General features: G+C 53.4%; 7 protein-coding genes and 1 pseudogene across 26 annotated transcripts in view; 6 read left to right on the forward strand and 2 right to left on the reverse strand.

Moving 5' to 3' along the window:
• Positions 1–19,778: 19,778 nt before the first annotated feature.
• YJU2B (YJU2 splicing factor homolog B) lies at positions 19,779–33,651 on the forward strand. 3 transcript variants are annotated; one of them, XM_057709310.1, is made up of 10 exons: positions 19,779–19,864; positions 22,832–22,876; positions 24,238–24,291; positions 25,373–25,455; positions 27,258–27,313; positions 28,950–29,010; positions 29,907–30,049; positions 30,139–30,311; positions 32,711–32,849; positions 32,961–33,651. In XM_057709310.1, the coding sequence occupies exons 2-10, from the start codon at positions 22,874–22,876 to the stop codon at positions 33,443–33,445; spliced, it is 1,197 nt and encodes a 398-aa protein (XP_057565293.1). In that variant the 5' UTR covers positions 19,779–19,864; positions 22,832–22,873; the 3' UTR covers positions 33,446–33,651. The 3 variants fall into 3 exon arrangements, with proteins under 3 accessions (XP_057565293.1, XP_057565294.1, XP_057565295.1); XM_057709311.1 differs by lacking the exon at positions 19,779–19,864 and adding an exon at positions 21,877–21,943 and having other exon boundaries at positions 22,619–22,876; XM_057709312.1 differs by lacking the exons at positions 19,779–19,864; positions 22,832–22,876; positions 24,238–24,291; positions 25,373–25,455 and having other exon boundaries at positions 27,256–27,313; positions 30,113–30,311.
• A 714-nt stretch (positions 33,652–34,365) lies between these two features.
• Positions 34,366–40,548, forward strand: MRI1 (methylthioribose-1-phosphate isomerase 1). The gene is made up of 6 exons (XM_057710255.1): positions 34,366–34,877; positions 34,963–35,201; positions 36,034–36,209; positions 37,586–37,762; positions 37,843–38,067; positions 40,343–40,548. Exons 1-6 carry the CDS (start codon positions 34,746–34,748, stop codon positions 40,495–40,497), a joined length of 1,104 nt encoding a protein of 367 aa, XP_057566238.1. The 5' UTR covers positions 34,366–34,745; the 3' UTR covers positions 40,498–40,548.
• A 567-nt stretch (positions 40,549–41,115) lies between these two features.
• Positions 41,116–44,468, forward strand: C15H19orf53 (chromosome 15 C19orf53 homolog). The gene is made up of 3 exons (XM_057710256.1): positions 41,116–41,590; positions 41,668–41,723; positions 44,030–44,468. Exons 1-3 carry the CDS (start codon positions 41,494–41,496, stop codon positions 44,168–44,170), a joined length of 294 nt encoding a protein of 97 aa, XP_057566239.1. The 5' UTR covers positions 41,116–41,493; the 3' UTR covers positions 44,171–44,468.
• A 6,328-nt stretch (positions 44,469–50,796) lies between these two features.
• ZSWIM4 (zinc finger SWIM-type containing 4) lies at positions 50,797–70,946 on the forward strand. Of its 7 annotated transcripts, none has more exons than XM_057708574.1 (15): positions 51,056–51,192; positions 52,928–53,031; positions 53,224–53,425; positions 54,808–55,164; positions 56,630–56,778; positions 56,865–57,015; positions 57,846–58,013; positions 58,673–59,035; positions 60,341–60,478; positions 60,816–61,070; positions 61,655–61,790; positions 64,097–64,251; positions 66,418–66,581; positions 68,393–68,474; positions 68,898–70,946. In XM_057708574.1, exons 3-15 carry the CDS (start codon positions 53,311–53,313, stop codon positions 69,755–69,757), a joined length of 3,093 nt encoding a protein of 1,030 aa, XP_057564557.1. In that variant the 5' UTR covers positions 51,056–51,192; positions 52,928–53,031; positions 53,224–53,310; the 3' UTR covers positions 69,758–70,946. The 7 variants fall into 7 exon arrangements, with proteins under 7 accessions (XP_057564558.1, XP_057564556.1, XP_057564559.1 ...); XM_057708577.1 differs by having other exon boundaries at positions 54,884–55,164; XM_057708573.1 differs by lacking the exon at positions 52,928–53,031 and having other exon boundaries at positions 50,798–51,192.
• A 3,149-nt stretch (positions 70,947–74,095) lies between these two features.
• LOC130836486 (uncharacterized) lies at positions 74,096–77,431 on the reverse strand (annotated as a pseudogene).
• Positions 77,432–93,350: 15,919 nt separating this feature from the next.
• Positions 93,351–103,953, forward strand: NANOS3 (nanos C2HC-type zinc finger 3). Of its 3 annotated transcripts, none has more exons than XM_057708021.1 (3): positions 93,351–93,543; positions 98,930–101,643; positions 103,644–103,953. In XM_057708021.1, exons 2-3 carry the CDS (start codon positions 101,193–101,195, stop codon positions 103,709–103,711), a joined length of 519 nt encoding a protein of 172 aa, XP_057564004.1. In that variant the 5' UTR covers positions 93,351–93,543; positions 98,930–101,192; the 3' UTR covers positions 103,712–103,953. The 3 variants fall into 3 exon arrangements, with proteins under 3 accessions (XP_057564004.1, XP_057564005.1, XP_057564003.1); XM_057708022.1 differs by having other exon boundaries at positions 99,130–101,643; XM_057708020.1 differs by lacking the exon at positions 93,351–93,543 and having other exon boundaries at positions 98,296–101,643.
• A 1,944-nt stretch (positions 103,954–105,897) lies between these two features.
• BRME1 (break repair meiotic recombinase recruitment factor 1) lies at positions 105,898–123,486 on the reverse strand. 3 transcript variants are annotated; one of them, XM_057709182.1, is made up of 10 exons: positions 123,430–123,486; positions 123,103–123,166; positions 122,505–122,556; positions 118,873–119,050; positions 116,689–116,770; positions 116,344–116,448; positions 112,886–114,172; positions 109,158–109,246; positions 107,013–107,105; positions 105,898–106,623 (listed from the first exon to the last, which is right to left on the reverse strand). In XM_057709182.1, exons 3-10 carry the CDS (start codon positions 122,533–122,535, stop codon positions 106,470–106,472), a joined length of 2,019 nt encoding a protein of 672 aa, XP_057565165.1. In that variant the 5' UTR covers positions 122,536–122,556; positions 123,103–123,166; positions 123,430–123,486; the 3' UTR covers positions 105,898–106,469. The 3 variants fall into 3 exon arrangements, with proteins under 3 accessions (XP_057565165.1, XP_057565164.1, XP_057565166.1); XM_057709181.1 differs by having other exon boundaries at positions 123,328–123,433; XM_057709183.1 differs by lacking the exon at positions 112,886–114,172 and having other exon boundaries at positions 123,328–123,433.
• A 112-nt stretch (positions 123,487–123,598) lies between these two features.
• Positions 123,599–136,853, forward strand: part of CC2D1A (coiled-coil and C2 domain containing 1A) — a 17,995-nt gene continuing 4,740 nt past the window's right edge. For 2 of the 8 annotated variants that reach the window (XM_057709171.1, XM_057709175.1), the window contains exons 1-17: positions 123,599–123,901; positions 125,276–125,411; positions 126,997–127,112; positions 127,205–127,270; positions 127,531–127,665; positions 127,761–128,013; positions 133,083–133,207; positions 133,530–133,602; positions 133,785–133,856; positions 133,954–134,084; positions 134,164–134,236; positions 134,930–135,063; positions 135,432–135,546; positions 135,630–135,802; positions 136,501–136,623; positions 136,703–136,761; position 136,853. The exon at position 136,853 is cut by the window's right edge and continues 116 nt beyond it. In XM_057709171.1, coding sequence (XP_057565154.1) covers positions 123,842–123,901; positions 125,276–125,411; positions 126,997–127,112; positions 127,205–127,270; positions 127,531–127,665; positions 127,761–128,013; positions 133,083–133,207; positions 133,530–133,602; positions 133,785–133,856; positions 133,954–134,084; positions 134,164–134,236; positions 134,930–135,063; positions 135,432–135,546; positions 135,630–135,802; positions 136,501–136,623; positions 136,703–136,761; position 136,853 — 1,845 coding nt within the window. In that variant the 5' untranslated portion in view covers positions 123,599–123,841. Of the gene's footprint in view, positions 123,902–124,170; positions 124,283–125,275; positions 125,412–126,996; positions 127,113–127,204; positions 127,271–127,530; positions 127,666–127,760; positions 128,014–133,082; positions 133,208–133,529; positions 133,603–133,784; positions 133,857–133,953; positions 134,085–134,163; positions 134,237–134,929; positions 135,064–135,431; positions 135,547–135,629; positions 135,803–136,500; positions 136,624–136,702; positions 136,762–136,852 lie in introns of those variants that run through there. The other 6 variants (XM_057709172.1, XM_057709176.1, XM_057709178.1 and 3 more) reach the window with 5 other exon arrangements.

The following is a 136,853-nucleotide window of genomic DNA, read 5'->3' on the forward strand; positions in this document are numbered from 1 at the left end:
GAACAAAGAAGTAAATATTTTCAGCTTTTCAGGTCAAATGATCTCTTTTCAAACGACTCAACTCTGCCCTTGTAGCATGAAAGTAACTATAGACAATAGGTAAACAAATGGGCATGTCTGTGTTCCAATAAAACTTTATTTACAAACACAGGTGGAGGGCCAGATTTAGCCCTGGGGCCATAGTTTGCCAGCCTCTGATATTTACCATGTTTGAATTGCTTCATCTCCTCTATCAAGTGTAACTACCTTGAGGCAAGGACAAGTTTTTCCATCCCTGTAGCTTCGCCATCTGGTCCAGCCCCTGGCACAAAATAAATGATTGTCTGCAAACAAATCAATGAGTGGTTTAGTTAATTGTTTCCTCAGCTCACACATAAATGAGAAGGGGGAGAAAAGCAAAGTTGAGTAATTTAAGGGCATGACAAAAGATGCAGCCCCCACGGGAAGCATAATAAAACCTTCTAAGTAGCCCCCATACTATGAGGGTTCTGGCTATTGCATTCAATTCATGTTCACTGAGTACAGAACTTCCTTTGGGCTGATGGTTGTGTTACCCAAAAACTGAGTCTGCCTCTTGGTGGCTGTTGAGCCAAAAGGCACAACCAAGCCAAAGACTGGAAGCAGGAAGGATTTATTCTTCCACAAGCAAGTAAGGAGAACACTGGGGATATTTCCCAAAGCAGTGTTTCTCCAAAGAGCAATATTGGGGAAGTTTTAAGCTAAGAGTACGTGCATATTCATGAAGGGGCTTGAGCAGAGGAGAACTCAGCATAGAACTGGAGCAAAAGCAGACAGTGTCCAAGCTTTAGTTGACTGAAATCACGAGGGTCAGTATCGTCATGCCATCCTCCACTTGGGTGGGGGCCTTAGATCCTGCAGAACTCAAAGACACGTACCAGATTGTTAAGTCTATCCCTTCAGGAGGAGCTAGGACTCTGCTTTGTCGCTGACCTATTGTTTTTTGACTGCTTTCCCTGTGTTCCTGCATTCCCTCATTAATTACTGAGACCTGTTCAAGGGCAAGCATTGTGGCCAAGTTTAGATCGCAAATTGGCTTAGGCTAGAAATGATTTCACTTCTGTCAAGAAAGCCATTCCTGGTCCTCTTTCTCCAGGGACCCCCTACCCTATTGACTTAGAGTTGCACAACCCTATGAATGTACTAAATGCCACTGAATTGTTCATATTTAAATAAACTTTATGTCTTGTGAACTTCGCTTCAATTTTTAAGAGCAAAAAAATAAGTGGTATACAAACGTGAAAACTTTGCTATAAAAGAAAAACAAAGGCTCCCTCTGGCTGCTGTGTGGAGAATAGACTTACTACAAGGCAGGAACAGAAGCTGAAGTTACCTAAGCCCTCCAGCTTCAGTCATTTTACTTTCATTGGTTCTATCATTTCTGAAATATTTCTCGAGGGATACAAAATGCTTGGTCTCAGTGCTACTGGGACTGCTTAGCTTCTTAGCCTTAGGAAATGTCAAGAAATAAGGGTGCTGCCACTGCTGGGGTCCACAATTTGACCATCTCGGACAGATACTGCCCCAGTGTTGGCATCTTGTAGCAGTAGCTAACACGCTTGGAGAGCTTGCTATGTACCAAGCATTATATTAATCTATCTACCCTTGAGCATACTCTTGCAAGCTAACGGGCTACTTTATCAGCCTTTCTGCAGTAGACCCTCTAGTGCTGCATGTTCCTTTCCTTTAGCCCCTGCTGAAACCGTGCACCTCAGATTGGGACTCACGTGGCTGGGACTCAAACCCTGCCAAAACCCAAGGTCTTCCAACTAAGATCGCACACCTGGTTTCAGGACTTAATGAAGCTCAGGTTCTTGATGTCTCATCACAGAAAGAATTCAGTGAGAGACAAAGTGATAGGTAACAAGTGGATTTATTTAGAAACGCACTCCACAGACAGAGTGTGGGCCATTTCAGAAGGTGAGAAAGGTACCAGGGTATGGGGGTTGTCAGTTTTGTAAGGGTGGGTAATTTCATAGGCTAATAAGTGGGCAGAGTATTTCAGCTATTTCTGGAAGGGGCAGGAATTTCCAGGAATTGGGCCACTGCCCACTTTTGGATCCTCATGGCCAGTCTTGGAACATTCATGGCGCCTCGAAGTCAACTTGTCCACCATCCTGGACCCATTTGGTTCTAAACAGTTTATGTCATGTCCTAGGGCTATGTCATTCTTTCAAAGGTTGTGCCCTGTCCCCTTCCCTTCTGTTTCACTTCTTTTTTTCTTTTTTTTAATTTTTTTAAGAACTTTTATTGAAATACAGTTAGCAGACGATAAACTGCACATATTTACAATGTACAATTTGGTTTTTTTTTTCTTGTTAGTAATGTACATATGGCAATCCCAATTTCACAATTCATCCCCCCCCAACCCTCCCCACTTTCCCCACTTGGTGTCCATATGTTTGTTCTCTACATCTGTGTCTCTATTTCTGCCTTGCAAACCGGTTGATTTGTACCATTTTTCTATATTCCACATATATATGTTAATATACAATATTTGTTTTTCTCTTTCTGACTCACTTCACTCTGTATGACAGACTCTAGGTCCATCCATGTCTCTACAAATGTCCCAGTTTCATTCCTTTTTACAGCTGGGTAATATTCCATTGTATATATGTACCACATCTTTTTTATCCATTCATCTGTGGATGGACATTTATGTTGCTTCCCTTCTGTTTCACTTCTGCTTTCAGCCTCAGGGGACAGTTCCTGCAAGCTTCAAGTCACCTCTTGCTGACTGTGCCCCATCTCAAGACTATGCCACATATCTTTCCACTTTCTCCAGTCTTTTCCAATCCTGCAGCTTGGAGAAAAGTGTGGGGTTGAAGACCCCTGGGGTGAAGTTGGTCACGGTTAACATCAACATATCATATCACATGTTCCCTAACAGGATTTACTCAAAAGGACTGCCATAAACTGAAAGTCTGTGTTCTTCCAAATTTCATATGGTAAAAATCTAAGCCCCAATGTAATGGTATTAAGAGGTAGGGACTTCCCTGGTAGCACAGTGGTTGAGAATCCTCCTGCCAATGCAGAGGACACGGGTTCCATCCTACATGCCACGGAGCAACTAAGCCTGTGTGCCACAGCTACTGAGCCCATATGCTGCAACTACTGAAGCCCGCGCACCTACAGCCCATGCTTCACAACAAGAGAAGCCACCTCACTGAGAAGCCCATGCACTGCAAGGAAGAGTAGCCCCCACTCACCACAACTAGAGAAAGCCCATGTGCAACAATGAAGACCCAATGCAGCCAATAAATACAAATAAATAAATAAATAAATAGTTTTTTTAAAAGAGGTGAGGCCTTTGGGAGGTGATTAGGTCATGAGAGTGAAGCCCTCATGAATGGAATTAGTGCCCTTATAAAACAGACTCCAGAGCATTCCCTTGACCCTTTGCTATGTGAAGACATGGCAAGAAGATACCATGTGGATCAGTCCCTCCCATCAGGAAGCACACAGGAGGCTCCTAGACAGCTTCCTCTACAAGAGGGCAGACAGCAGTATCAAGCAGTATCAGCAGTATTTCGTCTTGTGGAACTGAAAACCACAGCCACAGAAAGATAGAGAAAATGAAAAAGCAGAGGACTTTGTACTAGATGAAGGGACAAGATAAAGCCCCAGAAAAACAACTAAATGAAGAGGAGATAGGCACCCTTCCAGAAAAAGAATTCAGAATAATGATAGTGAAGATGATCCAGGACTTTAAAAAAAGACTGGATGCAAAGATCAAAAAGTTTACCAAAGACCTAGAAGAATTAAAGAGCAAACAAACAGATATGCAACACAATAACAGAAATGAAAAATACACTAGACGGAACCAATAGCAGATTAACTGAGGCAGAAGGGCGAATAAGTGACCTGGAAGACAGAATGGTGAAAATCACTGATGCAGAAAAGAATAAAGAAAAAAGAATGAAAAGAACTGAAGACAGCCTAAGATACCTCTGGGACAATGTTAAACGTGCCAACATTCGCATTATAGGGGTCCCAGAAGGAGAAGAGAGAGAGAAAGGACCCGAGAAAATATTGGAAGAGATTATAGTTGAAAACTTCCCTCACATGGGAAAGGAAATAGCTACCCAAGTCCAGGAAGCACAGAGAGTCCCAGGCAGGATAAACCCAAGGAGAAACACACCAAGACATATAGTAGTCAAACTGACAAAAATTAAAGACAGAGAAATATTATTAAAAGCAACAAGAGAAAAGCGACAAATAACATACAAGGGAACTCCCATCAGGTTAACAGCTGATTTCTCAGCAGAAACTCTGCAGGCCAGAAGGGAGTAGCATGATATATTTTAAGTGATGAAAGGGAAGAATCTACAACCAAGAATACTCTACCCAGAAAGGATCTCATTCAGATTCGACAGAGAAATCAAAATCTTTACAGACAAGCAACAGCTAAGAGAATTCAGCACCACCAAACCAGCCCTACAACAAATGCTAAAGGAACTTCTCTAAGCAGGAAACAGAAGAGAAGAAAAGGACCTACAAAAACAAAAACAAAACAATTAAGAAAATGGTACTAGGAACATACATATCGATAATTACCTTGAATGTAAATGGACTAAATGCACCAACCAGAAGACACAGACTGGCTGAATGGATACAAAAACAAGACAGATATATATGCTGTCTACAAGAGACCCACTTCAGACCTAGGGACACATACAGACGGAAAGTGAGGGGATGGAAAAAGACATTCCATGCAAATGAAAACCAAAAGAAAGCTGAAGTAGCAATACTTATATCAGATAAAATAGACTTTAAAATAAAAAATGTTACAAGAGACAAGAAAGGACATTACATAAAGATCAAGGGATCCATCCAAGAAGAGGAGGTAACAATTATAAATATATATGCACCCAATATAGGAGCACCTCAATACATAAGGCAAATGCTAACAACTATGAAAGAGGAAATGCAAGACAGAAATAGAGACACAGGTGTAGAGAACAAACACATGGACACCAGGTGGGGAGAGCGGGGAGGGTTGAGGGGGAATGAATTGGGAGATTGGGATACCAAATTGTACACTCTAAATATATGCTGTTTATTGTCTGTTAACTCTATCTCAATAAAAGTTCTTAAAAAAAAAAAAGAAGAAGAAGAAGAAGATACCATGTGAACCAGGAAGCCCTCACCAGATGGCAAATCTGCCCGAGCCTTGATCTTGGACTTCGCAGCCTCCGGAACTGTGAGAATAACTGTTGTTTAAGCCATCTCATCTATGATATTTTGTTATTACAGCCCAGACAGACTTAAGACAAGGATAAAACATCACTTCTATGAATCCTACCAGCAATAGATACTCTCATACCTAGATTAGTCAAATCCATAGAGACAAAAGAGTAGATGATGGTTGCCAGAGGCTGCAAAGAGGGAAATGGGCAGTTAGCATTTAACGAGGACAGGGTTACAGTTTAATGATGAAAAGACTTCTGGAGTTGGATGGTGCTGCTGGTTGCACAACAAGGTGAATGTATTTAATGCCACTGAACTGGACACTTAAAATGGACAAAATGGCAAATTTTATGCTATATCTATTTTACCATAATGTTTTTTATTGAAGTCTAGTTGATTTACAAAGTTGTGTCAGTGTCAGATGTACAGCAAAGTGATTCAGATTAGATAGAGAGATAGATAGAGAGAGAGATAAAAGAGATAGAGAGATAGATAGAGATACAGATACAGATATAGATATAGATATATTCCTTTCCAGACTATTTCCCATTATACGTTATTATAAGATATTGGATATAGTTCCCTGTGCTATACAGTAGGTCCTTGAGGTTTATTTTATTTTTTAATATTTATTTATTTATTTGGCTGTGCCAGGTCTTAATTGCAGCACACGGGATCTAGTTCCCCGATCAGGGATCAAACTCAGGCCCCCTGCATTGGGAGCTCGGAGTCTTAATGACTGGACTACCAGCGAAGTCCCTGTTTATCAATTTTATATCATAGTGTGTATCTGTTAATCCTAAACTCTTAATTCATCCCTCCCTCTCCCCCCACCATTTCCCCTTTGGTAACCCCTAAATTTACTTTCTTTGTTAGTAACTGTATTTTGTAAATAAGTTCATTTGTACCAATTTTTTTAGATTCCACATATAAATGATATCATTTGATATTTGTCTTTCTCTGTCTTACTTCACTTAGTAAGATGATCTCTAGTTCCATCCATGTTGCTGCAAATGGCATTATTTCCTTCTTTTCTATGGCTGAGTAATATTTCATTGTGTATATGTACCACATCTTCTTTATCCATTCATCTGTCAATGGACATTTAGGTTGTTTTCATGCCTTGGCTATTGTAAATAGTGCTGCTATGAACACAGGGGTGCACGTATCTTTTCAAATTAGAGTTTTCATCTTTTCTGGATATATGCCCAGGAGTGGGATTGTTGGGTCATATGGCAACTCTATTTTTTTAAGGAACCTCCATACTCTTCTTCATAGTGGCTGCACCAGTTTACCTACTCACCAACCATGAAGGCGGGTTCCCTTTTCTCCACACCGACTCCAGCATTTATTTGTAGATTTTTTTAGTGATGGTCATTCTTTATCACAATGTTTTTAACTGATTTTCTGGGTGTAAAACTATAGTCCTAGGGACTAACTAGGTGGCACAGTGGTTAAGAATCCACCTGCCAATGCAGGGGACACAGGTTCAATCCCTGCTCCAGGAAGATTCCACATGCCGCAGAGCAACTAAGCCTGTGAGCCAAAACTACTGAGCCCAAGTGCCTAAAGCCCATGCTCCACAACAAGAGAAGGCCCCACAAAGAGGAGCCCATGCCCACAGTGAAGAGTAGCCCCCACTTGCTGCAACTAGAGAAAGCCTGTGTGCAGCAACAAAGACCCAATGCAAACAATAAATAAATAAATTTATTTTTTAAAAAGCCTATAATCCGGGACTTCCCTGGTGGTCCAGTGGTTAAGACTCCATGCTTCCACTGCAGAGGGCAAGGGTTCGATCCCTGGTTGGGGAACTAAGATCCCACATGCCATAAATAAATAAAAAAAAAAAAATTAAAAAAAAAAAAGCCTATAATCCTATTTCTACAAGCACTTGTAAAGAAAAAAATGCATGATCTCATTCTAACTTAGAAAACATCAGGAGGGACATTCTACAAAATACCTGGCCAGGATGCTTCAAAAATGTTAAGATCATGAAAGATAAGGAAAGACTGAGGAACTGTCACAGACTGGAAGAGACAAAGGAGATGTGATGCTAAATGAAATGTGCCATCCTGGATGGGTCCAGATAAAGTTTTCACTAGTGGAAAACCTGATGAATTCCTAAGAAAGTCTGTAGCTGAGTTAAAAGTATTCTACCAGTGTACCCAATAACGTATAAAAAGAATTACATAACACAACCAAGTGGAGTTTATTGCAGATGTGCAAGACTGGTTGAACTTTTTTTTTTTAAAGTATTCTACCAATGCTGATTTCTTAGTTTTGTGAAATCTCTGGTTATGTAAGATGTTAACATTCAAGCAAGTTGGGTTATGTATATAAGAACTCTCTGCTCTATCTGGGAAGATTTCCTGTAACTCTAAAATCATTTCAAAATAAAAAGTTTAAAAAGAAGGCTTCCAACTCGAGGATGGAAGATGCCTTAGAGGACTGGGGCGGGGAGGGTGGGGGGGACGCAAGGGGGGGGAGTCAAGGAAGGGAGGGAATACGGGGATATCTGTATAAAAACAGATGATTGAACTTGGTGTACCCCCCAAAAAAATAAAAAAATAAAAGAGGGCTTCTTAGGTGGCGCAGTGGTTGAGAATCCACCTGCCAATGCAGGGGACACGGGTTCGATCCCTGCTCCAGGAAGTTCCCACATGCTGCGGAGCAACTAAGCCCGTGCGCCACAACTATTGAGCATGCGCTTTAGAGCCTGTGAGCCACAACTATGGAGCCCATGTGCTGCAACTACTGAAGCCCATGAACCTAGAGCCCATGCTCCACAACAAGAGAAGCACGGCAATGAGGAGCCCGAGCACCACAACGAAGAGTAGCCCCCACTCACTGCAACTAAAGAAAGCCCACGCACAGCAAAAAAGACCCAACACAGTCAATAAAATTAATTAATTAATTAATTAATTTTTTAAAAAGTTTAAAAAGAAAGACTTCAGGGACTTCCCTGGTGGCACAGTGGTTAAGAATCCACCTGCCAATGCAGGGCACATGGATTCAAGCCCTGGTCTGGGAAGCAGCTAAGGCCACGAGCCACAACTACAGAGCCCACATGCTGCAACTACTGAAGCCCACGTGCCTAGAGCCCATGCTCCACAACAAGAGAAGCCCCTGCTCGTTGCAACTAGAGAAAAGCCCACACACAGCAACGAAGACCCAACACAGACAAAAATAAATAAATGAAAATTTTGAAAATAAAATAAAAAGAAAGACTTCAGGTTTTGACCTTCAAACAATGGAGAACATGATTCAGTAGATAGATGTTCCTATCTCCAGCTTTCAAACAGATATTTTTGAGAGAAATCTTTACCCTGTGGCCCACAACAGTGACCACAATAACACACCTTTTCTTGACTCTTCCCCCTCCTCAGTTGTATTCTCCCAGCTCTCTCACTCCTGCTCCCTGGGGTCACCTCTGACAAGGACGCTTCTCTTTGACCAAACTAGTCAGGCTCCTCTGAGCTCTTTCTGACCAGCCCTTGTCCTTGTCCTGCTGAGCCCAGTTGAGCAAGAATCTCCCCACCCTTGACACATAACTAAGTTCCTCTTAGTAACTGTCCATCTACTGATTCTCCCACCCTGTGCATTGGCTATAACCCCCAAGCTGCCCTGCTGCATTAGGAGTTGAGGTCAACCTCTCTCGCCTATTGCCACAGTCTTGAAAGAAATCCTCCTTGACTGTTTAACATTGTCCAGTGCAATTTTTCTTTGATGCCTTCCAAATAAACCACCTGAAACCAAATCCTTGTCTCAAGGGGACCCAAACTAAGATGATCCCCATTTAACAGATGAGGAAAATGAGGCACAGAGAAATTAAGGTGTTCTCCCAAGGTCCAACAGCCAGGAAATGGTAGAGATAAGGTGTCAACCAGACAGCCCAGCACCAAAGTCTGCCCTCTCTATGACTACACTATAGTGCCTCTAAGAATTAAAGGATTTTCCACTTTAAATTTCACTAATTTAAACCCAGGTTTGTGTCCCCATGATTCCCTAATACAAACTCAAACACCATTCTTCTGCCAACGTATTCAAAGAACGTGTGTAGGGCAGAGAAAAGTGACAGCTTGAAACTACTCTAATTTTACTTACAAATAATTTGGTTGATTCATGCTGTTTTCTCCAAAACCTTCCCAAAAAAACTGGTAATCTGGTTGGTGTTAGAGAATGCCAAATTTGTCACATACATCTCTTAAAATCTTCTATGATTCTCCCTCGAAAGCAACACTCAAAAGCAGTCAGTCATAAAACTAGAGTAGTAAACAAGGGATATTCCAAGACAGGAAAAGTTAGCTTTCTAAAACAGATGGAATGAGAAAAAAAGGAAGAAGTAGGAAAGTGAAAGAGCAGTTTCTGCAAGAGAGAAACTTCAGTGTTCCATGTTGTAAAAATCATTAACAGGGTAAAAAAAAAAAAAAGAAAATACTAAGTTGCATCACAGACACCCAAAAATGTACCAGTTTAAAGAGGAAAGTATGAACCTTACTCAGGTAAGTGGTCCAGTTGTGCATGGCAGCTGCTTCCTGTTTGATCACTTGGGACCCAGGTACTTTCCATATACTTGCTCTGTTGTTGTTTATTAGTTTCCTAGAGCTCCTGTAACAAAGTGCCAGAAAATCAGTGACTTAAGACACCATTTATTCTCTCATAGTTCTGGTAGCCAAGAGTCCAAAATCAAAGTGTTGGCAGGGCCATGCTTCCTTAGCCTGTGAGAGCATCACTTCAATCTCTGCCACTGTCTTCATATGGCCTTCTTAAGTCTGTTTCTCTCTGTGGTGTCCTCTTCTTATAAGGACACCAGTTGTATTGGAATAGAGCCCCCTTAACAACCTCTTCTTAATGTGATCATATCTACAAAGATCATATTTCCAAACAAGATCACTGCTGAGATATTTTTACTCACACATTTGACACCAAATGTCATATTTTTTCCACACCAATAACTTATTTTCTAATTCTCTGGACACCAACTGGCTGTCCAACAATTCAATTCAGTTCTGACACTAACTATCCAGAGTTCATGCCAGACCCAAAGGTTAAGGGCTCAGTTCCACAAGACTGTCCCCCACTCCATATGCCAATCACAAATCCTGGGCCTCCTATGCTTATCACCAACCATCTATAAATCAGGGGCTCCCATGATGCCCTCCCTGGGTTCAATAATTTGCTAGATCAGCTCACATAACTCAAGGAAAACTGTTTGGTTACTATTACTGGTTTGTTAAAAGGATAATTTATATACTTAGAATAACTGCAGCTAGGTAATGATATAATTTGGTCAAGGTCATACAGTCAGTAAGTAGCACAGGGAGGATTGGAATCCCTGCTTCTCCACTATGCAATGCTGCTTATCAAATATAACAGGACCCTTCTTCATCAACCAAAAACAAAACACTTACTATATGTCTGCTTGTTTATTCAAAAAATTTGATGAGCCAGTCCTTACCCTCAAGAGGTTTGCTGCTTCTCAAAAAAAAAAAAAAAATCCCCAGAATCCACTCTGTATTTCTTTAAGTAATACAACCCTTGAATTGTAGGGGCACACGTGGCCCCCAGCTAGAAACTACATTTCCCAGGAACCCTTGCTGCCAGGTGTGGCCATGTGACTACATTGAATCCCATTGGGATTCAAGCAAGCATCAGAGCAATTTGGAGGTCATCTTCTTGAACACAACACTACTCCCCCTAGACTTCCTCCTCCCCCTTCTGCTGGGAACTTGGATATAGAGGCAAGCCAGCTCCTACTGTGTATCTGAGGACAGACCCTAGGAGATGGAGAAGCAACAAGATGGAAGGAATCAGGGCTCCTGGATGACCTGATGGAGCACAGAAAAGAATTAATACCCAATCCTACATGACTTTATTTACCCTTGTTTAATTTTAATCAAAGACTTGAGTCCACACAAAGTCTGTGGCATCAATGAAATGGAATGACATACTATAAAAGCTTGTTATAAACATTCCATAAAGCTCAAAGCCATGCAAGTATTCATGGTAAAATTATTATGTGCACGATGGTAGCTGGCACGTATGAAAACTTCAAGCAAATTGAAAGAGGCATCCACTCTAACAGAATCAGAAAAAGATGCACTGTCCTCCAACTTGGGGAACACAGTCTAGGCTGGATTTCAGCCCCCTTTCCAGCCTCTCAGCCAGACACAGCATGAACAACCGTACACAGCAGTTTATATCTATACGCAGAAAACGGGGATAGGATCTTGTATTCAAATGAATTTTATATAAAGTGAATCGTTTTGAGTGCACTGATGAAGTTTTCTATTTAAAGAAATCCTGCTGCGAATTCCTTTGCAGAGAATGCTTTCCTAATGGAGTTAGTCACCACTGAGTCATCCTTTAAAAATTCAGATTCGTAATATGGTCTTAGCAGGATCTGACCGGAGAAATCAGATAAATTATAGATATCGGTAATAAATTATAAAGTACTCAAAAGCAAAAGAGGGGGGGAAATGGCACGTAGATGTGAACCGGATGGACACCGGGAGATCTTTAAAGTGGTCCCCAACAGCACCTGATCTTGGCCGGGATCCGCCCGCCCGTGGTTGTCATTTAATTAACACATGGTTCTGGGGATAGAAAATCAGCTTCTGTCCAATCGGAAACTGAATGAACGAATAGACAACAAAGAACAACTCGGAGAAGCACCACCAAGTTGAGCGAAAAGGCTGTGAACGAACAAAGGAAGCCGACACCAAGTTCTGGTCGCGCCCCGCCCCGGTTGCCCTGACAACCGAGGGGCCATCAGGGCAGAGCCTCCCGCACGTGGCCAGCCTCCCACAGGGTCCGGCGCGCTGCCGCTCGCGCATGCGCCTCAGGACGGGTGTCGCACAGCAGGTGCCGGACTTTATTTGGGTTCCTCAGCCCCTCACGTGGCCGCTGCTCCTCGGTGAGAGGCTCGCCTGGCGGAGAAGCGGGGTCGCAGGGACTCAACAGGGATAAGAAGCTCTCTGGGCGCCCCTTTAGTGCTGAGGGCCCTCCGGGGGGCTCTGGAGAAGACCCCCGTCTTCTAGGCTGGCACCTTCCTTCAAAGCTGTGAGACCGCACTCCAGGTCCGTGGCTAGCCTCAGTTTCCCCATATGTAGTGTGGGGGTTCACAGCTCCTACCCCAGAGGCCAAAGAAGATTCCTAAAACTGGAGACAGGGCGGGCTCCGTGGTGACCAATCGGGGGCCTTCGTGGTGGGAGTGATAGCGTAAAGGGGTGCCCTTCAGCAGCCCGAGGAGTTGGGCATTTTATTCTCATTTTATAGGGAAGGAAACTGAACACAGAAAAGTGAAGTGAGACCCACTCAAGGGGTTCAGCTAGTGCCTGGCAGAAAGAAGAGGGGTAGGTGCCCACCCTGGGGTAACCCCCACTGGAGGATCTGGGAGTGTGGTGAGCCTTGTGCCTTGGCAAGAGTGAGCGGGTTGTGTTTAAATGTTGGGGGTGGGGAGAAGGAGTGAGGGCAAGAAATAGCAACCCAAAATGCCCCGCACACCATCCGGAGTGTAAACTGGATGGGAAAAGTGTTGGATTTAGGAGACCAAAGATTCTTACCTTCTGAAACAATACCTTTGCTGGCAAATTCTTCAGCCCACTTGGCATGTCCACCATGGTCCAGATTCTAATATGAGCTCCCATTTTGGTTCCTGTGCCTCTAGCGCAGGGTTTCTCAGCATCAGCACTGCTGACATTTGGGGCCAGATCATTCTTTGTGGTGGAGGGGCTGTCCTGTGTACTGTAAGATGTTTCTGTCTAGCAGCATAGCCAGCCCGCTAGATGCCATGAACATGACCACCCCCAAGATGTCACAACCAAATGTCCCCTGGGGACAGCTCTCCTCAGTTGAGAACCACTGACCAGAGCCAAAAATTAAAAGACAGATAAATTTAGTCGTTTTCACTAAACAAATTTTGAATTCTTGAACCATGTCCTATGCCCCCAAAGTATATATTATATTAATTCTCTCTCCCTGGAGACCCTTAAAATAGCCAGATTTTCTGGAAACTGGTTATCCCAATTGGATTATATGAAACACAAGGGGTTATTGTAATAGACAGGTCAACTATGGAATAAGCTTTGGCCAAGAATCAGGAGACATGAGTTCTGTACCAAGTTCTGCCATTACAAACTCTGTGGCCTTTTCACTTAAGCTCTCTGGACTGATTTTCCCGTCCGTCAAATGAAGATAGTGAGATGATGTCTAAGGACCTTGAAATGCTCAGATTCTAACAAGAACCCCCCCCCCACTTGAAGTTATTTAAGCCACCCAGCCTCCCTCCCAGTGCCCCCTTCAGCCCCAAATGTCTTTTGTTACTTCTCTCAGCCTCCTGGCCTGGTCCCTTAAATACATCTTACAGAGTCAATTCTTCCAGGCTGTTGTTACCACTCAAACTCATTATTATTCCTGATTCTAACAAGAAAATTATGGTGGTGGTGAACAGAGCAGTGGCAGGGGCTTGTTTGTGGGAAATTATGGTATTTAAGCACAAGACACCCTGATGTTTGCGTGAAGAAAAATAAAATAAAATTTAAAATGGCCTTTTAAAAATGCCCCATGATATGGTGCTTAAATTATAGGAATGTCCCAAGCATCCACATAAATTATTCTGACCTGCTTGGTCTTCATACAAAAAGCCATCGACCATCCCTTTAATTAATTCTCTGCAGCACCCACCTGCCTTTCCACGTATTCTGCAGTGCCAGATTGGGGTAATGGGTCAGAAAATTCAATGACCTGTCTTCAAAGAGCAGGAACTCAAAGGAATCAGGATCCTGCTCATAGAGAATGGTCCGCCCAGGATGATCCAACCTGAACCCACCAGAATGTAAGCTCAAGAGGGCAAAGATTGCCCGTTTTGTTTATTGCTACATCTTCAGTGCTTTGAACAATGCTAGACACCTAGTAGCACCCAACAAATGTGTTAAGTCATAAATAACGTCAATCTAAATATTTTGCTTGAGTTTTAAGGTTATGTTGCAGCCTTCTAGGAAGTATTGGTGTACTAGACAACATTTCCCTCTTTTCCCTCCCTTTTTTCTGTTACCTTCACCAGTTCTCTCATCTGACAAAGCATCTCCTCCCTTATCTGGGTCAGCTCTGTGTAATCAGCACCCTTTTGTAGGGCAGCATTTACATGTGTTCCTGGTCACAGGAGGAGAAGGGATTTACTACCTGGGGTTCATGCTGGGGAGAAGCGGGGGGGGCAGTTCTGTGGTCCCTAAGCCTGATACCTGTGCCCCGCCCCTGCCGTGTTGCATCCTGGTCTTATCCCAAAAGCTTGTTGCGTATGTTGTGGTTCACTGCTTGAAAACATCACCTTAACGCAGATGAGTCAGACCGGTGGACACCATGAAAAAATGTCATTTGGAAATGGGACTTCGCAAGCGAACTTCGTGCTGAGCTTTTCTGAGTTCTGACTGTCTTTTAGCATCTCTATGTTTTTATTAGAATCCATCTCAGAAGCAACAAAAGGAGAGAATTCCTCTTAAAAATTGTCAATAGTACTCATTTCTTTTGGACAACACACTCCTTAAGGAGGAGAACCATCAATAGTAAATGTCTCGGGGCTTCCCTGGTGGCGCAGTGGTTAAGAATCTGCCTGCCAATGCAGGGGACACGGGTTCAATCACTGCTCCAGGAAGATCCCACTACTGTGGAGCAGCTAAGCCCATGCACCACAACTACTGAGCCTGCACTCTAGAGCCTGCGAGCCACAACTACTGAGCCCACATGCCGCAACTACTGAAGCCCGCACACCTAGAGCCAGTGCTCTGCAACAAGAGAAGCCACCCCAATGAGAAGCCTGCGCAGCGCAACAAGGAGTAGCCCCCACTCGTGGCAACTAGAGAAAGCCAGTGCACAGCAATGAAGACCCAACATAGCCTAAAATAAATAAAATAATATTTTAAAAAAGGACATCATGAAGTGAACTTGTGCATTTGTGGGCATTTAACAGTAAATAAGGCACCACTGCAACAAGGCCACCGAGAGAACAGGAAATGCCTTCCTCACGCATTCTGTATTGATACTGTCAGTCATTCCTGGCCACCTCCTCCCAGCCATGAGCCAAAGTGCTTTGAGTTATTCCCTCAAAGGCTTTTAGAAAACCAGAATTGCTATGGGTGTCTCTGCGTCTCCAGTTCCTTGCTCTCTCCATAAATTTCAAGAAGGGTAGGCTCCAAGAGATTGTTAAACCCTTCCTAGGGCACACCAGGTCAACTAAAATAACAAGCAGCAGAGCCAAGAATAGAACCCACTGCTCCCGAGAATCCAGTTTTCTTAAACCCATAAAGGTGCAGGCCTGCTTTAAAAGTCCTTTCAACCCGGTACAATAAAAGCAGCACCCGAGTTAAGCGTGTTATTCTTCTTGTTTGGAGGTAATTCACAGATGGCATTGAACTCTTCAAGGTCCAGACCTCCTCCGTGTTCTCTCTTGCTGATTACAGAGTCACAAAGCGTGATGGGGCCTCGTGGCTTCAAGGTGCCCTTCCACCACTGGGAAAGCAGGCTCCTTCTCTCATTTAATCCAGTCCTGCCTTTTTCCTCTTTAGAGACACAGTCCAATTAAGTAGCTCTCACTACCCTATGTGGCCTCAAAGCCCTTTGCATCACCACACTCCTCTTGCCACACGCAATACGTATTTCTAAGCATATTTCTTTTCTTTTTATTGAAGTGTAGTTGATTTACAATGTTGTGTTGATTTCTGCTATAAAACAAAGTGACTCAGCTTTACACATATATGCATTCTTTTTTCTATTCTTTTCCATCATGGTTTATCCCACGGTATTGAATATAATTCCCTGTGCTATACAGTAGGACCTTGTTGTTTATCCATCAAATGTTCCTTTTCAAGATTTTTTGTTTCCCCCAAAGAGTTTAGCAGCAGAATAAGCCAGGTGCAGCAGCTTATGAGTGGAGGTGTGGCACTGAACTTGCTTGCTTTGCAGGTCCTCTCCTGCCCCCTCCTCTGGAGTTGCAAGATCATGGCAAGGACATGAAGTCTTGCTGGGTGCCCTGTGTGCTCAGAGCCTGGCCACTGGAGGAGTGGCCCACCCAGGAGCTGGCCCTGTCCCCTCTGCCTTCCAGCTTGCACTGGGAAGAGGATTTTCTAGAATCTGATGCATATCTGAGGAACCCAAGTGTTGTCCTCATCACATCAGGATCTTACAGAGGCAAGTATATAGGCCTGTCATTCAGTTTTTTGTTTTGTCTGCAGTTGATTTGAAAATGTGTCAGGCTTCCTTTTCTGGAGTTCTTGATTCTACTTTTCATTTTCTTTCTGGACTCGGACTCCCTCAACCACAAGATCGTGAATTCTGATGCCCCTGGAAAATGTAAGTAACCGGCAAGTGCAATTTCGTATTAAGAGATGCCGGATCCATTCATTGTCCTGGTTTTGTAGCCCTCTGAGTTTCAAATCCTGTTACCTTGTTTTCCATAATCAAAGAGCTCATGTCATTAACCAGCCTCAGTGCTCATTTGCAAAAGATGATTAACTTGGTTTTTCTGGTTTGCACTTTATTTTTATTGTTCTATAGTTATTTCATACTTTGAAGTTCTACAATACCTGTAAAGTGAATTGTTTGAGGCCTGCCAGGCTTGGTGTCAGTATTCACAAAAACGAGGTGCATGACCTGCAGTTTGTAAATTCCACATACCAACTCTGTGTCTCAGGCACTCACATAAAGTTCTTTTGCTTGCAAGCAAGAGAAACTTGTTCAAATTAGCTTAGTCAAAGAGGAGAGTTTATTTTAGGGATACAGGGATATATCAAGGCACTTAAGAACTGAAAGGGATAAGGAAAGTTTTTCTGTCTATTTCTTTCTCTGCCTCCCTCTTTCTTTCTCTTTCCCTCTTTATCTCTCTATCTCTGGCTCTTTCTCACCACACGGTTGCTTATCTCTGCTTTTCTCTGCACATGGCTAAAGATGGTTTCACACTAAGTCCCAAAGTTCTATGTCCTCAGATCAACCCACAAGCAGATTCCTGTGCATTTCTGGATCCCAGTGCTAAATTCCCAGGGGCAAACCCCATTGGCCCAGCTTGTATTAAATCTATACCCCTGATCCAATCAGCTGTGGCCAAGGATGGGCCATAAATAGAAATGCTGCAGCGCCCTCTGGAGGTTGAATGTTCTCACACAAAGGGAGGGGTTGGGGCGGGGCAGGCACCCCAAATGGTTTCCGTCACAGTCACTGGGTCTGTTTTCTGAGCTGGCTGGGAATTGGGGGGAATGAAGACAGAGGTAGGCTCAAACCACAGACTCTTCAAGGTGGGAGGGAGCTGGAGGGCTGGCATGTGGAAGAGACATCTGTCCTCTGTGGCCCCCGAAAGCAGGCATAGAGCCACATAGTGGGTGCAAATAGCAGGGAAGTGGGTTTCAGTTTTACGTAAAGAACTTCCCAGTGCTTAGAGGTCACCTCCTCCTCGGTCATTCTGCTCTTGTCCCCCAAAGCCACACCATGATTTTGGAACACCCTTCCCGGCCCACTGGTTTCTCTCTTCCTCTTCAAAACTGTTTTACAAATACACTTGTAGGCATTTACTGCACTTGTTCCCATGGCAGGGCTGAGATATCCCACTTTACAGATAGGCAAACAGAGGTGAGGTGACTTGATTATAGAGTCTCCAGAGCTAGAATCCAGGTCCCTTCCTGTCACCCCGCCCAGCCTGGCTAATTGTCTTCCTCTCTCTGAGCTGGTTCCCTTGGCCCCACAGGACCTGGCCTGCACTTGGCATCTTTATAGACAGTCTCTTGGTATCCCAGGCTGATGTGTGTTTCCACCACATGTGCTGTGTATAAGTAACAAGAGTGAGGTTCTACATGTCCTTGAAAGCCAAGGGTTCTCACACTTCTCCCAAAAATATTACTCACAAGGTGGTATTCTGTGGCTTTTCAGTCACTAGCTCTCCTTTCAGGTGCAGGACAAAGACTCAAGCAAAATTCAGAGGTAGCAAGCAAGATTACTAGGGTTTGGGGACTTCTGTGGCGCTCCAGTGGGTAAGACTGTGTGCTCCCAATGCAGGGGGCCCAGGTTCGATCCCTGGTCAGGGAACTAGATCCTGCATGCATGCCCCAACTAAGAGTCCGCATGCCCAACTAAGTCCACACTCTGCAACTAAAAGATCCCAACACACAGCAACGAAGATCCCACATGCCACAACAAAGATCTGGCGCAGCCAAATTAAGCAATTAATTTTTAAAAATTACTGGGGTTTGAGTGTAGCTCCATCTTGTTCCTTGGGATCTGTAAGCATTCCTCTGCCCAGGACCCTCACCCCCCGCCTTCCTCTGCCTGGCTCCTCTTTATCCAGCTTAGGCATCAGTCACCCCTCACTGGGATCTCATTGACCCTCACTCCTGCCCACTCCCGAACACCCCCCCACTTGTAAAAGATTCCTCCTGGTTCCCACAGCCCTCATGTCTAATGCATACACCCCAAAGCAGTATAGCTCAGAGGTTAAAGGAACAAGGTTTAGTATCGGCTGATGGAAGTCAAATCCTCCACCTTTCACTAGCTGTGTGACCTTGGGCCAGTTGCTTAATCTCTCTGGGCCTGTCTTCTCATACGTAAAATGAAAATGATAGCGTATCGGTCTCCTAGAATCAGTATTCCCTGCGGTAATACATGTGAATAGTGAGCCTGGCGACACTATGATTACACGAGATCTGACTTAGGAAAGCTTTAGAACAGGGCCTGGCACCAAGTATTATAGTAATAGTAAAAATCGTAGTAGTAGTAGTAGTAGTGTCATCATTTTTCACACTGTCCTTGATAAATTGCCAGTTGACATGCCTGCCTCATCAGCGAGAAAAGGGTGTGTCCTTTGCTCTCCAATCCCCACAGCCCGACAGCACCTAGTAAACAGCTGTTGAGCGAACAAATGAACAAACAGATTCCGCTAAGCTCTACAAGGCACAAAAGTACATTCAAAAGCCACAGCCCTATGCAGATGGCAAAATCAAGCTGGTCCGAAGGCTCTAAGACAAGGGCTGACCCACTTCTGTAAAGGGCCAGATAGTACATTTTTAGGCTCCATGGGCCATAGGCGCTCTGTGACAACCCTTCAGTTCTGCCATTGTCGTGGGAAAGCAGCTACAGACAGGTAAAGGAATGGGCGCAGCTGTATTCCAATGAAATTTCACACACGGACACTAAAATCTGAACTTCGTTTGATTTTCACAAGGCATAAAACGTCATTCTTTTGATTCCCTCCCCACCCCAACCATTTAAAAATGGGAAAACAATTTTTACTCGCTAGCCATTCACAAGCAAGGGGCTGGTTTGATTTGGCCCGAGAGCTAGAGTTTGTCCCCCACTCCACCGCTTCAGCGGGCGACATCCCACTCTCCCTGCAGAGCGCAAGGAGAAACACCGCGCTCTGCTAGGAGCCGGGAAAGTGGGCGGGGCCGAAGGTAGGGCTTCGTGTAGTGCGTGCAGTTGGGGAAGGGAAGGCCCGGATTGGTCCACTCCGGCGGCTGAGAGCGAGCGGCCTTTTCGACATTCAGCCAATCAGCGCGGCGCTGCCGCCTCGCCCCGCCTCGCGCAGGCGTCCCTGTCACGCGGGGAGTGCGCCACGCCCCCTTGCGCGCCCAGAAGGGACTTCCGGGACGGGCGCGGCGTGACGTCAGGAGGAGGGCAGGTAAGTGCAGGCGGGCAGAGGGGAGGGCAGGCCCGGTAAGGCTGGGGGTCTGTCCACTCCTTCTCTCGGCCTCGGCGCCTCCTGATGGGGACGAACGCGCCGGGGACCACGGGGCTCTGGGAACGTGGGCCCGATGCTCGGAGCCGCCCGCTCCCCAACCGTGACCCCCGACCCAAAACCCCGGGCGCTGGCCGCGACCTCAGACCTGACGCCGGCCGATTTTATACCTTTTCAGGGTTTCCTCATCTGAAAAATGGGACAGTAAGCCCCTGGGTCGTGGTGAAGCTTTTGTAAAATGATGCTTGTAAAACGGTTAGGCATGAGAAATAATCAGAACTACCAACGTTTAACCTGGCGTCAGGCATTATTCCAGATACTTTAACTAATTGAGTCTTGACAGCAACCTTATCAGGTTGATACTTTTATAAACCATTTTACAAATGAGGAAACTGAGGCTCAGAGAGAGAAGCAGGTTGCCCAAAGTCAAGCCGCTAGCAAGCAGCAGGGTCGGGATCCAAGCCCAAGCATTCTGCCCTGAGCCAGTGGGGTTTATCGTTATTCTTGACACCAATGACCAGAGATTTCCATACATCCACCCTGTAGCTCCACCTGTGCCACTCATAAAACCACCGTAAGACCCCCAGCTCCTGTGAATGGAGTACTTAATCTGTGCAAGCATGACCCAGCATGTTATTTCAGTTACAGCAACCCTAGAAAGTCAGTCCTCTTGCCGTCATCCACTTTACACGTGAGGAAATACAAGCTCAGGGAGGCTCAGACATTGGCCCAGCTAGTGAGGAATGGAGCTGGGATTCCAGCCCAGGGAACTGTGCCCCCAAAGCTTGGGTGGGCACTTAGCTATTTTATTTGCAGAAGCGTTTGCAGTTTGAAAGTGACTTTAGGAGAATCTGGGCCAGGGGCATACTTTACAGGTGGAGGATCCAAGGTGGAGAGAGGTTTGGGGGGATGGTGGAACACTTTATGTCTAGGGCTTTGCACCCTGGCTCTGCCTTCCCATCCGCTTCTGACCCTGGCACGTTACTTAAGCTCCCACATCCTCATTCGTCAACTGGAGATAATACTAATATAGTATAGAGTAAATGAGGCAATGATGTTGGACTCAGTGCAGCGTGTGGCACACAGTAACTATTAGAGAGCGCACAGCTAAGTTGGCAGAGACAATTAGAGACTTCCGGACTCTAGCCAAGGGAGCTGGCAAACTGCACTCACAGGCCAAAACCAAACCGCTGCCCGATTTTGTACAGCCTGCCAGCAAAAAATGGTTTTAAGTTATTAAAAGATCGGGAAAAAACCAAAAAGAGAATAATATTTTGTGATGGTGGCAATCATGTGAAATTCAGATTTCAGTGTCCATAAATAAAGTTTTGTTGGAATGCAGCCACAGCTGTTCATTTACGTATCTATGGCTGCTTTGTAGCTGTGACAGCAGAGTTGAGCCCAGTTGAGTGTTGGGACAGAAATTCTGACCCTCGATGGAGAAAATTTGCCAATCCCCATTCTGGACTACACTTTAGTCCCTCATAGTGTCTCTCTCTCTTTTTCTTTTATTGAAATATAGTTGATTTACAATGTTGTGTTAATTTCTACTGTAGAACAAAGTGATTCAGTTATACATATATATACGTTCTTTTTTTTAATATATTCTTTTCCATTATGGTTTATCATAAAACTGTGCTATACAGTAGGACCTTGTTGTTTATCCATTCTATATATAATAGTTTGTATCTGCTAACTCCAAATTTCCAGTGTCTCTCTTTAGTGTGAAATTGAACTTCCTTTTGTTTGACTTGAGTCTCTGCTCCAAACATGCAAGGGGAGGGAGTCTCCCCACCCCCAGTTAAAGGAGCCCTGCATTTGATACTTGTGTTACCCACATTGGTTCTTTTTTTTTTTTAATGATATGGGTATTTATTTTCATAAGTAGTTAGAAACATTACAGAGCTTCCCCTCTACCCCACCCTCTCAACTCTCATGTCAGAAGTGTGGCTGGACCCTCTGCCGCTGGTTTGGGAAGAGGCTTCAGGCACTTGAGGATGACTGTGAACTTGCTATGCAGATGTAGGTGTCTGAGTCTCCAGCTTCACCCCCACTGGTTCTTATGGAACCTCAATCAGTGATCAGTGGTTCATGCAGTCAGCATTTACCAGGAACTGTCCTGGGTGCCAGAGACATAGCACAGTGTGACCTGGTGGAGGAGACAGACTGTAAACAAGTAAACAGAGGGAGATGTGATAGAAACTTCAGGGAAGAAGTGAGTTTAGATCAGGTGGTCAGATGAGGCCTCTGACAGAGGTGACGTTTGAGCTGAGACCTGTGGCAAAGGACAGACAGCTGGTGGAAGAGCATTGCAGGCAGTTGGCCTGCACCTGCTGAGCCTTCGAAGGCAGCCAGGAAGCCAGCGTGACTGGAACAAAGTGCGAGAGAGGGAGAAGGGTAAGAGGTAGGCTCGGAGAGGCAGGCAGGGGCCCCATGGGCCATGGAGAGGGGTTTGACTTCATTCTCAAAGTGATGGGAATCACTGGAGGGGTTTAAGCAGGAGAGCGATAGTTCAGACTTATATTTTAAGAGATCCTCCTGGCCCTTTATGAGGAGAACAGACCATGAGAGTCAAGGGCAGAGCCTGGAGCCTAGGGAGGAGGTGACTGTACTCGTCTAGGTGAACGATGATGGGGGCCGTGGACGGGTGAGAAGTGTCAGCTGGGAAATTGAACTTCCTTTTATTTGACTTGAAAGTCTCTGCTCCGGATGGAGAGTGGACAGGACACTCCCTTGCCAGACAGACAAACGCCGCTCCTTGGATGCCTCCTACACCTGGGGGGGAGGATCGTCTGAGTCGCCACCGACACCACCACGCACAGCCCACCCCATCCTCACAGGGAAGCCGTGGACCCAGGAGGGTGGCACTGGGCAGTGAGTCATCAAAGCAGTGTCTCGTTGTCTTTTCAGATTGGCTGTGTAGGGGGTGAGGACCAGTAGGCGGCTTCCAAGATGGTGAGTAGGCAGGCTGTGCTCATTGGGTTTCTCTTCTGGTCTTTAGATGAAGGGGAGGGGTCCCCTAAATAGCCCCTTCCCTCCCCTAAGTCTCCTTCCCCACCCCCAACCCTGAGCTCTAGGGTATTTTCAAACTCTGCATCATGGTCTTTCAGGGCAGTGGTTCTCAAACTTTGCTGTGTACTAAAATCAGCCAGGGAGCTTTTTTCTTTTTTTTTCCTTTTTTTAAATGAGGTGAAATTCACATAACATAAAACTAACATTTTAAAACATATGATTCAGTGGCATTTAGTATATCCACAATATTTTGCGACAGCCACCTCTGTCTACTTCCAAAACATTTCCATCACCCCAAAAAGAAACCCTATACCCAATAGCAGTCACTCCATTCCCCCCTCCCCCAGCCCCTGGCAACCACCAGTCTGCTTTCTGTCTCTTGTAGATTTGTCTGTTCTGGACATTTCATATCAATGGAATCATGTACCACGTGTCCTTTTGTATCCAGCTTCTTTCACTTAGCATGATGTTTTCAAGGTTCATCTACTTTGTGGCCTATATCAGAGATTCCTTCCTTTTTATGGCTGAATAATATCCCATTATATGGATGGACCACATGTTGTTTATCCTTTCACCCATTGTTGGACACTTGGGTTCTTTCCACCATTTGGCTCTTGTGAATGAACGTGTTATGTACCAGGATGTGTATAAACACATGTTTTCCAGGGTTGCTTTTGAAAAGCCCCGTGTCCAGGCACCAGAGTAGGTCCTCTGTCAGGAGAACCTCTGGGGGTGGGTATCAGTATTTTGGAAACTCCCCCTGGTGGTTGTAACGTGCAGCCAAGTTTGAGACCCACTGCTTTGGTGGATCCTTAACGTCAGTTCAGCAGGCGGCTGCCAGCATTTAAAAGAGAGACTCTCACAGCTGCGTGAGCATTCTTTCCTAAAACTTGTGAATGTGGGGTTAAATATGTCTTACCTTAAGTCATGGTCCCAAAATAACTGTGAAAGTCATTGCTCTAGGAGAGTCTGACCCTTGTAGAATTTTCCACAGCGGCGACAGTGGGTTTTGTTTGTTTGTTTGTTTGTTTTCTTTGGGTGAGCCGCATGGGTTGCGGGATCTTAGTTCCCCGACCAGGGATTGAACCCGGCCACACCAATGAAAGCGCCGCATCCTAACCACTGGACCACTGAGGAATTCCCGACAGTGGGGCTTTTCTCCCCAAGTCACCAGTTCTCAGCAGAGCCCAGGGCCGTCCTCCAGGATGTCCCTGTCTCCCTCGTCCAGGTCTTACCACGCAAGGCTGCACAAGTAGGTCTCCTGCAGGACCCTCTCTGAGTCCCATCTCTCTTCTGCTTTCCAGGGTGAAAGGAAAGGTGTAAACAAGTACTACCCTCCGGATTTCAACCCTGAAAAGGTAAGGGGGAGGCTTCCTTCTCCGGGTCCACGATAGCAAAGTGGCCCCACAGGGCAGGGGCCCCAGGCACGTTGTCCCCTCCTGGAGTCAGAAGCGGCGCTGCAGAACCCCAGGTGGCCCCCGAGGTCTCCCTACCTTGCACTTGTCACCTGAAGTCCCAGGGCAGCCTCCCCTTCCGGGTGATCAATGTGACTCTAGTCAATAACCCAGCGTGCCCAGTGTCAGATGTGGTATGTTTCCAGCGGAGCCCAGGATGAGGTCCCACACACGGGCTCTGGGTCAGATCCCCTCACCCTGCCAGCTCCAGCTCCTCTGGCCTCTTCATTGCTCCCTCTACCTGGAACCTCTCCCTCCTTTTGACCACAAGGCTCCTTTTCTTCCTTTAGGTCTCTCCTCACAGAGGGCCTCCCTGACCACCGTCTCGTTCTCTATCTCATGACCTAGTGCTTTATTTCTCTCCGTAGCCCTCACAACTCCCTGATGCACATTGTCCATTTATTTTCATATTGTCCATCTACCCCTCTAGAAGGTCCACTCCTTGAGGGTCTTGTTCATGGCTGTGTCCCTGCACTGTGGGCGCTCAGTAAGGGCCTAGTGAGTGAATCAGCGCATCCCGGCTGCACGGTCCCCTGTGCGTGACTCGGCCTCTCTACACCACAGTCTACCCATAGGTCCAAAGGGAAAATGAAACCTCCCAGAAATGGTGAGGGATTAAAATGAGATGACGCACATAAAGTACCCGTAAACGTTTGCCAATCTTGTCATCTCATCTGATCCCATAACACCTAGAGGCAATTATGGTCCTTGTCCCCAGTTGACACATAGGGCCCAGGAAGGCAAAAGGTGAGGTCACTACCCAGAATCACGCAGCTCTTTTAGCTCCTGAATGGGAGAGGAAAGATTCAGACTCCTCTATTCCTGACTCCAAGCTTATTTGCTTCACCAGAGCCTCAGGGCCTTCCGTTTTGCTGCTAACACTCCCAGCAGGACGTAAGAATGAGGCCGCTCTGGGCCTGTGAGAGAGGGCCCAAGCTCCCTCAGCTCAGTAGTGCTAATCTGCTCCCTGGTCCTTTCTACACAGCATGGCTCACTCAACCGATACCACAACAGCCACCCACTTCGGGAGCGGGCTCGGAAGCTGTCCCAGGGCATCCTCATCATCAGGTAAGGTGCTGGCGTCACCTGAGTACCCCCGCCCTTTGTGTCACCTGGTGTCAACCTCCAGGAGCTTTCAGCACTCCCTGATTTTGCCCAGTGCTGGAGGGTCTTAATTCCATAAAGCAGAAAGTTGCTGTATGAGTCAGCCATTGCCACGTAACAAAACGATAAGCATGTATTGTGTGTTGTCATGAGTCTGCAGCTCAGCCGGATGCCTCTGCTGGCCTTGGCTGGGCTTGGCTGACCTGGGCTGGGCTCTCTCACATGTTTGGGGGTTGCCTGGTTGGTATGACTGGGCTCCATTCCAAGTGTCTCTCACCCTCCAGCTGGCTAGTCTGGGCTTGTTCACACAGCAGCATCTGGGTTCCAAAAGAGAGCCAGCAGAGGCATGCGAGGCTCCTGTCACTTCTGTCTCATCAATTCCCCAAAGCAAGTCATGATGCAGAGGGTGGGGCAGCACGCTCTAACTCTTGAAAGGAATTGCTGCGGAGTCACCTCGCAAAGGTCACAGACGTGGGGAGGATACAGAATCACGGCCATGGCTGCAGTCGAACCAGGACGATGGCCCTTTCTGCGGGGTTCTCCTCTTATTTCTGGCCAGCACCCTGAGGGCCAGCCACGGTGGGAAGCAGAAGCCAGCTTGTGTCACCCTAGAAGGACAGCCCCCTCCCCGCCTCCTTCTCTGCTTCATAGACTCTGCCCTCAGTCTCTGGGGTCTGCCCTGGGCCTGAGCAGAACATCCAGTGACAAAACCATCAGAGGCAGGAACGCCTGTGGAAAAGGAATCAAGATGCAGATCCCAGCAGTGGCCCCAGGAGGCACAGAGTTGAAGGTCACCTCCAAACTCCTGTCATGCCTCTAAGCTCCACCCGCCCTCATCCACTCTGTTTGCCAAGCCCTCATCTCATCTGTAGTGTCTTAAATTTGCCGCATTATTCGTTACTTAATGGTTTTATTTTTTTTTATTTTTAATACATCTTTATTGAGTATAACTGCTTTACAATGTTGTGTTAGTTTCAGCTGTACAACGAAGTGAATCAGCTGTATGTATACATATATCCCCATATCCCCTCCCTCTTGAGCCTCCCTCCCACCCTCCCCATCCCACCCCTCTAGGTCATCACAAAGCACCAAGCTGATCTCCCTGTGCTGTGCAGCAGCTTCCCACTAGCTAGCTGTTTTACGTTTGGTAGTGTACATATGTCAATGCTACTCTCTCACTACATACCAGCTTCCCCCTACCCACCTCCATGTCCTCAAGTCCATTCTCTACGTCTGCGTCTCTACTCCTGCCCTGCCACTAGGTTCATCAGTACCATTTTTCTAGATTCCATATATATGGGTTAGCATATAGTATTTGTTTTTCTCTTTCTGACTTACTTCACTCTATATGACAGACTCTAGGTCCATCCAATTGGTTTTGTTTTAAAAGAGGAGCTCCATCACTACTGTTAATGGAAATTTACCACAATTGCACGTTGCAAGTAGAACTGGAAAAAAGAAATCCCGTGACACTACAACAGCTTAGCTAAACTGGAATCGGACACCAGTGTTCGCTGCAGCCTGCTTCCTCCTCTGCTCGGAAGCTTGTTTAGCTGATGTGGTGGGACGTGGAAGACAGGGCAGCACCCAGAAGAGACGCTCGCCCAGACTGGGTCAGCTGGCCAGAGAGCCACATGATGGGCCTGGCCTGGCTGCAGGAATGGCCACCGTTCTTTACCCTCCCACGTGCACGCCCTTTGCGGCATGATTGCAGCCGGAGTCACGGGCATGGACAGGGACAAATGAGCTGTTTTCTGTTTGTGTAGATTTGAGATGCCCTATAACATCTGGTGCGACGGCTGCAAGAACCACATCGGCATGGGTGAGCTTCCCCCCGCCCCCTCCCCCCAAGCCTGACCCCCACCATTCATCCCCATGGCCGGCGAACCCCTTAACTGCTGGGTGCCGTGAGAGACTGTCTCCGCTGGGGCCCAGATCAGGAGTCGAGGAGGAGACAGGACCTCCAAGTGACTAGTGGGCTGTGGACACCTCGTGGCAGAGCGGTTAGGTGGTTCATATCCTGTCTCTGCCACTTCCTAGCTGCGTGACCCTCGGCAGGCGACTGAGCCTCCGTGTGCCTCGGTTTACCCATCTGTGAAATTGAGATGGTATGAGTGCCCGCCTGTGTGGCACATAAAGTGCTTAGTGCAGGGAATTCCCTGGTGATCCAGTGGTTAGGACTCCACGCTTCCACTGCAGGGAGCATGGGTTCAATCCCTGGCTGGGGAACTAAGATTCTGCAAGCTGCGCAGTGCGGCCAAAAAATAAAAATAAAAAATAAAAGTGTGTAGTGCACATCACGTGGCATGTGCGAGGACTCGTAGACTCTACCTGCCACTGCCACTGCCCTTACTGTTACCTTTAGCGTTCGGACCCCGGACTGTGCCCACAGATGCACAGATGGACGGACAGACATGGGTCCACGGCCCCACTCAGCAGCCCCGAGGCCTCGACCCTGCTGGCTTCCGTTTCCTCCTCTGTCATACAGGGACCCTCAGCCCTTCCCACAGCGCCAGGCCCAGGGGAGCAGCTCGCTCTGTAAACAGGAGCTGGCAGCGCTCAGTGTGAGGGTCCAGTGCAAGAAGGAGGGACCAGGACACCCCACTACTGAGGCTGAGTGACTCCCCTCAACACATCCCCCTGGTCAGACCCAGCCAGAGGCATCTGCCCCAAAGGGGACAAAGAGCAGGGCTCAGCCTGACACCGCACATGGGTCACCCTCAGGGCAGTGAACCGAAGCCCCCTAGGAAAAGAAAACCCAACCAGGCCACACCACCAACCCCCCCAAGCTCCATCTCTGTTTTTCTAATTTAAGCTTTTTTCACTCAGTAAGCAAGATCAGAATCAAGAGTATATCATCTAATTAGTGAAAAGGAAACAAAAAGCCTAGATAGTCTCTAGAAAAATAATAAAAACCAACCCTTTTTTTTTTTTTTTTTTTTTCGGCCGAGCTGCATAGCTTGTGGGATCTTAGTTTCCCGACCAGGGATTGAACCCAGGCCCTGGCAGTGAAAATGCCAAGTCCTAACCACTGGGCAACCAGGGAATTCCCAAAAGCCAATACTTCTTGAATGTTCGCCAAGCACCTGGCCCTGCGCTGAGTGATTTGTGTGTACTATTAGCTCCTGCAGTTCTCACATCAGCCCTATGCAGTGGCATCACAGCCATCCCAGTCCAGTAGATGGGGAACCTGAGGCCAGAGGATCAGGACAGCTGGCCTCAGGTCACGGGGTGGAGCCAGGATTTGAACCCGGGCCCTCTGGCTCCAGCCCACCCTCCTCTGTCGCTTGAGCACTTGTCACACAGCCTAAATGTGGCTCTTTTCCACTTGAATTTCAGTGTCCTGAAGGTGTCTCCCATGTAGAGGAGTGAAATACCCCCCCCGTCTGCTCCCCACCCCAGGAAAAGACGCTGAGGGTGGCCTGAGCCCTAGCCTCGTTCTCTCCTTCTTCTCCCAGGTGTTCGTTACAACGCAGAAAAGAAGAAGGTTGGCAATTACTACACGACCCCGATCTACAGGTAGAGGCAGCCTGGTGGGCTGCAGGGTGAGGGGGCTACAAAGGAGTCTGAGTCGGAGGAAAACTTGTACCCTCTGCCTGATGGTCATTCCCTGCGGGTCTCTCCTTTAAACCCTCATGGTCTGTCAGTCGGGGCACATCCTGCCTAGAACCCTCCATGGCTCCCACCTTCCTCAGAGTAAAAGCCTCAGTCCTCCCTGTGGCCCCCAAGGTCCCTAGGGCTCTGCTCCATCCCCTCCTGCCCTCACCTCCTCCCACCATCCCCCTCACTCACTCTTCTCCAGCCACACGGCCTCCTCGCTATCCCTCACACACCCCAGGAAGGCTCCCACCTCGGTGCCCTCCACATAGAACACTCTTCCCCAGACATCTACAAGGCTTCCTCTCCCTGCCTGGGTTTCTGCTTCAACAGCACCTGTCAGAGATGACTTTTTTATCAGAGATGACTTTTCTAAAGCCGCGCTTACCGTCTGACACTGTGGTTACTTGTGCACTTGCTGCCCACAGGGCCCCCACTGGAAAGTCAGCCCTTTCTGAGGGCAGGTTGGCTTCCTTCACTGCTGTGTCGCCAACAGCTGGCGCCAAGCCTGCCATAAGGCAGCCTGGCTCGGGAGGGTTTGTTGAATGAATGAATGAACGAATGAACGAGCGAGTGAATGAATGCATGCATGGATGAACAAATGAACAAACTCCAGACAGAAGGTCCGTGCTGGGGTGACAGGACCATATCTGTCTTACCCACGGCTGTCCCCCACACACGGAGCCGCCTGCGTAGCAGGTGCTCCATGAATGCTAGCTGATGACGCACACAGGTGGAAGGAAGCCGGCAGGGGACACGGGGTATCCCGGGGTGGCCACAGTGTCCTGACTCCTGCTCGCCACCCTCCACCCTCCCAGGTTCCGGATGAAATGCCACCTCTGCGTCAACTACATCGAGATGCAGACGGACCCCGCCAACTGCGACTACGTGATCGTGAGCGGCGCCCAGCGCAAGGAGGAGCGCTGGGACATGGCAGACAACGAGCAGGTGCTGACGACAGGTGAGGGCCCCGGCTGGGCTCTGACCCCGACCCCGACCCCAACCCCAAGCCGGGGCCCCGAAGGCCCAGTCCGGCTCTCACCCTTGCAGAGCACGAGAAGAAGCAGAAGCTGGAGACGGATGCCATGTTCCGCCTGGAGCACGGCGAGGCCGACCGGAGCACACTCAAGAAGGCCCTGCCCACCCTGAGCCACATCCAGGAGGCCCAGAGCGCCTGGAAGGACGATTTCGCCCTCAACAGCATGCTGCGGAAAAGGTTCCGGGTGAGCGGGGCTCCGGCCCAGGGTGGGGGTTACAGGTGGGTGGGGGTGCGTGGCATCCCCAACAGTGGAGCGGGGACAACACCAAGCGGGCAAAGACCCAGGCCCAGCCCGTACCCCATCACATCCTACCTAGCTGTACGTGGGTCATTTCACCCTCAGCTCCCCCATCTGCCACGTGGGGACCACCTCCCTACATCACAGCGCCTGTGAGAGGCATCTAGCCCAGCAGCTGTTATTAAGCACGTGGCCCCTTCCCCTGGGGAGTCTGGCCTTCACTTTCAGCAAACTCTCAAAGGGAAAGAAAGCCTCAGACTGGGGCACAAGTGAGGCCCAACCCTGCCATAGGGGGCAGGCGCAGGCCCAGTGGGGCAGTGATCAGCTCCTAACACGTTTTGTGGGCCCACTCAGCTGTCAGGAAACGAAATCCATAGACTGACAACCCAGCCGCACATAATTTCCAAAATCATGCCTAGAGTCAAATGCCTAGAGAAAAAGAAGGAAATCACCTATAATAAAAAGTATAATGGATATCTCAACATGTAAATGCTTGGGCAAGACACCTGTGCCTGCTTATAGAGCCACTGAGAGCGCAAGTGTAAACACAGACTCCCGACCCCAGGGGACAGGGTTGTGGCTGTAGGACAGCCCAGGGTGTTGTTGTCAGTGACCCAATGGCCACTACAGTTGTGCCAAAAATACTTGGTGGGGCTAAGACATAGGGAGTAGGGGCCCGGGGTCAGAGGAATATAATAGAAATGGGGTTTTTCACCTTCGTGGGCATCCAGCAGGGCAGTGGGAAGTCCTTGGGGAACATGAGAACCTTTGTCTCTCCCCTCGCTTTGTGGGGCAGCTCATGCCCCTGGACCCTGCAAACGGAGCCTGGGCACATCCTAGGCGACCCCACCAGGCACAAGCTCCAGAGTCATCATCCTGCCGTTCCCGTTTTTTCACATCGCCTTATCGTCCTGTGGTGGTTATTACTAGGAGTAAAATAATGGGTTTTCTTACTAATTATTTTTTACTGAAAGTGTATCCCTCTGGCCAGCCCTGTGCCCTGAGCTGTGTGTTCCCTGCCTTGTGGGCATCCCAGATGGGATCTAAGGACCCTTAAATGTAACATCCCAAGGAACCCCATCAGTTCCTAACCCGCCCTGCCTGCATCCTCCCCTTCCTCAGTAACAGAAGTGTCTCTGTCCTTCCAGATGCTCAGCCCCTAAAGCCTAGAGTCAGCCTTGGGTCCTCTTGTTATAACCACCACTCCCCCTTCCCCATCTGTCAGCAAATTCTGGCAGGCTCTGACCATTTCCACAGTCTCCATCAGCCCCCGCCTGGTCCAGGACAGTCCCTCCACCCTGGTCCCCAGGGGCTCATGCCCCTGTGTCCCACAGCCTGCTCCCCTCATAGCCACCAGGGGGCACCTGTGAGCACCTGATTCAGATCCCATCCCTCCTGTGCTCAGAAGCCTCCATGGTGCCCACTTTAAGTAGAAGCCAGAGTCCTCCCGGTGGCCCACCAAGCCCAAATGATCTGCCCCCTCCCTCCCTACCCCCATCTCCACCTTCGCCTTGCTCATTCTGCTCCAGTCACATTGGCCGCCTCACTGGCAAGCACGCTTCTGCCTCAGGGCCTTTGCATAGGCTGTTCCCGCCACCTTGGAACACTTTTCCACCAGATACCCACAAGGCTCCCTCACTCAGACATCTTTTCTCAAACATGATCTTCTCAGGAGACTGTCCCTAACCCTCTCCTCTACCATGCGCGCCACATTTAAAGTTGAACCCCTGCCCACTCCCTACCTTCTTCCCAGCATTCTTTTTCTCCTCACCACTTTGTCTTACTCACCCACTAGAATGTCAGCTCCACCAGGGCAAAAGAATTTGTCTGCTTACTGCTGTGGCCCTAGCGTCTGGAACAAGCCCTGGCACTAGAAGAATGTTCTGTAAATATTTGTGAGAAGAATGAATGAGTGGGGATCTTCCTGGTGGTCTAGTGGTTAAGACTTTGCCTTCCAATGCAGGGGTTGCGGATTCGATCCCTGGTCGGGGAACTAAGATTGCACATGCCTCAAGGCCAAAAAACCAACACATAGAATAGAAGCAGTGTTGTAACAAATTCAATAAAGACTTGAAAAATGGTCCACATCAAAAAATTTTTTTAAAAATTAAAAAAAAAAAATGACTGAAGAACCCAGTGGTACACATATTAATGACAATTGTCTCTTCCACTTGTTGATCGGCTTCTGTCCCGAGCACTGTGTGAGGCCCTTTCCTTGCATAAGCTTAAAGAGGGGGAAACAGACCCTGAGAGCTGGAGGGATGCCCCCGCTTCAGCTCAGAAGGCAAGGAAGAGGCACGGCTTTGACACCTACCATCCCTCCCCACCCCCTCTCCCCCACACAGGAAAAGAAAAAAGCCATGCAGGAGGAGGAAGAGAGGGACCAGGCACTGCAGGCCAAGGCAAGCCTGGACATCCCGCTGGTGCCAGAGACGGAGGATGACCGCAGGCTGGCCGCCCTGCTCAAGTTCCACACCCTAGACTGTGCGTGGGGGCCAGTGGGCGCAGGGGTCAGGGTGGGGAGAGAATGGGGGAGTGCTTGGGCAGAGGGCAGCTCTGGACCTCCTTCTCCCCCCTCCCTCTTCTTATCCCCAGCATATGAGGACAAGCAGAAACTCAAGCGGACAGAGATCAGCAGCCGCTCCTGGTTCCCCTCCACCCCGGGACCTGGTGGCAGCAGCAGCAGCAAAGCAGGCAGCGTCTTGAAGAAGCTGGCCCAGAACCGCAGATCTGCTCCCGCCAGCTCCCCCATCACTGTGGGGCACCTGGGCATTGTGCGACGGCGGTCCCGGGAGGTCCCAGAGAGCCCCCAGCACATTTCCGAGACCCCCAAGTCTGGGGAGACACGGGTGCCAGAGGGGACCACCCAGGACAGGCCCACATCCCCCCAAGACTGTTCTCAGGAGACAGCCAAGATCCTCAACAACAGTGTGCCACTGGGGCAGGAGGAGAGCGGTCAGGACAGGTCCCAGCCCCCGCAAGACTCTTCCCAGGAGGCAGCCAACCCCCAGGACACACCACAGCCCTGCAGCCTCAGTGCCTCCCTTGTGGCTGACTACTCCAGTTCAGAGAGTGAGTGATTCTGGGGGCCAGATTCACTTTGGAGGCCAAGACACACCCAGGAGGCCCCACAGGCTGCAGCCCACCAGCCCTTAGAGAGCTCAGTCGCCACCCTCCCCAGAACTCACCTTCTCACAGTGATGGAGTTGTTATTTATTTGGTCCTAGAGAGGGTGTCTGTGCCTTGTGGGACCCCCGACCTCCCAACATTAAAGCCCTGCTTTTTTGCCCCTGCGTCAGGTTACTACATGGGTCCAGGAGCTATGCCCCCATCCCCACCCCTCCACCCAACCAAGCTTGCCCAGTATCTCATCAGCCAGTGCTGATGCAGTGACCACAGCCTTGGTCCCCACCCAGCTTGATGAGGGTTTAACAGTAGTAAACCAGGCTGGACTGTAGTCAGGGCCAACTTCCTGGAGGAGGTTGAGTGTGAAGGATGAAAACGGGACTGGACAGCAGGGGTGCTCAGGATCCAGGCCAGATGCGGGAGAGGATGGAGCACACACAGGTGCTGGGCTGGTCATTATCCCCCACCCATGGGGACACCTTGGAAGCATCATGAAAGAGTCCCCAGCATGTTGCTTCTTTTGAAGGAAACTAGTAAACTGAGCAGAAAATAACCCCAAACAGCTGAGCACGCACCAGGAGACTCATGGCCCACCACCTCCCCCTAAACCCCAGAAAAGGATCATTTCACAAATACTGGCGGAGCACTTGCAGTGCGCCGGGCGCTATCCTAGCCACTGGAGACACAGATGAACAAACCAGACACGCGGCCCTCTTCGGGGCTGAGGTTCTGGCTGAATTCCGCTGAACCTGTTTCCTGTCTGGAGGTGGTGATGCCCCTCTCCGCAGGCCTTTACTCCCCGCGGAGATGGGAAGGTCTCAAGGCAGCAGTAAGAATCTGTTCGATCTTGGAACCCCCAATTGGTGCCTTGCTCTACGTGAGGCCGCAGGCAGCTCTCACTCTGGCTGGGGGAGTTAGGCACTTGAGGGTACCCACCTGGGAGTTGGAGGTCTTGCTATAGTCAGACGCTAAACACAGGACCTGGCGTGCAACAGTTGCCCTATAAATAGTGGCACGTTTGTGGTTCCTGAGGGACGGCTAACTATCCAGGCTTGGCGGGGAAAGTGGCATAAGGACCCGGCGCCTGGAAGTTGCGTCCCGGGAACCAGAGGGGTTGATGTGCGCACGCGCCTCCTTCTGGGAGCGATCCACCCCTGGGGCCCTGGCCTCGCCCCCTACGCGCGCTCCGGCCCCGCCCCTGGTGCGCGCCGCCTGCAGAGCTCCGGGAGCGGCGGCAAGCGTGGCTGAGACAGCATGACTTTGGAGGCGATCCGCTACTCGCGGGGCTCACTGCAGATCCTGGACCAGCTGCTGCTGCCCCAGCAGAGCCGCTATGAGGCGGTGGCCTCGGTGCGCCAGGCCTGGGAGGCCATCCGCGCCATGAAGGTGGGGCCGCGCGACGGGGCTGAGTTGGGGGTGGGGGGGTGGGTTCCAGTGCCTGAGGTCCCTGACGTCCGCATTCCCCCGCCAGGTGCGCGGCGCCCCAGCCATTGCGCTCGTGGGCTGCCTCAGCCTCGCCGTGGAGCTGCAGGCGGGCGCCGGGGGACCCGGACTCGCCGCGCTCGTGGCCTTCGTACGCGACGCGCTGAGCTTCCTTGTCACCGCCCGGCCCACCGCCGTCAACATGGCCCGCGCCGCCCGAGACCTGGCCGACCTCGCAGCCCAGGAGGCGGAGCGGGAGGGCGCCACCGAGGAGGCGGTCCGAGAGAGGTAGAGGGACCTTGTGCCAGGCACAGCTCTTACCGGAGGCTGTTCATTCTTTCTTTTTTTTTTTTTTTTTGCCCAGCGACCCGTTTTACAGATGAGGAAACTGAGGCAGGGTGCTCTTAGTCCAGAGCCACACAGGCAGGGCTGAGACTCAACACCGGGCAGCCTAGCGCCGAGATCCTTGAACTCAATCTCCTGACTTTGATCTCCCTGAACGTCCCCAGCCCTATCTGCCCTTGGAGGCCCTTTTAAGTGCCACCTCCTTTACCTTGTTTTTGCTTTTGAGGAATCTTGTTTCCAGCCCTGTTCCTGTTTCCTACTCCCTCCCTCCCCATCTGCTACACAGCTACTCTCCGTATTCCTTAACCCCTACCAGGCTCACTCTTGCCTCAAGGCCTTTGCACACACCATTTCTGGAAGCCAGGAATCCACCTAGCTTATCTCCTCTCCTTCAAGTTTCAGGTTTCTGCCTTCCCCACCCACATATAATACAGTTCATTTACCGCCCTCTGTGTCCTGACTCTGCTGTCTTTTCCTTCACTTTATTTATTGTCTGTTCATCACCTGCCTCCCCCACCCCAGTGTCACCTCCATAGGAGCAGAGATTTTTATCTTGTTCGCTGCTGTGTCCCCCAGAGCCTGACACACAGGAGGTGCTTGGTAAACGTGTCTTGAGAGTGAATGGAGTTACAGTTAGGTGGCTGTGGCAGAAGGGTCTTTCTGTGAGAGGCTTTCAGCAGGAGAGCTCCAGGAGAGCAGTGTTGGGCAGGGAGAAGGGGCTGGTGTGGGCCCTAAAGCCTTGTGACTTGTGCTCAGAATCCCTTGTCGGCCCCAGAGTGATCCGCTGGGCCGAGGACATGCTGGCAAAAGACCTCCAGGACAATCGGAGCATCGGGGACTTGGGAGCCCACCACCTCCTAGAGCAGGCAGCACCTCAGGGCGGCAAGGTGATCGTGCTGACCCACTGCAACACTGGTGCGCTGGCCACCGCTGGCTATGGCACAGCCCTAGGTGAGTGGGCATCCACAGGGATGGGGGAGGGCCCTTTTTGGATGCAAGAGAAAGAAACCCAGACCGTTTTATACACCCTCCCAAAATGTGAATTTATCAGTTCTTGTACAGAAACACTGAGGGGGTTGGCTTCAGGTATGGCTAGATCTAGGGGCTCAAGTAGTAGCATCAGGATCCATCTATCCCTATCCCTAAGGTCTGCCCTCCTCCATGGTGGCATCATTCTCATGCTCCACAGGTCAGCCAGGGTTCAGGTCATGAAGAAAAGAGCCTAGGGTCTCTATTCCAACAGTGTCAGAAGTCTCCTTTTATCTCGGGGGGCTCTGATGGAGTCATCTGTCTATCCAGGATAGGCCTGGCTGGAGTCTAGAAAATGGGTGGGGGGATTTCCCTGACAGTCCAGTAGTTAGGACTCGGCGCTTTCACTGCCGTGGCCCAGGTTCAATCCCTGGCTGGGAAACTGAGATCCTGCAAGCCACACAGCACAGTCAAAAAAAAATTTAATTTAATTTAAAAATTTTTAAATTAAAGTTAAATTAAAATTTAAAAAAAGAAAATGGGTGGGATGCAGACTCCAAAAGGACTGAGAGGTAGGGTGTAGCCTTGTAAAAAAAGATTAAGGTAGCTGTGACCAGGACTGGGGGGACTGGGTCCTGGGGGTTCAAGGCAGCAGATTCCACTTGATCCTAAATTCTCCAGGATGTTTCCCTACCTGCCTAGGTCCCAGCCTTGTGCCTGGGGACTGAGGCCCTGATGGCAAGACATTCATTCATTCACTCAACAAATATCTATGCTGGGGTATTTTTTGTTGTTGTTTTTTAATTTATTTTATTTTTGGCCACGTTGAGTCTTTGTTGCTGCATGCGGACTTTCTCTGGTTGCGGCGAGCAGGGACTACTGTTTGTTATTGTATGAGGGCTTCTCATTGTGGTGGCTTCTCTTGTTGCAGAGCACAGGCTGTAGGTGCTCGGGCTCTAGGAGTTGTGGCTCATGGGCTGTAGAGCACAGGTTCAGTAGTCGTGATGCACAGGCCTGTGGGATCTTCCTGGACTAGGGCTCGAACCCGTGTCCCTTGCATTGGCAGGCGGATTCGTCAACAAATACATATGATGCATTTGAAAGTAGTAAATGCTAAAGAGAAAGAGCAGGGGTTGGCAGCGTGGGGGTTATTACTTGAGATGGAGGAATCCTGGAAGGCCTCACAGAGAAGGCATTCTCTAAGCACATGTGTACCAGGCAGAGGGAACAGCCACTGCAAGGGCCTGGGGGTGGGACTGCATGATTTGGAGAACCATGCTGCTAACCAATGGGCAACCCTGCCCATCTGTCCTTTTGCCTCTCATCCTGGCCTCCTCCCTGTGGGCCGGGCCCCACAGGTGTGATCCGCTCGCTGCACAACCTGGGCCGTCTGGAGCATGCCTTCTGCACAGAGACCCGGCCCTACAACCAGGGAGCCCGTCTGACGGCCTTCGAGCTGGTCTATGAGCAGATCCCCGCCACCCTCATCACAGACAGCATGGCAGCGGCCGCCATGGCCCACCAGGGCGTGTCAGGTCAGCAGGCAGAGGTTACCAGTGGGCAGGGCTCCAGGCATCCGGGGCCAAGTGGTGACTCCCAGCATCTCATTCCCCAGCTGTCGTCGTGGGAGCCGACCGTGTGGTTGCCAATGGCGACACAGCCAACAAGGTGGGCACCTACCAGCTAGCCATCGCCGCCAAGCACCACGGTATCCCCTTCTATGTGGCTGCCCCCAGCTCCTCGTGTGACCTCTGTCTGGAAACGGGCCGGGAGATCGTCATTGAGGAGCGTCCTGGCCAGGAGCTGACCGACGTCAATGGGGTCAGGATTGCAGCACCTGGTAAGCCATCGACTCAAGGGGGGCACCACAGTGCCTGGGCACCTCTGTTTAGGCACCCTGACCCCTTCACGGGTGGTGGGTGGCATTTGGGGCATCATCAGCCTTCTGGGGCATAAGCAGCTTTCAGCCATGTTTTAGAGCAGACACATCTTAGAGGTCAGATTCAAGGTCAGAAGATACAGCTAATGAGTTGGGAAGCCTTGAGGGAATTGTCTTGCTCTTCTCCAGCTCTTTTTTCTCACCACAATAAGAAACTAGAATACTGCTGGTCAAGTGCTTATGAGGAGACATATTTCTCAGCTTCCCCACACTTCCTGGCTGTGTAGCCAGGTTGCCTAAAACTCATCCCTAAGAGCCCCATGGGCTGTTGTTATGACCTATGTCATACACCCCAGGGCATTCAGTGAATTAACCCACATGACATGGAGAACAGTGTCTGGCCATTAGTTGGTACCCATTAAATAGTAACAAGTATGATGTGAAAACCTTTTATAAAAAGGACCAGTTAGGGATAGTTACGGAGTTTGGGGTTGACATGTACACACTGCTATATTTTAAGTGGATAACCAACAAGGAGCTACTGTATAGCACAGGGAACTCTGCTTAATATTGTGTAACAGCTTAAATAGGAAAAGAATTTGAAAAAGAATAATTAAAAAAAAAAAAGAAAAGACCAATTAAAACCCCTAAGCATTGAAAATACTATGAGGCCACCACCTTGTAGTCCAAGTATGGAGTCAGAGTAAAAATAATATTATACAACTAAGCTGAAGGGAAGTCCCAATATTCTGTTGTTTTCTGCTGTGATTCCTTACAACTTTTTAAAAAATAGATATATTAGCAAACTATTATATATAGAATGGATAAACAACAAGGTCCTACTGTATAGCACAGGGAACTGTATTTAGTATCCTATAACAGACCATAATGGAGCACTTCGTAGGTGGCACAGTGGTTAAGAATCTGCCTGCCACTGCAGGGGACATGGGTTGGATCCCCGGTCTGGGAAAGTTCCACATGCCGAGGAGCAACTAAGCCCGTGCACCACAACTACTGAGCCTGTGCTCTAGAGCCCGCGAGCCACAACTACTGAGCCCATGTGCCACAATTACTGAAGCCCACGCACCTAGAGCCTGTGTTCCACAAGACAAGCCACTGCAATGAGAAGCCTGCAGACCACAATGAAGAATAGCCCCTACTCTCCACAACTTCAGAAAGCCCACATGCAGATACATTAATTCTGAAAAAAAATTTATTCCCATTAGTTTTTTGGTACCCCTGCTTTCCTGGAGGCTTAATTATTTAGCACTGGTTGAAATCCATAAGACCATGGAAAACAGAGTTGACAACCCACCCTGCCCCTTCCCCCAAGAAAGCTGGGTAACACAGGCCAGGTGCAATCTGCGGACCCCAGTACTGTGCTCTGGCCAAGGGTTACAGGAACACAGACCCCAGGGGAATCTGTCTTTCTTCTGATTTTTCCAAGAGAAGCCTTACATTTGTTATATGTATGAAAGCGTCCACACTTTGAAAGCTAGCAGCTAATTCACTGGTCTTAAAAAACTGGGAGCCAGAGAAAACAGAGTTTGCAGCCTGTTGTGTAGGATGTTGTTATTCATTCAGCAAATATATTTGACCACCTGACCAATGCCAGGTGCCATGCTAGTGGCCGGGGATATAGGAGTGAAAAAAGACATCAGAGTCCCTGCCCTCGTGGAGCTGGCAGTCTGGTGAGGAGACAGACAACAAACAAGATAAATGACAAAATTCTAGTGTATGTTAGAAAGCGGTAAAGGCTAAGGAGAAATAAACAAGGCATGGAAGGATATGGGAAGTGTCTGTGCAGGGGTTGGGTTAGACAGGAAGATCAGAGAAGGTGAGAAGGTGATATTTGAGCAAAAACCTGAAGCCAGTGAAGAAACATCAAGTCATGTGCGTACCTGAGGGAAAGCATCCAGGCAGAAGGCACAGCCCATGCAAAGGCCCTGAGGTAGATTCTTGGAGGTTCCTAAAGAGATGGTTGGAGCAGGCACAAGTGGGGTGGATATATTTAAGACTTTGAAGCCTTCTTAGACAGTGACAATCCAGGAATGTAGGGGGTCTAAATTCATTACTGGTGTCAAAACCCATGCCTTTGGGCACTTTTGGGGTGAGGATCCCCAGATTCTCAAGGATTCCCCAATCTCAAAAACCACTGTGAGCGAGACAGGTGACAATAGCTTGAGAACTTTCACTGAGCTAATACCTGCCTCCTTGCCTCCCTTCTCCCCTGCAGGAATTGGGGTTTGGAATCCTGCCTTTGATGTCACCCCTCACGACCTCATCACTGGCGGCATCATCACAGAGCTGGGCGTCTTTGCCCCCGAGGAGCTCCGGGCAGCCTTAAGTGCCACAGCCACCCTAGATGGACCCCAGAAGAAACCAACCTAGCTCTCCATATCCTGCCCCCATTATTTTTATAATAAACTTATTGAATGGTCTGCCTAAAAGCTGACCTTTATCCCGCAAGCACCATTCTTTCCAGAACAGGGAAAGCAGACAGGGCCTTTGCATGGCTCTTAAGAGCCCAGCAACTGGAACCAAGCTGCCTGAGTTCATATCCCAGTTCCACCGCTTTCTCTGCTGTGTGATCTTGGCCAAATCACTTCACCTCTCCATGCTCTGTTTTCCCCATTTCCTCATTTACTAGTATTGGAGACAATACTAGTACTTCCCTCTCAAGTTGCTCTCAGGGCTGGAATTAGGGTGACACCTCATGCAAAATTTTAAAGGAGGCCGTGAGAAGCTCAGTAGTCAAAAAAATAATAGCTTCATGCATTATTTTTTTAAAAATCAAAATTAATGCAAAAACAAAATCCATAGTGAACAAAATATCAAGATATTAAATAGAATGAAACCCTGATCTTGCATATGCTGACCTTACTCCCTTCTCTCCTGATACCAGCCCTCATTCCAACAAAACTTTATTTACAACATCAGGCAGCCAGTCCACAGCTGTAGTTGGACGATTTGATTTTTTTTAATATTAAAAAAAATTTTAATATTAAATTTTTTTGAATGTTGAATATATTTTTATCTTGATTACTGAAGTTTGGGGCACCTCTTAAATTTTGCACCAGAGTGCCACACTTTGCCTGACCTCAAGTCCTAGACTTGAATTTCATGTATAAAGAGCATAAAACAGCATAAGTTTTACAAAGCAAATAAGCGCCCAGTAAGTGTTAGCTTATTATTATAACCTTTACTTCGAAACTTTTGAGAAACGCTGGCTGTGATCAACGACCATGGTGGGTAGTGGTCCCTTTAACACTTTGCCACGTTGTATCCCGTGAGCCATTGCGCCCTTCGGCCCCACTATCCCATCGTGCCCTGCGCATAGTTTCTGTGCTGGCTCACAGCCCCGCCTCTTCCGGTGCACGGCTGATCATGGCGCAGGGGCAGCGCAAGTTCCAGGCGCGGAAGCCGGCGAAGGACAAGACGGCGGGGGCAGCATCAGAGCGGAACCGGGGCCCGAGGAAGGGCGGTGAGGAGCGGGCCGGGGGCTGGGGGGCGAAGTGGGCCCGAGGCTCTCCGGCCTCACGAAGGCGCATCTCTCCCCAGGTCGCGTTATCGCACCCAAGAAGGCACGCATCGTGGAGCAACAAAAGCTCAAGAAGGTGAGTGCGGCGTGTGAGAGGCCGGGGATGGAGAACTCCCAGTGCTGTGAGCTTCAGATTCCTCCTTTGTGCAGTGGGTACAGAACACTACCTACCCAATCAGTGAGCCTCCTAAAGCCAGGACTGGCGCGCAAAAGGTGTTCAGCACACGGTAGCGGCTTTCGCTGAGATGGTCCTCGTTAATAGACCTCGAGAGGGAAGGCAGCCCGGGAAAGAGGTTGAAAACCCCAGTTTTGCAAGCAGGCAGTGCTGGGTGCAAAGGGCGGTTCCATCGACAGCTAGTGCATCTTCACCCTGAGCTGCTTAACGATGAAATGGTGATAGTGATAGCACTTTTCTCCTAGTTGTAAGAATTCAGTGCCATAGGAGACCTGTAAAGTCCCGAGAACAGCACAGGCATTTTTGTGATTGTTTTTAAGTGTAATTTTTTCGTATGTAGGTGAATAGGGTTGATCTTATAAAGAGGTTGCAAAGAGAATTTTTGTTAAGGTTGCAGAGAGAAGTTACAAAGAGATCTGGTGGAGTCAGACCTGAATTTGGATTGTATTTCACACACTAACTCACTCTATAATCTTGAGCAAGTCGTTTAAAGCCTTAGTTTTTTGTTTTTCATCTTGGCCGCGCCATGCAGCTTTCAGGATCTTAGTTCCCCAACTGGAGATTGAACCCACGCCTCCTGCAGTGGAAGTCGGAATCTTAATTGGATCGCCAGAGCCTCAGTTTTTTAGAGCTGGGTCCCCAGCAGCCTGCTTACCTCCATCTCGAAGCTGGAGGAGGAAGGTGTCTCAAGCTCAGTATGTCCAAAACCAGGCTCCTGATCCTCCCTCCACCATGATCCTGCCACAGTCTCTCCTTCCAGATACTCGGGATTCCCTCTTTCTCTCACATCCAGATTGGAGGTTGGATCTCATCCTTTTTGCTTTCAGGATTAATCTAGAATCCACCCACTTCCCACCTCCCTTACCCACCCCCACCCCCTCAGCTCATTATCTCCCACCTGGACCAGGGCAGTCACATCCTCCCAGCTCTCCTGCCCCCACCACTCCCTATAGCAGCCAGAGGGCACCTGTGAGCACCGGAATCAGGGTACTTCCCTCCCCTGCTCAGAACCCTTGGTGGCTCCCACCTCTCCCAGGAAGAGCCCAAGTTCTCCCCACATGACTAGGCACACTCTACTCCTGTCTCTTCCCTTCCCTCACCTCCTCTCTCTCTCCCCCTTGCTCACTCCCTCCAGCCTCACTGGCCCCTTAACTGCACCTTGTCCCACCTCAGAACTTTTGCACTAGCTGTTTCCTCTACCTGGATTCTTCTCCCAGAAATCTATACAGCTTCCTTCCTCAGAGTCAGGTCTGGCTGCAAGCGTTGCTTCCAAGCAACCATCCCCCATGGCAACCCCACCCAACGCCTCACTCATCATCCCTTATATTCTTTTATCCGTAGCCGCACTTGTCATCTGTTGCATCATTCAACAGTTTACCAGAGGGACTTCCGTGGCGGTCCAGGAGTTAAGACTCTGTGCTTCCACTGCGGGGGACACGGGTTCGATCCCTGGTCAGGGAACTAAGATCCCGCGTGCCACTAGGCATGGACAAAAAAATGAAAACAAACAAACAAACAAAAAACAACAGTTTACCAGAGTGTGTCACTGACAGCTATGTTATACACACACACACACACACTGAATGTCAGCTCCATGAGGGCAGAGGTCTTCCCGTGTCTTTGCTGTTGTGTCCACTGCGCCCAGGCATGTGCTGACGGTCGTGGTCATCATGGTCATTGGAATTCATAGGCAGGGCAAGGGAATAGCTTAGGTGATATGATTAAACTACCAGTTTTGGACCCAAATATTTGGGTTCTGATTCCTGTGCCTTTACTTCCCTGCACCCGCACTTCTCAGAGCCCCAATTCACCATTTGCAAAGCAGAGACAAGAGGGGCCTGCTCTCCTGGAGGCTGAGGCTGGAGACTCTGGGCGTGCTGCGTTCCAGTCTCCTGTCACTCACATGATTTGGGAACCGTAGGCAAGTGGCTCCTAGCTGCAGGTGCCTCAGTTTCCCCATCTGTAAAATGGGAATGGACAGGTTTAGAAGCGGAGGTCCAGAGATGAGAAGGGGTTTTTCGGTGTGCAGTGTTCCCAGAGTGTGGAGCAGAAGCAGCCCTTAACCCCCAGCCACCAGACTCTCGGGTGTTGTTTCCCGGGGCGTTGCTGATCCAGCCCCTTGTGAGCTCCCAGGAGAAAGGGCAGCAGGCCAGGCCCTGCCTCCCGCCTCGGGTCCCAGTCTGATTGTGTCATGGTTATTCCCTCAGAGCCTGGAGGTTGGAATCCGGAAGAAGATTGAACATGATGTGGTGATGAAAGCCAGCACCAGTCTGCCCAAGAAGCTGGCGCTGTTGAAGGCCTCCACCAAAAAGAAGGCGGCAGCCTCTTCCACCAAGACGCCTTCCTAAGGAGGCACCCCAGCAGAGGCCATCACTGCAACCCTCTTTGTGCTCAGACCTGTGCAAGGAGGAGGGGCCGTGCTCCCTAGAACCTGGGGTTGCACCTGGAACTTTACTGGGGGCCTGGCCCATGAGCAGGTGATCAGGAGGTCGGAAGTGCACTGGTTGGCTTCCCGGGGTGCCAAGAACTCAAGCGTAGGCCGAGGCCAGGAGGATGCCTTCACCAACTTCCTGTGTCTCCCTACCCCCTCCCCCATCTTGTCTCCACTGGTTTAACCCAGAGCAATAAACCTGACTTTGTCGTTCTTCCTGCAGTCACATGCTCCTGTGAGCAGGACATGCTTTGGCCTGGGGCCAGGTGCCCCGACAGGGTCACCCCAGCAGTTTCTACGGGAGACTAGCCACATTCCCCGGGGAAGGACGAATGGGTTTCTGCACCTCCAGCCTGGGAGCCAGGGGAGAGTCTTTTCTTTCCTCCTACCTTGGGTGACTCACCTGCATACCCTCCACGGACATGCCTGTGTCACACGGTCCGCAGGGGAGAGGCCAGGCAGCCTAGGGAGCCACTTTCCCGTCCACAGGACAGGTGCTAACACCACTTTGTAGAGGCAGATTGCCCATTGAACCAGAATGTGCTTATAAACTTCTCAGTGCCACCTCAATCTTTAAAAAAAAAAAAATCCTAAGTATAACAGCAAGCATGTAGCACTGCCTGTGGCCCAGGCACTGCTCTGGTGCTTTCTACACATCACCTCAGTCCTCATGCTGCCCAGGGCAGGTCACATTATTAACATTCCAGAGCAGGGACTTGAACCCTCCACTGGCAGAGTCCCAATACACGCTCTCAGCTGCCCATCGGCTGCCTCTCAACACACCAAGTTTCTGTCCTCTTCCATCCTGGCCTCCCCTCCGCTAAAATGTCACCTGTGGCAGTGGAGTCGCCAGGAGCTCTGGTCTGAGGTCTTCCCTCCCTCTGAAGGGGGGTGGGAGCAGGTTACAGCTCAGAGACCAGGCAGGCTATAGTCTGGGTGATGCTACATCCGTTGTCTTCGGAGGGGGGTAGGAGTGCGTGGTTGTTCCCCTGAAGTGGGTAACTGATTCCCTGGTGGCCCATCCTTTCCCAGCCAGCCTCACCCACCCGAGATGGGTTTTCTTGGTCCCACACAGTGGTGGTCAACATTTTTTGAACCCCCAACATTTTTCTAAAAAGTAGGGGACAACCACTGTGGAAAACAGTCTGGTGGCTCCTCAGTAAGTTCAGCGTGGAGTTACCACGTGACCCAGCCCTTGCCTCCCAGGCACGAACCCCAAGGGATCTAACGGACTCAACACCTCGTTCACAAGTATACACACGTTCACAGCAGCACTGGTCACCATCACCCGAAGAGGGCAACAACCCAAATGTCCAGCAGCTGACTGGATAAACAAAATGTAGTTTATCTACACGATGGAGTATTATTTAGCCATAAAACAATGATACAGCCTATACCATGGGTGAACTTTGAAAGCATTCTGAAGGAAGCCTGACACAAAAGGCCACATAATGTGTGATTCCATTTATGTGAAATGTCCGGAAGAGGTGAATCCATAGAGACAGGGGTTCTCTACCTCGGTGCCAGGGGCTGGGGGGGAGGGGAAAAGGGGAGTGACAGCAAATGGGTATGGGGTCATCTTTGGGGGTCATAAGGTTTTGCAACCAGATAGAGGTGGTGGTTGCAAATACTGTGAATGTGCTAAATGCCACTGAATTATACCCTTCTAAACAATGAGTTTTCCATGTGAGTTTTAACCACCGGAAAAAAGGCAGGAAGGGTAATTTCACACGCAAAAAAAAAAAATCCTAATTTGCATCTCAAAAAAACAGGAATTGTGGCAGCAGAGCCCTAATTTGATGGCTAGACTTCACAGTTTAGAGTCGCCTGGGGCCCAGGGCTCAGGGTTTCTTTGGGGGAAGAGGGGGCTGGGGGGCACGGGGCCCAGACCCGGGACAGGAGGGCAGGGCTGCCACTTGGCTCTGTGGACCCCCAGGGTATACCCTTCCTTGAGCCCCACCTACGGGTCATGGGCCCTCCTGCCATCTGCCCACCTCACAGCAATTTCTCCCCTAAGCAGGCCACGAGTGACTTCTGCCCTTTGAAATGGAATCGCTTTGCATGTTGGGCATTTCTTGTGCACCTGCTTCATGCCAACCTCTGGGCTAGGTAGAGCTGGGAACTGACATTCTAGCAGGGAGAACTTAAAACAAGGAAGCCCCAGGCCGCCCCCTCCAGAACCCTGCTTCCTCCAGTCCTGTCTCCTGGCCTTCTGCACCTCCTGATCTCTCCCCCTCCCAGGTGTCGCCTCAGAGAACCGATCTCTGTCCCCCGCTCCTGGAAGTGGTCACTGGCTGCCACTCTTATCCGTTTTCTGCTTTGCATCTTTTTGTGTCTCCAGCGCCTGGAGCAGTGCTCAACAGCTGCTCGGGAACAGGTGTCTGTTGAATGAAGGAAGGAAGGAATCGTTTCTTCTTTCTGCCAGGAACACTTTGCGTCTCAGTGAATCAGTTCTGACCACTTAAAGCATCATTTCTGTACAACACGCCCTTCCCTTCCGGGTTAGCTGATTCATAGCAGCCTCTTTCAACTATTTCACACCATGAATTGCTAGCAACTGATGGCAATAGGGAACCACTCTTATCTGCTCACTCCGGCCCATCCAGCGGAGGTTCCATTGACAGCCCTCCTCCCCTGTGGAAAAACCAATTTGCCTTCATTCGCACATTTATTTACTTGAATAGTCTGATCTGTTGTAGAAGTGCCCGTTTTCCGGACTCTCTTTCGAACCTCGTATAACATCTGCCTGGTTCCCATAGGAGTTCAATAAAAAAACCTTAACACATGTTCATCTTTATTTGTCGGTGAGAGCCATGATTGCACCCGCTTTTGAAAATTATCTTTTAACCTGTCTATCTGGAATCTCAAAAGGGTGAGGGTTGGGACCGGCTGGGCTCTGCGTGCCATCTGGCGCATCCCTCGGCCACCAGGAGGCGCCTCCAACCCGGGGCCAAGCCCACGGCGGCTGGCGGCGCCCCGGCGGGCCAAGGACTCCAGTAAACTGGCTCCCTTTGTCCCTCTGACGCCAGCCCCTTTGAGGGGACCCCAGGGGTGAGGAAAGGCATTCAGGCGTGACAGGTATGGGATCTGGAATGTCAACCCACCTGTTCCCTCTTCACCCCACTCCCTCCGCCTCCCCAAATAGCCTCATTTTCCCATCCCCATCCTCCACCCTCCACCCGGTCACTGCCCTGGGTGACTTTTCCCTCCCAAGCTAGGTCCTTCCACCTGCCCACAAATCCCCCTTTAGCGTCACAGCCGAGAGCCCCCAGACTTTGGGGGATCCCTACATCTCTTGTCCTCTCCAGCAAGTCCCTCTCTGAGCCTCAGTTTCCGCATCTGTTGAATGGAGACCCTAACACCCCTCCCTGAGTGTGGAAAATTTGGGAGCCTGAAGGCTGTGACAGCTGCCTTTGTGTTCTGGACGGGAGGGAAGCCCAGTTCCAGCCATTCAGCCTGTCTTTTTCCCCTGCCCCTCCGCCTGCCGCCACCCGCCCCCCCACCTCCCCGCCCCAGGGCCCCGGGTAGTCATTAAATGCAGCTTTTCAGACGATTATTCCTGCTCAAGCCTTTTCCTCTCCTGCCTCCACCTTCCCCCTCTGCCTGGAATGCCCATTTTTCCTGGTAGGGCCCTGACTCTCTGACCATGAACTTGTGTTCCAAAAGGGAAGAAAATAAATGTAAGAAGCAAATCTTGCCAGCTGGACAGGCCAGAGGGGCTGTGTTGAGACCAGGAAGTGAGACTGCCCTGGCTGGTTTCCTGCCTGAGTCAATAGGCGCTTTGGGGTGCTGTGGGGGCCTGGCAGAGGGAGGGACCCTGGGAAGGTTAGGATGGGGTGGCCACAGAGCTGGGGGGCCGTGGCCCCCCTCATCCAAGCCTTCAGAGTCCCCCTATTTCTCATGGGTCTCAAGGACATGTGGGTTTGGGGTCAGAAGCTGTGGATGCCTAGACAGTGAGCTCACAGCAGGCGGCGGGCAGGATAAATGTGGTTCCATTTTCCTGAAGCCCAAACTTGCTGGCTGCACTGAGAAGGGAGGACTTGAGGGTGGCTGGAACCCCCGCTCCCAACTTCTCCTTTCCTAAAAGTGTTGCTAGGAAGAGGGTAGCTTTGAAACAGGCTTGAAGACTTCATCCTGGAGGTACCCCCATTTTCCCAAGGGCCCTCCTGACTTCTCACATTCTCCTGAGATCGTTTTGTGGCCTTGGGCAACTTTCTGACCCTTTCTGGACCTCATTCCCCTCATCTGTAAAATCAGGGGATCAGAGCAGAATATTGGTGTTTCCCAAACTGTGCATTTGATCCCAGACAATGTGACAAGACCAGCCCACCCACCAGGGCTTGAAAGCTGGCCCTACTCTTTCCTGCTGTGGACCTTGGTTAAGTCACCTGACCTTTCTGTGCCTCAGTTTTCTCATCCATGAGATGGGGATGATGACAATATTAGTATCTGTTAGAGAATAAAATAAAACATCCTCACCCTGTGATGCCCCATTCTCTATTCCTGCTACACATCCTGTTCCACTGGCCTAGAGTGCATTCTCCGATTCAGCATCTCAGGACACCGACTGAAGCATCCTCCGTGACAAGGACCAGCCACATACAGACACTGAAGGGGACTGCTTGGAAAAGCTGGACCCTGTGTCCTGTTTGCCAGGGAGCACCTGAAAGATTTGTTTTGCTGAAGTCCTCCCTGCTTTCCCCCCCACCCATTACTCCTTCCCCATAAGTCTATCTTTGCCTCAAATCTTTGGAAGAAAGACACCCTCTAATAAGTCTAGGGCTTCCCAGTCAGGCAAACACTCTACCTCTCTTAGCCTTAGTTTCCTCACCTGAGAAATGGAGGTGACATCCCCATTTTGCAGCGCTGTCAGAAGGCTTAAACTTGATAGTGTGTCAGAGCATCTAGAGCACCACACAAGTAATCAGTACATTATTATTATTGTTGTTTCGGTTGCTGTCATTGTGGTCAGCTGTGGTTTCTCAAGACCACTGCTGTCCCATAGAAATTACAATGCAAATTGCATATGTAACTTTAAATGCCCTCATACCACATGGAATAAAATAAAATAAATACACAATGAAACAGGTGGAATTAATTTTAATAATGTATTTTACTTAACACAAACTCATCCAAAATAGTATTATTTCAACATGTAATCAATGTATAAAATTCTTAATGACATATTTTGCCTTTTTTTTTTTACTAAGTCTCCAAAATCCAGTATGTTTTACAGCACAGCCCAATTCAGCCTGGCCCTATTTCAAGGAATCAAAGGCCACTTGTGGCCAGTGGTGACCATACTGGACAGTGCGGGTCAGAGGGAGATTACTGAAGGGTGGGTTGGGGACTGGCCAGAAAGTGCAGCTGTGAAACTGGAAATTCCTGGAAGGAAAAAGCCAGAGTTTCCATGTGGGGAGGGGCAGGGGGCAGCAATCAGGCCAGTTAGGGGCCAGCTTGGGTTTTCCTGCTCTGTACATCATTTCAGTTGAATTGTAGCAAAGCATGAGTTGGTTCAGTCAACAAGTTATATATAGATTGAGTGCTGTATGTCCGGAAGTGTTCAGGTGCTGGCGGTAAAGCAGTTCATCAATTAGTCAATTAGGCTGCCCCGTGGAGCTCACCGTGGAGTGGGGATAGACAGAAATTAAACAACTGCTGAAATAAAGAGATGTAATAATAATGGAGAGGAGTGTGGCGAGGGGGACATGCAGGGTTCTCTAAGGGCATGGAGATGGCAGGGATGGTGGGGGCGGGTAGGCTGGGGTCGGAGATGTGACCTGGACAAGCTGAATCCGAAAAAATAATCAGAGGTGGTCGGATTTGACATCTATTACGTTGAACCTTATGAAATTGCCATTTAGTGTATCAAAAATTGTTGAAAATCAGTAATTTCATATGACTCGAAGTAATATATAGAGCATAGAATGGATTGGAGGTTCTTAGGTTGGGGCTCAAGGATGGGCTTGAATTGCGCTCTATTTCTAGCGAGGGTGTCCGCGGCCCCCATAAGCTCTACCAAGGGACCTATGATCCCTCCATCCCGCAAAGCATCAAAACTTGAGCCGGCGCCCAGAGGGGCTGAGTTTCTCGCGTCACACAGCCCAGAGGGAGGAGGGGCTGAGCGGCTGCCGGGGGATCCCGCCGCTCTGTCTCGCTCCCGGGCCGAGCCGTGTTGATTGTCCCCTCGCGGCGCCCGGAAGCGACCCTCAGTAAACAAAGCCGTGTGTGGGCGCAGCCCCAGCTGCCCGGGGAGCGCTGTCCAGCCCGAGGGGGGGCGGGGGAGGAATGTTGTGAATGAACCCGGGACCCGCCCCGAAACTCCGCTTAAGGCCGGCGCCGGGGGGTCTCCTCCCACTGTGATTGGTCTCCGGCGTCCCGTGATTGACAGCGCTGCTCGTTGAGCGCCCTGATTGAGTAGCCCCGAAAAGACAGGCAGTGCATACAACGAATGAACAGCGGCGACTTGGAGACGGCTCTGGAGGTGCAGCCAATGGCGGAGGAGGGCCTCGGAGGCCGAAGGGGGGCCAATGGGGACGGGCGGCGGGGGCGGGACGACAGCGGAGGATAAAGAGGCGGTCAAGGCAGCTTCATTGTTGTGAAGAGTCTTAAAGGGGCCGCATCGCTCTGCCGGCCCAGGGTGGGTGCGGCGCGAGCGCCGGGGCGGCCGAGCTCGGACGAAGGACAGGAAGGCGCGCAGGGGTCGCGGGAGCCGGCGAGGCGGAGCAGGCATCGGACCGACGCCCCCAACAGGCCCCGCCCCGGCCCCGGCCCCGGCCCGGCCGGATGGACGCCCCCGCGGCCAAGCGGAGCCGGGGCTGCCCCGCGGGACCGGAGGAGCGCGACGCCGGGGCCGGGGCCGTGCGCGGCCGGGGACGGCCCGAAGCGCTGCTGGACCTCAGCGCCAAGCGAGTAGCCGAGAGCTGGGCCTTCGAGCAGGTGACCGAGGAGGGGGTTGGGAAGGGACGTACTCCCAGCCCCTTCCCCGACATACCTTCTCCCCCGGCCAGATTCCAGCCTCCGGACCTGCTCCCATCGGAGACACCCCCAGAGATCTCCTCCAAGATTCTTAACTCTGCCCGAGACATGCCCTCATCCTCCCATTTCACTCTTTCAAGCCCTATGACCGGCCCCCATCCCTTCCCTAGCAGCTCTGCCCTTCAGCCCACAAGACCCAGGGCTTCCCCCAGTGCCTCAGATCCCAACTCGGGACACTTTTTCTCCTCCTGTCTTCTCACAACCCTGGGTACCTCTCTTTTCCCACCTCATCCTCATCCCCTAATTAGGGCACCCTGTTTAATCCTCACTCCTCTCTCCAACTCCTACAACCTGCCCCCACTTGGGAACAGACCAGATCTCAGCCGCTAGAGACTCCAGATCTCTGTCATACAGCCGCAGTAGAGGACTCCCCCATTTATATAGATCCCAGCCCCAAGACACCCCTTTCTGACTCCAGTCCCTGCCTCCAGCCTCCAGAACCCACCTGTCTCCCTTCTGCAGATCGTTCCCTCAGGCCCTAATACACACACCACCACCACCACCTCTCAGTAATTCTGGGACCAGTTCCCACCTGGGGCTACCCAGCCTCTCCTGGCTGGCTGCAGAGATTACTCCATTTTCAGAGTCCCGCCCTCCCCATTACCGCATGCTCACCCTCCCCTTGTCCACCAGCCATCCCAGCCCTTCTAGAGTTTGGCAGCAGGTGCAGGACCTGGGTCTTGGTACCTGGACAGGTGCACCTGGAGCCCTGCCCCTATAACTTCTGGGGGCCCTGCGAGGATGCCCCAGGGCTGGGGCAAAGTCCCCTTTCCCAGCCTTAGTGTGGGCCCCCAAGGAGCTGCATTTGTGGCCAGGACCCAACCAAGCCTTCAACAGCCCCCACAGGCTCTGTCCTCTGTTTGGCTTTGGGGGGCTTTCTTTGCTCCCTGGCCTCTCCAGAGTTAGGGAGTCTGCCAGGACTGATGGGTCTGGGCCAAGTGTGGATGAGGCGGGCTCTGATTCATGGCCTGGAAAATCCCTCCTTAGTCATCTGCCAACTGTCCCCGAGGCCTGGGCCAGTCACTGGTCCTACCACTTCCCTTTGAAACCCAGGACTGGGGGATCTGAAAGGTCCCTGCTCTTTCGTTGTGTGTGAGACCCCCAGAATAATCCTAAAACCTTCTCGAGGGCTCCCATGTACCTGCCCTGGGCAGGTCTGGCCCTAGGAAAGCTCTTGCCCTGCAGAAGCTCATGGAATCCTCTGTAGCCCTGTGGGAGCTGTTCTCCTTCTTACTTTGAGGAAACTGGGGCACAGAGAGGTTGAGAAACTTGCCCAAGGACACTCAGCCAGTGAGCAGCAAGTCTGGATTGGAATGCAGGCTCAACCAGCTCAGTTCACTGCCCCGAGCCCCCAGGGCTGGGCAGGACACCCCTCCCTTCCAGGGGACCCTTAGAAGCTAGAACAGAGAGCCTGTCTTGGGAGCTAGAGCTCACCAGCTGTGGGATTCTGAACAAGTGAATTCACTCCACCTCTGAGCCTCAGATTCTCCAGGCTGCAAAAGTATTGGGTTGTTGCTCTGAGAATTAAGGGAAATGACATACATAAAGCATTTAGCACAATGCAGGCTAAGAATATGTAGGCCTGATCACTAGTCTTCTTATCACTTTTGTCTTCCTTCCTTCTGCGCCCTCAAAGCCTGAGAGGTAAGACTACCACCTTACATTAGGACCTTGGGACCTGACATCCAGGACGGAAGTGGCAGAAAGTTCCAGAACACTAACAATAGGCCAGGTGTTATTGTAAGCACTGTACAAATATTAATGCATATCTAATATTCGTGACACCCAGAAGGCAGGTGTTCTTAACAGCTCCTTTACACGCGAGAAAAACCGAAGCTCAGGCAAAGTGACTTGCCCAAGGGCATACTGCTTCTAAATGGCAAAGCCAGGATTCAAGTGCTGGGGTTTCTAACACACCGGCCCTTCCCGCAGGTTGAGGAGCGGTTCTCCCGGGTGCCAGAGCCGGTCCAGAAGCGCATTGTGTTCTGGTCGTTTCCACGCAGCGAGCGGGAGATATGTATGTACTCATCGCTGGGCTACCAGCCCCCAGAGGGCGAGCACGATGCCCGTGTGCCCTTCACCCGTGGGCTGCACCTGCTGCAGAGCGGGGCCGTAGATCGTGTGCTGCAAGTGGGTGAGTGCCTGCCCCCCCAGCCCTGCCAGGGAGGCCAGGGGGTCCAGAGCAGGCGTGGTGGGCTGGGGGAGGTTCCAAATGTCAGGCTCTGATGCCCAGGGAGGGTTGTTCCAGGCATTATGAGCTCAAGATCAGGGCGCTGCCTCGACCTCAGTCAGCTTAGTTGAGGTGTGGGGGTAGTGGTGGCAGGATAGGGAGGGAGGCAGGGGCGAGGCAGTGGTTTGGAGGAGTGATTGTAAACCAGAAGTGAGGAGGTTCCAGTTCTCAGACAGAGGGACCCAGGGATGCTCTGAGGCCGAGGTTTAGAGCCAGAGCTAAGAATGACCCTGGACCTCAGGCAGCAGGGTCCTTGGTGAGCGTTGGTGGCAAAGTTTTAGAGCCAGTGGTGAGAGACAGTCTTAGACCTCAGGCAGAGAGACTCAGGTGGAGGTTGGGTTCAGAGGTTTAGGGATGGTCTCAGACCTAAGGCAATGAGGCTTCACTGGGGTCTAGGGTGGAAGTTGAGGATCATCTGTGAGGAGTGGTCTTAGACCCCAGGCGTCAGGGTCCAGGTGAGGAGAGGGGGTGGAGGCTTAGAGCTAGAGATGAAAGATGATTCGAGACCTCAGGCAGCAGGGCTCAGAAGGGAACCAGTAGAGCTCAAGCCAGAAGGCAGGTGAGCCCTGGAATGCCACACCTCCCATGGGGGCAGGTCATGTCTCCCAGCTAGAGGCAGGGGCTCAGCCGAGATGACCCTCTCTGAACCCTGTCAGCCTGGGGGCCCCCTTGCCTGGACATGACCCAGCTGGCCACAGGCTCGGCCACCTCCAGCCGGTATGAGGAAGCCGCCGTCTCCCTGCATGACGCAGACACGGCCGGCCGGCTGGGGCCTGAGCTGCCCAACCAGTCAGATTAGCCTGGCATCTGGGCTCCCCAGGGGCCAGGGAGGGGCAGGGGGTGATGGGGTGACTTGGCCCCTGGCTGGCCACATCAACCCCTCGCCCCCCAAGTATCTTTGGTATCTTCCCAGGAAGTGACAGGGCACCTGGAGCCTGGGCTGTATCCATGATTACCCAAGGGCTAAGAAAATCATCTTCAGCAGCATTGCTGTAATAGTGTTATTCAGAATTAGAGCAAGAACAAGCATTTATTTAGCACTTACTGTTTGCCAACAGTGTTCTAAGCACTTGCCAATATTAACCCATTTCATCCTCATTACAAATGCATGAGGAGGATGTTACTATTTATTCCCATTTCACAGATTCAGACATTGAGGCACAGCAAGGTTAAATGACTTGTGCTAGGTTACTCAGCTAGGATTTGCACCTGGTCTCGCTGTGCACTGTGGAAAAGACTACCCATCTCTGGGTGACACAGCAGTGACAATTTGGTTTTGGTCTTAGGGTTCCACCTGAGCGGAAATATCCGGGAGCCAGGGGGCCCTGGAGAGCCCGAGCGCCTTTACCATGTCTCCATCAGCTTTGACCGCTGCAAGATCACATCCGTGAGCTGCGGCTGCGACAACCGTGATCTCTTCTACTGCGCCCATGTTGTGGCCCTGTCGCTGTACCGCATTCGGCATGCCCGCCAGGTGGAGCTGCGGCTGCCCATCTCCGAGACACTCTCCCAGATGAACCGGGACCAGCTGCAGAAGTTCGTGCAGTACCTCATCAGTGCCCACCACACCGAGGTGCTGCCCACTGCCCAGCGCTTGGCAGACGAGATCCTCCTCCTGGGCTCCGAGATCAACCTGGTGCATGGTAAGGGTGCCCGAAGGTCTACTGGGGGTGGCGAGGCCCCAGCTTGCAGCCACCTCGCTGGCTGTGTGACAGACATTTGTCACAGCATAAAATTAACCCCGATTAGGGAAATCCCTGGTGGTCCAGTGGTTAGCACTCAGTACTTTCACTGCTGCAATCCAGGTTCAGTCCTTAGTCAGGGAACTAAGATCCCCTAAACCACATGGTGCGGCCAAAAAAAAAAACCCAAAGAACAAAACAAAGATACCCTTGATCCGTGAGCAGGAGTGGGAGGAGCACCGCTGCCTGAGGTCAAGGTCACACATACCTAGTAAGTGACAGATCCTGGATTTGATCTGACCCTGGGCAGGTGAATGGTCAAGAAATCAGCCAATGGGAAGATCCAGCCAGCCCCAAGGTGGGAGTGTCCCAAGATCATAGGAGTGGCCTGAGTATGGGTGGGTGGAGGTCATGAGGAGTATGTGTGGACATTAGTGGGTGTCAGAGGTGGGACAGAGTAGGAGGTAGACCAGGAGGTGTTATGAGTTCTGGGGTGGTTTGGAGCTACAAGTGTTGCTTAACTATAATGATGGGAGGATGGAGTTGGATGGAGGGTGAGTAGATGGATTCATGGTGGGTGGAGGCATAAATGGATATTTGAGGGTGGCAATGGGTGGATGCAGAAGGTGTTCATGATGGGAGGTTGGGATGAATCGTTGGTGTGGAAAAATGGATGGAATGAGTGGATGGGTGATTTGCTAGAATGGTAGGTGAATAGGGAGTTGGTGGTAATTGGCAGTGGGGTGGATGGGATGGGCTTTGATTGGGGAGTTTGAGGTAGTGGAGAGATGGGATTGGTGGAAGACTGGGAGGACCAAGGGGTGCATGGATTGGGGGTGAGTTGATAGGTTCATGAATGTTCTTATGTGAGGACTAACATGGTGGATGGATCGAGTAGGTGGGTGTTTTGTGTAGGATGGATGGACTGATGGGCTGGTGGGTGTTTGGGGAGAAACATATGAATGGATGGTTGGGAGAGAATAGGTAGAAAGTTTGGGTTAATTGAATGAATGGATGGCACAGTTGTGTGGGTAGCACACACAGTGAATGAATGAGTCAGTGTATGTTTTGAATGATTGGTACAGATGAGTTGGAAAGACAAATAGGGGTGGGTAGGTAGATGGATGGGTATATAGATGTGAGTAGGGAGTTGTGGGTAGGGTGGATGGTGGACTAATGGGGTAGGTAGCTGTGCTAAGGGTTATGATTTGTGGATGGAAAGATGCATGGCATGACATGAGGGTGTGGATAGACAGCTGAGTGGTTTGAATGGAAGGGTAGGTGATGTTTGGGATAAGATGGATGGATGGATGGGTTTTCAGATGGGATGGATGGAACTTTGGGATAGGTTGGGTGATTTGGAGGACTAGATGACAAATTCCCCCTCTCCCTAGCCCCAGCCTCAGCTTTCCCTCACTCCCCACAGGTGCCCCAGACCCCACGGCGGGTGCGGGCATCGAGGACGCCAACTGCTGGCACCTGGACGAGGAGCAGATCCAGGAGCAGGTGAAGCAGCTGCTGTCCAACGGCGGCTATTATGGCGCCAGCCAGCAGCTGCGCTCCATGTTCTGCAAGGTGCTGCGCTACACGGGTACAGGGGGCGGGGTTAGACGGCCCTGGCGCCGGAGCCCCGCCCCTCCTCACAGTCCGGTCCGGCGCAGGTGCGGGAGATGCTGCGAATGCGGGACTCCAACGGGGCACGCATGCTGATCCTCATGACCGAGCAGTTCCTGCAGGATCCACGCCTGGCCCTGTGGCGGCAACAGGGCGCCGGCATGACGGACAAGTGCCGCCAGCTGTGGGACGAGCTGGGTAAGTCCCAGACCCCAGGGTGCGGCAGGCATCCGGGCTTGCCCGCCCTGAGATTAGAGTCTGGCAACGCCAGTGTATGAGGCACTGTACTGAGTGCTGGGGCTACAGCAAGAAACAAGAGAGATTAAATACCTGCCCCCAAAGAGCTGACACCTAGCAGGGCAGACAGACAAGAAAATCCCACAAGCCCATTAGACCAGGGGTCAACACGTTTTCCATAGAGCCAGATAGTTCATAGTTTTGGCTTTTCAGATCATGTGGTTTGTGTCACAGCTACTCGATTTTTATCTGTTGTAGCAGAAAAGCAGCCGCAGACACACATGACAAAGTGGGTGTGGTAGCATGCCAATAAAACTGTATTTACAGACACTGTTTATTTATTTGAATTTCATATCATTTTCACAAGTCACAAAATGTTCTTTTTATTGATTCCCTGCCCCTTCCACCATTTAAAAATGTAAAAATAAATCTTAGCTCACAGGCCATTCAAAAACAGGTGGCAGGTTGATTTTCTCTATGGGGGGTAGTTTGCTGATTCCTGTGATAGATGGTGATAAGTGCTATAGAAAAAAAAAATTGCAAGAGGAGTCCAGCAGCCTGGATTTGAGTCCTGACTTCTGGCTTCCCAGCTGTGTGACTTTGAGCAAGTGATTTTACCTCTCTGGACCGTAAAGTGAAGAGACGATGAATTGCAACCTCAGAGGCCTGAGGTGAGGGTCAAGCAGACACGAGTGCCCAGCACACAGCAGGCGCTCCATAAGTGTGTGCTGTTCCTGTTGCATGAATGCGGAGCCTCCCCCATGCCCACATTTGCTGCCCTCCCTCCCCAGGGGCCCTGTGGGTGTGCATCATCCTGAGCCCCCACTGCAAACCAGAGGAGCGTACGAGCTGGCTCCAGCTGCTTAGCAAGTGGGACAAGCTGGACGTGTGCCCGCTGGAAGAGGGCAACTACTCTTTCGACGGACCCAGCCTGCAGCCCACCGTAGCCCTCAGCCCAGGTAGGAGAGGAGTCCCTGCCATTCCCCTGGACAAACTCTCCTACTGCCTGTGGCCCAGCCATCCTATCATGGCGCTCCGGGGGAAAACAGAGGCAGGGCGGGAGGTGGGGGGGTGCGGAGGGGGAACTAGTCCCTGCCTGCCTCCTAGCCAGGAGGAAGTGCCCAGGGCAGGGGCAGCAGGCAGCCTGAGGGACAGGGATGTGAAATACTTAAGATACCTGTAGTTCTGGGCTGGTCTCCTGACTCAGCCTCCTTCTGGCCATGGAGGCAGGAATCAGGTGGGGGATGGGAGAAACAGAGAGAAGAGGAAATAGGCATTGAGAAGAGAGAGACAAGTAAAGAGAGGCAGAGAGGGAGAGAGGGAGAGGGCGAGGAAAAGATAGAGGAGGAGAGAAAAAAATGGAGTGCAGCGGGAGAAAGATGGACAGACAGTCACAGTTGTTCAAGCTTAGCTGTCCATTCATATGAAGGACTATAATATCTCCCCTGACACACACACCCACCTTTAAAAGGCTGCTGGAAGCATTTGGGGAGATACCACACACTCATCGCTGCACCCAGAGTCTAGCCCCAAGCTAGCACTCAATGGGGCAGAGCTGACCAGTGCTTGACGGCTAGGGCCTCCCTCATGGGACCGCGTTTGGGCGCCTCTCCCACAGGCCCAGAGGAGGAGGAGGAGGACGAGGAGGAGGTGGTGGCTGCAGGTTCCCGCCACACTGTGTTTGGCCGCGCCCTGCAGGCTGGGTCGCTGCACTGGAGTGATGCCCACCTGCAGAGGATCCTAGCCAGCGATTCCTATGGCCCCAGCCTCACAGGCAACGGGGACAGTGACAAGCCAACCTTCGACCCCCAGGGCCGTCCACTCTGGCTGGGCGAGCCCTTCCCCACTGCCTGCGCCCGTGTGGACACCCTGAGGGCCCACGGATACCCCCGCCAGGCCCTGCGGCTGGCAGGCGCCATAGTCAACACGCTCCGGCTGCAGCGGCGACATCAGCTTGAGATCTACAAGCAGCAGAAAAAAGGTGGGCACCAATGTTATCATCATGTCCTGGGGCTGCAGACACAAATGCCAACTGCTGGGGGGTGTGGCAACCTGGAGAGTCTGTGGGTGCAACAGGAAAACAGACCACTCTAGGTGTCTTGAGCAGAAAGGAATTTAATTCAGGGGATTGAGGGCTCACAAAACCACTGGAAGGGCCACAGGATGGAAAGTCAGGGAAGCCCCTGCTTGGCTTCACACACTTGAACTTCAGAAGCACAGGAAGTTCAGCAGGCTGTAGCCCTCACGGGGGCAGTTCCCAAGAGGACAACCCAGAACCTGCTGGCAAACCTCATGTCTGTGCCCTGCAAACAGCCACACACCTGCTCACAGCTGCTGCAGGAGAGTAATGGCCTCATTCTCTCCCACCTTCCACACTGCACATAAAGAAGTCTGGGAAATGTCATTTCTATGCATCCAGCCACATGCCTTTCAGGAACATGGACCCAGTGTGGCCAGATCTTCTGATTTTTCAAGAGACCAGGAAACCAGATTATTTAATGTGGAACTTACTGATTTTTTTTTTTCCAATATGGGCAACAAATTGAAAATTTTATTAGGAGAAACAAAAACCCACACTGTAGTGGCCCCAAAATGAACATGTTTGTTGACTAGATAATGGGCGGGACAGGAGGGAGGCTACCCGTTGTGTTCTCTGGGTGATGGAGTTGAGTTGATGGGTCAGTTACCAGGAAATTGAACAGAGGGTGTAATGGGGGAGATATGGGGACATTGGGATCCAAGCAGGCCCCTGATCTAGCCTGGAAGCATAAGGAAAGCTCCCCCAGAGGAGGTGAGAACTAAGCTGAGATCTTAAGGATGTGTAGGAGTTTCCCAGGAGTAGGAGAGGGAGCAACAGTGTTCCAGGTAGAAGGAACATCATGGGCAGGAGCCCAGAGGCAAGGGAGAGCTCAGCTGGTGGGAGGGGATTGGAGGATGGGCTTCCTGATGGGGTGGGGGAACTTTCATATCCGTCCTTTGGAGCCCTGAAAGCTGGTTGGACCTGCGAGGTGGGAAGGATCAAGGGTTATAAAGAAGGGAGTGACACTGGTTGGATGTTTTAGAAAGCACCCAGTTTAGCCAGGCCTGGGTCTGGGTGTGGGACAGGAGGCCAGGGCCATGGAGGTGAGAGCTGCTGCAGAGCTCAAGGGACAGAGAAGAGGGTCCTGGGTGGGCAGGCGGTGAGCGAGCACTGAGAAGTTGGGCTGGGGGTTCAGAGAGAGGAAGCCTCCCACCAGGGGCTTGGTGGAGCGGGGCTGGGCATTGAGCCCTCTCTTCCTACCTACAGAGCTACTGCAAAAAGGCTCCACATGCATCACCAACATGGAAGGATGGGTGGGCCACCCCCTGGATCCCATTGGCTGTCTCTGCAGGGCACTCTTGGAGGCCTGTCGCCTAGAGGAGGAGACCCTTGCCATTTACCCAGGTACCCACATTGGGGACCCCTGGAGGAGGTGGGAAAATCACCACCCCTTGACCATGCCCCCTGGCCCAGTACCCCTAAAAAGTGAGATTACGCCCCTACACTTGGCCACACCCTTTGGCCAGTGCCAGATGCCACGAGGCTTAGCTTCTCCTGAAAGTGGGGCCACCATAGGCCTATCTGCTGTTGGAAGGTGGGCCCCACCCCCCAGTGTGTGCGGAAGCAGCTGGGCTCTCCCTAAACCTCCCCCCCACACACAATGTCCACGTTTAAGGTCAAGGGCCACTGGAGTCCCAGGAAGAGGTTCCCCTTTAGCAGCCCTGGTGCCCTTGCCCCACAGACTCAGGCCCTGAGAAGCGGAAGGTGGCCTACCAGCACGTCCCAGTGCCCGGGAGCCTGGGGGAGTCCTACTTGGCAATGGCGCTAGAGGTGGCACTACTAGGCCTGGGACAGCAGCGGGTGCTGCCCGAAGGGCTGTATGCCCAGGACAAGGTAGTACGCACCGAGGAGCAGCTGCTGGCCCTGCTGGAGGAGGTGGAGCTGGACGAGCGGCTGGTGCAGGTGCTGCGCAAGCAGGCAGGACAGCTGCTGGAAGGTGAGGCCCCATTGCTAGGCCTGGCTGTTCCTGAAAGGTAGGGTCCTGCCTCTGTACTGTCGTGTCCTGGCTGTTGCTGGATCGGGAGACTCCGCCCCTAGCTCCACCTCCTTGTCCTTACTGCGTACCTTGGCAGTTCCGAAAAGGTGAGGGCCAGGCCTTGGCCCCGCCCCCAGCAGCGCTGACAGCCAATAACTGCTGCGAGTGATGAGGCCCCACCCCCTGCCCACTTTGGAGGCAATGTTAGCCTAGTCGTTGATGCCCAGCTGGACTTTGATGGGTTCTGCCCATGATCCTGTCTTATGAGGCCCCGCCCCTATTACAAAGGGATGCTGGCTTGGCCCCGCCCCTGGAGCAGGTGCAGTCCCACCTCCACCCTCTGGCCCCTCCCTGCATCTGAGTCCTGCCCCCTACCCAGGGGTGCCCAGGGTCTCTTTTCTGTGGATTTTCCAGTGCTTGTCTTAGTCTCAGCCCTGCGCTCCCACCCCTGGGACCTCTCTAGCCCCAGCCACTCTGTCCTGGGCTGTGGGGAGACCTGGGGAGAAGCGCACACCCGGGGGGCTGAGCTCAGGTTGCCCCTACAGGGGGTCCTTTCAGCGGCTTTGGAGAAGTACTGTTCCGGGAGAGCGTGCCCATGCACACCTGTGCCCGCTACCTGTTTACTGCACTGCTGCCCCACGACCCCGACCTGGCCTACCGCCTCGCCCTGCGAGCCATGAGGTGAGGAGAGGAAGCTGGGGACTCCCCTGGGCCAGCAGGATTGGGGGATGGGAGGCTGCTGGGAGCCCATCCTTCTGCCTGAACTCACACCTTGATTCATTCAGCCTCCCTCACGCTGGTATTCCAGGCTGCTCCGTGCTCTTGATTACTAAATATCAATGTGTCATATTGTTTTGAATTTGAAAAATATCCACGACACAGAATTCAGAGTCCTCTTCTAAGCAGGTTTGTCCCAACCTACCCAAAGCTCTCTGGAGGCAAGCAGTGTTACCAGTTTCCTATCTATACTGCAGGAGTCCAGATGTCTGCAAACCCGTAGTCCGAAAATTAAAACTTGGTTCTCCTTTACATCCATGATATACATCCTGTACCTATTCTTTGCACCTTGTTTTCACTGAACATTTGCATCTTAAAGGCTTTGATATAGCATGTGAACCACTGTAGGGATGCACTAAGAAAAAACCAATCTGGAGCTGATAGATGTTTACACTGTTTCCAAAAAGATGCTGCATTGAATAACCGGGTTATCATTTCCCATGTGCACCAGGAGATCATAGAAGCAGAATTTTAAAAGGCCCTGTCTATAGTGAACCAGGCCCCATAAATGAAGTGAAATCTGTCCCCCATCCTCTGATCCTATTCTCCAGAGACACCTATTAACAATTTAGGGTGTGTTTTTCCAGAATACGTGGAAAGAATAATCTGTTAAGAGCCATGATTTAGAGAACACTCTTTCACGTGCTAGACTTTTTTCTAAGCCAGTGCCAGCAAATTACAGCCCACGGGCCAAATTTGGCCTGCTGCCTGTTTTTGTGCAGCCTATGAGATAAGAATGGTTTTTATATTTTTAGATAGTTGGAAAAAAATCAAAACAGTATTCTGTGACACATGAAAAATACGTGAAACTCAAATTTCAGTGTCCAGAAATAAAAGTTTTATGTGCACAGAGCACTGTTCACTCATTTACTTATTGTCTGTGGCTGCTTTTACACAACAATGACAGTCGTGACAGAGACCAAATGGCCCACAAAGCTGAAAATATTTGCTGTCCAGCCCTGTGCAGAAAAAAGATGCCAACCCCTGATCTAAATCTATGACTTATATAAAAAATATCTGAGCAAAGACCTCATATATTACCCCATATAATCTTCTAAATACCCCAGTGAAATAAGTATGATTACACCCATTTTACACATAGACAGGCTTAAGGTGTTTCCTAAGTCATGTAGCAAAGTCGTTTAGATATTTGGAACCAGAGTAGTCTTGACCTCTATTTCATGCTGTTGACTACATCTAACAGCCTTGAAGAACTTTCTTAGCACAAAACGCATGTAAACAGTGAGCTGCTGAACAAAATATCTTAGCGGGGACGTGGAGTCATTCAACAAACGTTTGTTGTTTACCTGCTGTGTGCCAGGCATTGTTCTGGTGCTGGAGATGCAGCAGTGAACCAAATAGTCAAAAATGCGTGCCCTTGTGGAGCTGACATTGTAGCGAGGGAGCGATAGTAAATAAACTTATAGGTAAACTAATGTTGTTGTTCAAGAAAGGGGTGGAAGGAGTTGGGATTGGGAAGTTGCACTCTCCCATGTGTTGGGCATGTCAGGGAAGAGCTCAGTGAAAAATATTTGATTAAAAACTTACTTGTAAATTTCACATGTAAAATCTAAATTAAAATGATTTCTATTATAAATCAAAAAAAAAAAAAATTTGAGCAAGACCTGAAAGAGGCGAGGGGGAGTCACAAGAATGTCTAGGGGGAGAGTGTTCCAGCCAGAGGGAGCAGTTCATGCAAAGGCCCTGAGGTAGGGCTGTGCCTGGTGGTATGTGAGGGATGTCAAGGGGAACAGTGGCTGGAGCAGGGGGAGCGAGGGGTAGGACCACATCAGGACACACATAATCCCCTCAACTCTTTGATCAGCCCTCGGTGCGTGAATAGAGCATCATTTATTTAATCAACCCAGCAGTGATGGACATAAACAACACTACACAGTGAATATCTTTTTTTTTTTAATTTTTATTGGAGTCTAGTTGATTTACAGTGTTGGGTTAGTTCCAGGTGTACAGCAAAGTGAATCAGTTACACACATGCATATATCCACTCTTTTTTAGATTCTTTTCCCATATAGGTCATTACAGAGTGTTGAGTAGAGTTCCCTGTGCTCAACAGTAGGTCTTTCTTCCTTGCTGCCTGGCGCTTTGCTGGCCCAGCGGGGTAGGTTCTGGCTGAGGCAGGAGGCCCCTCCTAGAGGGTATGGAGACTCCAGCCTTGTCTCACGGCAGGCTTGCTTCTCCTCTCACCCCAGGCTGCCTGTACTGGAGACAGCGTTTCCAGCTGGAGAACCTCATGGCAACCCACTGGACTCCATCATGAGCAACCGCTTCCCCCGCTGGTTCATCCTCGGCCACCTGGAGACCCGCCAGTGTGAGCTGGCCTCTGCCATGCTGACTGCCGCCAAGGGTGAGGACAGCAGCTGCCCCCCCCCGCTCCCATCCGCCTGCCCTCCTTTACCTGACTCCCCTCCCTCCTTTCCCTCATTCCTTCCCCCCTACGTTTTATTTATTTATTTATTTATTTATTTATTTATTTATTTATTTTTGGCTGCGTTGGGTCCTTGTTGCTGCGCACAGTTTTCCTCTAGTTGCCGCTAGCGGGGGCTACTCTTCGTTGTGGTGCGTGGGCTTCTCAGTGGGGTGGCTTCTCTTGTTGCGGAGCACGGGCTCTAGGCATGCGGGCTTCAGTAGTTGTGGCACACAGGCCTAGTTGCTCCACAGCATGTGGGATCTTCCCGGCCCAGGGATCATTCCCGTGTCCCCTGCATTGGCAGGTGGATTTTTAACCACTGCGCCCCCAGGGAAGTCCCCCTTCCCCCCTACTTTTTATCCTTTTACCATATCCCACAGTTTTCCTTGAGCACGTTTTTTTTGGCCACCCCCCGCGACAAGCAGAATCTTAGTTCCCCAACCAAGGATCGAACCCGCACCCCCTGCAGTGGATGTGCAGAGTCTTAACTACTGGACTGCCAGGGAAGTCCCTCCTTGAGCACTTTTTTTAAAAATAAATTTGTTTATTTATTTATTTATTTATTTATTTGTTGGCTGCGTTGGGTCTTCATTGCTGTGCACAGGCTTTCTCTAGTTGTGGTGATCGGGGCTACTCTTCGTTGCGGTGCATGGGCTTCTCATTACAGTGGCTTCTCTTGCTGCGGAGCGTGGGCTCTAGGCGTGGGCTTAAGTAGTTGCGGCACATGGGCTTAATAGTTGTGGCTCATGGGCTCTAGAGCACAGGCTCAGTAGTCATAGCTTAGTTTTTCCACGGCATGTGGGATCTTCCCAGCCCAGGGCTCGAGCCCGTGTCCCCTGCATTGGCAGGCGGATTCTTAACCACTGTGAGACCAGGGACGCCCCCCTTGAGCATTTTCTATATGTACCAGGCCCTGTCCCAGGTGCTGAGCCTTCAGCGACAAACAAAACTGTCCCAAATCCCATGCTCTATAGTGTTAATTCTAGTGGGGGCAGACAGATAATAAGTAAGGTAAAGAAAATAGTTATGCAGTGAGAGGTAGTAAGTGCTACAGAGGGGAATAAAAACAAAGCAGGTTGACATTTAAGCCAAGACATGAAGGTAAAGGTGAAGTTGCGCCAATATCTGGTGTCTTAGTTTAGCTGCCGTAACAAAATACCATAGAGTTGGTGGTTTAAACAACAGAAATTTATTTTCTCACAGTTCTAGAGGCTGGAAGTTCAAGATCAGGGTGCCAGCATGGTCGGTTCCTGGTGAGGGCTCTCTTTCTGGCTAACCGATAGCCGACTTCTCACTGTGTCCTCACATGGCAGAGAAAGAAAGAGCTCTGGTCTCCTCCTCTACTTACAGGGACACTAATCCCATCCTGAGGGCCACATGCCCTCCTCTAAACCAAATTACCTCCCAGAGGCTCCTCCTCCAAATACTATCATGCTGGAGGCTTAGGGCTTCAATATATGAATTTTGGGGAGGACACAGTTCAGTCCATAGCATCTGAGAAGAGCATTCCAGGCAGAGGGAACAGCCAGCACAAAGACCCTGAGGCTGGACTATTCCTGGTGTGTTTGAGGAACAGAGAGGAGGCTGATGTGGCTGCAGCTGAGTAAAAGAACTGTAGGATCTGGGACAATGATAAGAATAGTAATAAAAGCTCTCATTTGTGTAGCTTTTGCCATGTTAAGGCCTTTACCAATATGGGCTCACTGCCTCCCTGTGAGGCATGTACCATTGCATTAGTATTACCCATTGTACAGATGGGGCAGCCAAGGCACAGAGAGGTGAAGTGACTTGCTCAAGGTCACACAGCTTGTGAGTGGCAGGGATTTGAACCCTGGCATCTGGGTCCAGAATCGGTGCCCTTGACAATTAGGGGTCCAGTGGGTCCCTGGGTGGCTTCTTCCCACTGCAAGGGAGGGGACAGAGTAGAGAAAAAGGGGAGTGCCCAGAGTGGTCTAGGTCTTCATAGAACCATTGCCAGCTGCATCACCGTCCACACTCATACATTTGCATGTGCGTGGAGGAACCTGTGTGAGCAGGTCAGGCAGCAGCAGGGGCTGGTTCCTGATATGCCAACAGTACCCTCTGTCCCTCCCGCCACCCTAGGAGACCCCAAGTGGCTGCACGCAGTGCTGGGCTCCATCCAGCAGAACATCCACTCTCCAGCCTTGCTCTTCAAGCTGGCACAGGACGCCTGCAAGACTGCCACCCCAGCCAGCGCACCACCGGACACCACACTGCTGGGCATTGCGCTGGAACTGGGCCTGCAGGTGAGGGCCGCGGGGAGGATGGGGTAAGGGGGCTACTGCCTGAGGGCCTGGCCAGGTGAGAGCTACTTAGGGGCGGGGCCTGAGTGTGAGGTCTGCCTCTAGGGGCAGGGCCTAAGGGTAAGCCTCACCTCTGGGGCGGGGCCTGGATGTGAGTGGCACCTTTAGGGCGGGGCTGCAGAGGAGCAGGGTCGGTGTGTAAGAGTCCTGAGAGTGAGGGAATGGAGTCACCAGTGAGGGTGGGGCCTAGCAATGAGTGACTCAGTAGCAGAGCCTGAAGGTGAAAATCTATTCTGGGGGTGTGACTGAGGATGGGGGGGGTCACGGAGCATTCAGGTGAGTGGCCACAGAGGGAGCAGAACCTAAGGGTGCGGGCCTTGGGGGTGGGACCTGGGGCTGGTGTGCCTAAGGACCACGGGTGGGCGGGGCTGAAGCTGAAGGGGCAGAGCCTGCCTACAAAGAACTTTTTTTTTTTAAAGAATTGTTTTATTTATTTATTTATTTATTTATTGGCTGCATTGGGTCTTCCTTGCTGTGCGCAGGCTTTCTGTAGTTGTGGAGAGCAGGGGCTGCTCTTCATTGCAGTGTGCAGGCTTCTTATTGCAGTGGCTTCTCTTGTTGCGGAGCACAGGCTCTAGGCACACGGGCTTCAGTAGTTGTGGCTCACGGGCTGCAGAGCGCAGGCTCAGTAGTTGTGCTGCAGGGGCTTAGTTGCTCCGCAGCATGTGGGATCTTCACGGACCAGGGCTCAAACCCGTGTCCCCTGCATTGGCAGGCAGATTCTTAACCACCGCACCACCAGGGAAGCCCCCTACAAGGAACTTTCTTGGGGAAAGGGCCTGCAGGGTGACTGCTGCCTAGAAGGAGGGGTCACCACCGAGGGCTTGGGGAGAGTCCTGTGAGTGAAGCGCCACCTCCAGGGGGTGGGGTCTGTGGTTGAAAGTCATGGAAGCGTGGCCTGCAGGTGAGTGTCCAGGCCATCCTCGGGCTGGACAAGGGACAGTGCCGCAAGAGCAAGGCAGAGGCATGGTTGCAGGCTGAGGGGGTAGACAGGTATGGGGCTCATGGGGGCCGGGCCTCAGACAGTGGCCAAAGTAAAATAACAGAATAAGGTGCAGATTCGGGTGACACCTTCCCAGGTAGAACTGGCCAGCAAAGGGCTGACAGGAGGCAGAATTGGTCTCTGAACCACCCCTTGAAGGAGATGGAGCCATTTTGGGGGGAATATGGGGCTTGAGATAAGGGTGGTGCTTTAGAGAGGTGACCCACTATTTAGGAGCTTCCAGACAGGACCTGGGGTTGGGGCCTCAGGAGAGAGGCCAGCAAGGAAGATGCTTATTAGGTGTGGAACCTGAAGAAGGTGGGGCCTATAGACCAGGTGCTTTGTTCAGGGCTGCAGGGGGAAATCTGCTGACAGGAAGCATGGAACTTTCCAGAGAGAAGGGGCAGGTTGGTTTGTCATCCCAGGTAGGACCCATGGGGCCTTAGAATAACACCAACAATAAGAGTAACAGTAGTGGCTGGCATCAGCTCCTCACTTTGAAGCAGTAGGCATGGCACTGTGCAAAGTGCTTTACGTACATGTTTTCACTTAATTCTCACAACTCAATAAGGGCGACACTATTTTTATCTCCACTTTTACAGATGAGGAAGCTCAGGTCCAGAGAGGTGAAGCCCCTGGCCCAGACTGTATGGCTCCTCGATTTGACCCTTCACTTCTGAGTTTCCCGGGGCCCCTCGGGATCCCCGACCCCTTCCACAGGATAGCGCTGGGTTGGGTGACCCCCTCCTCTCCCCTCTGTCCCACGCTACAGGTGATGCGGATGACCCTGAACACCATGACCTGGCGTCGGAGAGAGATGGTGCGCTGGCTGGTCAGCTGTGCCACGGAAATCGGTGAGAGTCCCCAAGGGGACCCGCTACCCACCTCCGCGTGGAACCAGGCGGGCACGAGGGAGAAGCAGAGCCATGTCCCCGACTCTGGCCTGTGCTCAGGGCTAGACCAGGAGGGAATGTTGGGCGGGGCGACCGAGCTGGACAGAGACCTGGAGGCTGGCTAGGCTGAAGTGGCTTGGAGAAGGGACAGTCCCTCCAAAGCTTGGCACCCACCCCCCAGTTCCCACCCAGCCCAGCTTCCCTCTTCGCCTGTAGAAAAGTAAAGTTTCTATCAGGCGGGGAGTGGCAGTAGAGGGGGTGTGGCTTTAGCCTTGGCTGGTGGGAATGATAGGTCAGGGTAAACCCATGCACACAGGACAGAACACATGCACAGGGAAACACCCGCCCCCATCCTGACCAGTGTCACCCTCTCATCTCCCACAGGCCCGCAAGCCCTGATGAACGTCATGCAGAACTGGTACTCCTTATTCACGCCGGTGGAGGCGGCCACCATTGTGGCTGTGACGGGCACCACCCATGCCACACTGCTGCGGCTGCAGCTGGACGCTCCCCGGCGGGAGGAGCTCTGGGCCTGCGCCCGCACCCTGGCCTTGCAGTGCGCGATGAAGGACCCACAGAACTGCGCCTTGCCCGCCCTCACCCTGTGCGAGAAGAACCACGCGGCCTTCGAGGCGGCCTACCAGATCGTGCTGGACGCCGCGGCCGGCGGCCTGGGCCACGCCCACCTCTTCACCGTGGCGCGCTACATGGAGCACCGCGGCCTGCCGCTGCGGGCCTACAAGCTGGCCACGCTGGCCCTGGCGCAGCTCAGCATCGCCTTCAACCAGGACAGCCACCCGGCCGTCAATGACGTGCTCTGGGCCTGCTCGCTCAGCCACTCGCTGGGCCGGCACGAGCTCTCTGCCATCGTCCCCCTCATCATCCGGAGCATCCACTGCGCCCCCATGCTCTCCGACATCCTGCGCCGCTGGACCCTCTCGGCGCCCGGCCTGGGGCCCCTCGGGGCTCGCCGAGCTTCTAAGCCCCTGGGCGCTGACCGGGCACCGCTCTGCCAGCTGCTGGACGCGGCGGTGGCCGCCTACATCACCACCAGCCACTCCCGCCTGACGCATATCAGCCCGCGGCACTACGGCGACTTCATCGAGTTCCTGGGCAAGGCCCGCGAGACCTTCCTGCTGGCGCCCGATGGGCACTTGCAGTTCGCCCAGTTCCTGGAGAACCTCAAACAGACCTACAAGGGCAAGAAGAAGCTCATGCTCCTGGTGCGGGAGCGTTTCGGCTGAGGGGCAGCAGGCAGGTGGTGGAGGCATCCCCCCTTCGCCCCTGCCTCTGTGGCACCCGCCCTCCCTCAGGGGCCTCCACACTGGAGGCCCATGTGGCATTTCAGTATTAAGTCAGGGAAGGAGCCCGGCTGGAGCTGGGTGGTCTTGCTGCCATTCCCCCCCAAGCCCAGAAGGAGGTGGGAGGCAGCGGGTGGCATCCTGCCACGTGCGTGCCTAGGAGCGTGCGAGCGAGTGTGCGAGACGCGAGGATCAGAAGCCATACCACCACCCAGAGGCCTGGAAGGGGGTGTATGCTTGTGCAGCTGGTATGACCCCACCTTGAGCACCCTAAAAGCAATAGGCAAGCTCTCCCTACCCCAAACCCACAGGTCTGCCTTGGGCTGGGGTGGAGGGGCTGGGAGGCAGGACTTTCCAGAAACTGGCTCTCACAGTCAGTGTAGCAGACCCTCCCCACGACCAACTCTGGATGGCCAGAGGGCTTGTGTTAGGGCACCTAAACTCCTTTTGTACCCTCCCCTCACTGCCTCAGGGGCCCCACCTGCAGCCCTGCGCCCCCTCCAGGCTGCCCAGCTGGGACCAATGGCTCACCCCCACTGAAGGATTTAAAGAGGCTTCAGGCCTCGGCCACATACCTCACCCCCCATCCCGTCAGGACTCCCATTCCCTTGGGTGCCAGGGTCCCAGGGCGGGCTGGGGGATCATTAACTCTCCCTCCCCTACCTGCTAGTCACTGGACATATAACTCAGGAACCGAGCCAGGCTCACACTGTCCTCCAAACCTGGTGTAGGGGGAGACTAGCGCAGGCAAGCCAGGGACCCCCGCCCACCCCCCACCCCCATCTAGAAAGGAAAGAGGCCAACGTCTTAGCATTTTTTGGCTCTCTCCCTTTCTCCTCCTCTGCCTCCCTCTCTGCCCTTCATCTTGCTTCCTCTTCCCATATTTCTCTCCATCTAGCCTGTCTTTCTATTTGCATCCCCAAGTCCCAGCTGCTGTCTCTCTTTGGGCTCCCTTCTCCCACCTTGGCCCAGGGAGAATAAGAAAGAGCATCCCACCACCCCTCCCCCAATCACCCTCCTCTGTCTTTTCTCCTCTTGTAATTAAGGACAAAGATCCCCACATTTTGTAACTTTTTTCTATTTATTGAACCATATATTGTATTTCCTTTTTTTTTAAAGATTGAACACAGCTTATTCGTTTTAATTTTATTTTGAGACTAAGGTGCGTTTCTGCCCCCACCCCCACCCCAACCCCATTGCCACTCCCTGACGGGGCCCCCTTTACCCCCCAACAGAAAATCTCCAGCCTCTTCTCTGGGCACAGCTTCAAACGAGGGTTGCGATGGGAGCATATGCTGGTTTCGCCCGGTGGTAACAGTATGGATGGTAGCAGGTAGGGAGGGAGAGCTCTCTCTGAGCCAGCCCGGTGCTGACAGCTGTGCTTTTCACCTGGCATCTTTACAACACCTGTCATAACAGCCCTACGAGCTGGTAGGATTACCATTCCTATTTTACAGAGGAGAAAACCGAGGCTCCAAAGTTTAAGTAAAGGGCACTCAGTTTTATAAAGTGACAGAACTAGATTTAATATCTTGCTGGGGCAGGGCCAGTGATTGCTCACCCCGGGTTGCAGGGCTGGGAATGGCCACTAGGGGGTGCCCTGGCTCCAGACACTTGCTCTTGGGGCTACTTGTCTGCAAGTTTCTGAGCGCGGGGCGGGGTGGGGGGCTGGGGGTGCGTGTCAGGTGCTGGGTGCAGCTGAGTGGGGAAGACACTCTCCCCCGCCCCCAAAAATGGGAATTCGGTTTAGACAAGGCCTCGGTGGGCGAGACTCTGGCCGGGACGGGGTGGGCGTGGTCAATGGGGGGGCGCGCCTAGGGCGTGTCTGGGCTCCTACACCGCGGATGCGGCTCCCAGTCCCCCAATAGAGGGAGGAATCTGGGGGGCGGCTAGAAGGCCCTTGTTTGCCTTCCTTTACTGGCTTCCTTCCTTTAGAGAGTGACGGACAGAGGAACACACTGTCTGGGTCACTGTCAGACGGTCACAGGGCCGGGGCAGGCGAGGACAGAGGCTTCCCGGAGGGGCGGGGCTCAAAGCGAGGCCAGGGGGGAGCTGGCCGCTAGAAGGCGCCCAGGGTCCGCGCGCAGCCGTGGGCGGGCCTTCGGTGGCGCTGGGAATGGTGATTGGCTCGTGGCACCGCCCTGCGCAGGAGGGAACCAGTTGGAGGCGGTCCCACCTCCTGCCCGGCCTCACGTGTTCCCGCAGGTGTGTGCGGGGAGATCCCAGCTGACCCGCACGCTTCTTATCGCCGCCTGGAGGCGTGGGAGTGTAGGGGTGGCAGTTCTGAGTGCTCTACATCAGCTTTCGCCCTTGTGGTCCCAGCTGCCACCAAATATCCTCAGACCTGGGTCGCTCCTTACTGTGACCCTCACCTCTCAACCTCATCTACAGGTGTTTCGCACATACCTAGGGCCCCACTCAGGTCCCAGTCACAGCCAGATGTCCCCTTTGGGCCCACATGCATACCTCAAGCCCAAATTCCCCACCAGCGTTCTCAGATACCAGACACCCCAAGTCTTACCCCCAGCCCAAGTTGTCCCTTATGTCTAAGTTATCTGTAAATGTCACTAGATCAAAACCTTCAGGTCCCAGTTATCCCCAAATGTCCCGTGTTTCCCTTAGGGACACCCCTAACCATCAGCTTAGATTGGGTCCCATTCCCTCCCACCCTCAGCCCTGGACATAGGGCATTCCTCGTCATGATCCCGTCTAGGTCCCTCCAAGAGCAGTCCTGGCTGTCACCACACCAACCCTGAAAATCAATCGCTCCAGCCCAGGGTATCACGCAGGGTCAACGTTCATCCCTAGGACACTCCTCAAGGTCACCTTTCCATGACAAGGGCACCCTTTCCACCCATGTGACTAAGCTGTCACAGAGCAGATGAGGCAGGGATGAGGATCCTATGAGGTCAGGAGTCCAGGATGCCAGGACAGTAAATTCAGACCAATCAACCAGTCAAAAAGCCAGAAACTCCAGGGTTGGAGGCCAGAATAAATCACAAACCACCAGGCCTTCGGAAATGAGGCAGGGGGCAGCTTTTATTTAATTGGACAACAGGCTCAACACACAGCACAGACTTCCCCAAGCTGCTGTCTGCCTCTGCCCTGGTGGGGGAAGGGTACACTGAGCCAACTCTGACAGCCTGGGGGGCTTTGCTCTGCCTCCCCAGTCTCACCCCCAGAAGAGCCCCATTCCACCTGCTGATGGACAAAGTCTCAACTCTTCCATGCCCTGGGACCACCCAAGGACTGAGCAGGCCTGCTCGTGTCCTTTCTGGGCCTACAGGGACCTCATTCCCTGCCCCATGTGCCAGGATGGTGTCGTGGCTTCTCCCCCCAAGTTAGGAAGCCGCAGGGCCCAGGGAGAAGGGGCCAGGCAGGTTCAGGTCAGGCCAGCCTGGTTCCGGAAGCCCAGAGTTGGCATTTAACGGTCTGGGGGCCCAAGGCAGCTTCCTCTTGGGTAACTGGCTGCTGGGAAGATACAAGCCAGCTGTGCCCCCACCAGGCTTGGGAGAGGAGGGGCCAAGGGTCGGCCAGGCAGGGACACAGCTAGCTTCCTTTTTTCGTGGAAGGGCCAGCCAGCCACCCGCCTGCCCACCTGCCCATTCTCCCTGAGAGCACAGCCCAGCCTGAGGTGGGTTTGTGTGGAGGACCCCAAGTGCAGAATTGGAGGAGGGGGGCTGCAACAGACAGCTGGGTTCACCCACCCCATCTCAGGCTCCACCCATCCCCAAGTTCCTCCTCCAGACACAGGTCCCAGGCACGGTCCTCATCTCTTTCCCTAGGCAGCGATTGGCCCACCCAAGGAAGGCAGGGGCCAAAGACTCCAAGGGGGCTTGACTCCTGTTCCTGCTGAACTGAGCCAGTCTGCACAAATCAACTGTGTTTCAGCTCAGTAGGCACGGGAGGCAGAGCCCAGGGAGGCCCGGAGGTCAGACAGGCAGGCGGAGGGAAGAGGTGGCAGGGCCAGAGGAGGCGGGGCCCCGGGGGGCGGAACTTAGCCACTGTGAACACAACTTGCTGTGGACCTGCTCACAAGCAGCTAAGCCCTGCTCCCCAGGCCAGATGCAGGCGATAGAGGCCTCTCTGCCACCCCATCCCCATCCCCGGGTCAGTGTCCTCAGTGGTGGCAGTGACAGCGGTGTCCCCAGAGGCAGGGCTCAGGGTCAGTTGGAAATCCCTGGCAATGTGATTTGTGACAGGCAGCAAATCCCATCCCCAGGAACCCCAGCCGGCCATGGCACAGGGGTGGGGGGGCACCGGGCAGGGCCAGCGGCTGGCACCTAGGAGAGACAAAAGGAGGTGATGAGATTTGCGGACATCTGCCCTCCAGGTTCCCGCTTGCTGCCATCCTTTGAGGTCGTGCAGGGAAGCCCTTTCTCCCCACGTGCATCAGCAGATACAGAGAAAGCGGGACCACCAGTCTGGACACCCCCAGCCCCAGCCATGCCTCCCAGGCCCAGAGAGCTAGAGATACCCCAAGGGTCACTTTCGGCCAGGGAGGCTGCAGGAACTCCTAGAGCCAGGTCCCCCCTCCCTTTCTTCTCCACACCCCCCCCCCCACACTGAGCCCTGGGCAGGCTAAATGGGGCCATGGGGAGAGGAAGCTGAGGGGGTGGCGGGCAGGCGGGTGAGGAAGTGATCTCACCCCAGCTGGCGCCACTTCCTAGAAGCCTGAAGGGCAGGAGGAAACCACTAGGGCCTCCCCCCCGTGGCCCTGTCTCCTCCGCGGCCAGGTCTCAGCCCGCGCCCCACCAGAGCGGATGCCAGCAGCGGGCGCCCAGCTCTCCCCCCAAGCACACACGCCCCCAAAGCACCGGACTCGAGGTACAAATCCCAGATCAGTGGTTTCCCAAATGCCCTCCAAGCCTCAGTCTCCCCATCTGTAAAATGGAGCCAAGAGTCTCTACCACGTAGCACAGTGAGGTTTACCAAGAGTGTCGTCTAGCAAGTACCCAGCACCAAGACTACCTACAGACTTTGTGGGACCCAGTGCAGAATGAAAACTCGGGTCCCCTTGTTCACAAATAAAGAATTTCAAGACGGCAGCACAGCATCAAACCATGCTCCAGGTCCTTCTTAGTGGGGGGGAGACCCTGTGAACAGCGGAGATCACACGCCTGTGAAGCCAGCCCTGTGTTCAGTAAACAGAGACCTCCCGTAGGATGAGAGCCCTGTGGCTAGGAGTCCCCAGCTCTGGAGCCAGTCTGGCCGCATCTGAACCCTGGCTCTGCAGCTTCCCAGCTGGGTGGCTCTGGGCAAGCCACGCTACCTCTCTGGGCCTCCGTTTCCCCATCGGCAAGGCAGCGATCATGTCAGGGCAGGGATCCCGTGAGTGCTACGTGTAATGAGAACAGGGCCACTCTGTCATCAGCCACCAGGCAGAAACAGGAAGAACGATGGCACGGAGGATGCTGCACACGGGTAGGACCCCAGCGCCCACATCTGGGAGACGGTGGCCACTACTGAGAGACAGGTGGCGTGAGCTGTCCCGCTCTGTGCCCCCACCCTCCATACACACATACATACATCAGCCACCCACTTTACGGTCGGGCCCTAGCCCAGCCCTGTCCCCTCAAGGTCTAGGGGCACCAACTGGGAGCAGACAAGGCCCCGCGGGGCGGCCAGCCTCCCTGGGCCGCCTCCGGAAGTGAGACAGCACATTCGTGTCCCAGGGACGAGAACGGGAAGGGCGGCCATTTGGCCAGGCCCGTTTCCTGTGGGGTTTCCCCTGCACAGAGCCCCGGGCCAGGGCCAAGGCCACTCCCCATCCCCGCAGGCGCAAAAGGCTTGGGTCTCCAGTGGAGGGGGCACTGCCATGCAGGTGCCCAGAAGCAGGGCCCCCGTTACCATAAGCGTGTCTCTCAGGCTCTGGGGAGATGGTGTCCGGGGAGGGCCAAGCTCCTGGCAGCTGGAGGCGTTGGAGGGACGAAGAGCCCCTGGGCCAGGGGAGCATGGCAGGCCCCAGGCCACACCGATGGATGGATGGATGGATGGATGTGTGTCTGAGTACGCTCCGCAGACAGGGCGTGGACGCGTGAGACAAACTCAGTAATGCCTGCCCCCCCTCCAACCCCATGCTCCAAGAATGAATCAGGGGCAGCTTCCGCCGGGGGCGCCACCACCACCGCCCCCAAGCCTGGTCCCCAAATACTTTCCACCCTCTCAGAGCAGCTGGGATCGGAAAATACCAAGGGCTGCAGGCCCCGCCCTGCCCGCCGCTGCTGCCGGCCCTCCCAGCCTGTCACTAACGCTTTGCCTAATGGGCCCAGACTCTCCGCAGAGGCTCCCTGGGCCGGGCCCAGAGCCAGCCGCTAACCTGGGCTGCCCAGCCAAGTGCCGCCTGACCATCAGCCCCCCACCCCTCACCCCCAGCCCAATGCAGCCACCATAACAACCAGCTCGATGGGCAGCCCTCAGAGGCGGGCACCCGGCTAGAGGAAGGCAGGGCACTGGCAAGTGGGTGGGCCCCGCTGCCCACCCAGGGCTGGGGGGAAGGGGGGCAGGCTCAGGAAGGGGTGAGTAAGTGAGGACTGAATCACTTGTTATAAATAGGGGAACCATGCAAGTCACATCCCAGCCCCCATGGTGTCCAGCCATGCCACAGCACGCTCCAACCCCTGCCTTCAACTTTAATCCTCCTCAGACCAGTCACAGAATTCCCAGGGGACCCCTAACATCCACACTGTGAGCCCTTCACTGAGGGGTACACCCTACCGCCATGTCCACTTCAGATAGGTCTCTGTACTGGCCTCCTGGCCTGCTTTTTTGGGGGCCGCTGGCCTCGAGGGCAGTCGCTGGCTCCCAGGCCCTATTCCCCTCCTGCGGCACCCTGACAATTCCCAGGCCCAAAGCTCAGGGTTCCCGGGCTCCCCAAAGTATTCTCAGGGTGTGGGTGACCACGGTCCTGGATGGTGACGCAAGACCAAGGCCAGGGGGAGGCCGACGGGCTTAGCATCTCAGAAGTCAGTTCCTTGGCCCCTCATCACCCAGGACCCCATCCCAGACCACCCAGGCCTGCTCTGCCCAGGGCCACAGCTCAGTGACCACACCCAGGGTGGCGCCAGCTCCAGCACCCTGGGGCAAGGCGCCGCTAGAGCATGACTCAGCCGTGCCCAGCATGGCGGCGTCCTTCCCTGCCCAAGGATTCTCACACACCCACACCCACTGGCTTCCGAGTACGTCCTTCCCGGGGGACCAGCCTTCTCCAGACACACCTCCGTGCTCACCCAGGACACCCAATGGCATGAGGGAAGGTGGCCAGAGTGCCCTCCAAGGGAGCCGAAGGCGAGGGCCCAGGAGAGGGAGGAGAAGCACACACGTCTCTCCTCTCGTTTTCCCAATGCTTCCCATGTACAGATGGAGAAACTGAGGCCCAGAGGATTCAGAGCCAAGCCCAAGGTCACATGGGAAGTCTAAGGAAAAGCCAGGCCTGATCGTGGCATAAAGTGCATCCAAAGTGGGAAAGGGCCCGTCAGCCAGTCCAGAGAGCAGCCAGAAGGAGTTTTCTTCAGACTGCCCAGGGCTCCTGCTGGCGTCCTTCACTTCGAACAGACTCCCCCACCCAGCCTCCCAAGGTGAAGGGCAAACTCTGAAAAATGCCTTATGGTATATCAAAGCATCACCTGGGCCCCTGGAGAGCAGGTCATCCCACTGTATCCATGGGGCCAGCGACGCTGGGACTGCAAATGGGACAGGGGTCTGCCCCGCAGCTGCGGCCTGCACAGAACATCTGGCCTCCACTTGCAACAGGCAGCAGTTGGTAGGGGGGTCCCCGGGAGGACCCCTGGAGCATCCAGCTCTGCTGTTTCTTTCCAGCGAGCAAGGGTCTGTGAGACTCAGAAGCAGGGCCAGCACAGACAGGCCCGACCCCCCTGGACACGCCCTGTCACGCATGTGCTCCTCGTGCCAGCCCCAAGCCAGGCCAGCTGCTATTTTAGGGCCCCCTCCAGGCCCACAGACAAGGCTTGCCTGTCGGGGTCTTGAGGGAGCTCCCAGAGGACATCCAACAAGGACAGAGGGCAACGGGTGCCCCCTGAGTGCTAGGACAGAGCTGGCACCAGGCCCTAGGGCCCATGCCTTCCCAGGACGGCGGCGTGTGAACACATGCGCACGGGCTGGCCCGGGCAGCGTGCGTGGGCGAGCGGACAGGGTGTGTCCTACATCACCTCGCCTCTAAGCCTGGGCACCTGTTGGATACTGCCCTCCAGCTCAGGCTGGCGTGGGCAGGGCTGCCAGAGGACACCCCTCATGCCAAGGGTCCCACACATCCCAGCCTCACCCTCATATACCACCGGTCATGAGCAGGCAGCTGGTTGGGGCTGGGGCAGAAGGGACAGGTGACAGGGAGCCAACTGCACCTTCAAGGCATTCAAGAGACCACCCGCTGGGTCTGGGCCTGGCTGGGTTGCCTAGGACAGTCAGTGTAGGGCTGGGGACTTTGGTAACAGTCAAGTCTAGTGCTGGGGTCAGAGGTCAGTCTGGGGCTAGGATGGACGACTCAGGGTTCAGTCTGGACCTTTCACCCTCCTCCCACAGCCCAAGGGCACAGGGACCCCAAACTACACAGGGTTGGGGAGTCAGCCCTCCAGGAATCTCCCAAGCCTGGCCCCCTTCCTATGAATGGGCCTTTCTCAACTGGGCCAGGAGTGCGAAGGGAGGAGAGGGGTCCCCCAAGTCGTCCTAAGCCCAGGCTGTACTGCTGGGCCCCCACCCCTCTCCTCTGTGGAAGGCCTTCCCCCAGTCATTGGCTGACATGTCAAGAACTTGAACCACTATCCCTCACTGGCATCCACAGAACTCTGGGAGACCCCCACCCACAAAGCCCCAGACATGCACCCCCAGGGGCCGGGGCACGGGCATGCCCATTCCCTCCACCCCAAGCGGGGCACATACCCTCCCACCCTGCCGCTAACTCCTGCCCACCCTGACCTACCCCGGTCGCGTTGGGACCCGCCCTCCCCACCACGCTCTCACGAGTCTCCTGCGGGGGGGAGTGGTTGGGGGGCCGCGGCGGGCCCCTGGGGACGGGGTAGAGGTGGGCCGCCCTTCCCCCGCTCCGTAGGGGGCGCCCCGGGACGCCGCCGCCGCCACCACCAGATGCACGGGCCCCGCTGTCCCCCCAAGCCACCGGCGGCGGGGCGCGGGGCGGCGCCCTCCCCCTCGCCAAGGACCGGGGGACCCGCCGGGCGCACCCCCCACTCCGCCCACGAGTCCGGCGCGGAAAAGTTGCCGCCGCCGCCACGGCGCCGCCGCCTCCCTCCCGGTTCCCTCCCCGACTCACCCGCGGGGGAGGGGAGCCGGCACTCGGGGCTCCGGCCGCCGCCCCGGCTCGGCCGGCGGAGACACAGGCGGGCGGCGGGCCCGACACGGGCCGGGGGCTGTCGCCGGCCGCGCTCCATCCCACTCACTGGCCGGCCCGCCGCGGGGCCGAATCGCTTTTAAAACCTCCCCGTCTCCTCCCCCCGGGCCGGGCAGGGGGCGGGCGCGGGGCGGGGCGGGGCGGGAGCCTCCGTCATGTGCCCCCGGAGCCGGTCCGCCCCCACTTTCTCTCTCCGGTCCCCCAACTCAGCCCCATCCCCAACTCAGCCCCATCCCCAACTCAGCCCCAACTTTCTCCCAACTCTTCCTGGGCCCCAGACTCAGCCCAGCTTCCCTCTCTGGGTCCCGGACTCGGGGTCTAGCCCCAGGTTTTAAGCGAAGGCTCTTCCTGACGGGATTAGGCAGGAGCAGGGATCCTAATCCACATCGCACCCCCGAAACCCCTCTTGGCCTAAGTCCTGCTCCTGCGCAGGAAGAGAAACCCAGGAGGCCGTGGACAAGGGGAGAGAACATGGAGGGGGCTCGGATGTCACACTGCCACCGTGGACCCCTCCCTTCTCTCGGAGGGCATGGGCCTGGGTATTCTGGCATCCAGCTAAACACGAATCCCCATCCAGCCAAACACGAATCCCCACGCTGTCCAGTTCCACAGTGCATTCTTTAGCCTCAGGAAGTCCCTCCTTTTATCCCATCCAACGCTCCCTTGCTGCCATTGAAGACTTTCTGACCGCAATCCAGGTGGTCCCAGGTCTAGGTCCCCTCCCCCCTCAGGCTTCCCGGCATCCCCACCCCCCACCCACCCAGGGCCTCTGGGAAACTCCCCAGCTCCTGGAGTATCCTTGGGAGAGAGGCCCTCCCTGGATCCCTCCCTCCTTCCCTGCATGCGTGTCTGTCCCACCTCATCCTCCTCCGACCTCCCCTCCACCGGGAGGAGGAACACCGAGGCATTGTTCCCCAGGACGGGGCCCTGCCTTGGGGCCTGGCCCCGTGCCCAGGTGGGGGGCCGGGAACAAAACTCAGCAAAGGAGGGGCGGGGTGCCCTCTGCCGCCAAACCAGCCTCCTTGGGCATGCCCGGAAGCCACTTTGCCCTCTCCAAGATGGGCCTGGGGCCAATGGCCCCCAGACCACCACCACCACCACCACCATGACGCTGCAGCAAGGTTCTGCAGCCAGAGGACCCTTCCCAGACCTGTGTGGGCATTGCTTTGGGAGACAGTTTTTCTCCCATGCATCCCCAACATTTCTGAAGTCATATAATTGGGGCTGGGGGTCAGATTCTTCACCATCCCACCTCCCAGGCAATAAGACTAACGCTGGGGTCGGGGGGGACGACCCAGCAGCAGACCCAGGCAGAAGACTGGAGGGGCTGTTTGGGTGCCTCTGGGTCACCTGGCACCCCAGAAGTCCTCCAGAGTCCCTCATTTCCTCAGTTCAGCTCAACAGGCTCCTACTTTGGATTTTGATGGGAATGAGGAGAGGGGGGCGGCGGAAGCCACACCTAGCTACTATCCCATGGGGCCCAGCCCTGGGGGCTCCTGGGTCTTTCTTCTCTGTGGGGCCCAAGGGGCAGGCTGGCCCAGGCTGCAGGATCTGGCAGGTTGGGGCAGGAGGGGGCAGAGCTGCCTGTGGGGCCCCAGGGGAAGATTTGGGGTGGCACAGAATTCCCCAACTCAGGGTGGGGCCCAGAGGGGGTGGGGCACTTGCCACATGGCCTCGTGAGCAGCTACAAACAGGGGAATGGAGTTCCCAGGGTCCAGAGTCTTCCTGTGGATACACACACACACACACACACACACACACACACATCATTCCAGAAGTATAAAGTGATGAAATTAAAACAGGGCACCCCTCCACACCATCCCTCCAGAACACTCCTTTCACACCACTGGACAAGGTCTCCCATCCAGAACCATCCTCCTCTTCTTATTAGTCCAATCAGGCGCACATTTAGATGAAATGCCTCCTCCATGCTGGCCTCCAGGGATACCTGTGCCAAGGACCCTGAGCCCATGTAAGCCATTCTGCCACTTCCCTGCATGTGGCTTGGACCACCGCAACTCAGCATCCCTCAGCCCAAGTTTGGAGGGTCCTCCCAGTACCCTAAGCCCTCCATCTGGATTCTCGACATTTGCTCCCCCCCCACACACACACACCCTGGTCCTGAGCTGGCCAATTTATCCAGGGACAGCAGCCAGCAGGGATCGGAGCTCTCCAAACTGGCCAACTGATCCTTTGTAATGACAGGGAGGGGTGAGAGGACAGGGCCAGGGTGAGACCAGGCCAAGCGGTCAAGTGGCACAGGGCATACACACACGCCCATTTGTTCATTCTTCAAACATTCATTGAGTGCCTGCTGCTGTGCCAGGTGCTGTTCTGGGCACTGGGAACACAGCAGAGAGCAAGCCAGAAAAAAAACCCTGCCCTCATGGAGTCTACATCTATGGGGGAGATACACACACACACACACACACACACACACACACACACACGATAAATAGACAGGTATAAAGATATATAGTGTGTTGAGTGGTACATGTTAGGGGGAGAATAGAAAGGGGAAAGAAGATGAGGAGTGAGGGGGTGGGGGCCAGGTCAGGAAAAGCTACCCTGAGGAGGAGGTGACATTTGAACAAAGATTTATAGGAGGTGAGGGAGAAGCCATTCAGACATCTGGAGCAAGAGAGTTTCAGGTGGAGAGGGAACAGCCAGTGCAAAGGCCCTGAGGCAGGATGTTCCTGGAGTATTTGAGAAAGAGCAAGGAGACCAGTGTGAAGGAGGGGGGAAGGCAGCAGAGTAGAAAAACTGAGTTTCAAATCCTTGCTCCCCAACTTCTAGCTGGATGTCTTTGGTCAAGTGATCATACCTCTCTGAGCCTCAGTTTCTTTCTCTGTGAAATGGGCCTGAAAATGTGCCTTTTGCAGTTGTTACAAGATTCTGAGATGAGCTGCGCCACGTCCGGGTCCAGGGCCTGAGGCAGGGTAAAAGCTGGATAAGCGTGTGCACGTAGGTACGCCAGGTTTACGCAGTCATGCATACCTGGGATGGGGAAGCTGGGTCAAGGGACCCTGACAGACTCAGTCACCCTGTAGGTCACCCCCACTCATATGCAGGGCTGCCTGCCGGGCCCCATGGCAACGCTGCACACAGAGACATCAAACAGGCCCTGCCGAGGAAGTCCCGCGTCACTGTGGTTAGGGTGGCTCCTCCCAGCCCAGCCCCCGGCTAGCACTGTGCTCCTCCTTGCCAGTCAGGGCCCCTGCCTCCCGTCACCCTGGTGACAGGCTGTGTTATGGACTGAGCTGGGATCCCACCACCTGCCCCCTCACTAGGACACCAGCCACTCTCCACATCCGGGGAAGGACATTATGTGGTGGCCCCAGTTCACTGCTGCTAACCCTTTCATTCAACTGCTCCAAACTGGTGTTGGGAGCACCAGAAAAGCCCTTGCCTACCCACCTACAGTTCAGAGGCACAGAGAGACCCCAGGGATCTATGGGGACCACCAGCCAGGTGCCTGAAATCCCCAGGGAAGGGTCCATCAGGGTGCTGCTCCTGGGCACGGGAGGGGTGAGTCAGATAGGAATAGCCCCCCAGGACTGGCCCAGCCCCCACCCGAGGACTGACTCACCACCCACCCAGCACCGGATGACATCAGGGCCTGGCCGGCCACCCTAACTTGGCACGGGGCCAGAATGGGGGCGCCCAAGAGGTGTCACATCTGGCTGCCCTCTCCCCTCTGACTGGGGCTCGGCAGGCACAGGGTTAAGGAGGGGCCCTCCTGGGGGTCTCCCCCCTAATCCCATCCCCCCTTTCCCGGGGATTTCGGGCCCCAGCCCCTCTGACGTCACCGGGGGTTGCTATGGCAACTGGCCGACGTTCCCAAATAAAATTACCGCGGGCGGGTTAAGTTTCCTAGGAGGCAGCCGACGGGTAAACAATGGCGGTGGCAGGCGGGGCCGGCGAGCGGCTGTCTCCCCCTCCCACTCCTCACTCTGCTGGGACCAGGGGGTCCACAGGGCGAGGAGCAGGTTCCCCTCCCCGCCCGGGTCCCGAGAGCCCAAGAGCACCGGAGACGCTGGCGCACTGATGGGGAACAGCGAAGCCACCCACCCCCCCCCCGAGATGAGCGGGGGGGGGGGGGAACGGGAGTGAGGGGCGGACCTCAGAAGGGAGGCCGGGGGGACCTCAGAGGGGAGGCCGGGGCGGCCGGGAACAAAGGGGGGACCTGAGGCCTGGGATCCGCCCTCTGCACACCCTGCCTCCCCCCGCCCCTAGTCGGCCGCCAGTCCAGCTGTGGCTGCTCCCAGCTGCCTGGCTCCCCACATCTGGCGGGCTGCGCGCTCACTTCCTGTCGCCCCGGCTGCCTGGAGGGAGGTAAAAATAACCCTCCCCCTCCCCCTGCTGGCGGGCGCAGAAGGCGGATCCTCCTGGCTTGGAGGAGGCCGAGGCCGAGCCGCAGCGGGGGGGGGGGGGGGGGGGGGGGAGGAGCCCCCCTGAGGCCGACTCCCGTCCCTCCCACTGCCTCGGTGTCCTGGGAGGAGGGGCGCAAAGGAGGTGGCACAGATCCCGGCTGCAAGAGGGGGCTGAGGAGTCTCTTGCATTAAGAAGGCCCTTACCTGGGCCACCAGAAACCTGGGAAACCCTGGCGTCTAAGTCTCATCCCCCACCCCGTGGAGAAGGGAGGATGCCAGCTCTAATCGGCTGGTGAACTGTAATCAACATGCCTAGGTTCCAGTCGGGGCTCACCCACTTGCTAACTGTATAGACATGTTAACACCCCTCCCCCACCCCCCGGCGGCCAAATAAAAACCTCTGGGCCTCAGTTTACCTATCTGTAGAATGGGGATGATAGTAGTACACACTTCAAAGTCCATTTGCTCCATCGATTGTTCTATTATCATTTCCCCATCACCAGGGTGCCCTGAGACCCTCAAGTACTCTTGCCAGATAAAATACAGGACACCCAGCTGAATCTGATTTTCTGATAAACAATGAATCATTTAGTATCAGTATGTCCCATGCAATAGTTGGGACACACTTTTACCAAAAAAAGAAAAAAAGATTTTTTTTTTACTTGCTCTATATCTGAAAATCAAATTTAACTGGGTCTCCTGTATTTTTATTTGCTAAATCTGGCAACTGTATTTCTGAGCCACCATCATCCCTGGCCTGAAAACACTCCAACAGTCTGGTCTCCCTGGTCTCCTCGGTTCCAGCCTTACTCTTTCCATCCATTCTCCAGAGAGAGCCAATTAAATCCAACCACATTTCCCTTCTACCATCCACTGAGAAAAGTTCCTCCATGATCCTCCTTGTCACCTACAAGACCTGCTTGTCAGGTCCCCACCTTCTCTTCAACCTGCCTTTCACACCCACCTGCCAACTCAAGAGCATCCTTCAGGTCCTAGGCCATCACCTCCTCCAGGAAACCTTTCTCACCTCCCACCACGACTTTACATTCTCCAGGGACTCTGTACACTTCTATCTGCCCACTCAACCATTTGAGTGATGTATTCAATCATTTAAGTAAAAGGAAGATTTCTTTAAAGACTCGAACGTAGCCAGGGGTAGGGGTGGGGTATGCACCTGCCCACCCTGCCCTAGTGCAGATACCTACTCTTTCCCCACCCCACAGGGTCTGAGGCCCTGAGAAAATCCTCATGCAACCCCCTTAGGGGTCTTGTGGGCAGCTGGGTGGTGGCTAAGATGGGTTCTGGGGAACCTAGAGTGAAGTGATGCTGGCTCTTGGGGAACTCTCTCGCTGCCTTCAAATAGCCTGGCCGCCTGGGAGGGGGCCTGGCACAGTCTTTGGAGGATACAGCTTTGTGTCAACAGCCCCCGGGGAGCCCACCCGGCCCCTACCACACCCTTACATGTCCCATTCGGGCTCCAACGTGGACCCGTTACTCATATCCATGCTCGAAACTCCCACAGATATGACCATCCCCAAGAGGGGGCATGCACCCCATTGAGAGGAGCATAGGAGCCCAAGTCACCCTGGCCTGGTTTCAAGCTTGGTGCTCTTCTGGCAAAGGATTTTGCCTCTTTGTGACTCGATTTCCCCATGTGGCAATAATACCAAAGGGCTATTGTGAACATTAGTTAATACCCATAGCTACACACGTGTGTAGAACAGAGCTTGGAACAAAGAACATGCTCATTAAGTGTTAGCTCCTTTGAAGATGAGGGGCTGGTGAAAAGCCAAAAGCTCCCACCACAGCCCTCCTGATCCTCAACCCCAGGTCGGGGCCCCAAATCCCTCTAGGACAACGGCTTCGACTTCTTGACCGCAGCTCTAGCCCAGCTCCTCAGGGCACGTCTCACCCCACAGCAAGTCCCCAGTGCCACCCTCTGACCCTGGCACTGGCCTCCTGAGAACCAGAGGCAGGTCTGGATTGGGGACCTCCGTTCTCACCGTCCCCCTCCACCCCCACGCCGACCCCCACTCCCCTGAACCACTGCTGTGTCTTTCGCTCTAGTCTCCATGCTAACAAGGACTGCAGGCCTGATCTGAGTCCCTAATCTGAGTAAAGCCACCGGGTCCCGGAGCCTCTCTCAGCTGGTACCCGACTGGAGGCTCGAACCTGGGACCTCGAGAGCAGACCCGGCGGGGAACCGGCGGCGGTTGCCAGGCAACGCGCTGTTTGTTGGCGCGGGGGGCGGGGCCGGGGCGCGAGGTGACTCACAGCGGCGTGATGCTGGCGGGCGCGGCGCCCGGCAGCCTGGCAGGCGGCCCGGCCCCGGATGGCCCCGGCGGCTGGAGGGGCCCGGCGGCGGGGGGTCCGCAGCCCCCAAGTGGGCGCCCAAGGCCGGTTGGGAAGCGGCAGAACAAGCCCGGGCTTCCGATATCGGTTCGAATCCCGGCCCAGCCTCTCACTCTCGAGTATGACTTAGGCACTCATTGCCTCAGTTTCTCATCGGTAAAATGGACGCGACGTTACAGGCTGCAGTAACCCATTATTGGTGCATAAGGCAGCTGGGATCATTACCTATTTACACTCTCGGGCATCACTTTGATATGCCCCAACTCTGGGTTTGATCTCCTTCTTGTGTCTTTGGGCAAACTTCATAATCTCACCAAGCCTCGGTTTCCCCATCTGTAAAAGGAGGTAGCAAGAACACCCTACCTCTCCGGTGGTTTGGGGATGCCACGAGTCAATCGTGAGACAATAGCTGGCACATCTTAGTACCAGGGGTCTGTCCCCCCGCCCCCGTCCGCCCCACCCCACCAAGAGCAAGAGGGACTGTGGGAAGTTTTCTCCGTGGTCCGAGCCGTGTAGGGTGAGGAGAGCAGGGCAGGGCAGGCGTCCCGGGAAATGAGTGAGGATCATAGGCCCAGGATAGGGTGGCATGAACCTGGCTGCGGGGGGCGGGGGGGGGCATCTCAAAGCTAGAGCTGGCAGCACCTGCTGCAAGGGGGCAGGAGGGGGCCCTGGACGTGAGTCACTGCCCAGCAATGAGGAGTGAGTCACGCAGGGCGTGTTCCCCCGGCAGCCCCCCCAGCATCCCAGCCGCTCCCACAAAGGCCCTTTGAGAAGAGTTCCCCACCCCCCTCCCTCAGACCCTAGGCCCTCTGGGGGAGATGGGCTGTGGGGCCAAAGCCCTGGGTGGGCTGCCCCCAGGACCCTGGCCTGGGCCCTGGAGGCGCCAGCCTGCTTCCCCAATGTCTGTGAAAAGTCACCTTGGGCAGCGGAGCGTCCCCAGAGAGGGGGCTTCCAGGCCTCCTGAGTCACTAGGGGGACAGAGGAGGGTCACACGCATACAGCGGGCAAATTGAGTCAGGCTGTCTGGTTGGGCGGGTAGGCCGTGGCCCTTGGAATCAGGCTTTGGAGGCATTCTTCCCACCCTGGAGAGCTTGCAACTCGAGGAAGCCGATGACTTCTGGTAGGAAACATGGGTGCTGGGAAGACATCTGTCCACATCTCCCTGGCTTTACTACCTCTCCGCCCAGGCCTCCCCTCCTTGGACCTTCCCTGGGGCCTTCTCTCCACCTTAGCTGTCCCTCTTAAGCTTAGTATGGGAAGAACGCAGGGCCTGGTCTAGATGGAGGCCAGGCACTCGCATTGGGAGGCAAAATTTAAGGGAGCACCAAAACACTCAGTAATCAAGTTTAAGTATTAAACAGCTTTATTGAGATAAAATTCACTTACCATACAATTGACCTATTTAAAGTAAATAATTCAATGTTTTTAGTATATTCACAGAGTTGTGTAACCATCGCCACAATTGATTTTATATTTATTTATTTAAGCTATGTTGGGCTTTTTTTTTTCTCTAGTTGGGGTGAGCGGGGGCTACTCTTTGCTGTGGTGCCCGGGCTTCTCAGTCCAATGGCTTCTCTTGTTGCAGAGCACGGGCTGTAGGCATGCGGGCTTCAGTAGTTGTGGCATGTGGGCTCAGTAGTTGTGGCACACGGGCTTAATTGCTCCACGGCATGTGGGATTTTCCCGGACCAGGGATCAAACCCATGTCCCCTGCGTTGGCAAGCAGATTCTTAACCACTGCGCCACCAGGGAAGTCCCCACAATCGATTTTAGGACATTTTCATTACCCCCAAAAGAAACCCAGTACCCTATAGGTGGTCACTCCCTAAATCCCCCCCACTTCCCCCAGCCCCTGGCACCCCTAAACTACTTTCTGTCTCTATATATGAATGGACTCATACAATGTGACTTGTGACTGGCTTCATTCACCTTTCAAGATGCACTCGTGTTGTGGCATGTATCACGACTTCATTCCTTTTGATTGCCAAATCATATGTGGTGTGGATACACCACATTTTTGTAAATCCATTCATCAGTTAATGGACATTTGGGGGTTTTTTCACTTTGGGGCTACCATGAATAATCCTGCTATGAACATTTGTGTACAAGTTTTTGTGTGGGAAATCAACTAATGAAGACAAGATCCAATACTGTGGGGATTAGAGAGATGTGAGTGGGGTGAGTCATACAAGGGCAAAACCAGGTTCTGTCTAGATCTGTGCTTTACCAGTGGTGTTGCCACTTGTCACTTGGCGACTGGGCACCTGAAATGTGGCTATTTGAAACTGAGATATGTTGGAAATAGAGTTTTTTTTAAAGAATGTGAAATATCTGATTGAGAGGGTTTTTTTTTTTATCTTGATCACATGTTGAAATGATGCTCTTTGGGGTATATCAGGTTAAATTGAATGTATTATCAACATCCATTTCACCTGTTTCTTTTTACTTTTTTGCAATGGGGCTACTGAAAATTTTTTTAATTACACATGTGGCAGCTTGCGTTTGTGGCTTACAGTGTACAGTACTTGTGTTGGAGAATGCCGTGCTGGGCTCACTGCCTCTGTTTCCTTCCCTTCCTTCCTTCTTAGTGGGGCTGCCTGATCACACCACTGACACCAAGTTGCTGAGTCAGCCCAATTTCCCCAGTCATCGCTGTCCTCGACCTCTATATAGAAGCTGTCACCTTTTGGGAGTTCCCTGGCTGTCCAGTTGGTTAGGACTCTGTGCTTCCACTGCAGGGGGCATGGGTTTGATCCCTGGTTGGGGAACTAAGATCCGGCATGCCGCGCCACATGGCCAAAAAATAAAAAAAGAACAGGTCACCTTTGCCTACTTCCTTCTTGGCCACAGGACACTACATTCTCCTGGTGGCCCTCTTCCTCCTCCTCAGTCTTTGTGAAATGCCTCTCAAATGCTCTCCTCCCTGGACATAACTTTGGTCACCATGTACTGATGACCCCCTCTCCAAATAGCTCCTCCCGGGTGGCCCGCAGGTGCCTCTGACTCAGCCTGCCCCACACTTGGTCCACCTCTGAGACCTGTCCACCCCACTTCCTGAAGCTGCCCATTTCCACCTGTCCCCCAGGCTTCTGTCCTAATCCAGGCCAGTGGACAGCCACACTGGTCCTCTGCTTCCACCCTTGTCCTCATGTTGTGTGCATGGCCTGGTGCATGTGACTTCATACTTTTGCTTATAACCTCCCACTGTGTCTGCTATATCATGATTCAGGCAGTGGTTACACAACTGAATGCATTTGTCAAAACTCATGGAACTGTATAGAGGCTGAATGTTACTCTATGTAATTGATACCTCAATAAATCTAACTAAAAATAAAAACCCTCCAAATCTTCATGTCCAACTTATATCCAAACTCCTCACTGGTCATCAAGGCCCTGCCTGATCTCACCTCCTCCAGAAGCCTTCCCAGATTGCACCTCATCCTTCAGGCTGGCCCCATGCCTCTTTTATACTCTCTTGTGCTTCTGGCTTTCAGCACTGAAAACTCTTCATTGCAATCAGCGACCTACGTGACTGTCTGCCCCACCCGACAGTGGCAGGCAGGTGCCACGTCTTTTTTGTTCCCCAACATGCCAGGGACGTGGTAATTATCAATATGTCCACACAACAGTCTGCGACTCTGCTCTCAGAGCTCCAACAGTGATCAAGACAAAGCTTCCTGCCCTGAGAGAGCTGACATGTGACTACAGGAGTCAGACAAGAAACGAGAATATGCAGTAAAACATATAGTGTGTTCAAAGGTGATAGGGTGATGAAAAAATAAAGCAAGGAGGTATGATTTTAAATGGGGGAGGTCAGGGAATGTCTCACTGAGGAGATGATATTTAAGCAGAGACCTGAAGGAGGTGAGGGAGGAAAACATGTAGGTATCTGGGAGAAGAGAGTCCGTGGCAGAGGGAACAGGTTGCGCAAAGGTCCTGAGGCTAGACAATACCTGGTATATTTGAGGAACAGTGAGGAGCCCCATGTGGCTGGAGCAGAGGGAACGAGGGATGGACAGAGTAGAGGAAGTGAGGCAGGGAGGGGACAGGATAGAGGGTGTAGGGCTGCAGGGAGGACTTGGGCTTTTGGTATGTATGAAATGGGAGCCATGGAGGGTTCTGAGCAGAAGAGGGACTAAAGGTGTTCACAGGTGCCCTTGGGCTGCAGTGGAACAGACTGTGTGAGGCTGGAACAGTGAGAGCAAGGCGGCAACTGCATAGGTCCAGGGGAGAGATGATGGGGGCTGGACCTGGCTGGGGGCTCCTGGAGAGGGTAGGATTCTAGGTGCCTTTAGAATGGACAGTAACTGAATTTGTTAATGGATTGCATTTGTTAAGGAATGTTTTGGCCCGAGGAGCTGGAAGAATGGAGCTGCCATTTCCGGAGATGGGGATGATGGCTGGAGGAGCTGGTTTGTGGTTGAACTAGCTCGGGGCCTCATATGGACCTGGAGCACTCCCTTCCCAGACTCCAGTGGTGTGCGGAGGAGGGCACGCTCACAGCCTGGGTCTTGCCTGGGCAAACACGGGTACCGCCCTAGACCCCCACGGCCTGACCTACCCACCCATGGCCACAGCCTTAGGGGTCCTTGGAAACTGGGGCTCAGCAGTTGTCGGAGCTGAGAAGGGCCTTCTGGTTTACACACCCACCAGGCCTACATTTGGGTCCCTGAGGAGACCACCCCCAAGGGGACAGGAGGTGACATGGGGTGGGAAATCTCTCAGGGAGAGGTTCAGGAAGGGCCGCTGCTGAGTCACAGCCGCGGGTCCCCTATGAGTCAGCACTGGCAGGGGCCCCAGGAACTGGGGGCTGGGTTGGGGTGGGGAGGGCAGTTCCCACGCCAGAAGGAACCAGGCGGCTCGGGCACTAGGGCTTCCCCCACTGCCCCTCCCATCCTGTGCCGGGCTCTGGGGGCGATATTCAGAGGACGTTGGGGGTAGGGGTGGGACTAACCACTGGGCCAGGATCCAGGAATCCTCTCTCCTGGTCTGACCCAGTTCAGGAATGCAGTGGCTGCCCGCCCAGCCTGCGTTGCAGCAAGAAGGAGTTACAGCTAGACCTTAAGAGGGACCCCGTGCAAGTGAGGCACTGGTTGGGATGTCAGTTCCAGGGGGCTTTCTTTAAGAAGAGCTCCTTTCTTCTGGGGATCCTGCATGTTGGCAGTGGAGATTTCAGCCTGGCAGGAGCTGGCGATGGGTAGGGCTGGGAGGAAGAGGGAACTGAGAGCCAGCCTACGGGCCACCGCAGGAGGGCTCTGGAGTCTGCTGCCCCCTGCTGGTGGCCTAGGGAAGCTCAGCAGGCCGGAGAGCTGGCTGAAGAAGTTTCTTCAAGCCCATCCTGAAAGCAGATGCAGAAAGGCCTTGCACAGAATCCCAGCTCTGCAACCTTGCAGACTGTGCCTCCCTGCGCAAGGGACAGCCTTCCCTGGGCCTCAGATGCCCATCTGTAAAAATTACAATATTCACTTCATTGGCATATGGGATCTTAGTTCCCCAACCAGGGATTGAGTCCTTGGCCCCTGCAGTGGAAGAGCAGAGTCTTAACCACTGGACCACCTGGGAAGTCCCTATGAGATGATTGGGACTGAATGAATAAATGTTGTATATTCCAAAGCAGTCCCCTCCTGCTTTTCCATTAGAAGGGGGAGGGTACATAAGGGACGTCAACAAAGCTGTTCCCCACCCACGGAGGCCCAATTACTATTCACTCTCATCTTCCTTGAGTGGCCCTCTCCTCCGTGGAGTTATCCCGCATTTGCTGGGAAGTCAAGTATAGAGTGAGGCTGAACCCCAATAGCCTCTAGAAGGTCCTGGGGACATCTACTCTCCTGAGCCAGCTGGAGCTTGGCTTTCCGGGCTGAGACCTGAAGGAAGAGGGGAGGGTGTGGGAAAGGGAGACTTGTCAAGGAGAAACTGAGGCAGGACTGTGGTGAGGGGGCTGAAGGGAAGGGCGTGGCCAGGTGGAGCAGGGTCCTGGCCCCACAAGGGTTAAGGCCTGGGCTTCAGGGGTTGGGGGGGGGCTCAAAGGTTTCCTTTATCCCCTCTCGGACTGGAGTGGCGGAGAAATAAACAAAAAGAATGAGAAATCTGTCAGCTCAGTCCCAGCCAATGGAAGGTCAGCTGGCACAAGTCTGCCCTGAGGTAACCTCTTTCTGCCAGTCAAGGTGGCCAAGGCAGGCAGGGATCTTGTATAATGTTGGGGAATATCTGGGGGGATCAGTGTGCAGATTTCTGGAAGAATCCTCAGCCAGTGTACTATTCCTTCTGTGTGTGCCAGTGTACCTGGTGTGTGTGTGTGTCTGTGTGTGTGAGAATATAGGGGCTCCGTGTAAGCATCTCCAGGAGATCAGGAGAGCCCCACCCCATGTACAACTTTTGAGTCCACCTCCTGTATGTGACCTGTATACCTGGCCTGTGTGTGTGCCTACACCAGTTGGTCCCAGATACATATGTCCCCACGTGTCCCTGTATTTTGTGTGTCCTTATGGACCCTTGTGACCCTGGGGCCCTGTCCAGGGGGTTTGTGGGTGTACATGTTGGTTCTACGAATTCCAGAGTGCTTCTGCTCATTGTACATGAGTATTGTGCATATATTTATGTGTGTGAACTTGTGTATCTGTGTGTGCTCCTGAGACTGTATACCTGACAGGTCTCTATGGGTTTCTATCCATGTATTGCATCTGTGTATATATCCATGTGTGTTGAGGTGCTGTAGGTCAGCGTGTTCCCGTGGCTGTGCAACTGATGAGTGGGGAGGTGTGTTGGATTTATGTTTACACCTGTATGTCTGTGTACCTTGTGTATGCCCCTGGGCCTGTCTGTGTGTGGGTGTGTGCTCTGGGGCCACTCCTGTGCGTCTGTGTACTTGTGTGCCAATATTTTCTGTGTGTGCCCTGGGATCCTCTATGTACTATATTTCAGTACTGAGGGCATTCCTCCTGTCCCTTAGGATGTGGTGTGTCTGTTTCTTGCATGTGTCTGTGTGGCCCTGGGTGTCTCCATATGTGTAGCTGGGTTTAATGGACATCCTTGTGTGGCGGGGGCTCCTGCATTTGCTACCATTCCCTCCAGTGGATGTGCGTCTGGAAGCCCCTTGCACACTCTTCCCTGTGTTTGTGGTCCGCGTGCCTTTGTGCGCGTGTGCTCCCTGTGTGCCTTTGAGGTCTGCGTGCATCTGGGTTCCTGCGTGTGCCCGCTCGCGCCCCCGTGTCCCCGCTCGCGCCCCCGTGTCCCCGTGTCCCCTGCGCGGAGCCCGGGAGCTGCGTCCTGGAGCCCCATGGGCATCCCCGCTAGTGTCCCGGTGCGCCTGGCGGGAGGCCTCGGGGCGCACACTGCCGCGGTTGGACCCACCGCCCCGCACGGCGCGGGGAGGAGGGAGGGGGCGGCGGCGGCGGCGGCGGCGGCGGGGAGCGCGGGCACGTCGTCACCGAGACAGACAGGCGGGCGGGCGGGAGGCGGTGGCCGCGGGTTCGAGCCGGCGCCGGAGCCCAGCGGCCCCCTCCCCCTGCCCGCGGCCTGGGGAGCCCCCGCCCAGCCCCAGAGCCGCCAAAATGCAATTTCCCGTGCAGGCGCCTCGGCTCGGGGGGCTTTTCCGGGCGGGTTTTGGACGGAAGAGGGGAAAGGCGGCGGCGGCCCAAAACGAGGTGAGCGCGGGCGCTGGGCGGGCCGGGGGCGCGAGCGGGGCGGGGGCCGCCCGCGGGGAGGGGGCGCGGCGGGGCGGGGCGGCGGCGGGACCCGGCCGCAGCCCCCTCGCGCACCTGCTCGCGGACGGGGGGCGGGCGCCCCGGCCTCTGCAGCCCGGCCCTCCATTGTTGCGGCGGCCGGGGAAGGGGGTGGGGAGGCCCCGGCGGCATCTCTGTGTCTCGCCTTCCCGGAGAAGGGACCCCAGGAGAACCAGATCCCCCCAAAGGGGACAGACACACAAGTCCCAAGCGAGCGGGGGCCGCCAGAGGGCGGGCGGGCCGAGATGCCCCCGCGGGGCGGGGACGCATGATGAGGGTCGTAGGGGCAGCAGTGCCCAGGCCGCCTGACACCTGACCGCGGGAGGCCCTGGGACAGGGCGGCGGCGAGCTTTGTTCTTGGGGGCGCAGAGCGGGTGGGGGCCTCGGATATCCGGGACCGGGAGAGGCTCCCGGCCGGCGCGCGCGTTCGGGAAGGCGCTCCCGGCCAAGTTCACGGGCGCGCAGGCCTGTGCGGGCCCTGCAGAGACCGATCCCGGCGGGGGCCCCGCTCGGGCCTGGCTGCGGCCGCGGGCCCGGGGGCTGCAGCGGCGCCGCCTGCCTGTGCCCCGGCGTTCTCCGCGTGCTCCCCGCCGGATTGTCATTACCGGCGGCGGCTGCAGGTTATTTACCGGGGGCCAAGGTTTGCTAACAGGAACACGCCCTCCAAAAGTGGCCATAAAAAGGAAAAATGGCCCGGCATCCCACTGCTGAGGAGCCCTTTTAAAGCGACAGGGCGCCTTTCACAGGGACCTAGCCCTGGAGGGCATGCGGTGGCGGGGGAGGGAGGAGGGGACGGAAAAGACCCCTCATTGACTGATGGTACCTGAGACGTACCCCCCCCACACACACACTACATTTCATTTCCCCGCATCTCCCTCCGCACGCGATTCTCCACCTCTCTGGACGGCTCACAGACGCATTTACAGAGTAACAATTAGATATTCCCCAATCGCTGATGAAGACCCCCAAATCTACACACACCCTGTCCTCAGACATACATCATCTCCATTATTACTCACTTCACCTGCAAGAATGCTGATGCACACATGCACACACACAGTCATGCATCATAACACTGCCACGTGGGCACACACATCACCCACAACACCTCGGACATCCAGGACTGACACCCGTGAAAACAGTGCCACACAGAGAAAGGAAGCTGTCACCGAACGTGGTAGACACATTCTTGCATGTAACGCTGACACACACATAGTTTTCTATTGCACACACAGATACTTCTAGGCTCACTGTCCCACGGGCACCCACGGGCTGTCATCAGAGTAATTGTGACAACCACAGATAGGTAAACGCTCCAACACAGGTACACGTAGACACCATTATTCACAAGAACTTGGACATGCACACATAGATAGCCCCGTGCCCACCCAGGCAAGGACACACCCACAGTCACCCAGGCAACCTGACACACATACACACAGATGGTACAAGGCCTGCACAGATGCTTGACATCCCGACATTAGGTTATAGTAATCTCGACCTGCATAAATACAGTTAAACTGACCCTCCTAGACACCCATTATAACGCTGTCATCCACAAACAGATATAACACTCCAATAGTACCTACACCCATAGTCACCCACCCTGACCCTCGATTGTACCCTTGGACACCTACCATATCACTGATCCACAGACAGATACAATAACGCATGCGCAGTGAAAATGACATACAGGAAAAGGACATAGGAACACGCAGAAATCCACAGTCACCTGGATGCCCACAGATCCAGCACTTGTTTATTGAGCATCTGTTATGTACCAGGCACTGTTCTAGCCTGGGGCTATAAGAGATGAAGATGCCTACCCTCCTGGAGCTGAATTTTTAGTGAGAAGGGTCAGGGGCCACTATAATCAGATGACACAGACCACAGTCACCCAAAGTGACACTGACAGACACCAGACACCCACGTACAGTGGCTCACACGTCGACATGCAATTACCCACAATTAGCCTGACACATACCCACAGTCACGCTGACAGCCACACACAAACAGAAGCCCACGGGAGTGTCAAGACACACATGCACGCAACTGGCATAGAGACAGCCTCCTGCTATAGCGCACACCCAACCTGGACTTACAGACCCCCATAGACATCCTGAAATAGCCCACCAGAGTAGCTCGGATCCCCAAGCCCGTCACAGCCCCCCAGTAACAGGCCCATAGGCAGCTGCTGCCTTCATTTTTGCAGATGAAGCCCACCCTGATCCAGACCCAGGATCGCCCTGCACTGCAAGCCTCAGTAGAAGTGTCTGAATTTCTCATCCACCTGCCCCAGGTCCCTCCACAGCCCCTAACCCCTACCCTAGGGAGCCTTCTCATCTCCCCCAGCCTCGGCCTCACATCTGGTGTTCTTAAGAAGGAAACTCGGGCTCCTGGCCGACAGGCTGCCCCCAGGTCTGGGCAGGACAGACAAGCCCCTTGTCTGAGGACATGGAGTCGAAAGCCTGAGCAGCTGGCAGTGGAGAGGAAGCTGGGCAGATGGCCTGGGGAAGGTGGGGTGGGAACCTGAGAGGTCATGCAGGTATCATGGAAATGAGGGAGCCTCTGCCCACCAGTCTAGATAGCCCAGGCCATCAACAGGACCCCACATGGGGACCCCTACATACACTGCCACTGCACATTCCATAATGGGCTCTTTGTCTGCCAGGCACTGAACACCTCCTCCCCATGTGTCCCTCCCACCCCTACTCCTGTGCACACACACAAGGGCACAGACACAGAGACATATGCACACTGAGATACACACAGGGACACACAAGCCACTAGACACCCCTTGGAAGCCCTGCATCTCTGACCTCAAGCTGCTCCCCCCTCCCCCACCACCCCACCACCTTGTTCTTCAACTTGACAGCAGAGCTGCCTCCATCCATTGCCTGCCCATCTGGCTCCACTGGGACCTCTCACCTCCGACCCTGACCCCCAGACCCCGTGCCAGCTGCCCTGCCTTCTCAGAGCTCAGGATGGGGGTGGGGGTGAGGATAGGCTCTGGGTCAGGATGGCTTCTGAAAGGCTGCCGCCCACCCCAGTCATTACCAGCTCCCTACTCAGACCCTCCCAGATGGGGTGTAGGGTCCCAGGGATAAAGATGAGGAAGAAGTAGGCCCTGAAGGGCACCCCTGCTTTGCACCAGGGCCTGGGGTTGGGGGTGGGAGGAGATAGCTTCCTGCCTCCTACCCTGCTGGGCTTCAAAGTCAGACTGGAGGCCCAGTCAGCCCCCGAGAAGGCCCCATGACACTTGGCGGGAGAAATAGTCAGCCCCCTGCGTAAGGCCCCAGGTGCAGACAGTGAGATGCAGACAGACCACAGGCTGCCTTTCACCAAAGGGCAGCCCCAGAGAGGACAGGCGGACAGACAGAGAGGGGAGAGATCAGGTGTAAAGGGCCAGACACACACAGGCGACCCCAGACAGCCAGAGACAGGCTCACACATCAGGGCTAGAGACCCAAATACTGGCCCGTGAAGGGCACAGTCAGACCCAGACAGGAGGACCCAGACAGACACCGAGGGCGGGAAGCCGACACCGACCATGAGACCATGAGAGACAAAGGGAGACAGACCCCAGGTTGTGTTCAGACAGCCCCTCCCCCACAGGATGGGTTTGGGCGCTGAGCGCCTCTTCCCACCCCTCCCCTTGGCCCGAAGCCCCGCCTTCTTGCCCCAGCCCCGCCTTCCTGACCGTCCTTCCGCTGACTTGGGGACACCCCTTATTGGGACCTATCTCCTAGGTAGGTCAAGGTCAGAGCCCTCAGTGAAGCAAAAGGAGAGGCGGCATAGGGGAAACAGTGTCTCGGGGAGTCCCCCACAGTGTGGCCAGAGTGTCTCGTGCCTGATGAGACACTAGCCTTGTGGTCGTTAAGAACAAAGCTTTTTAGCAACCGCCGAGAGAGTTCTGTTCCAAACTCTCAGAGCCTCACCTTCCTTATCGATAAGATGGGTATCCTAAGAATAGGGTGATGTATATAAGGCACTATTATTATTATTATCCCTCCTGTCCCAGTATTCTTCTTGTTAGGACCACCATCCTCAAAGCAGGAGACCCCCACACGGCCCCTTAGAAGGGCCTGGATTACCCTGTGCCTGAATGGGGCCCTGCAGGCCGGGTGGATGGGCCGCAGGAGATGGCGCCCCATTTGGAGCTCCAGACAGGCGTGGGAACGTGACTGGACCCCGGCCCAGGGTGGGCAAGAGGACGGGCTCTGGGGAAGGGGCTGCATGAGGTGGGGGAATTTCAAGGGGTGCCTGTCTTGCGGGGGGCGGGCCCCGAGGCGGTCTAGGTTGGAGGAAGGTCTTGCCAGGGCGGACCTTAGCGGGGTTGAACTCGAAGGGAACGGCCTCGGGGACTCCTTAGGGACGCGGTCCCTGGGGGTCTATGTGGGCGGAATTTAGAGGTCGTGGGGGGCGGGGTTCTGCAGCCTTGGGCGCTCCTGCAGCTAGCAGTAGGTGGGAGGCCTGCGGGGGTGGGCCCTGAGGGAGGGGCCTGGGGCGGGTCTTAGGGGAGCGGGGCTCTTTGAGGACAGGCTTAGGGGGCGGGTTTTATAAAGCTTGAGTTTGGGGGCGGGCTACCTGGGAGTCTCTCTGGGCGGGCTTTTAGAGGGAGGGTTCTAGGGATGGGCAGTTTGTGGGTGGGCCTTGAGGGGGCGGGTCTCGGGGGAGGGGCCTGTCAGTGACTTCCGAGGGGCGGGTCGCTGGAGGCTGGCTTTAGGAGGGAATTTCAGAGGTGGGGCTTCGAGGGCGGCGCTGCCTCAGGCAGCCACTGCGGAGGGTGGTTTAGGGGTTCACTCAAGTTCAGCACACCTGGGGGCCCTGATGCGCCTTACGGTTACGCCCAGGGGTTCATCCTGTGGGGCTCGATAGTGCCCTCACTGAAATGGGAGGGGCTGGACATTTGAAGTAGAAGGCCCCTCCCAGGCCGTCCTTGGGGGTCCCCAGACCCAGGTGGGGAGCGGCCTCCCCTGAGACTGCGCGTGGAGACACCCGAGGGGGCGGGCACCCAACTCTGCGCGGCCCCTGGAGGGAGGGGCTGGGGGCCCGGATTGCGGGTGGAGAAATAGGGAGGGGGCAGCATCTTGCTGCAGTCGGAGCCAAAGCAGGGATTTGACCGCAGCCCATTTTGAGGCCGAGGGTGAGCTAAGTCGCACCCCCGCATTAACGGGGCAACCCTCGCGTGGTTGTTGCGCTTGGGCGCTGACCTCCACAAGGACCTGAGTGCAAATGCCCGAGACCCTGCAGGCAGGCGGGTGGCCGGTATCCTCTGTGGTCCTTTTTCTGTGCTCCTGTCCAATAGGCAGGTGGACCCGCGGCCAGGGCCTGGCAGCGGCCCCACCGCAGGCCCGAATTTGCAAAAGTGGAGACTCTGACAACCCCCCTGGAGGTTGTGATTCATAAACAATCATGCCCGGAACACGATGAAGCTCACAGAAGGTATTACATTGTATTAAAATGACTTGTTTATCTCTTTGTTGCATCGATGACCCCCGGGGCCAGAACAACTTGGCAGCCAGACAACTTGGGGCCACTAGGAATCCCTCCTCTGCCTCTCACTAGTGGTGCTCTATGGGCTTCTGTCTCCCAAACTGACAAATGGAAATAACATGCACTTCCGAGGGCCGTTCTGAGGATGCTTTGAGTAAATGTGTGAAAAGTTGAGCCCAGCACCCAGAACTGATGCATTTACATAGCAAAGGCGACATAAATATCTACTGTTATTATTATTTGTATTTATTTCCTGCTTTTTCGTGGTCCTGGTGCTGAGAGTTGGCACCTAATAACTGATTGCTGACTTAATGATTCTATAAGTTCCCCATTCCCTCCCCTCTCCTCCCTCACCCTATCCGGTTCCCTGACCCCGCACCCAGCCTCCACTCCCCAAGAAGTTGCCAAGGGTTTGGGGGAACATTCAACCTGTCGGTGAGTTTGGGCAGCTCAGGCAAACCATCGACCGTTGAGTGGACCCCGAGGCCTGGAACTGCCATCCACACATCACGACCCCCACTTTCCAGATCGAGGGGGTCCTGGGGATCCCCTCCCTTAGGCCACAGCGAAGGTCACAATCAACATTCATTGTTGTCGGTGGGTTGTGAGGACGGAGGCCAGACCCACCGAGGGATGAATGTCACTGTGGCTGGGCCGGACACAGCCTAAGGGGAATGGGATGGAGGACAAAACCCCCCCTGGACTCTCCCCCCGCCCCCGCCCCAAATTGCTCAGCCAGTACCTGACCTTGAGCCTAGCCTCTCACCCCTTGGAGAGGGCTGGTATCTGGAATCCTTAAGGACACAGGCTGGATTTGGGGAATAAGTCCTGGAGGGTTGGGGGCACGAATCACAGGTTCGGGGCTGGACAGCTGAAAAACCTTTGTGAAGGGGATTAGTGAGCCCTGATTCCAGAAGCCTCAATAAAGTTTTCTTGAATGAATGAATCAATCAATGAATGAATGAGGTGGGTAAGCAGCATAGCACTTCTCTGCATTCAAGTCCTGGGCCCAGTTTTCTCACCCTCCTTGCCTGGTACCCGCAGACCCCTGCTTTACCTTCCGTTGCCCACCTAGCACCTTGACAGCAGTCGATCCCTCCACTTGCCAGTCTGTGCTCCACCTGGGTGACTCCTGGGCACACCTCATCCTCATGAGACTGAGCTGAGGTCTCATCTGAGGGGAGATCAAGGAGCTGACGAGTGCTAGGGGTCCCGCCCCCCATTAGCCCAACCTGCGCCTGTGCTCGCCCCCCACCCATAATGTTTTGCCTTACCCTCTTTCCACCCCAGGACCTGGACACACTGACTCCCCAACACCTAAAATAACTGCGTGGGGGAGGCAGGCTTTGTATTATTTTTGTGAATAACCCCAGGGGCAGGTGGCTTCATACTTCAGTTTGTTCATCTGTTAAAGGGGGGTTCCACTGATAAGGGGTGGAAAGCTCCCTGAGGGTGACCAGAGCTGGGGGCTTTGGTCCTTGTCCCTTCACCCCACAAGCCAGGCCTATCCTCCTTCCAAAGACAGCTGGAACATCAGTAGCTCCCCACCCCCCTTCCCAAAGAGCCCAGGGGTACCCTGCCCCTCCCCCAGCCCAGGAGAAGGAAGAAAGAAGTTACTAAGTTACTGGTTGCATCAATGCAAGTCTTTGGGGCGGGGCTTCCAACCCCCCCACCCCCATCACCCTGTGGGGCAGGAGTGGCAGGCAAGCTCTAAGGAGGGTTAGGCAGGGGTAGCTCTCCCAATGCCCTGTGGGTGAGGTGTGTGGCTCCAGATTACTGATGCCCCCTGCAGCCTGTGTCTTGTCACCCCCCCTCACCCCCCAGCCCACCCAGAGACCATGTATCCCCTTGGCAGGTGCATTTTTGGGGGAGCGGCAGCAAGCCCCCCCTGTGACAATAAGAAACCTCCTGCAGCCTGCTCCTCCCTCCTCACACCCCCTTGGAGGTATAAGGAGGGAACTGACAGACCAGACTCCTCGGCTCCAGAGAGGGGAAGGGAGGGGTAGAAGGACAAACTTTGGAACGGCTGGGTTTCTTCTCTCTCTGCCCCTCCACCTGGCACATGTTGCCCAGCCATGGGGACCTTCAATCTATGGACAGATTATCTGGGTTTGGCACGCCTGGTAGGGGCTCCGCGTGGGGAAGAGGAGCCTGAGACCAGGCTGGACCTCCAGCCAGAACCAGTGCCAGGACCGGAAGGTCAGAAGCCCAGCCCGGAATCCTCACCAGCTCCAGAACGCCTGTGCTCTTTCTGCAAACACAACGGCGAGTCCCGGGCCATCTACCAGTCCCATGTGCTCAAGGACGAAGCGGGCCGGGTGCTGTGCCCCATCCTTCGAGACTACGTGTGTCCCCAGTGTGGTGCCACTCGTGAGCGCGCCCACACCCGCCGCTTCTGCCCGCTCACCGGCCAGGGCTACACCTCCGTCTACAGCTATACCACCCGCAACTCTGCTGGCAAGAAGCTGGCCCGCCCGGAGAAGGCCAGGACGCTGGACTTGGGACGCCGAGGAGGAGGAGGAGGAGGTACCTACACAGGTGGCTGGGGGGACTTGTGGAGGGGGTCTGCCCTGGGCTGAGCCCCTAGGGGCCTCTGTGAAGTGGGTTAACCCCTGGGGTCACCCACGTCAGAGGGTTGGGGGATGATAATTCACGTAGAAAGCTTAGAACAGTATTCTAGAACTGTTGCCCTAAGTGGGTAAGCTGGGGATGGGGTTCCCTGTGTGGCCTTGGGCAAGGCACTCTCCTTCTCTGGGCCCATAAGGGAAATGCTGTCCTTTTCCAAACACGGGATGATCTAGCGGGGAGATCATGGGGACTAGGGGTGGGATCTGGGGACACGTACAGCAGGGGCTCCAATCCTGCTTGGCATTTAGGAGCTGTGTGACCAGATCCAGGGAAATGGCTCAGTTTCAGAGAAACAACCTCACTTGTTCACTCACTTGCCAGATATTTTGTGAGGCTTGTCCAGTGCCAGGCGCTGGGCTGGGCTTGGCCGGCAGTGGTAGATGGGAGAGTGACAGTTAAAACACAGGCATGGGGGAGTCTAGAGGAAGCACCTGATCCAGATGAAGGGGTGCAGGAGGGCTTCCTGGAGAAGGTGACTTCTGGAAGCCTAATTCAGTTTGGTGGAGCGCTGAAAGAGAGCCCAGGCATTGGGGCTGGTTCAGGAACTTAGAGAAGTTTGGTGTGTCTGGGATGGAGTATGTGTGCATGCATGGTGGAGGGGAAGGTGTCAGAGATTTCAGGAAAGGGCCTGTAGGTCCTTGCTGGTCACCTTAAAGAGTCTGGACTTGGCTACTAGGGAGCCAAGGAAGGGACAAGACAAGGTCTGCGTGTTAAGCGTGTGTTAGACTGTGAGTGTGTTAGACAGTGGCTAACAGGCTGGACCTTGGGGGCAGATTTGAGGGTGTTGGAAGAGGCTGGTCTTCCAGGCAGAGGTGTTCAAAGACAGCGAAGAGGGAGAGTCCCAGCGTCTGGGGAAACGTCAGTTTTGAGGGAAGTACCATGAGTTTGCTGTGTGTGGATCAGTTCCAGAGGGTGGCTGGGACTGAAGTTTTGAAGAGAGCTGTGGCTGGAGCCTCCCTGAGGTCTAAAGGGCTCTCCCCACATAGGGCCCCCCAATCCCCCAGTCTTGCTTTGGGAACCCAGGGACCAAATGCAGATTCCAGTTCTGCAGGTCTGGGTGAGGCCTGAGCACCAGCATTTCTAACCAGCTCCCCCGGATGCTGCCATGCGGCAAGGCCATCAGCCGGCTCGTTTTGAGTAGCTCTGGCTTAAGTGGCAGTAGTTATTATTACAGATGCGAAAGACCTCAGCTCCTGCAGAGTTTTAAAAGAGAAATACGTTTTAGCAACTTTGTCTTTGGGGAAGGCGGCCAACAGAGGAGACGGGTCTGACCCCCTGCCCACTTGGTTGCCCGGTGCAGGTATACTACCTCTTCTATGGGACTGTGAGCCCCTGGGGAAGTCACCGGGCGGGAGGACCCCCCCCCCATCCCGGCAGCTGTGCAGTGAACATGTTAGAGGGGTGAGAGACTGCCTCCAGGAGAGATAGTATTCCCTGACGGGGTCCAACTGGGAGAGGTAGGAAGCTGAAGGGACGCAGAGATGATGGTCTCAGAATCCTTCTTTTCCCCCTTAACTCCGAGGGAAAAGAAAAAGTTGCCTCCGCGGGCATGGGGGTTGGGGTGGGGGAGCCCTCACCACGGTATTGGCACAGGCAAGTCCTCCTAAGTAACTTTCTGGGTGTAACAAATCTGGGGTTGCCGGAGCAGAGCGGCCGCGAGGGGGCAGCACGGCAGGACCGAATTAGAGTTTCTGCGCTTTGTGTCTGGCTCGGGTCCCACCAGGGGCTGCCCTGGGCCGGGAATTGTCACGGGGCGCTGTTCCAGAAGTAGGCTGCAGGTGGCGCCAGATCCCCGGCAGCCTTGCAGGTTGAGTCGGTACTTCCGGAGCATTGAATCGTCCCTATTAGTAAATGTTTTTTTTCCAACCCCCCCCCCCCCCCCCGATTTTAAAATCCAGGTTCCAAAGGTGCCGGGAAGTCTTCTGGAACTCCTCCCTCTTCCTGCTGTCCCTCCTCTTCTGCCTAAGGAGACTGGCGCGGGCAGGACGGGGATGCTGCCTTCACCTGGGGATGGGGACCCAGGCTCAGTGGAGGCTGGATTTCAGGGAAGATTCACCCTCGGAGGATCCGCCCCCAGGCCCTGCCCCCAGCCTGCGGGCCTGGCAAAGGAGCCGCGTCTTGGAGCACAGCCCAAAGCGCGCCCCGCCCCCCTCAAGGAAGGAGGTGGCTCTCAGGCACCCCAGCCCTTCTTCCCCAGCGCTGGGCACCCCGTCAGTACTCAATAAACGTTTGTGACTAGATCAGCGTCATGCGAGGCCTGGTCTTGGGACAAGGTAGCGTGAACTGCGCCAGTGGGGCTGGGGAGCTTCCTCTCCTGGCTGCATCCTCAGCCCCCACGTGAAACTCTGACCTCCACTTGCCCCAACTGCTATTTGGATTTCCGTTTACCCTGGGGCACTGGGGTAAGCTGCTTTGTGCTGAGAAATGGGAGTGGGCACTGTGGGGTTCTGAGGGGTCGCCTGGCACTTCTGAGTGGGGCACTTGCTGCTGGGTTTGTACCATGAGGCTGCTTCTGTGATGTTTGGTGTTTGCAGACTCTTCCAGCCACCCCTTGCACAGGGACTTGTCAGATGGGTGGAATCCCCCACACTGAAGGTGGGGGCCTGATTTGAAGGTAGCATGGAGAGACAATTAGAGGGGCCCCCCCCATCACTGTTCTCACCTAGGAGGCCCTCAGTGAATGTTTAGGTCACCATCAATGGCCAAGCAACTGGGGGCCATGGAGTCAGATGCTGGGCCCCTCAGAGCAAGGGAAGGACTTCTGGGCGGGGGTGGGGGGCTACAAGGAATGGGAACTTGTTCTGGGCAGGGGTTTGGGCCAGGCAAGGCTTTCTGTAGGGGGCACCATGGAGGTGACCTGGCTGTGCTTGGGCAGGAATGGGAGAGGGATGGAGACCCATCCCCACCCAGGGAGTGTGATCTGGTTCTCCTGGGGGGCTGTGCTGTGGGGCTCCCCACCCCATCTGCCTCCTTCACCCTCAGATCCTGTTCCCCCAGCCTCCAGGTGGCAACAGGTGATAAGTGCCAGTCCACTTTCCTCCCTCCCTCATGGTCTCCCCCCTCAGCCCACAAGGTCTCCCAGGGTTGAGTGGGGGCAGGATTTGGACTTCCCAGGATTTGCCCTTGGCTTTTCCACTTGAACTGGGACCTGAGGCCACCCAGGAGGAGAGCTAGGGTGAGCCGGGGATGGGAGACGGCCCTTGAAGACAGCCTGGCGCCCAGGCTTGGAGAGGAGAGGGAAGGAGGAGAAAGAAGACACAGAGGAGGCCTCCTTAGCAGCCCCAAGAGTTTCAAATTGAGTCAGGGGACACAATACCTCAGCCACCCCCAGCTGCCTGCAAATGCTAATTGTATAAGCCAGAACCACCGAGGCTTGAGATCCAGGGAACTGGGCGATTGGGCATGTCCTGGCGGGTTCAAGGAAGAAGCTGCACATCCAGCAGGGAGAAGGGTTGGGGGACCCTGACCCACCTTGCTCCCTCCTGAATGGGGTGTCCCAGGGTATAAGAGGGCGGTGGGAGGAGGGCCCTGCCTTGGCCATAAGAGTTGGGGTGCAGGAGTCACAGGCAGAGCAACAAATTATAGCCTTGGGTCTGGTCCACCTCGTGGTGACCTATTTAACAGAAGCACATCTTCTGCAAAATGGGTTTGACGGCAGCACCTGGGACTGCTTACAACAGTGTGACGTCATTGGGGCTGTGGTGAGGCTTGGTGGGATGGGGTGTGCAAAGCCTGCCCTCAGCACCCTGCAGGCATTCGCTGTGTTTGCATCAGGAACAATCCTCCAGGGTTGCCTCCTCCGGGCCGGGGCCTCTAAGCAGCTTGCGCCCAGCAGGAGAGGCGAAGCCGTCTCAGCGCGGAACGCAAACTCGGAACTCCAGCTGGACAGTCAGTCAAGATGTCTCAGTGGGCGTGTTGCTCCACAGATACTGTGTGTGCTGGAGTCCGTGCACATGCACGTGTGCTCGCATGCACATGGCCACCTGCTCCTGGAGAGTCTGACCCAACAGCAGCCCAACCTGTCTTCCCAGGGAAGATGAGAAGTAGAAGTAAAGGGAGAAAGGGGCGGTGAGGGAGGTTTGTGGGCAGGACATCAAGGAACTGAAAATGTCTCAAACCCCAAACAACAGGTCAGGAGGTCTGAGGTCTGGCTAGGGGATCATTTATTAACAGACTTCCCAGAAGAAATAAAATGGAAATCCAGAGGAAGACAAGGGTAGAACCAACAAAGTGAACCCTTTTCTCCTCCAGGAAAGAAACAAATTATGAACCTTCCGTAACCTCGTAACCTTGGCTGAGGAGACCAAATTTGCAAACCCAGATAAACATCTGGGCAGCTCTGAGCCCCCAGCTCAGATGCAGCCGGCTTCCTGGGGCCCCAGCCAGCCTCTCTGCCTCCAGCCTCCACCACAGGGAGGAGCAGGTTCCCTCCTGGTGTGACTCCCAAGGGAGGCTGTTGACAAAGGCAGGGAGGGCCTCCTGTGTTTCCCGTGGGAAGCTGACTTCCGGGTCAGCTGAGGGGAGGTTACTGGGGCCCACCGGGGGACCTGCTGGAGCGTCTCAAAGGGTAACAAAATACCAGGGGGCAGGCAGGGGCCTGCAGGCTTCCTGGGGCCTGCTGAGGGATTGCTTCCAGCTGTTTGGCAGGAACAGGAGGCAGTTCTGGGGGCCAGCGAGCTTGCAAGAGCACACACAGCCCGATCCCCAGGTGGTCTGGGAGCAGTCTACGAGTCCCTCCAGGACTGCTCCCCTCGAGGGAGACTCCCAGCCCCCTCTGGTGTGTAGGGTGCGGGGGCCTTCCCTGCCGGCTTTGCTTTCCGGTAGTAGTTGAGGCGCTTGAAGGCCTCCAGGTCCCGGCGGGTGCCCATGATCAGCCGGCTGTGCGGAGACGGGTCTGAGCTGTGCTCCACCTTGCAGCAAGGTGGGACCGCGCCTCCCACTGGGGCACCCCAGCCTGCTCACAGAGGCTCACACACTCCTGCGTCCTCACAGGCCACACACACACACAGGCGCATGTGCACGATCAGAGCCAGCCCGCTTGCAGGGCAGGCTGGGACCCTTCTGGCCCCTCTTCAGAACCCAGCAGCTCTGCAGGACGGGTCTATGACACAACCGGCGGGGGCCCCGACTGGCGGAGCTTCCCGGAGGGCCCACCCTGGCACCCCAGGATTGCTGCTGCACAGGGCACTCCACCATCTGCCCACGGCCCTGTCCCCTCCACCTATCCCCGGGATTTGTGGACCCATGGATCCAAGCCCAGCCCTTACTTCAAGCTGGACAGCTCGATGATTAGGCCACGCACGGTGTCTGTTGCATCCTCCATCCTGGCAGCCTCGCAGGTCTCCATCCCCATTCGGGTCCTGGTGGGAAGGGAGGGACGAGAGGCCTGAGCTCAGTGGACAGCCCCACCAGACTCCGTCCTGGGGGGCTTTGCTGGGCCTCGAGCTGTCTTCTCCAGAGATGGACACCTTTGACAGTCACGAAGCCACCTCGGTCGCAGCCCTGATGGCCAACCCAGCCGGCTCTACTGCCGAAAGCACACCCAGAATCCAGCCACTTCCCCCACCGCCGTGGCCCTTGTCTGACAGCTGCCACAGCCTCCCCCGCCCCCCAGCTTCTGCCCCCACAGCCTGTCCCCCATGTGGCATGAGGGGCTGTGGAAATGGAAACCCAGCCGAAAGTCCCTCCCTGCAGCCCTGCACCATCCCCCACACCTCTAGACCCCACCCTCTCCCTCCTGTCCGCCCCACCCCTGCTCCAGCCACACTGAATTCCTGGCCATTCCCTGAGCACTTCTCAGGGCTCTGGAATGTTCTTTCCTAAATGTCTCCTCTTTGGGGGTGGGGGGGAGAAGGTGGGAGGAGGGAGCCCTCCCCATCACCACAGGTTAAAATTTTAACCCCTGCCCTGCTGTCTTTTTCTCCCGAACACTCTGCCATCTGACCACCTAATTTATGTGTCTCTTGTCCTCCCCCGCTCCCACCCAACTAGGTGGAAGCTTCATGTTTTGTCCCACGCGGCCTCCCCAGTGCCCAGAGCAGTTCCTGGAGGAGCCAGCACTGGCAGGTGTCAGCGTCTGTGGAAGGGATGGACGTGCCTCGGTGCTGCCGTATCTAACAGGTGCAGCCTGTGGTGGGCAGAGGGTTGCCCAGCTTGGCGGCCTTTCCTGGGCTGTCGCTATGGGAACTCTGGTTCTGCAGCACCTGCCTCGGTCACCCTGAGATGACTGGCCAGCCTGGGCCCCAGTCTCTTGCCTTTTCCCCCTCAGCCATGGGCCGCAGAACCAGACCCCGGGTCCCACCTGGGGGCTTCCAGCCATCCATGCAGGCCGTCGGAGATTCACACAGGAATCTCCCTCCTCTTTGCTCAAATAGTGGGGCCACTTTGACTAAACTGCCTCTGGTCCCTGTGCAGGGTGTGCATGTGTGTGTGTGTGTGTGTGTGTGTGTGTGTGTGGAGGGGGCCGCAGGGGGTTAGGGCAACAAGTGTACTATTTACAGATGTGTGTGTAAGGGCAGAAGGTGGGAGCACAGCCTCCCTCTACCCTGAGGAGGAGGAGGAGAAAGAGGGAAGAGACAAACTCCGCCAAGGGCTGCATCCCTAACCCCTCCTCCACACTCACCAGACAGAAACAGAAACCTGGCCATAAATAATCGATAAGCTGCTGCTCTGCAGAGGGGCCAAGGTAACAGGAGAGGACTGTCACCCAGTGCTAGCCGCCAGCAAGGCGTGGAGAAGGGACAGGAAAGGAGGTGAGGGACTGCGAGAGGCTTGGGGTGAGGGGAGAGGACCCCCCAACACACAGTCTCTCACACACACACTCCCCGGGCTGGAAGGACAGCACATCCAGTACCTGCAGGAGCGAGAGAAGGTGGGCCACCTTGGGGGACAAAATCAAGCAGGAAATAAGACGGGACAGGTTGGAGACTCTGGAGGGCCCGAGGGTGCAAGAGGGCAGATGGCCCCGAGGTTGTGTGGGCCAATGGTTCTTAGTCCTGTCTGGGTCCCCTCTCCCTCCATGGAGATTCTGGGAAAGCTCTGGACCTTCTCTCCAGAAAAACGCACAACATCCATCAAAACCACCACAGAGCTGGGGGCACCATCCCAGGGGTCCTTGCAAGAGATGCTGGCTTGGATGCAGATTGCTGACTGCGAGTGCTCCACTCGCAGGGACCGGAGTACATGGGCAGTTTGAAAGTTGGAGCTTAGCACCCTTACTGGACTGAGGAAAGTGGAGCCCCCCGAGGGAGAGCCAGGGCCCCCTCCCTCACCCTCATCCACAAAATGGGAGCTCACAGGGCTGGGGTGAGGGACAGCGCAGGAGCTCTTGTGCCAGGAAAGCAGCCACTCTCTCCCCTCCCAAGGACAAAAGGAGGACTCCTGCAAGGCAAGGGTCCTGAGGTCCTGCCTACCTTGGCTGGGCCTCAGCAAGGGGGCCGCTGTCGGCATGTGGGCTGGTGCCAGGCCAGCAAGGGTCCAGCCTGCTCCCTGCAGGAAACAACTGGAAAGAGAGAGCACACACACATGTGAACGGCCCAGCTGGGCGAGTCCTGCACAGGGAAGGAAAAGTCAGGCAGGGGAGGTCTGGCTTCTCCTCTGCCACACCAGGAACACCGAGGCCGGACTCCTGCAGAGAAGTGGTGTGGGGGACAGATGCCATGATGGACCTACGGGCCACCAGCCTGGACTGCACTCATCCTCCCTCCTTGGAAAGAGAGCAGAAGGGCAACACTGGGCCTGACCGTGGGGTCCTGTCCTGGGCCTGCGTCTTTCGACAGGCCGACCTGTACTGATGGGTGGCTCCACGCACACATTCTTTGTCCCTGACAGCTGAGGCAGGGTGCTGTTTCCGACTTGTCCTGCAGTACCTAGAAGGGTGTAGAGAAGACCCCAAGTGGTGGCGACTGCAGCGAGGTGGGCATCAGGCATGGAGGGAAAGAGGTCAGCCAGATAAGCCACGAGTTGCACATAGGGAAAAGATTGTGCAAACATGTTTCGAAAGGAAAAATTCATAATTAACAGGGGAGCCAGCCGGAAAACCCTGAGAAGCTTAAACTTCTGAATGTCAGTGGTGGTTTCATTTTCATGGAAAATGTCCGGCTCAATCGTGTAGGTGATGTATGTCCCTCTGAAAAGAGGCAAAGAGGCTCTTTGCCTTTTTGGAGTGACCAGCCCAGGGCTGTCGGGCCTCTTCTGAGGAGGCCAAAGTCCTGGGGTGGGAGACGAGGGTGAAGGGCTTGAGCTTGACCTGCAAAGGGTCCCCAAATCCAAAGGACCAGACTTGAAGAATTGTCTGCAGTCCTGGGGCTCTCACTTGGGGACAACTCTGCCCCCGAGACACGTCACAAAGTTTGGAAACATTTTTGGTTGTCACACCTGGGGGAGAGGGTGCTCCTGGCACCTGGAGGGTAGAAACTGGAATGCAGCTCAATCCCCTGCGGTGTATAGGATGGCGATCTGGCCCCCAATGCCAGCAGTGCTGGGGTTGGGAAGCCTGCTCTAGACAACACAGTTTCTCCCGTGCGCCTGGCTGACTTTCATGGAGGCAACTCTGTGACTGAAAATACACACAAAAAAATTTTTCTTTTGACTGCATTGGGTCTTTGTTGCTGCGCACAGGCTTTCTCTAGTTGCAGCAATCAGGGGCTACTCTTATTTGCAGCGTGGGGCTTCTCATTGCAGTGGCTTCTCTTGTTGCAGAGCACGGGCTCTAGGCAAGCGGGCTTCAGTAGTTGCAGCACTCGGGCTCAGTAGTTATGGCTTGCAGGCTCTAGAGCACAGGCTCAGTAGTTGGGGCACACAGGCTTAGTTTTTCCGCGGCATGTGGGATCTTCTCAGACCAGGGCTTGAACCTGTGTCCTCTGCATTGGCAGGTGGATTCTTAACCACTGCGCTACCAGGGAAGTCCCAAAATACAATCTGATGCCACAGATTCACCCCACTCATGGCACCATTCTTGGTCATGAGGTACAGTCTCCTCTTCAACAGGTACCGCGGCTCCCACCAGGGTCGTGTAAATGTTGGTCACAACAATGGTGGTGCTTGTATTGAATGTGGGGGGCCACCCCCCTGGGCTATGAGAAGGACCTGGGAGTCAGTGTTTTAAATGGTGCTCTTGATGGGCAGAGGAGGGCTCCGCCAGCCCTGGGGTGGGCATCACGTCCCAAGGGAACAACGATGAGAAGAAAACACCGAGCGTCCCTGTGAGGGCAGCTGGGTTTGAAGCCAGTCTGTCACTGCTGCAAGTCCCCAGGGCCCTTCCTCTGAAGCAGTGGTCATGGCTGTGCCATGGTGAGGCCGAGGGCCACTCTCTCCAACCACGTGTCCCTGCCCACAGGGCCTTCCTGCCATCTGGAACCTTCCCATGAGAACCTGCACCTGGGTGGCCCCGACTTGTTCAGGAACGCCCAGTGTCAAAACAAAACTCGCCTGGGCGTCCGCAGTCTTGTCAGGGCAGAGCCTCCTCCCCCGGGAGGCCGGTCCACCCCGGGTGCTGCTGGGTCCTCTGCACAGGCGCTGCCGACTCCTTGGTGATTTCAGACCTCACTCGCTGGTGGCAGCTCCGGGGAAGGCTCTCTCTTTGGCCCACTGGACGCCGCCCAAGGTCCCAATTGCTTCCCCAGCCCTCTCGCTCAGCCACGGCCCAAGAGGCCAGAGACTGGGGACGACGTAGCTCTTCTTTCCAAGAGAGAGATTTGCTTTTTCCAGGGATGTGGCTTTAGTTATAAAGTTTCAGCTCTGCCCAGCGCCTGAGTGCCTACCTCGCCTGGGCAATCGTTTCAAATGCTCTGACAGAACTGCACTGTGACTCAGTTTCTGTGATTCTGCTCACCTGGTGATCACAGCAACGTGCAATGGGTGTTACAAGGAATCGGGGCCAGGGCAGGGAGGGCCAGGCCTAAAAAGTCACTGGATAGGCCTGTGTCACAAATGACCCCTGGCCAGCCCTTTGCAAGGCAGCGCCTGAGACCCACATTTGCTCAACACGGTCACATTCCCCTCTGCAGTTGGAGTAGCTAGCTTTCTTCAGCTGGGCACCAGATGACGTCCTTTGCTTGTTTGGGGCTGTGTCATACAACACTTTAAGTGCCAAAATGACAGGGTACAAAATGCTCACTCCGGGAGAGGTAGGCGGGAACGGTGCTACTGAAAACCTCACGGGGGCAGGGACCATGCCTGATCTGTTCACTCCTGGCACAGATCGGGCTCTTATATCTTAACACAAAAACATTTTCAAACAACCCCCCAAAATAAAGTTTTAAAACAGGGACAGCCAAAGAGACGGAGGCCACGTTTGTGACGTGACTTGGGCTCTGTGTTCATTCCAAGATGGAACAGCTGAGGCACAGCTGCAGAATCAGGTCTACCTGGGCGCAAACCCAGACTCCTCCCCTCCTGGCTGCCTCACCTGGGGCAGGTGTCTGACCTTTTTTAGCCTCTCAGCCGCACCCAGTGTGTGGAAAGAGAACCGCCTACCTATCGGGGCGAGGCTGCAAAGAAAGCACTTAGCTCAGGCTCAGGTGGGCCAAGCCGCCAGGGATGGGGTGCTTCCCGGGGGGTGGGGCCAAAGCAGGGCTGCCACCTGCCCTGACAGGTGACCGCCAACGGCTAGCACAGGCTCAGGAGGCCCTGAAGGAAGCAAAGCCCCTACAAATTCCAGCAGACAAATGAAATTTCACGTATGTGTTTGGAAAAGAACCGTATTAGGGCCCCGCCGATAACCCTAAAGACAGGCAAAGGTTTTTTCCAGGGAGGGAGTGAAGTCCTTGCCCCCAGGCCCAGTTTTGAAGTCACTGGCTTCTTGAGGTTGCCTCTTTTGATCTGTTGCCCTCTATACATCCCTCGGGAACCTTTGGCCAGAGCAGGGCACTGAAGGGTGGACAAAACAGGTGTATGTCATGTCCCAGGGCTCTTCAGCTCCCACACAGATGGGCCCCTCATAGAAAAGCAGGTCTATCCTCTCCAGAATATCACAGACTCCACACCCACTGAAGCTGTGACTCAGACCCCTGGACTCATGTGCTGTATAAACAGATGGCCATGTGCCCATGTTACCCCCACTGCTGGGCAGTTCGGGAGGACGCGTGGCCATTTGGCGCCTGTACTGGGACATCTGACGATAACTCAGGGAAGCTCTTACCTGCTCTGGTGGGGCTTCAAAGCCAGGGGCTTGCAGGGCATCCTGTATCTGGCTGTCTGGCAGGAAGTCGAGTTCCATGGCTGGGGACCCCTCCCAGATGGCCTGCTCGGAAGAGTCAGGAGGGTGCTGGGGCTGGCCTGCCAGGCCTGTGTGGGTATCTGAGCTGCCCTGGCATGACCCTGCATCCTGGGGCAGGCGGTCCACTGCTTCTCTGTACACTGGTGGAGGAGAGGCTCCAAGGGACAAACCGAGCCCCTGGAGGTCTTGTTTGTGGCTCTGACTCCCTAACTCGGCTGCCTTTTCACCCACAGCCTGTGACGGCAAAGGCAGCAAGCACACACCTCCCAGCCCCTCCTGATCCGGGCCTGGCAACTGTGTCTGACCAACACCTGGACCCGTTTCCAAGGTGAAAGGGCTGGAATCCCCAGCACCTACTGTGGGCTCTTGGATCTCATGAGCCAGAACCAGGGAGGCCGCAAGGCACCCCAGGACATCACCAGGGGGCTTGTCTTCCTGCCGTGCCTCCCCCCTGCCTCCTGTGCTCTCCCCAGTGAGAGACATGTGGTCAAGCAGGGCCCCGCCGCGGCCTCCATCAGCAGCCCTCCCACTGGGAGAGGCAAGCATCCTGGCACTGACCACCCTGTCTGGCCCAGTCGCCCCCAGAGCCCTCTGTTCTGGCTCAGTGGGGTCTGTGCTCACATCTGTGATGACAACGGCCCCAAGTGGGGAGCATCTTGGGCTGCTACAGCTCCACTCTGCTCCCCCACCAGTCCCAGGAGGGCCCTGGACTGCAGATCCGGGCTCTGGGCCCAGGATGCCATCTCCTTCCTTCTGGCACCCCTCAGGCAAGTCAGCTTCTGCTCCCCCGTGGGCATCTCCCTCCTGGGGGGCTGCTCGGTCTGGCTCTTTCTCTTCAGCATCACTGCCTGGCAGGTGCCCTCTCTGGCCGTGATCGCCTGGAACCCAACCTTCCTCTGTGCTTCCACCATCTGGCATGTGGGTCCCGTGCTCTGACAGGTGGTCCTGGCTGGCCCTCTCTGAGGCTGAGGGTACCGTCCCCCACTCTGGAGAGGCGCTGGTGGAGGCCAAGGGCTGAGGATCCCTGTCGCCGGACACAGGTGTCACAGGGCTTTGGCCACTGGGCTTGGGGCGGGTGCTCTCTGCCTGGGTCTGGTCTTCTGAGTCCCTGGCCTCCTGAGCGCCTCCCCTGCCCTGGAGGGCAAGCTGGGGGAACTCCTCCTGAGGCTGGCCTCTGGCCTGCAGGGCACTGGGTTCTGGCAGTGCTTCCTGTGGAGAGAAAAACACTCAGCCTTGGGCCTTCAATAATCAACCCTGTACAAAGTCTCAGATGCTGTGTGGATGACAGTGCACCCAAATAGGGATCAGTACCAATGCTGGGCAGAGCTTTGTGCCAGGGCTGGAGGGGGAACCGGGAGCACAGGAACCCCTCTTTCTTTTTTTGGCCGCACCTCACGGCATGCGGAACTTCCCTGACCAGAGATCTAATCCCCGCCCCCTGGAGTGGCAGCCCGGAGTCTCAACCACTGGACCACCAGGGAAGCCACAGGAACCCCTCTTTCTACCAGCTCCTTCTCCCCACCAGCACCAGGTTCATGGAGGCTCTCGGGAAGATTAAGGATGTAAAAATCAAGGAGGTCCTATGGATTGCACCAGAGTTAAGGTCGGTTGCCTGGTGTTGCCGATGGACTACACTTACGTAACATGTTACCACTGAGGGATGCTGGGGGGCGTGGTGGGGGGAGGCACACACAGGGGCCTCTCTGTGCTGTTCTGTTTTTAATTTTAGTAAAATACACATAATCCAAAATTCACCATTTTAATTATTTTAAAGTGGACAGTTCAGCAGCATTAAGTACATTCACATTGTTGTGCAACCGTCACCACCATCCATCTCCAGAACTCTTCCATCTTTCCAAACTAAAACTCTGTCCCCATTAAACACCAAATCCCCATTCCCCCCTCCCCCAGTTCTACCCCTTGCGGAATCAGAAGAATTTGACTGCTCTAGGGACCTGGTGTAAGTGGGATCACACAGTGTTTGTTGCTTTATGTCTGGCTTATTTCCTTTCACTCAGCACAATGTCCTCCAGGTTTGTCCATGTTGTAGCCTGTGTCAGAGGCCCTTCCTTGGGATTTACCTGGTGGTCCAGTAGTTAAGACTTCATGCTCCCAAAGCCGGGGGGCATGGGCTGATCGCTGGTTGGGGAACTAAGAGGCCACATGCTGCACGGAATGACCAGAAAAAAAAAATCCCTTCCTTTTTAAAGCTGAATAATATACCACTGTGTGAATATATGGTATTTTATTTGCTCATTCATCTGTTGATGGATACTTTGGTTGCTCCCACGTTTTGGCTACTGTGGATAATGCTGCAGTGAGCATGGATGTACAAATATCTGTCCCATCATGCGGATACACCACATTTTGTTTATCCATTCACCCATCGTGGCCATACTGTTTTTGCAGCCTCCCAGCTGAGTCCACGTAACGCCCTAGGGATCCATCCAGGTGGTTATGTGTATCATTCCAGTTCATTCCTTTTATTTATTTATTTATTTACTTACTTATTTACTTATTTATTATTTATTTTATTGGCTGTGTTGGGTCTTCATTGCCACACACGGGGTTTCTCTAGTTGGGCAAGCAGGGGCTACTCTTCACTGCAGTGCACGGGCTTCTCACTGCGGTGGCTTCTCTTGTTGTAGAGCACGGGCTCTAGGGACGGGGGCTTCAGTAGTTGCAGCACATGGGCTCAGTTGTTGTGGCACACGGGGTTAGTTGCTCTGCAGCATGTGGGATCTTTCCAGACCAGGGATCGAACCTGTGTCCCCTGCACTGGCAGGTGGATTCTTAACCACTGCACTACCAGGGAAGTCCCTGTTCCTTTTCTATTGCCGGGTTGTGTTCCATGGTGTGGATGGACCACGATTTGTTCAACCATTCACCCGCTGAAGGGCATCTGGGGTGTTCCTTGTTTGGGGGTGTTTACAAACAAAGCTGCCGGGAATGCCCACCACTCACTTTTTTAGAGGCATGTGTTCTGGAGACATCATGACTCCTGGAGCTCATGGTGACAAGGACAAGAGAGCACACTGTAGACCCACCCATCCTGACTCACACGAAAGCTCCTGAGAGGCATAGGGGTTCAGGGAGAGAATGTGGGCTGCCTTTCTGAGTTTCACTACTTTCATGCAACTTGGGGAAGAGAGCTCTGGCCTTGACAGCTTCAGTGCAGGCCCAACTGTCCTGAGCGCCTCTCACAGGCCTGTGAGCTGCTGGCAGAGCACTGCCATCCACTGATGCCTGGAGCGCTAAAAATGGGGGGAGGGGTGCGGGGGGGATGTGGAGAGCTGCAGGGCTAGCCATTGCCAAAGGAACCAAGGTTGAGCTTGGCTGTCAAGGTTGGGCCAATAAGAAGGCTGATGGTAGGGCCTTACCGAGCCGAAGGCCCCACTCCCGAGGTCCTCTTCCCTCCTCTCTGCTTGTCTTGTCGCTGTCTTCCTGGGTTTTGCAAACTGGGGGACAAACCTCCCGACTGAGTTCTGTGAACCAGATACAACAAGAACAAAACAGCAGTAAAGATAAGGGAGGAATGAGGTCTTGGAAATCAAACAGGCGAACACCAGAACCGGTTTCTTTCTTGCGGTCTCAGACGTGGCCCTTGCCTTCCACCCTCGGCACTCCCTCCCACCAGCGGCTGCTGCTGCTGACTAGACACAAGATCTCCAGCTGCAGGGAGGCAGCATCTTTTGTACCTACGTGAGGCTACAAAACAGGCTCACCTGGGAAGGAGGAAGGGGAACTGGCTCCTTTTCTGGCTGCCCAAGGAGCCTGGGTAGAGCTCCTGCTTCCTTATCAGGAGAGCTGGGAGGAGAAAGACAAAACAGAGGAGGTTCTCAAGCCCTCCTATGCTGCTAACTTGCATAGTAAGACAAACGAAGAATGAAATCCAAATGCAAAGTAGTGCCCAGGGTCCCCTAAGAGGGAAGCCCTGGAGCACCTGCTGAGAGAGGGTGGGATAAAGAAGGGCACATGTGACTGCCAAGAAGGGTGCAGAGTCCCACATCTAGAATCCAAGCTGCCTGCTCCTGCAGCACTTTACTCTTATAATCCCAGGAATTGGCTCCTGAAGTAAGAAGAGGAATTCTCATGTGGACTGACACTTCAGCCCCCAACTCTGCAAATTCTAAAGAAGTTATAGGGATCTCCCTGGCGGCGCAGTAGTTAAGAATCCACCTGCCAATGCAGGAGACATGGGTTTAATCCCTTGTCTGGGAAGACCTCACAGCTAAACCCATGCACCACAATTACTGAGCCTGCGTGTCACAACCACTGAAGCCCACGTACCCTAGAGCCCATGGTCCCCAATAAGAGAAGCCACCACAGTGAGAAGCTCGTGCACTGCAACGAAGAGAAGCCCCTGCTCACCATAACTAGAGAAAGCCTGCACACAGCAATGAAGACCCAACACAGTCATAAAATAAAAAGAAAAAAGAAAAAAAGTCTTTAAAAAAAACCTGGTGAGGCTTATAGTTATGTCTAAATAAACGTGGATATATATACTGTAAAAAAAGATCAAAATCTGGAACTGAAACTTCATGATTTCAGCTTTGGAAGTGGAGCAGGAAAAAGCACGAAGCTACGCTAATGGGATTGAATTGTGCCAAGGGAGGTTATGGAGACAGAGTAAGTCTAGATACTGATAACAACCGTCTGTTCGAAAATTTTTAATTGGGACGGGTTGTTTGGGCGGCTTGTGGGGTACTGGCAAGGTTTCTTTTCTCAACACAAATGTGTTAAGCTGATTGCTTTATGTTGCTTTTTTCTGTTATATTTCTGCACATGCGGTATTTCTTAATAAAACATTTAAAACACAGAAACCAAAGAAAAGAGTGGGAATCCATTTCTGTAGGTTCTGATTATTCTTATGGACTCGGACAGCAGGGTGAGCAGCAGCCGTGACCCCATCAGCCCTGGAGGGCCTCTCCAGGGGTGAGGGGCACAGTGACATCATCGTGTCTGTCTGGAAGAATGGCTTAGGTGTGACAGGTGGCCCCCCCTTCCTATCACACACACAGCAGGCCTGCCTTTGGCCCTCAGACCGCAAGGACCTGAGATTAGACAGACACACGCCCCAGAAAGTGGTTCTGTCAGCCAGACTGCATGCCTCAATGTTTCACTCAGAAAACGTGCCTGTCCAACCCATGATGCTTTCTCTGAAGACTTCGGGCAGCAGGAACCTTCCTTCTCCTAACTCCTGCTAACCCTTTCTACTCTGCTATAGTTAGATGTGGTTTAACCCTGTGGAGACTAAATGGTTCTCCAGACCTTCCTTTTTTCCCGCTGCTGTGCTTCATACTACATATTTCCTGAAAAAATAAGGGAACTGGGAAAGCATTGTGGTAGAAAGCACAGCGGCCAGAGGCAGCCAGAACCTCAGCCTGCCCTGTACCAGCGCAGTGGCCTTAGGCAAGTCATCTGATCTCTTGAAGCCTCAGAGTCCTCACCTGCCAAATGGGGATAAAAACCCAAGTCACAGTGCCGTGAGGATTACATGAGCTGATGTGTGTAAAGTATTTATTATTAGCTGCCTGGAACATGAAGATTGTTATTCTCTCTTACAGGTTATTATTTCACAGACCCACAACTCCTTCAGTCCCCTCTTGATTAAGAAGGAATGTGGGATAAATATGGATTTGACCAGCAGGCAGGACAAGTCGCATTCTGTAACTAAGTGACCTTGAAAAATTCAAGGTTTTCCTTGCCCGTGGATAAAATATCGACCTTTCTTGCTAAAGAGGAGATACCCTAGGGCAAAACGTTGAGGAGCTCAGTCCCCCAGGGGTGAGGCACCGCACTGCACGGGTTATGTTGACTGGCTCCCTCCCCTTTGCATCCTGTCCACTAGACCAGTGTTGTGCCCACTGTCCGTGGAAAGACTTGCTGGAATGTTCTGAGCCACTTACCTGGAGGCTGTCTGTCCCAGTTCCTCCCTGCACTGCTCTGCAGAGGGAGTGGGTCCTGATCTGCTCTCTGTCTCTTCAGCGTGACGCAAATGGCCCAACCTGGAACTCTGGGGGGCCCTGTCAGAGTTTCCTGGCCTTGGGTTCCTTGGAAGTTTCGGAGGATGGATTCCTTCCCCTCCTGGTTTAGAGACAGAATAAGATGAAGGGGTGGGGGATGGTGGGAGCACGCACTGCCACGGCCGACCACCAACACACCTGGGCCGCTGATGCAATGTGAGCAGGCTTGTGCAAAGGGCAGGAAATCCCTGCTCTGACGCTTGCCTGGAGAGTGACAGATGGGATGAAACCTCCTCCAGGTGGGACCCAGGAGCTTACATGGCCATGGGATCCAAAGGCTTTTAACCTATGGACTGGTCCTGACTGACGCTGAATGCTGAGGTGACCTGGCCTGACTCGGAACCACACGAGACAACCTGGCCCAGCAGACTGTTCTCTCTGGGGAAGTGGTGAGAGGTGTGTGCTGACTCCTTCGGGTCTCAGCTCCAGTGTCCCTGCAGAGCGGCCATGCTTGCCTTTTCTATAGAGCAACTCCTCCCGGGCCCATGCTCTGTTCTATTCACGTCACACTTTTGCTGCAAGTATCCGATGTACTGGGTCATTTTCCGTCTCTGCCACTACGACCTGTTCCATGCCAGGAGGGGCCTCGTTTATCTCACTCTCTCCTGGGTCTCAAGTGGCTAGAAGAGCGTCTAATAAACTGTCAGTGCTCAATAATACTTGGCAGATGACTGAATAAACGCACAAGAAAACCCAGATCACCTCCCAGGAAATGCAGATGACACTAAATTATGCACCACCCTGGTCTTCCATGACGCTTGCGGAACATCCGCCCTGGCAAAACTGGGACCCAGAGTCATCGAGTGCTAAGGAGATGACTTCTCGGCTGCCTCTTGGTCCCTGCTGTATCCCTACAATAGCTTTCCCATCATTGACAGCAATTTAGAGCAATTTCCCATCCCTGAAAGCAAAGGTGCTTATTAACTTGTATTTGTTGAATGAAGGAAACTCCCTTATACAGAAACTGCCAATAGTGGCTGGCTTGTAAAACCTCTCCAAAATCTGGCCCCAATTGAAGCATTTATTCAATGAACAAATAATAAGGGTTGACTCTAGTGAGTTCCATACTAGCCACTGTCCTGAGAATTCAAGTACATTGTGATAAAACTTCGAGGCAGGGTTGTCATGTTATGCCTGTCTTATGGATGAGAAAGTTGAGGCACAGAGAGGTTGAGGAATCTGGAATGGAATCCAGGCAGTCCAGCTCCAGAGCCTCCACACTTAAGGATACCTGAGCACTTATTGATCACTGACTATGTACTGCATCTCTGACTAGGCAGCGAGAACAAAAAGACAAACCAGACCCAGGTCTGACTTTCTTGGAGGTCAGTCACGTAGACCCTTTCCAAACTCAGCTCCTCACATACCCTGAAGTGAACCCACTGAAAGAGACCCTCCCTCCAACACTGAATGCCAGGGTCCTCTTTAGCATCCGTTCGGCTTTTGGGGCTCCACCAGGCCACAGTGGCTTTCCTGTAATTTCTCCTAATTCTGTCAGTTACGGTTTGGGTGTGTCCATTTAGAACTTTACCCCACTGTTGTGTATTTGATTAGCTCTCTCAGTGAAAAGCATTTTTCTTTTTCCCCTGACTAGACCTTGAAGGTGTCAAGGGCAGGAACTGAGTCTCATCTTGATCTCATCTTCGCCCTGTCTCTCACCCCTCACCTCAGGTGCCTACCCTGGCACTGCACCCAGAGCAAGGCTTCAATGAATGTTTCTTATACAAACGCATTCCCATCTTGTTGTCTGCCAGAAATGCAAAAATATAGCAGCTTCATTTTTTTAGTTTCTTAAGATACCCAAACACTAGCTTACTGTGCTTATCCAATGGACATTTATTTGTACCAAATAAAAAGCAAAAATATTAACAGTAGTGAAGAGGCTTCCATTTCCTTCCTGTGATCTGTCCCCAGAGGATTAACTTAAGAAAAAATAACGCAGAACCTTGTGTTCAACACCAACGGCCAAAGACACCAGGAGGGAAAGGGCTCCTTTCACCACCTGCCAGACTCTTCTTCCTTTCTCCCCACCCTATCCAGGACACACAGAAAGAGCTGTCCTGGGCCAGCCCAGGCTCCACTGAACTGGGAAGTCCACTTCTAAGAGAGGCCCCAAATGACCTGCTGTGGGTGGGCCTGGCTGGCCCCAGCTTCTCCCTCCAAGGTCAGAGAAATTCCTGTGCCTCCAAACAGCTTGTTACTCATCTCTGCACCAAACATCTTCAATCTGTTGATAATTTCTTTCCTGTCCCACATCTTGGGGAAAAAATGAGTGCTACTCTCAAAGTTCATTAACCACTAAGTGAAGGGGTCATTCGTAAACTTTGAAGAAATTTAGATTACCTTAGCCAATGACAAGCAAACGGAGCTACCCTATGTAATACTGGGTGTTTTTCTTTTTGAATGAGGAAATTCTATATGTATATTGAGAAGTAAAGACAGTCTCAGGTTGAAAAACTGAGGTTGCAGATCAGTATGTGTGACGATTCTATTTTCCAATAAAAACACTGTATTTGTGTACACAAAGAAAAAGTCTGGAAGAAGTAGTGTACTTAAGTTCATTTGCTGTCTTTTATGCTACACTAGATGTTTGATGGTCATCCGATGGTTGTGGGGATGTTAACATTAGGAGAAGCTGGGGGAAGGGTAGATGGAACTCAACTATTTTTACAACTTTCCTGTAAGCTTAAAATTGTTTCAAAATGAAAAATGTTTTCTTAATCTGAAAGGACAATCATATGAGCAGCATCTGTTTGTGCCCTACCATGGATCTAGTCTCAGTGCTTTACAAATACTAATCTACGTGTGAGCTCTAGGGCACAGTTCTCAACTTTGGCACTATTGACATGTGGGTACTACTGACATTCGGGGCCAGGTCATTCTGTGTTGTGGGGACTGTCCTCCACATTCCATGATTTTGAGCAGCATCCCTGGCCTAAATCCACGAAATACCAAAACCAACCAATTTCCCACACCCACACACAAGTTGTGAAAACTAAAAATGTCTCTAGACATAGGCAAATGTCCCCTGGAGGTCAAATTGCTCCCCTCAACAGGTCAAGAATCACTTCGAAAGGAAAGGGTAGGTGCTCTTATTATCCCCTACGTATAAGGGGAAAGTGAGACACGTGCTAAGTCATCTGCCATCACACGGTGAGATGAACCCAGGTTTTTGTTTCGAGAGTGAAGCAGTTAGCCGCACACCAGCACATCAAGCTCTATTCACAGGTCATCTCTGAGAGTGGGCCTGCACAGAGGCTGCACCCCTGCCCTGAAGCCTGGGGGCCTCCCCTAGGCTGTGGGATCCCATTAGAGGCTGGGGGAAACTCCACAAAGGTTTCACTTTTTACTGTAAGCATTTCTCCATAATTTACACTTGTATTACATCATTGCATGTATTAAGTCGTTATTTTAAGGAGCTTGGTGTGGTCATGTTAGCATTTCTGCAATAAGCCCACGTTCCTCTTACAAGCAGCAGCAGCAATAAAGAGGTGTCACCTTGCATGTCCAAATACCTGAGGTCCGAAGCTTCTTCCTCTTACTCATTTTATCCCACCCTAGAGAAATCTGAAAACAAGGAGCAAATATCACCATTACAAGCAGTTCCTGTCTCTGGGTACAGAGCCGGAGGCCTTGGCTGAGGCCATCCCACTCCCACCTGGACCCATCTGGCTGCCCCAGGGGTCAACTGGGCCCCAAGAGGGCACAGGGTGGGACCTTGGGCTACAGCCCGGTAAGAATTTAAAGTCCTCCATACTGCAGAGAGCAGAGAGGGGACTGCCTACCTTCTGCCCAGGGTCTGAGAGTACCTGGGCAAGGTGCTGGGGCCGTGGGAAGCCCTGGGACGCCCCCTCTAGTCTCTAAGATGGGGCAGCCTTTGAAGCCTCCTCCCTCCAGGCTGGGGTACCTGGGACCCTTTTTAAGGGACAACCCAGGATTTTCAAGGTGACACTTGGGCCCTTCAGGGTCATCGGAGGACTTCATAGGGGCCACCTGGGAACATTTCAAGAAGCGGGGGGCCCTGCGTGGGATGCCTGGGGTCTTAGGGAGACAGGAGTCGCTGTCACAGGTCAATTCCTTCCAGCCTAGGGAGCCAGACAAGCCAAAACCGACCTGGGCCAGAGAAGTTGTCGAGGTTCCTCTGTCCTTATCGGGAACGGGGAAGATCTACCTGGATCTGTTGGGGGGATAATTCGGTTAAATTATCTGCGTAAGGTTTTTCTGAGAAGAAAAGGCAAAGTTGGCCCTCACGAAGTCCGGGCAACAGGGGGTCCGAGGCCTGACCGCTGTGGACCCGACTTCTGCCGACCAGGCCCACCCTAACCCTATCCCGGTCACCGAAAAGTGAGGACTGCCCACACCAGGACCACCAGCAAACGCCGGAGCTCGCAGGCGGCTGCGCAACGCCGTGAACCCAGAGGCCACCACCACCCCTCACACCTGCAAACGCTCTGCCTCTTTCCCGCGCACTACGAGGCCCAGTCGCGCGCACGCGCGATGCCAACACTGTTCCCTCACTTGCGCACGCTCCGCCTCTTTCCCGCTTAACACGCGGCCCCACCCATCACCCCCCGGCGCGCATGCGCGCTCGTGCACTGCCTGCCGGGAATTGTAGTTTCAGTGAGGTGGGCCCGGCAAGTCCAGGAGCTCAGCTCAGGTGCCGCAGCGCCCGAGGGCCGAGGCGGAAGTGGGGCGGCCACCCGAGGGACCGCGGGCGCGGGGTCGGCGGGCGCGGGGCGCCAGCGAGGGGCGCGGAATTCAGGAAGGGCGCGTGCGCGGCCCTAGGCCCTGGGTGAGGACACAGGGCAAGGCCAGGCCAGGGGTCCGGTGGTCCGAGTATCCAGCCTGGAAGATGCACAAGAGGAAGGGACCCCCGGGACCCCCGGGCCGAGGCGCCGCCACCGCCCGTCAGGTGAGTCTGTACCCCACGGCCTGGCTGAGGGGACCCTTCCCACCCTTGTCACACGTTCAAGGGAGGGCCCCACCCCCCAGGGGAGCCTGATCTCCACCGCCAGGTGAGCCCGGGTCCCCGCCCCCCAGGTTACATTCGGCCCCCAAAGTGCGTCCTGTCGGCCCCGGCTCCCCAGCTCCTGGCGCCCCTGCCAGGGCTCAGGGCCACCTGTTGCTGTAACAGCTACAGGGAGGGGAAGGCCTCGGACCTGAGGTAGGAAAGACAGTTATGGCTCTCGTGGCCTGAGCACTCGTGGAACCCTCGCGGAACCCTCGCATCAGCCTGGCCAGGTCAGGCTCTTCTATCTCCATTGTACAGATGAGAACACTGAGACCCAGAGAGGTGAGGACACTTGCCCAAGATCATGGGGATTAACTGCTTGGCCAGAGCTAAGTGCAAATCCAGAGCTACTGCCATGAGCCCACAAAACTGTGGTTGGGTGCCTTCTCCCTCCCTCATTGCCTTTGCCCCAGGCACTAGGAGAGTTTGATTTTTCTTGGCTTTGATGGAAGGAGCTCAGGTATTACAGCTGACCCACTAATAATTTAGTGCCCAGGTATTAGAGTATGGCTGACCTGAAGTTCCCTCCTGGCTTCTACACATTGGATACTTGGCTTCACAGCTTTAAGCCTCAGTTTCCTCATCTGTAAAATGGAGCCCCTAAGAGTCCCTCTGTCACAGGATAGTTGTGAAAATTCATTGAGATAGTTTATGGAAAGTGCTAAAACATAGCTCTCAGTAAATGTTATCATCATTACTATTAGATGGAGACATATATGATTGCCAGTATTTGGCCATTTTTGACCCAAAGAAAGGGGGGTAATTTTGTGTACTTCAACCTGATATCACATCATGGTTGGTCACTAACCAGGATTGGATAGGAAGACAGGTATGTTATACAGTAAAGACCCCACTTCCAACTTCTAAGTTGTCTGGACTTCTGTTTGCTCTTGACGTCTCCAGCCTTCCTGCATGGCTCACTCTGCTGAAGATGCTGGAAAGGAAAAACTCGGGTTTGCTTTGGGGCAGGGTGCAGGGCCTTCTTTCCCTGCTGAACTTGGCTAGCAGCACATCACGGGTGTGGGCTCAGACCAGGCAGTTGTGTCTCTCCACCTGCACTTTGCCCCATGTTGATCTGTGCCAGAGGGCCTGCCCATCTTGGGATACTTGTTGTGTTCTGGGCCTGTTTGGGCCTCCTGGCACTCCCCAGGGAAATGGCTTTCCCCAGGAGCTCTGGGTTCCCTTCCTTCCAAGGGGACTGCAGGTCCATCATGGCTGCCTCTAGCTAGCTGGGGTGCATCTCAGGGTCTGACGGAACCCCCACTGTTCCCGCAGCTGGGCCTGCTGGTTGACCTCTCCCCAGACGGCCTGATGATCCCTGAGGATGCAGTTAACGATGAGGAACTGGAGGCTGAGTTCTTGGCCTTGGTGGGGGGCCAGCCTCAAGCCCTGGAGAAGCTTAAAGGCAAAGGTGAGACTCAACACGCCCCTGAACATTTTTTGAGCTCCCTCTGTGGGCGGGGCTTGGAGCTGAGGGCTGGGGCCATGAGGGAAAGAAGACAGAGAAGGTGCCTGCCCTCCTGGCATCCACAGTCTGAGCAAGGGTTAAGTGATCCACTCTGGACCCAGAATGAGGGTTCAAATCCCACCTCTGCAACTTATTGTGTGACTTGATGAATTCCAGCACCTGTGTGGGCCTCTATTTCCTTGTTTATAAAATGGGAATAACGACCACACTTGCATCACTGGAGTTAACCTTCTAGAGTTCATCACGCACTTCACACAGGACGTGGTACGTCCTCCAACCTGCTGTTCCGTGATCAGGGCTGGGATGGGGAAGGCCCAGAGCTATGAGGGAGACCTGTGAGCTGGACTGGGATTCCTGGAGGAGGCACCTACAATGGGGAGGGCCAGGTGAAGAGTAGGGGAATGCTTCTAGAAGGGCAGGGGGTGGGGTCACAGCACATGCAGAGGCCCTGGAGATGGCGGGGGGCAGGGGACTCTGCAGTGGTCAAGTGGGGCTGGAGCTCGAGGGACATGAGCCTTTACACTTTCTAGCTAATGTCATTGATCCTCATTATTTGTGGATTCCGAATGTGTGATTTCACCTATTGGCTGAAATTTATTTGTAACCCCCAAATCAGTGCTTGTGGCGCTTTTGCAGTCATTCACAGACACGCACAGAGCTGCAAAAAGTTTGAGTCACCGATGTGCATGTTCCCAGCTGAAGTGACATTCCTCCTTCTTGTCTCAGTGCATAAATGTGTCCTTTTCTTGATCTGCTTAATGCCACAATTTTCTCATTTTTGTGCTTTTTGTTGGTGATTTTGTGGCTCCACATGGCCCCCAAGCATAGTACTGAAGTGCTGTCTCCTGTTTCTAAGTGTGAGAAGGCGGAATGTACCTTATAGATAAGCTTCATTCAGGCATGAGTTATAGTGCTATTGGCCTCGAGCTCAATATTGATGAATCAACAATATAAATTAAATAAGGGGTCTTTAAGTAGAAACACATATAAGACAAGGTTATGTATTGGTGGGTTGGCAAAAATGCTCCCAGAGGCTCACGGAAACCTAATAATGCTGTATTTCCTCCGGGGACAATGGTTTAGTATTCGCTAATTCCATGTCTGCGGCAACTTTATAGCACATGGTACCACAGATACCGAGAATAACATGAACAACAAAATGCTGACAGTATGCCGTTCTAAGAGCTTCATTTACCTTTAGTCCCCACAAGCTACCTGTGAGGGAGAGACTGTTGTTGTCCCCATCCAACAGATGCGAAGACTGAGGCCCAGGGAGGTGAAGTGACTTGCCCAAGGTCCCACAGTGAGAAAGGTGCAGATCTGGCATAGGCTGGATAAGGAAGAGATGAGACCAGGGAGATCGGCGGGGAGGGGGAGCCATGCCTGGCAGGCCCGAGGGCAATGGGGTGCCATGAAGGGCAGGGAGGGGGACATGCTGCCCTATTTTTCGGGGGCTGTGGGTGACCAGGACAGGAGGCCGGGGACTCTTGAAGGATCCCGGTCCAGCTGGCGCCTCCCCTGCCTCCAGGTCCCCTGCCCATGGAGGCCATTGAGAAGATGGCCAGCTTGTGCATGAGAGACCCAGACGAGGATGGGGAGGAGGGGACGGACGAGGACGATGTGGAGGCTGATGGTGACCTGCTGGTGAGCACCCAGGGCGGGGCAGGGACCCCCATCCCATTGTTGCCCCATCCAGCAGGCCCTCACCACTGGCCCCTGGCTGTGTGTCCCTGCAGGCGGAACTGAATGAGGTCCTTGGGGAGGAACAGAAGGCTTTGGAGTCCCACCCTCCTGCAGTCCAGGTATACCCCCGATGACACTGGTCCCTGCAGCCCAGGGTTCAAGGCCTTCCTCTTCCCCTCGCAGCCATGGGACCTCGCGCAGGTGGCGGGACACCACCGAGCCCCAGTTCTCTGCCCTGGGAAATGGGATGATGATTTCTGCCCCTTCAGGGTTAGGGTGGCAACACGCCTGGTATACAGTAGGTACTCAATCAAGGAAGCTATCAGGGTGGGCCTGAGTGGGGTCACCTCCCAGACTGTGCTCCTGGCCCCTCCTGCAGCTGAAGGCCAGAACCCCAAGCCCAGGGGTGGAGGCCACCTTGCAGGAGAGGCTGGCCCTCTACCAGGCAGCGATCGAAAGTGCTAGGCAAGCCGGAGATGGTGCCAAGATGCGGCGTTACGACCGGGGGCTTAAGGTGAGCGGGCAGACTGGAGGGCGCAGGGACCTCACCACTGACCCCTACACCCAGCTCCAGGCTTTTCTCAAACCCACATTCACACTTTCTCCCAGACACTTGAAAACCTGCTTGCCTCTGTCCGGAAGGGGAAAGCCATCGACGAAGGGGACATTCCGCCGCCTGTGGCTGTGGGGAAGGGCCCAGTGGCCACGCCCGACCACACCCCTGCACCCACCCAGCCGGCCCCTACAAACCCACCGGCCTCTATGAACCCGCCGGCCCCAGATCCCCGGGTCATCGTGGAGGGTCCTCCTTCCATTTCCCCAGCCTCGTCCCTGGTCTCGGCTAAGCCCCAGCTGCCCCCAGGTAGGCCAAGGGCAGGGCTGGGCTGACATGGGATGGGGGGGTATTTATTCAGTGGCAGGCCCCTCTGCGGGGGTGCAGGCCCAGCACTGATTGTTAGATATTTGTAACACCCTTCCGTCCCTGGATCCTACCTTCCAAGGGGGACACAGGCTTACAGAGAGGTTTTGTATGTGTGGTAGCAGTAAAATATATTTAACAAAACATCTGCCATTTAACCATTTTTCAGTGTGCAACTGAGTGGCATTTAGCACATTCACAATATTGTGCAACCATCACCTCTATTTCCAAGACTTTTTCATCACCCCAGACAGAAACTCTTTCCTCATTAAACCCTAACTCCCCCTTCTCTCTCCCCCTGCCCCTAGTAAGCTCCATTCTGCTTTCTGTCTTTGTGGATTTACCGCTTGTAGATGTTTTACGTAAGTGGAATGGCCCAGTGTTTGCCCTCCTGTGTCTGGCTTCCTTCACTTAGCGTAACGTTGCCGTGTGTGTGTCAGAACTCCATTCCTTTCTATGACTGAATAACATTCCCACACGTAGGGGGTTTTGGTGTTTCTTTGTTTGTTTTTTGCAGAAACACAACATTATTAGTCATGACCTCTTTTTCTTTTTCTCATATTGACGCTGTTCAAAATCTCAAGACCTTTTAGTTTAGTTTAGTTTTTTTTAAATTAATTTTTGTATTGGAGTATAGTTGATGTACAATGTTGTGTTAGTTTCTGCTGTACATCAGAGTGAATCAGTTATACATGTACATATATCCACTCTTTTTTAGATTCTTTTCTCATATAGGCCGTTACAGAGTACTGAGTAGAGTTCCCTGTGCTATACAGTAGGTCCTCATTAGTTGTCTATTTTATATATAGTAGTGTGTATATGTCAATCCCAGTCTCCCAATTTATCCTCCCCCCCCCCCTTTTCCCCTTGGTAACCATGTTTGTTTTCTACATTTGTGACTCAATTTCTGTTTTGTAAATAGGTTCATTTGTACCATTTTTTTAGATTCCACCTATAAACGATATCATACAATACTTGTCTTTTTCTGTCTGACTTACTTCACTTAGTATGACAATCTCTGGGTCCATCCATGTTGCTGCAAATGGCATTATTTCATCCTTTTTATGGCTGAGTAATGTTCCGTTGTATATATGTACCTCGTCTTCTTTATCCATTCCCCTGATGATAGACATTTAGGTTGCTTCCATGTCCAAGCTATTGTAAATAGTGCTGCAGTTGGGGTGCACATGTCCTTTCGAATTATGGTTTTCTCTGGATATATGCCCAGCAGTGGGATTACTGGATCATATGGTAGCTCTATTTTTTTTTATTTTAAGGAATCTCCATGGTGTTCTCCATAGTGGCTGTACCAATTTACATTCGCACCAGCAGTGTAGGAGGGTTCCCTTTGCTCCACACCCTCTCCAGCATTTATTGTTTGTAGACTTTTTGATTCCAACATGTAGGGTTTTAAGTGAATAATTCCCAAGCCCTCAGCTTGTTGGTCTTTCCTATAAAACTCACCTGCTGGAGGACGCACCTCCCAAGAAGTTATTTCCCCCAACCTCCCCTTGGAAAAGAACACGGGGATCTGCCCCAGGGGCAAACGCTGCCCTGGTAGGAACCAAAGAGATACCTGAAACACTGGCCTGGGGTTCAGAAAGCAAACGCCTGGTCTCTAAATCCTTCCGCAGCCAGGCTGGTTTCTAAGCTTTTGTTTTTGGCAAAGTTCAAGGATGACTATCAGAAATTGTCACCTGAGATTCTCAGCTGAAATCACCAACAATTTTTCAATTTAATTTACATATTTTTAAAATTTATTTTTATTTGTTTATTGGCTGTATTGGGTCTTTGTTGCTGCACGTGGGCTTTCTCTAGTTGTGGTGAGAAGGGGCTACTCGTCTTTGTGGTGTGTGGGCTTCTCATTGCAGTGGCTTCTCTTGCTGCAGAGCACGGGCTCTAGGCATGTGGGCTCAGTAGTTGTGGCTCATGGGGTCTAGAGCACAGGCTCAGTAGTTGTGGCGCATGGGCTTAGTTGCTCCGAGGCGTGTGGGATCTTCCCAGACCAGGGATCGAACCCGTGTCCCCTTCATTGGCAGGCAGATTCTTAACCACTGTGCCACCAGATGGAAGTCCCCATCAATTTTTCATAATGGAATTTTTGGTTTGTAGCTGGGCAGAGGCTCTGTGAATCACGTGGCATCACAGTAATAAGACTCTGTCTCTTCCTGTCTATTTGTTGATGTGGAGCAGGTTTCTCTGCATGTTAAAAACAAGAAAGGAAAGTAGCAAAAGAATGAGCAAGGAAATAGGAACTAAATGTTAGGGGGGTGGGCCTAGCCACCACCGTGTCAGAAAGACCTGCCTTGCCAGTAAAACCTTACTCTTAGTATGTAAAAATTATTCATCAAAAAAAGCTGGATATGTTTCGGCTTTGCTCAGTGTCGTGCTAATGATAATTGTAATGATAATTCTACCCGGGAAGAAGAATTCTTTTAACACTGAGAGACTTGCAGTGTCAGGAAGTAAAGGCAATCAGACGTCAAGGTGTTGGAGAGTGGGCTAGATAAAGTAGGAGTTTGGGATTAACAGATGCGCACTACTATGCATAAGATACAGGACTTCCTAGGTGGCGCAATGGTGAAGAGTCCGCCTGCCAATGCAGGGGACACAGGTTCGAGCCCTGCCCTGGGAAAAGTCCACATGCCGCGGAGCGGCTAAGCCCGTGCGCCACAACTATTGAGCCTGTGCTCTAGAGCCTGTGAGCCACAACTACTGAGCCCATGTGCTGCAACTATGGAAGCCCACGCACCTAGGGCCCATGCTCCACAACAAGAGAAGCCACTACAATGAGGAGCCTGCGCACCACAATGAAGAGTAGCCCCCGTTCTCAGCAACTAGAGAAAGCCCGTGTGCAGCAACGAAGACCCAGCACAGCCAATATATAAATTAAATAAATAAATAAATAAATAAATTTATTAAAAAAAAGATACAGAAAAAGGTAAACAACAAGGACCTACTGTACAGCACAGGGAACTGTACTCAATATCTTGTAGTAACCTATAATGGAAAAGAATCTGAAAAAGAATTTAAAAAAATATATATGTGTATATATACAAAGGGAATCCGTTTGTTGTGTACCTGAAACTAACACAACATTGTAAATTAATACATAAAAAATATGTCAAGGTGTTTTGCTTCAATTTGGACACCTTCTCAGACAAGTCTGCCAAACCTTAAAGCGGTGGTTGTCAGTCTGAAAAAGCACAACACATGCTGTTTTTCAGGTGTTTCTAGGATTTCTGGACACTGGGTGGTGTATCTATTGTATTTTTTTTATATACCAACAGTTCTGCCTATGGCTTTCAATTCAGGGATACTTCCCCTAAAAATGTATTGAGCATATTATTTGAAACTGTGACTAACATAGTGTTTAAAAAGCCGTTTAATTCTGTTTCCCAACTTTGCTGATACAGCACATAGATGAACATTTAAATGTACAATGGGGGAGTCAAAAAAAGCCTTTCAAGTACCCACATATATCATGTTATGATACAGTTCTGCAGGAGATGTGGCTGTAAATAAGGGAAGATCTGAAATTCCCAATCACTAAACGTGAACCGTGGCATATATTTAAATAGTAAGTATGGATATATAGTCAAAAGAATTGAAAGCAGGGACACGGAAAGGTATTTGCGCCCTCGTGTTCTCAGCAGTATTACCCACAATAGCCAAAAGGTAGAAGAAACCCTGTGTCTATTGACAGATACAGGCACACCTCGTTCTCTCAAGCTTTGCTTTATTGCGGTTCGCAGATATCGCGTTTTTTTTTACAGATTGAAGTTTGGTGGCAACCACGCTTTAGCTAGTCTATTGGTGCCATTTTTCCAACAGCATTTGCTCACTTTGTGTCACTTTGTCACGTTTTGGCAATTCTCACAGTATTTCGAACTTTTTCATTATTATCGTATTTGTTATGGGAACGTGATCAGTGATCTTCGATGTTACTGCTACAGTTTGCTGAAGGCTCAGGTGTCAGTTAGCATTTTTTAACAATAAAATATTTTTATATGAATATTTATTGCTTTTTTAGACATAATGCTATTGTACACTTAATAGACTGCAGTATAGCATAGTAACTTTTGTACGCACCAGCACACCAAAAATATTGAGTGACTCACTTTAATACGATGTTTGCATCATTGCAGTGGTCTAGAACCAAACCTGCAATATCTCAGAGGTATGCTGGTAAATGGGTAAACAAACGTGGTCACTCTGTATAATGGAATATTATTCACCCTTAAAAAGGAAGGAAATTCTGACCCATGCTACAACATGGATGAACCTTGAGGACACTGTGCTGAGTGAAATAAGCCAGTCACAAAAGGACAAATACTGTGTGATTCCAATTATATGAGGTCCCTAAAGGAGTCAAATTCATAGAGACTGAAAATAGAATGGTGGGTGTCTGGAGCTGGGGAACCGGGAGTTAGTGTTTAATGGGGACAGAGTTTCAGTTGGGAAAAATGAGAGAGTTCTGGGGATGGATGGTGGTGATGGTTGCACGACAGTGTGAACGTACTTGATGCCACTGAACTGTCCGCTTAAAAAGGGTTAAGATGGTAAATTCTATGTTGTGTGTATTTTACCACAATTTAAAAAAATGAAAAGGGAATATTGGTGAGTTTCAAATCACCTTGGTAGTTAGGATACATTAGATTTAAAAGCGTGGTGTGATGGTTTTCTTTCTCGAATGTCAGTATTTAAAGACGCTGGAAATGCCAACCCTTGCCACTTTTTCAACGTAAAATGAAAAGTTTTCGATGTCAACTTAAAAACGTGTAAGAGTACATAAAGTTTTACAGAATTCTCTTGGGGGCAAAGCAACAATGGCTCCAGAGACTAACAATCGTGGGATTGAGTCCCCACCCTGCCATCTTCAGGCTGTGTGACCTTGGGGAGGCAGTATGCCCTCTCTGAGCATTAATTCTCGAATCTGTAAAGTAGACCTAAGAACAGTCTTCGTTGTGAGAATTAAGTGGAAATGGTTTGCATGCTGTTCCCCTTCCCAGGTCCCTGCAGCCCCGGCTCCCTGGCCCAGTTGCAGAGCCGCCAGCGCGAGTACAAGCTGGCTGCCCTCCACGCCAAGCAGCAGGGAGATACCGCCACTGCCACCAGACACTTGCGCGTGGCCAAGGTGTGTCCAGACTGACGGACAGGGTTGGAGGGAGAGGACAGGATGCTTCTGACATTGCGTGATGGCAAAGAACAGGGACTCTGGAGTCAGACAGACCCGGATTTGAATCCTGGTCACTCTGTAGCTGTTGTTTGCTGCACCTCTTGAAGCCTCAGTTTACCCTCTCTGTGAAATGGGCATGAGTGTCTGGAAGAGGCTTGAGCAAGGTGCTGCAAAGGAAGGGACAGAGCGGGGAGTCCTCTGTTGCGGGCAGGGCATAGAGGCTCCCTGCAGGGTCCTGGCCCCCAGCTGCAGCCTCCTCCCCTGATCTTCCTTCTCCCAGAGCTTTGACGCTGTCTTGGAGGCCCTGAGCCGGGGGGAGCCTGTGGACCTGTCGCGCCTGCCCCCTCCACCTGGTGAGGACCCCACCCTGCCCACCCTCCAGGACTGCTGGAGGCCTCCACGAAGTTCTTCCTGATGCTGCTGCCCCTATTGGTCAGGCCCAGGGACCCCAGCCTCCGGCCAGACCAGCCTGGTGGGGGGAAGGGCAGCTGTAAGCAAGCCCCCCACTGGACTGGACCTCCCTCTCTGCCCTCAGACCAGCTGCCCCCGGACCCACCATCACCACCACCACAGCCTCCAACTCCTGCCGTGGTGCCCTCCATGCCAGGTAGGCTCCTGGGACGGGACCCTGTGGGGTGGGCCAGCCAGAGCAAGACAGTCTCCCCTCCCCTGGACTCTTAACTCTACCCCTTGGTCTGGCCCAGAGGTTCCTCCAACTCCGAGGACTCTTCTGGAGGCGCTGGAGCAGCGGATGGAGCGATACCGCGTGGCCGCGGCTCAGGCCAAAACCAAGGGGGACCAGCGGAAGGCTCGCATGCATGAGCGCATCGTCAAGGTGTGTGGAAGCCAAATGGGCGAGTTGGCAGCCCCCGGAGACCTTGCCCAGGAAGCCCTAACACCTGTGTTCCCTGCAGCAATACCAAGACGCCGTCCGAGCCCACAAGGCTGGCCGAGCCGTGGACGTGGCCGAGCTGCCTGTGCCCCCAGGTAGGCCCCACCCCCAGCCCCCACCCTCCAACCTCTGAGCCTTTGCAGGTGCTGGTCCTTTTGACTGTGCAGTCTCAGGAAGCTGATGGCTTGCACATTCAGAAATTCTGCAAGCTTGTTAGACAAGTGTAGCTTAAAACCAGTCACAATGGGAGTGTTTACACCATGGAAATTGGCAAACACTAAAAATCAGGAGTTTTTATTTGGAGAGCTTGTTCATCAGCCCACCGCTGCCTGCTCCCTCCATTTCTTCTTGGTTTGCCTCAACTCCTTCCTAGTCATCAGCTCTCAGTTTTACAGACACCTACTCAGCCTCACATCAGCCCCCTGGTGGGTTGGAGGCATCCTCTGGGATCTCAGAGCTGCCTGTGCATCCCCCATGAGACCAATTATGTCTCTGCACCTTGGTCCCCCGGGAGTCCTGCCAGGCCCAGGACTACCTCTTATGCCCAGCACACCGCCTCATGCAGTGCTTGCTTGTTGGAGTCTGGTCAAGGCCTGGCCAGGATCAGGCAAGAGGAGACAAGGGCAAGAGGCAGGTTGGAGTGGTCTGGTGTCTGCACCCAACCAGCTGTAGTTCCTTTCTTACATGCAGTTCAAAGGCCTGAGTCCCCTAATCGGGGGAGGAACTGGTGTCTCCACCATTATGGTGTGGGCCACTCCCTCCTGATGGGGTCCCAACTGGCCGCCCAGGCTTTCCCCCGATCCAGGGCCTGGAGGCCACCGAGCCCACCCAACAGAGCCTGGTGGGGGTGCTAGAGACCGCCATGAAGCTGGCCAACCAGGAAGAAGGCCCAGAGGATGAAGAGGATGAGGAGCCTAAGAAGGTGTGAGGGGCCAGGGCCTTGGGGTGAGGCAAGGGAGTGGCAGCAAAGCAAAGCCCCAGCAGTCCTGGCCTTGAGCCAGAAAGAACCGGGCTACACATCCGGCCCTGCCACTTCCTGGCTGTGTGGCCGTGGGCAAGTCATTTTGTTCTCCGAGCCTCGGGCTCCTCCTCTGTAAAGTGAGCACAGTAGTAGTCCCTACCTGCCAGGGCTGTTGCAGAGATTCAGTGTGGACAAGATCGTATGTTGTGTTCAGTGCTGGGGAAGCAGAAACTAAGATGGTCAGTGTTGTCAGTGTCAGGCCCTGACCTTTTGGGGAGTGGACTCATCACAGGCTCTGGGAAAGCTCTGACTTCCTCTCCATCCCTCAGCAGCTCAACAGCCCTGTAGCCCCCACAGCCCAGCCCAAAGCCCCACCTTCAAAGGCACCCCCGTCAGGATCCACCCCAGCAGCCAAAGCAGCCCCCAAAGGCACATCCACCAGAGGTAGGTACATCCTCCCTCCGCCTGGGCTGCCTATTGCCTGGCCATGGATTGGGCAGCATCCGCAGACACTCCTGTGCCCACAGCCCAGCAGCAGCTGGCCTTCCTGGAGGGCCGCAAGAAGCAGCTCCTGCAGGCTGCGCTGCGAGCCAAGCAGAAGAACGACGTGGAGGGCGCCAAGATGCACCTGCGCCAGGCCAAGGGGCTGGAGCCCATGCTGGAGGCCTCACGCAATGGGCTGCCCGTGGACATCGCCAAGGTAAACCCTCTAGGCTTGTTGGATCTTCCCAGGTGCTCACCTTTTGGGCTCACACCACTTAGCAGCCACATGATTTGGAGTGTATTAGTCAGGGTCCAGGTTAAGCTGCTGTAACAAATAGGCCCCCCCAAGACAGTGGCTGAAACAAGACAGGCTTCTTTGTTTCTTGCATGTAACACTCAGGACATTCTGGTCTCTAAAACACAAAACCCTCCAGGGCTCAGGTTCTTTTATCTTGTTGCTCTGCCACACCATAGGAGGTCATTCTTGTCCACATGGTCAAAGTGGATTGATGCCTTGTCTGCGTCCATGCTGTGGGAAGTTACATGGAGTTGCCATCACCTCTGCTTGCCTCCCATTGGCCAAAACTGAGTCACATGGCCATACCTAGCTGCAGGGGAGGCTGGGACATGTAGTCTCTTGCTGGGCTGATACGTGCCGAGCCAGAACTCCATGACTAGGGAGGAGGTGGTGGGGATCAGACTTGGGGGAAAATGGATAACAGATTCTGCCATTTGGAGCAGGACCATCCACTTCTCTTTGAACATTACTTTTCTCCTTGGGAAAGAAGAAAGAACAGGGGCAGGGGATGAAGCCGTAATCAGGGAAGGCCTCTCTGAGGTGGGGTGATGTTTCCGCAGCACCCTGGGTGGGCCTGCTCCTTGCTGACCAGCAGGCCCTACCTCATTCTCCCCCAGGTGCCGCCCGCCCCCGTCAATAAGGATGACTTCGCCCTGGTCCAGCGGCCCGGCCCAGGTCTGTCTCAGGAGTCTGCCCGGCGCTACGGTGAACTCACCAAGCTTATAAGGCAGCAGCACGAGGTGAAGGGGGATTCCCTGCCCAGGTCACCACAAGGGCATGGCCCCACAACCCTCCCCTCACTTTATTCTGCTCCTCCAGATGTGCCTGAACCACTCTAACCAGTTCACCCACCTGGGCAACATCGCTGAAACCAGCAAGTAAGAAGCCCCACCCCCATCCCCACCAGACATCTGCACCCCCAGCCTGCCCCTGGGACCAGGGACCTGAGCAGGGCTCTCTTGCTGGCAGA

Source organism: Hippopotamus amphibius, chromosome 15 (assembly GCF_030028045.1).
Source record: "Hippopotamus amphibius kiboko isolate mHipAmp2 chromosome 15, mHipAmp2.hap2, whole genome shotgun sequence".
Lineage (NCBI taxonomy): Eukaryota > Metazoa > Chordata > Mammalia > Artiodactyla > Hippopotamidae > Hippopotamus > Hippopotamus amphibius.

Excerpts from the sequence above, each read along its gene's own strand:
- ZSWIM4 (XM_057708573.1), top strand. The coding sequence starts at position 51,040 with ATGGACGCCCCCGCGGCCAAGCGGAGCCGGGGCTGCCCCGCGGGACCG. Across the intron at positions 55,165-56,629 it reads CGAGATCAACCTGGTGCATG|GTGCCCCAGACCCCACGGCG; the intron begins GTAAGGGTGCCC and ends CACTCCCCACAG. Across the intron at positions 60,479-60,815 it reads GACCCTTGCCATTTACCCAG|ACTCAGGCCCTGAGAAGCGG; the intron begins GTACCCACATTG and ends CTTGCCCCACAG.
- MRI1 (XM_057710255.1), top strand. The coding sequence starts at position 34,746 with ATGACTTTGGAGGCGATCCGCTACTCGCGGGGCTCACTGCAGATCCTG. Across the intron at positions 36,210-37,585 it reads TGGCTATGGCACAGCCCTAG|GTGTGATCCGCTCGCTGCAC; the intron begins GTGAGTGGGCAT and ends CGGGCCCCACAG. Across the intron at positions 37,763-37,842 it reads GGCCCACCAGGGCGTGTCAG|CTGTCGTCGTGGGAGCCGAC; the intron begins GTCAGCAGGCAG and ends CTCATTCCCCAG.
- NANOS3 (XM_057708021.1), top strand. The coding sequence starts at position 101,193 with ATGGGGACCTTCAATCTATGGACAGATTATCTGGGTTTGGCACGCCTG. Across the intron at positions 101,644-103,643 it reads CCGAGGAGGAGGAGGAGGAG|GTTCCAAAGGTGCCGGGAAG; the intron begins GTACCTACACAG and ends TTTAAAATCCAG.
- YJU2B (XM_057709310.1), top strand. Across the intron at positions 29,011-29,906 it reads TACACGACCCCGATCTACAG|GTTCCGGATGAAATGCCACC; the intron begins GTAGAGGCAGCC and ends CCACCCTCCCAG. Across the intron at positions 30,050-30,138 it reads CGAGCAGGTGCTGACGACAG|AGCACGAGAAGAAGCAGAAG; the intron begins GTGAGGGCCCCG and ends TCACCCTTGCAG.
- BRME1 (XM_057709182.1), bottom strand. The coding sequence starts at position 122,535 with ATGAGTAAGAGGAAGAAGCTTCGGACCTCAG. Across the intron at positions 109,247-112,885 it reads TTGAAGCCCCACCAGAGCAG|TTGTTTCCTGCAGGGAGCAG; the intron begins GTAAGAGCTTCC and ends CTCTCTTTCCAG. Across the intron at positions 106,624-107,012 it reads ATCGAGCTGTCCAGCTTGAA|CCGGCTGATCATGGGCACCC; the intron begins GTAAGGGCTGGG and ends GTCTCCGCACAG.
- C15H19orf53 (XM_057710256.1), top strand. The coding sequence starts at position 41,494 with ATGGCGCAGGGGCAGCGCAAGTTCCAGGCGCGGAAGCCGGCGAAGGAC. Across the intron at positions 41,591-41,667 it reads CCGGGGCCCGAGGAAGGGCG|GTCGCGTTATCGCACCCAAG; the intron begins GTGAGGAGCGGG and ends ATCTCTCCCCAG. Across the intron at positions 41,724-44,029 it reads AGCAACAAAAGCTCAAGAAG|AGCCTGGAGGTTGGAATCCG; the intron begins GTGAGTGCGGCG and ends TTATTCCCTCAG.